Source organism: Acanthopagrus latus, chromosome 12 (assembly GCF_904848185.1).
Source record: "Acanthopagrus latus isolate v.2019 chromosome 12, fAcaLat1.1, whole genome shotgun sequence".
Lineage (NCBI taxonomy): Eukaryota > Metazoa > Chordata > Actinopteri > Spariformes > Sparidae > Acanthopagrus > Acanthopagrus latus.
In genome coordinates this window covers 10,679,600-10,801,495 of record NC_051050.1, presented here as the reverse complement: position 1 = coordinate 10,801,495, position 121,896 = coordinate 10,679,600, and the positions used below count along the sequence as shown (strand labels likewise).

General features: G+C 42.3%; 2 protein-coding genes across 3 annotated transcripts; both read right to left on the bottom strand.

The window, feature by feature from the left end:
- Positions 1 to 209: 209 nt before the first annotated feature.
- Positions 210 to 6,564, bottom strand: LOC119029647 (T-box-containing protein TBX6L-like). Of its 2 annotated transcripts, XM_037116650.1 has the most exons (10): positions 4,986 to 6,564; positions 4,332 to 4,507; positions 3,848 to 3,995; positions 3,618 to 3,720; positions 2,768 to 2,932; positions 2,529 to 2,675; positions 2,026 to 2,102; positions 1,665 to 1,738; positions 1,348 to 1,579; positions 210 to 1,112 (listed from the first exon to the last, which is right to left on the bottom strand). In XM_037116650.1, the coding sequence occupies exons 2-10, from the start codon at positions 4,345 to 4,347 to the stop codon at positions 917 to 919; spliced, it is 1,158 nt and encodes a 385-aa protein (XP_036972545.1). In that variant the 5' UTR covers positions 4,348 to 4,507; positions 4,986 to 6,564; the 3' UTR covers positions 210 to 916. The 2 variants fall into 2 exon arrangements, with proteins under 2 accessions (XP_036972545.1, XP_036972544.1); XM_037116649.1 differs by lacking the exons at positions 4,332 to 4,507; positions 4,986 to 6,564 and having other exon boundaries at positions 3,848 to 4,299.
- A 10,791-nt stretch (positions 6,565 to 17,355) lies between these two features.
- On the bottom strand, positions 17,356 to 99,923 carry LOC119030608 (matrix metalloproteinase-17-like). Its single transcript, XM_037118350.1, has 10 exons — positions 98,042 to 99,923; positions 65,170 to 65,302; positions 64,897 to 65,032; positions 47,659 to 47,945; positions 36,184 to 36,360; positions 33,405 to 33,507; positions 30,868 to 30,950; positions 29,525 to 29,677; positions 28,648 to 28,905; positions 17,356 to 19,792 (listed from the first exon to the last, which is right to left on the bottom strand). Exons 1-10 carry the CDS (start codon positions 98,201 to 98,203, stop codon positions 19,467 to 19,469), a joined length of 1,818 nt encoding a protein of 605 aa, XP_036974245.1. The 5' UTR covers positions 98,204 to 99,923; the 3' UTR covers positions 17,356 to 19,466.
- Positions 99,924 to 121,896: the final 21,973 nt, after the last annotated feature.

Here is a 121,896-nt window from a genome sequence, read left to right as displayed (position 1 = left end):
AAACTTTTGTAAACTCTTTTCAACTTGATCAAATGGTTAGATTTTCAGTACTTTGTGTTTTAATGGTAAAATGGCAAATATTTTCATGCCAACACGCCAAACTAAAATAGTGAAAAGCCATTAAAACATTCAATTCTGCTAATCCTCACCATTGTAAGCATGTTAGCAGCAGGCATTAGCATTTGTCTCAAAGCTACAAAGCTGCTCTATGTCTTTAGACTCATATTCAGTTTGTATTCATTATAAAGCAGATGAGATATATGATATTATGTTCTTAACTTTTAAATCACAAAACAGTGTCACACCGGTTTACCTGGTATTGTTCATCTCCATTTATTAAGAAACAATAAGTCACTTTTTTATGCAGATACTGATTCTGACAGTTCGACTTATCTGGTATGACTCTGAAACAATCTTTTTACAGTTTGCTGTTGAATAAAAGTATGTTTTGTTATGCATTAAAATAAGTGTTTAGCAGTAACAGCTGCAGATGAGCACAAAGTCAACACAAGAGTCCAAAGAGCCTTCGCGACCTCAATTTGGTGTACAGTCTTATTGAAGTTCTGTTTTTGTTGCAGTACACAGGAGCAACTCTTGCAGATTCAATTTCACACTTATTTCCCAGCTGAGTGGATATATCACTATATATATTGCTGCATCTCATAATACATACTGTATCCGCTTTAACCCTGACAAGCTCAGGCTGAGCACGGTACATAAGAAGTACAGCAACAGCACCTCAGATGAATACAATCGTCCAATGGAAGTGAAAAATGAAAAAAAAAAACTGATCCAACATTAAAAAAAAACAAAAAACAACCCTTTATACACATTTATACACTTTTAACACCACTCGAGCGGCCTGTTAGTCTGGTTTTATCCTCCGTCAGCGATCACCATTGCAATGGATCAGAGTTCACCAGAGGGAGTAGGAGAAGAGTGGGTATTGGCTCCAGTCTGCTGCATGGCCGTTATGGTAAGGATGGTGGTAGTATCCGTGCTGCTGTGAGTTGTGCTCGGCTGTGGTGAATGGGTGAGGCGGGGGGTGTACGGGGGTGTGCGCCGCTTCTACGTCAGTGGAGGGCAGTGGGAATCGGGCGTAGTCGACAGACCTGGAGAAAAGGAGGTGTTATAAGTAATATTCCTGCAGCATCATTCCTCCTGTCTATTTATCTTTAAACAGTGGAGGAGTCTCAGAGGTTATAAAGGTGGAATTATTCAGTCCTCCCTCTTGTTGTAACATTCAGATATCACTACATTATTGCTCACCTTCTTTTTATTTCTGTGTTATAAATGTTTTACTTTCCTCATGAGATTTGATCTCACCCTGGGTGTCTTAAATCATACCTGTAGGGCTGGTACGCCACGGATGCGGGCACCATCTGCTCTTCACAGCTGTAGTCGTACTCGTGCTGCTCCAGGGGCTCAGCGTGGAGACTCTCAGACGGGTCCTGCTCCAGAGCCCAGGCTGAGAGGTCAACCCCCTTCAAGGGTGGCTGCTGCTGCTGCTGCTGCTGCGTGGAGGGCTGATTCTTCCCTGCCTGTGACGACTGAGAGGTGGAGGGCATCCTCTGCAGGCCTGAGAGGGAAATACAGTGATTAATACGAGCCAATAAAAGTGTAAAGACAGAAGCTGTATGAGTGAAAACTTATGTGGAACTTACCTGGAGGGCTTTCACAAAGAGCATTTCTGTCCAGGGCGGCTCTTTTTGCAGGAGGGCTTCTATTTGGACGACACCTATGAAGGAATAGACCACTTTAAGCACTATTTCTCGAACTCAGATTTCATTTTTGTACCCTTATGCTTAAAACAAATAGGTAAAAAACAAAAAAAACAAAACATAAGACAGGCCTTGTTTTAGCAGCATGTGATTAAATACAGAAGAAAACAAAAAATATGTCCATAATTTGAAGATGCAGACTTTAACTAATAAATGCTCATTCAGAGTAGTTGGATAGGTAGTGTAGAACTGCTTCTGACTACCCTGCAATATATTCGGTCCAAATTAGCCATGTCAGTCCTACCTTTTGCTGTGGGAGTGGGTGCCTCCTTCCCTGAATCCCTTGGCGAAGGGGTTGTGATCGATCTTCAATTTGGTGATCTTTTTTAAAAAGGCAAGAAAGGACAGTCATCACACAGGAATAGTAACAGTTAATGTTATGTTACACTTGCAACATGTACAAACTTTAATTTACAGTGTTAAAAAATAGCTTAAATTATTGATGGAATGTGCAGAAATAACAGTTTTGTGTATTTAAGGAGCATGCTAACTCGCTAGCCCCTAGCCACTTTGTATCTTGAGAGCTGATGGTCCAACAGAAAACAATGGCAATGATCACAGAGTCAACTTATACGACCGCTATCTGCATGCTGAGCTGAGCTCACTAGCTATTGAGCGGCTAAGGTTAGCAGCAGTTAGAGGTTACTCTAGTGATGTGCCGCCCCTGTTTGTATACATTTGGCAGATGGCCAACTCTTGCGCACTGCACCTTTAAATGTTTTGTAAAACTGCTATACATTACAGTACCTTTGGGTTCTGGTAAGCGGTCACTGCGGTGAAGGACGTCTCTGGGAAGGAGAAGGTCTGAAACGGGCCCCAGCGGACCGTGTAAGGACTGTCTGCCTGGGTGACATGAAACCTTGGGTAGTAGCGATGCATGGAGTGCAGGATGATCTGATGGGTAAAGAGAAAAAGAGCAGAGTGAGCCAAAACACACGAGCAGAGAGAACAATTCTAATTGAACCGGATGCAAGATGGTGTCGTACATGGCCATGCTGGTCCAGAGTGTTGTTGGTGAGCTTCATCTTGAGGAAAGTCAGCGACTGCTTCATCCAGTGACTTCCCGGAGCTGGGGAGTCCGGGTGCATGTATGTTCGACACGGGGGCTGGGGCTCTGCCTTACCCGCAACCTCCCACTGCTCCTTTTTCCACTACAGAGAAATAAGGTAGGGAGGGACGCATGGTTACCAAGTGTGAGACCCGGGGACATGTTGGATTAATCAGAAGTCTTGGTGAAGCATGAAATTTCCTTTTTTTTTTCTTGCTGTAATGCATGAAAACGTTTGTTGGCAGGATTTATTGCAAGATAAATCATTACATTATGTTTATGTTTCAATTTTCCTGCTCACTTTTGCTAATATACGCATTTTTCCTAAAGAAAGTAGTTTAAAAAGCTATTTCTACAGCTTCCCGACCACCAAACTCCCTGCCAGTGCCCTCCTCCAGTACTTTCTCTTTATAATGTACTTCATTGTTTTCAACTGTGTGCTAAAAGCAAGATGTGTGACCAAATGGGCCACAGCAGCTGATGTAGGAGCCATTGACTGTATGGATGGCTGGCTGCTCCCCTCTTGCACCGATTGCAAATAAGGAGGGATGCTAATTGATTGGGCCTCCAGCCGAGAGTGCACAAACAGGAAGCAATGAAAGGCTTTGATATGCAGCCGCGGATGGCCCAGAGTGGGCAGGCCAGAGTCTGGCTGCAGACTGCTGCGTTTTACATACCACAATCTGTTGGTTTGTGAGTCCCCAGCAAGCAAAACAAAATGTGAAGAAGAATGGAATGGAAGAAAAAGAGCGGCTGTGTCTGAAAAAAAAAAAAAACAGTAAATTCACCTTGTATTTGAAGCTGTCTACAGGAACCATATCCACCATGACGACGTAGTTGGCATACGGTTGGAGCCCGGACAGACTGATGCTGCAGTGTGGAAACATTCTCCTGAAACAAATACACCAAAGTCAGAAAATTGATTTTAATTTTTAAAAAAAAAACAAATTATGGAATCAAAAGCGGTTCCACATAGGTGATTTCTTCCAGGTTTTGTTCACAGTGCCGGCGCGGTTACCTTCCGTGCTTTGTGATAATCATCTCCGTTCCGATGGTGTGGAAGGACTTCCAGAGATCAGAGTTTTCCAGGGTCATCTTGATGGAGCCCTGCTGGTAGGAGTCAGCTGCCGGAGGGGGTCGGGGCATGCTTAGATTTGATTTGAAGTCTGTGGAGGGAACAGACATGTAAAAGTTCAGAAAAACAAATCCGATGAAACAGGGAAAACATAGAACTTCATCCGAATCTCCGCTCTGCTGAAAAGTTCAGCTTCAAATGTTTATACTGAGATAAAAGTTTAGTTTAGTACATCCTAAATGTATTCTCAGTAGTTTTCTTCAAATTATTAAAATATAACTGACCATTTAAGTACAGTTTCTCGTGCAGTGGAGGAAATTTGTTTTTTTTCCTGATAGATAGTAAACAAAATTAATTCTCCCATGCCCCTTGTGATGATTTGTCATCATACAGCATGGTTTAGATGATCTAGTAGGATAAAACTCACCCGAGATGTGCTGCATGTTTCTGCGTCCTCCTTTCGTCACCGCCAACAAAGTCTGGAGACAAAGTGCTGCTTTCAGGTGTTCTAACACTGAGGTCAAAACACAATCAGGCCAGGGTCTCTATCCTTGATAAGTTCGAGCCTTGAACTTGATTGGTCATCTCAGAGAGGGGCGGGGTCTAAGCAGCAGAGAGGGGGTATAGTTGGAACAGAGAGTGTGTAGGTGGTGAGGGTTGGGGTGGGGGGTTCAGGTGAGAAAATTACCTGACATTAAGAAGGTCTACATGTAAAATTCATAAGCTCAGTGTGCAGATGTCAGTGTCCCTTGGTGCGATGATATGTACACCAGTCATTTCTGTTCTGGTATACTGGGCTGAAAGTCAACTTTTTATATGTGCTGAACTACAAAGCCTTTTATTCTTACTAGAGACAAAAGTGGCAACGAAAGTCATTTCATTCCAGGAGACATGAGTGAAGATCCATCATATGGGAACATGAACATATCTAAAACATCTGTGTGTACACTTCCTCTTTTATCAGGTTGTTGTAACCTTTGGAAAATATGCTTAGAATAAATCACAACAATGGCGTCTATGATTTTCCCAAAGACATGATAATCTCCCTGTGAGACTTGACCATGATGGATCTAGTGCTCACCTCTGAGAAGTCATACAGTATTGCACTGGGCTTGCGATGGAGACTCTACTTTGGAGGACAGTGAGCAGAATATCAAAGCGCCCTGGGGGGATGGAAGTACAGACACATCAGGTCCCCTTCCTGCCAGCATTTGGTTGCGTATTGAAAACAAGTCTGGAGATTACAGAGGTGATAGGAGTCGGGGAGTAGCCTTGACAATGGCGGACAATGCCGCTAATCCTACGAGGGCCATTTGGTCCTGGCCCCCACCAACCCCCCCTCCCGCCTCTCCATGCTGCCTCCAGTGCTCTGGGAGGAGAACGGGCCCTCTGATGGAGCCAGCAGTTAGCAGCCCGTTCACATGAAAGGCTGCTGGGAGGAAGGGAAGAGCGGCAGTTTGGACTGTAGAGGACAATGTTCAAAGTTTAAAGCCCCGTGAAAGTTAATCCTCAATGACTGCCATTTAACGTCATTTAAAATTCCAGCAGAGGTCTCAAAGTTTCCAAACACCCCGCCCCCCCTCAAAAAAATGGAGTGAATTTGGGAGAAAAGGGTGTAAAATGTCTTGTATGTAATGTACTTCCAATTGTTGTAATCATAGAGGTCTGAATTTTTAATCACTTTAATCATACAGCTTCAGTGGTGAGTTAGGACAGCAGGGTCTACTGTACATGATACTGTCAGGGTGGAGTTTTGCAACCTCTAAGCCACTTCTGTAAAATAGAAACCAAAACAGGATGAAACTCTCAGTCTTCGGACAAATGGAGGCGTCTGCAGAAGGGTTATGATCGTTTGGTTATAAGAAATGAAGAGTTCATCTATGACTGATCTAAATTAGTCTCCATTCTCCAAAAGATATTCAGTGGTGGGACAAAATCACTTGTGTGTGTCATGTTCATGTCTGACAGGCCCCACACCAGATGCCCCAGATCTATTTGTGTCATGTGCACAGACTCAGAAGGTCATTTTGGCCAAAGGATGAGCAGAACGCTCAAAGTATCTGTTTGGACACACAACTTTCCTCTTAATTGCGTTCATGCATCTATGGACATGTGTTTAATGAGCTTCCGACACGGACACGTGTTTGACCCTAATGATTCATCACACTTTAGGAAGTGGAGCTGGTCAGATTTGGGAAGTGATCCAGACCAGCATTTTCTCACTTTTGCCCTTTGTTTTTTCTATGAAATGCTCAACAGCAATGTGTTTGTTACAGATATAATGACCCCGTTTCTAAAGATAATCCACTGACCATGGATGACAGGTTAGCTATCTATGATAGCCATTAAGAAATGAAGCTGCTCACAACAAGGTCTGTGGATTATCTTGAGTTACTAAGGCATGATCTGCAGAAAAAGACATTGCTGTTGAGTTTTTCAAATGTATTTTCAGGGGCTTTGAGCACCACAAGTGGCGGGCCATCGAGTTCCATTATACTGGAGTGAAGTCGGGCCTCTCTACAGCTGATATCTCCAAAACTCAGCAACTCGAACGATACAATCCAGGCTGACATATAGCTCTACGTGTAGGAGACAAAATTTCGATTTTCTCCTGACTCGACAGCAGTCTCAGAGAGGGCGGCCCGCTGCCTTCATGAGGCCTTTCAGCTGCGGCTGAAGGCATGTTGAAACATTTCTCCTCTGCTTAAATCAACTTCAGGCTCGGCGATGGAATTCAGTCTGTTCCTGCCTGCGGCGTGTGTCACTTCTGCAGCTATACGCTACGAAGTCAAGTTCATGTAGAGAACAGAAGCACTGCGAACATCCACGTACGCTACCGGTGAAAACTGGCAGTGTGGTAAAAATGCCAAAGTGTTTTTCATGTGACTTTTTAAAGTCGCTTCTCGGCTTGGCGGTGAATCCAGCAGTAGAGTGAGCTGTGAACTTGTTTCTGTAATGCATCAGTTCTGCTGCAGTAAAAATATCTCATGGCACAGGAAACGCTGTGGTTTCGACAGTTTCGACGAGTGAGCCTGAGAGCTGCAGCTGGGAGATGCAGCGCGGCGACCCCGGTGGCGTTAGCACAGAGACGTGCCTCTGAGATCTCTTCACCGCATGGATGCAGTGGGTGGCACGAATAGTCCTTTGCCCGCCTTCGGTAGCCGAATGCCACAAGGTACTCCCCTAGCGAGGGATGGCACTTCCAGGGAAAGAGAGGTGTGTGTGTTTGTGTGGGGAGGGGGAATTCACAACAGTTTAAAAAAAAACAAAACACCTCCAGCATCTTACAAACCAGAACCGCAGCGCCAACCAGAGATATACAACTGATAAGAGCAGAGAGAACAGTGGAGCAGCATTGATGCATTAAAAGGTGCACTATGCAGTTTTGGCTGAAGACATTTTAATCAGAAGAGACAGATCTTCAGTGACTGATATATATTTTTTTTTAAATGATGCCTCTACAAACTAAATAAACAAAGTGACCTGAAAGGACAATGCAAGTTCACACTGTTGACCTGTGTTTATATGGAGTCCAAGTGAGAATTTTTGCAACCACATTACCCAACATGTAGTCAGTTTCTTAACATCCCTTTTGTTATTGAGCTGATGCCACAGAGCGCTTCAAAATAAAAGACAATACCCGGGTGTATATTCCACAAAATAAATGATCGAACCATTATACCAAGAGTAAGCTTATCACCTCAAGTGTAAAGGTGTGCCAGTGACATAGACAAAGAGCTGCATGGGAGAAGTTCAGGAAAGGAAAGAGAGGAGAAGATGAAGGTGGAGAAGGAACTGAACAAATGGCCCAGATATACTGTAAGTGCTCTGAAGGAGGAGCAGCAGAGGAGGCTGAGCTCTGCTGCCAGCTGAATGTGGGTGACAAAGCCAGAGGACCTCAGACCTGAAGGCCACAGAGCAGGGCGGAAAGAAAACGAATCATGAATCATTATCATTATAGTTAAAACATATTACATTTGGTTTATGAGTAAAATCAAAATAACACATGTTCAGAGCCAATTAACAAATATAGTTATTGAGCTAAAATTATCATTCTGAGCATTAGGCCTGAGAAATGCTCAGAAACCACAATAAAGTTTCACTTCAGCTCTTATTTGCCAATGCTGCCACCTACAGGACCTCTTCTTATAGGTGCAATCTGCAAGTTTTTACAGGCCTTTAAACAAACTTCAGACAAATGTTTGTGTTTCTAAGCCAGACGATCACATTTGCATATGCAAACAGGTTAGTGTTTTGAGCTATGGTGGCGTGAGAGCTTAAGCAGCACACTGCACCATCTTGATGTTTGTAGAACAGGACTCATACTGCAGCAGGATGATGAGGGGTCCAAGCGGTCCTGATTTCAACCCCACTGAACATTTATGGGATACTTTTAGACTGAGGGAGCTGAGCATTCTGTGACATCACAAGAAGCTCTGAGAAACACTGTCAAATCATGCTGGGGTAACAAGACTCATCGGGTTTTACACAAACTTGTGGGGTCCATGCCAGCCGGAGGGCACAATGTGAAGCCAAAATAGAAAGAACACAGAAATTCGTTGACATTTTTCAAACATTCAACTTTTCCCTCAAATTCTGAAGTTGATATGATCATTTGTAATGAGAAGAATAGTACATAATTCAGAACAATTGCAAAACAGAAGTATTTTAACTGCTTGGTCTCAGACTTTTGGACCCCACTGTATGAAATGACAGGATGGATTACAGCAGCACTTTCTAAGGAGTCCCGGTCTGCTGAGCACGCTGACACATGCATTCTGGAAAATGAGCTTTTCTGCCCCTAATGTAATAACACAAAGCACTCCACTGAAGGCGCTTTAAGAACACATAATGCTATTTTACTGGAGTGCAAACAACATTAGGACGAAGGTTGCGCCATGGGCAAAGAGGTACTCAATTATCACAAAAAGAAACAAAGTCATATTTACACTTATCCAATTCCTTACCTGCGCTCCTTCTAGTTTAGCACAGAGAGGTGATCTATGTAAGGGTGTGAAGAATTACATTCATTCCAGCTCTGATCATCTACAAAGCAAGGGACGTAAATACACCGTAAGGGCTGTAAAGAGGTCTGATCAAGGACATCTCCCACGTCAAAGGGGAGGGGAAAGATTTTCACGCAACGGGAATAATGACTGCTCGACTCTCGGCGTGGAAAAGCGTGACAAATTAAAGGAAATTGAAAAAGGAATTGATGGGAAGAGAGAAAATTAATGAAACGCTTAAACTGAGAAATTAGAGGGGGAAGAAAGGGAAAAAATGGGCAAGACAGAGAGAAGGACGTGCGAAAGTGAAGGCGGAAGGGGAGAGTGATGAGGCATGAGGAGGAAGAAGCCCTTGAGAAAGAGAGAGCGCACAAAAGGAGAGAGAGACAAACCACTGGAGACAGGAAGAGGAAGGAGAAGATAAAAAGGTAGGAGGAAACTGAAGGGATGTTTCTCCATCTGGGGAAGAGGCAATAATGAAGGGGGGGGGGGAGGCTTCAAAGTGAGCACACAGAGTTTAAACAAGTTTATTCCAGAAGTTTTGAAGCAGAATATATTTATCAGTGATAAAACTTTTCGACTGGTCGGAAACTCGAGCTGCTGTGGATCTAACGCTGACTGACGGAGGGTCTGAGGAGCACCCCGGAGGAGGCAGGAGTGGAAGCCTCTGAACAGGAGCCCCACATGAATATTTTAGGAGGGAGATCAGAGGTGAGACCCCTGCTGATACTTGCGCCTCACTTGGCTCAGGTGAAATCAGGAGGAATGAGTGAGGCGAAACACTGAGGGGACTCTCAACCCGCTCGAGCCCCGACGTCATTATGTCCTGACCTTCTGCTGTTCTGAGACGCCTCGGTCGGTCGCTGCAGAAGGTTGCACGGAGGCAGCTGTGACAATGTGTGTTTTCATTGAGTCTTTTCATCGTTAACTGCCTAAAAAAAAAAAAAAAAGATTTGAAATACCACAGCACACACTGGATTTCTTTCCTTTAAAAAGAATTCAATAGGTGGGATCACGCTGGGTCTGACCTCACAGGCTCTCCACATGGATCAACGTCCTGCTGCTTTGATGGCTGCTGTCAGAAATGTTTTATTTCACCTCCAGCAGAGGGCAGCACGGCACCAACAAATAGACTGCATTAAGTTCCCCTTTTAATTGTGTTAAGAACAATCACACATCTTTGTCAGTATGAGGTGTTAATTGCAGTTAAAATTGAGCCACTTTGTTTTCGGTCTCGGGATAGCGGCTTTCTATATGCAATTTAGAGTCTTTAGTTGGATTTAGTTCATGTTATATATTTGCACAGTTAAAGATTTAAAGATAGGACAGTGCACCTAAATGGTGTGAAATATCAAAGTTAAAGAGAACACAAAATTAACAGGATTGCATAAAAGCATGGATGGAAGTTACAAATTACAACTACTCTTACTGGAATTAGCTCATTTTTATATGTATTTTTTCCAGGTATGTGATTTTTCCTCATATGTGGATAAATATGCACTTATGCAAATATTAATTTAGTGCTGAGGACAATTCAAATAATCTAAACTAAACGATGATTATCATTCCAATAAGTCCATCTGATCACAAACGGGCTGATGAAAACCCTGACATGCTGACAACAACTCAAAACTGTGCAGCAGATGCAGGTTTGGAGAGGTGAGGTGACCGCTGAGAGAACAGAAGTTAGACTGGAGATCTGCAGAAACATAAACCCTCTGATTGAAAACCTGCTTGTTGATGATGCATTAAAAAAAAAAAAAAAAAAAAAAAAAGGGTTAAAAAGTTACTCCTAAATTCAGGTTTGATACTAACATCTTAAAACATGAAAAGAAAACACTGGAGTTGAGGAAGTGTGACCCTGATTTGGGTGCACTCCTGATGTTGTGGGGAATGATCCTTTAATTTAGATGAGCTCGTTATGTGCTGGGTTCCCCTAGTGTGTATGTGAACGTGGTGTTGTGTGGTGTTTGAACGCAGCCCCATTGATCAGACAGGTTATACCAGTGACCTGTTGGTCTTGATTAACTCCTGCCTCTGCTCATTGCTGTGGTGTGTTCGGTGTCCACGCAGCTTTGACCTGACCTGTGTGACACATTGTCTGACCCTTCTGTATTAAAGCCCTGTGGTTCTCCCGCCCACCTCTCTCCGAGCGACACCTTGTGATACCAGAGGTGGCTGACCTCCAGTTTAACGGCTGCTGTTTTTTGCTCTGTGTGGTTTATGGAGCTTATTAGTTTGGTTTATTTGAATTGCCATCTGGTCCACTGTGGAACCAACTGGATTTTTTTTTTTTTTTAATTTCTGTTTTTTCCATTGTTGGTTTCTTTTCCTTCAGTGAAGCTGTGTGTCATTTTACTGGGAGGTCCCACCCATAGTGAGCTCCATCCACCTTATCCATGTGAGGTCAGAGCACTGCGACCTGTGCCATTTTTGCTATGAGGCTCGCTTAAAGATGTGTTACGTTTCCCCAGTAAACAAAACCTGAAGGGCAGGGGTCACAGGTTGGGAGACTAACAAGGCCCTGCGCTAATCACACAAGGGTTAAAGCAAACTGGTCCCTAGGTGGCTAAAAGGTGAAGGTGGAAATAAAAGCCACAACCACCCACAGAATCTATCAAAATGATAGATGAACATAGGACCCAAAAACCCATTGGTGAAATGAGAGTCACTGATCGGGGGGGAGATACAAAAGGTATAATAACTGGCCAAAAGAAACTCACACACACAACCCAGTTTACCCCAAACAGAGAATGCAGTGAGCCAACTGATGGTGTCGACTCCCTGAAAAACACACAACCAACTGAACCGGGGAGCTGCAGCCCTCTTATATAAACTCCCAGCTGACTGATGCAGCCAGCTGAAGGGAGAACATCACAGGTGCACCCAATAGCCTCTGATTACCTGTGACCTGGATCCTGATCTGTCCAGAACAGACGCAACATGTGAGACTTGCCCAGGGCGGCGTATCACCACAGTAACGGCTAACTGCTGCTAACTATAGCTACCGTTGGCTTGTGGGCTCAGTTAACTTCACAGCTAGCGGTCATATTAGCTGTCTCTGCCCTAAATCCCTACAAACGGCTCCTTTAAGGGTCAGTCTAGGTTTAAGCTCGACCCCATATTTGAAAACATGCTGTGAGAGTGCCCTTGTGGTGCTTTTTTCATTATTTGCAATAAATATATTTAATTTCCAACATGAGTAATGGGTCTATTTGCCTCAGCCATTTTTCAATATACAGCAGTGTTCAGGGTTTCGGTGTACTTCTCCAGGAGCAAACCCCCAGGTGGCGTCGGCAGCGCCCTCGCCCTTGCACAGTAAACAAAATATTTCTCATGGAGCAAAACTATACGGAGCAGTAGAAAAAGTACTACCCCGAACCTTATCACAGTTTGAAAGATATGGATGGGTCGGACGATGATAAAGTCTAAGGCGGCAGTTTTTTCTGCATGCATCCGGTTGGAGGAGGAAAGTGCAGCAGCTGAAGGAAAAACCCACACAAATGATTCAAACCCAGGACCTCTCTCCGCTTGTGAGCGTCTGAAATCCCGTCTTTATCTTAAATGATCTGAATAAGCAACACAAAAGATCATAGTATAAATTTATGCTTTGATATGCATTTATCTGCTAAGCTGCTAAGCCATTTGCCACCCCGACAGATGGTGCAGTCACAGTTAACATCCCACCATGTCCGCCCGAACATCCTGCGACACGCTCGTGTGTGAGTTTCGCAGGAAATTGCTCCGGCGGCGAATATTTCAGCCTCGGTGCGGTTTGCACTTTCGGGGCTGACTGATTGGCTCTGCCCGGCCCACAGGAACCCGCCGCCACTGATAATGAGTGCAGAGGCCTTCAGGTGTCATTTCCGGTTAGAGAAGAAAGGACCAGCCATATCTCAAATTTGATACATTTACATATTTGTAGTGCACGTGCAGGTGCCGTGACTGAACGCGCTCCGATCGGCGCGAGTTTAGTCATGCTTGCAGAGGTTGCAAGCTTGTTGGAGGGATATTTCATGTGTAGCATCCATGTTAATCCCACAGAGGGTTTTTTTATACCTTCGACTTGCTGCATGTCTTCCAATTTGCCTTCTTCACGCGCTCCTTCATCCCTTCTCCCTGCGTCGAGCCTCAACACACGGTTACAAGTCAGGTGTTTCTGGACGTCCGTGTTGTGTATTCTGCACCTGTGCCTGTTTTCCGGGGTCCCGCTCTGAGCACTTTGATGTGTGCGTGAGGACAGGCGAGATGCAAAATGGACAGCACAACAACAGCTGCTGCTCTCTCCTATGACCACCACCTCCCAGCCTGTGGAGGGCTACCTTGAAAGCCTAATACACACACACACACACACACACACACACACACACAGAAATAAGCCCAAGTTACCAGTGGCACAAAGAGAGTATCTGATAGAGAGCGTGGTTAAGAAATCATACCGCTGCAGAGAATTAGCCTCCCTTGCCTGAGGTGAACTCTCTCTCTCTCTCTCTCTCTCTCTCTCTCTCTCTCTCTCTCTCTCTCTCTCTCTCTCTCTCTCTCACACACACACACACACACGCACTCAAGTCACACTGCTGTACACTGCTGATTGATTTTGCGTTGCCCTTTTCTCGTGGAAGCACCTCGTCAAAGGTCTGACCGTCTGAACAGGACTGCTCAACTGAGCAGGGTTTCGACACAGCCTTCCTGTTTAGAAAGTGCTGTTTTAAAGCATCATTATGTAATTTTTTACATCATCTCTGCCACTCCACTGCCCCCCCATTGCTTGTTTCTAACGTAAATTCAGTGGGCAGATAGCATCACAGTGTGTAACGCTTTAAGGCAGAACATCACAAACATCACACACAGCACCAACTTTTACTGATTTTGAAAATGTCCTTTGGTTTGCCCTCTGATGATGAGCCAGCCCATTTTGGAAGAAGTTTAGCTGTTAGCATGTTACAGCCAGGTGTTATTGTCTCTGGTTCGGGTTACGTTGGCTTGCTGTGCCTCATGCTGTTCTGAGTTGTGTGCAAAAAGGCGTAATATTGTCAGGATGTACTGAATTTTACATGTCATAAGCATGTTATGATGTATTAGTTCTGAAAAGTTGTGACAGATCATTTCTATTTGCAGTTGCGTTGCACCCAGAAACTGTGTGTGTGTCGCTTTAAAGCTTATCTCTTTAATGACCACCAATTGAGCCTTATTTTCATAGTTTTAAGATATAATACCATTTTTGTATGACTTTGTGGTGTTTTTTTTTGTTTAGTTGTGTACTCTCCTCCAGAGAAATCCGTAATTTTATTGAAGGTAACGGTGCATTTCATCTGGTTGTCTGTCACTATCACTTCCACGAGAGTGTCAGAGAGTGAGGAGGGGAGTCTGCGAACGTGACTAAACGCAATTTGCATAAAACTTGAATACATCACCTCGCCGGTGAACATTTTTCTGCCTGAGTCATGTAGATAGCTTTTCATCAGCAGCGGCAGTTGTTTTTAATGATGAAGACAACAACACTCCTCGCGGCAGAAATTACAAACCGTGCATTTGAAAAAAACAATTCTTGTTTATATTCCCTGAGATAGGCCAGTGTGACGGGGTTAATTAAAAGAAGTCATAAGCGTTCAGATGATTTTTGAATTTGGAGTTTGGAAGAGACAACAAATGCAAATCGTTAATTATTACCAAAAGCTTTTCTATACAGACCAACTCCCTGCCTCAACTTTGACTTTACAATTTGTCATAGTTTTTCTGTGCAATTACAGATTATTACATGAGTCAAACACAATGTTTCAGATCAGTGTGTTTTGAATCCCGGTCCTGGAGCATGTGTCAGACGTCTCTGTGCCCCAGACACACCTGAGCCAAATGAATGATTCGTTATCAGGCTCAGCGGAGCTTGATGATGAGCTGATCATTTGAATCAGACGAGGGGCGCCCCTCAGGACCAGGCTTGAAAAAAAACATTTTTTTTTTTAGATAATCAGTCGTCTGATCACCTCGTCTGACCTAAAAGTGGCGCTGTTTTCCTTTTGGATTAGCAGGAGCAGTTATTTATTCTATAATATTGTTTTTTTAATAATTGAAATAAATGATGTTCAAAAAAAAATAAAAAAATGCCCCACGTTAACGAGAACAGTCCTTTTGAACAGTGACTGTGTGGAAAGTCTCCTATCTCCTCTGTGGATTATGTACTTACTGCTAAATTGCCTCTTTATCTTTGCCACAGTCTCTCTGGAGATGGCATTTCATTTTTCCCCCCCATCTATCTCTACATCTCTTTGTCTTTTTCTGTATTTGTTGGTGGTTTTGTCTGCTGGCTGCCAGTCTTCACTTTTGGTCTGTTTCTAACCCTGTGTATCTTTTGTATTAATCTGTCACTTTTTGCCCATTTGTTTCTCCTCTCCCTGCAGAGCTCCGCCGCAAGTTCTCAACTGTGCAGGCGGCTCCGACACTCCGACACATATTTTAGTGACAGAGTGATTGATTGGTTCTGCCTGGCCCATGGCGGCTCAAGCAGCGAGAGCACCATGTGTCAGCTATAGGGGAGGCTCCGTGGATGATGACACTATTTCAGAATATGCAGTGAAGTTATATTTAAATGATACATTTCTAATTTTGTTAACATTACAGTATTACTAAATTAAAGGCTTCTAATTGGTTTGTTAATGGTATCTTTATAGAGGACATAGAGCTGTATCTCTGCTGCATTCGCCCGTGGGTGCAGGTGCTCTCCTGGTGGCACGCCAGTTAATTAATACCAGTCGAGTGTGTCAAGAGGAGGGAAGGGAAACTGCTGCTGTCGGCAGAAAATAGCGATTGAGTGACTTTTTAAACCTTTAAACTTCATTTTACCTCAAAACAGAAGGAAGTTCTGGGTCTGCGCTATTGTGGCGGGGATTCATCCGCAGCCTTTGGGCAGAATAAAAGGAACAAACATTGACACAAACACCTGAGACGCACACAGGCTGTGTTTGTTCCTGTGTGCCATTAAGTCATTACTTGAGTGAATAATGTAAATGAAAGTAAGGTGTCACGTTGTGGAGTTCATTGTGCGTTTGCAAAAAATGTGTAAAAATATTATAGACAGTTGTACAGTATTTCTTCTTTTCATTGGACTCGGAGGAAAAGTCTGGAAGCATGATTCCAGTAACTCTTTACATTAGGGAGCACATGTCAACTATTAACCAGATGCTTATTAGTGTTCATATAAGTAGCATGCTGACTCTTTACTAGTTATTATAAAACACTTATTAATGCCTGAGGAGAACCTGTGTGGGTAAATTTGTTTAATCTACCAATGAATTAGTTATGAGCAAAAAACCCCTCACTTTACCACGTGGAACATTTGAACGAGTTTAGACAAAAAATTTAGTTATGTGGATACTGATAACACACTTAGCTTTGTACTGAAGCCCATTGTGGCCACATGTGCAATACATTTTAGATGCCTTTCTGTCAAAAACACGAGTTAATTACAAACATTTTCTCAGGAACAGATTAATTTATCTCATAATCTCAAAAAAATGAGCTTTGTTGGCCAAAGATAAAGAGATGAATTACCCGTAGAGACTGAGTATGTGTGTAGTCCACTCTTGTGAATCTTGTGGTTTTCTTGTGAAAAAATATCTTGCTATCTTGTGGAAACATTTGTTATTTAGTGGTAATTACATAAAAAACTTCAGTAGAGCAGGCAGGGTAACCACTAACTGATGGTACTAGCTGGCTAGCGTGCTAACATCAGTACTACAATACTGTTGATAATTTCGATTATTCCTTGAACGATTCCTTACATATTGCAACTTTTGTTTCCTGATTAAAAAAAGTTACTCACATTTTCCTGCTGGTGAAAATGCTATTTTCTTTGGTTTATGTGAAAAAAATTCACAAACGGCATTCACAATTCACAAACTATATTTCCTTCTCTTTTTGAATAACTTCTGACTTACCGCACCGCTGAAACTAAACCCCCAGCCTTGTGCGTTAGTGCGTGTGTGTGTGTGTGTGTGTGTGTGTGTGTGTGTCTACTGAGACTTGACAGGCCTGACATCCTGTTAACTTTGATCTCTGAATTATTAGTAGCTGAGCCAGTGAACATTTTTGGGGATTAGGTGACATAACTTTTCTGATTCCTCTTTCCTAAGAAACACATGTATACTGTATAATCCTCTGCCAGCCAGTCTGCTCATAAGGCGGACTCTGAGCGAGGGTGCTTGCTGTGGTTGACGTGACGTGGTTTGTATTCCCGATGAACAGCAGTGACCATCACAAGAGGAGCCCCGCTTATAGAACATCAGTGATGGAGAGCAGCTCCCCTGTTGGTGTCTGCAAGCTGTCATGCTACCTTCATCTGTCTTCAAGCTCGGGCTTGTTTTCAATGACACTAAATAATTACACACTCGCAGCCGATCACCGTGCACACCACATACACATTCATGTGACCACAGTCAGCCCACAGAGTCATTCAGATTGTTTTTATTTTTCTACAAAAATATTTTACATTAGAAAACACGCCTCGAAATATACACAGTCCACCAGGTTGTGCAATAACTGCAGAACCGTTCAACTCAAATATATCAGTCTATAGGTAAATATATCTTTACAGCAAGAATAAATCCAGGCGCCAAGTTGTGACTCTTGTCTTGAGGAGCCGAGGCGGGTGATTAAGGAAATGTATCCAACAGTCACAAAAAGGCTCTATAAACTCTATGACCTGATCAAAACAATGTCAAATAAACAGGAATATCACTTTTCTCAGAATCGGATATAAAAAGATACAACTAAAACCAAGAGCAGGGAATGCTTCCAAACCAGAGGAGAAAGTTATGAGCCTGTGGAGGAAATGAGTACATGAGCAGCAGTTCCTCACTTCAGACTGCAGTTGGAGAGATCTAGGCAAGAAAACTGGTGCTGACAGAGTCGATCGACCTACTCATCCATCCATCTAGAACTCCCACAGCAGAAGTTTGCATTCTGCCCACGAGAGCAGGATACAAAACATTCATGCTTATCAGGGGCACTTCAGTGAGGCTAGTTCACACCCAAACTTGTGTGTGTTATATATACTGTATATCCTCAATCCCCTCTGGTGCAATCCTGCCATGCGAATAGTCTATTTATTATTTGCCCCATTTTCTGAGACATCCAATTCAATGGAGGTGAATGTAAAGTGTTAATGGTGCACACACCACTGAAAAGTTACCCTAAAACTCAACAGCTCTGTGTCTTCGCAGAAAAAGTGTGCCGTTTACTCTGGACCTTCTTGATGAACAATTTTTTCCCCTCTGGAACTATTTTTAACAGAGGAAATAAACCCCAAAATGTAACACTGCCATTGCCTTGACCCTAAGGCATGCTACTGTTGAATTTCCCAAATGTAATTTTCCGAAAAATCCTTTTGGTGAACTAGCTACAACTCAGTTTCAGCTGACTTTCTAAATAAACTTTAAAAACATCTCCAAGCACATATCCAATATTTGTACAATTCCATAGATTCAAGGGTAAATCTCTTTATGAGTGGGTGTAGCCATGAATAAAAGAACAACATTTATTGGCAAGTAGGCTGTTACCAACATAAAACTTAGAACCACAACTGTAACTTGAATTGATACGCATCAAGGAGGTAATCCAAGGAAGTACACAATTATATCTGAGTCCCAGCCTAAACTGGTTACTACAACAAGGTACTTGTTGAACTGAAGGGAAATAGCTGGAGGTTGTTCTTAGTATTTCAGCTGTGGTCTCTCTGTAATCAATGCTATTATTTACCATATATTTAGTTTACAGTTAACACTGTAAATGTAATGGTTACCTTAATTTCACCTCCATTGTGCTGGGATGGAAGCAGAAACTATGACACAACAATCGGACCATCTACGTGGCTTGATAGCACAGAAGGTAAATATAAAATTATGTTTTTTTCAGCCCCTTTGAACTACTTTTGAAAGTATGAAAGGTGATTCTGGAGAATAGAAGTAAGTCTCATTCTTAGGTTGTCAAGTCCCGACACTTTGTCATTATTTCGCCCAAAATTTTAACCCAAAATGTCTGTATTTAACGACCTGGGAATGAGACTTAAAAATCAGTTACCTATCTAAGAAATGATCTTACCTCCCTTTGACCTCATTTGTTGAACTGACCCTCTCGTAAAGCATTTATTGTTATTTATTTAAACAGGCAACATTGTGTGTGTTGGCATGCAGTCTACCGTTGCACCTGCCCACTTCCCTTCTTTGTCTATGTGTGAGGCATTGCTGCTGTAAACCTGCTGCACATGAAGTATAATAATGCTCACTGTTGATGCTTGTCTTTCTATTCAACCTTTCCTTGCAGAGATGAGGCAGTTTGACCATTGAATGAAAAACTTTGTAAAGCATTGTGAATGGGTTGATGCCTATAAGGATGAGTACTTTCGTTGGCAGTGCCCACCATGACATATGAAATAAATTACAGCAAAATTAGCGCAAAAGGTTACCAAATGATATAGTGAGAACAAAATGTTCCAGTTCCTCCGCTGAGTGTCCACTGGCCCTCCACCAGTCAGCTCAGGAACTCTGTCCCCTGCTTTGGCATCATAGCGGTTCAGAGCGGAACGCCAGCGAGAGCGTCCAGAGAGGTGGGAGCAGCCACATGGGAGATGGGGAGGGGCGGGCACCTAAAGGCGAGGCCGTGTCCGAGGTGCAGGAGCACACCTCAAAGCCGTTCTCTGCGTGGTCTGAGTGATGGTGCACGTTGCCTCCCGTCTCCGTGCTTTTGGGTTCCGTGTCCGGAGAGTCCGACTGCATCTCGGTGCACAGGAGCCAGTCTTTTGCGATGAGGCGGGGGAAACTGGCCTCCACCTCCATGTCGCTGCCAGGCACTCGCCAGTACTCCTTCCCCTTGAAGAAATAGGACGAGCCTTCAGGGGGAGAGAGAGAGAGGGCAGAGGATTTGTATTAGTGTGTGCATATACAACATAGAATGGATGACAGTACAAGATGGTGTGTTTTATTATTCAAACAAGGTACACAGTTGCCTCTGCTCCCGTCTATAATGCACAAAAAGCTCATAACATATAAACATCAGGAGCCTTAAATTCACAAATTCCTCATCCACAGTACACCTGTTTGAGACGGACTGGGAATAATTTAAAATGGGGTGGGATAATACAACATATGATTCTCCCTGGGCATGTACAAGCACCTCCACCACAAAGAATCAGATCTTTTTACTTATTATAACGTCACTGCAGTTCCACTAGTGAGTTTCCAGGTCAGATCGCAAAGCAGCATGGATTATATGCGCTGAACATTAAAACCGCTGACAAGTGAACTGAATAACACTGATCACCTCCATACAATGCAATGTTCTGCTGGGAAACATTTTGGTCCTAGCTTTCTAGGCCCACAAGTACTTCCTCTATGGCAATGGTGATCCCTGATGGCAGTGGCCCGACCAGCAGGAAAGTGCACCCTGCCACTGCCATCAGTTGGTGACTTTAGGGTGTGGTACTTGGTCAGCAGTGGTGTTTGGGTGGATGGTGCGCATCAGGTCCCAAGGTTTCTCTGAAAGAACATTTGATTGTAACGATGATCATTGATCACTAAATTTATAGAATTTGGACAATCAATGTACGTTTCCTTCCCATCTGAATAGGAATCAGACACTGCTCTCTGATGGTAACCATTAACCCGTCCCTAACCCTAAACCTACCATGTAATTGTAATGTACCTTTGGCATAAAAGACACACATAATACATTTTATTGTTTCTTGATAAAGTTTCCATCCAGTGACTCTCTCTACTATGGGAAACAATGTCCATTTCTCAGTGTCTATTGACATAAACGTACTGTAAAAGCAACAATCTGATGTGTATTTAATGTGCTCACTGTTCAGATGGTTGTAAGATGGTCTGTAAGTAAATAATAACTAAACTGGCACACATTAGCATTGCCACTCACCATATGTTGTCACAAGCTTTTATTTTTCAGTCGCCATTCCTTGGGACAGCAGTGAGTCAACATGGGACTCTGATGGATGAGCTGAACCAAATCTAAGGAGGCAGCCCATCCATACTTGGATGTTGTGCAGAATAGCTGAGTTGTGGCCAATAACTTGTGCTGGTGATAGCTGCGAGATTGAGCACCCATGCTGGAAGAGACTGGATAATTGAACACCAGTAGGCACAAACAACCCTTAAATTAGTCTTTGGAGAGAAGGTGCATTTTGTTTTTCTGCTTAGAGGAAGAACCAGGGCAGATTCTGCCTCACTGGTAATAATGGTTATCATATTTTTAACACATAAATCATATCTGAGGAATGCTCAGGTAAATCTGGCCGGGATCACACATGTAATTTTGTAAGGTCCTGCGGGAGAACACAGCAAGGCCTTTCTCAACACCAAAATTGCACCATGCCACTTAATCGTTACTGACATGACCCCTACTGCATCTGTCCTTTCACTTCAGGGTACTTAAGTTAATTAGAGTCTCCAAAATACCAACTGAGCACTGGCAGAGCAAAAGAAATACTAATCACAGTGTCCTTCTAATGAAAATACTACTTTGTAGTAGTAGTAACAAAAGTGAAAATGTCAAGTGAATGTGAAAAATGGGACAAAAAAGGGGTATTTGGGAAAGATGTAATGAATGCACTGAAATGTACTCAAACAGAATGTTGCATGTGGCACAGCTACAATACTAATGCGACTGATTCCTATTCATTTCCTTCATCAACATGTTAAAAGACAAGTGAGGGAGAGGATTAAGCATAGGATTGTGATGATGTTCTTTCATTTCATTACTAGCTACTGAAATGAATAGGGAGAGAGATATAAACCAGTAAAGAGTGTCCTCTTGTGTTCAATGGCCTTAAGGCTCGCTGTTAACTGTGGAGTAAGTATTCCTCCGGTTTAAATTCTCATCGCACAGAAATCTATAGAAAATCAGCGAAAGTCACAAAATGAGGACAAAGACTGACTCAAGTAGTCCCTTTCATTCTGAATGTACTCCAGCACTCAAGGACCTGTACTATGAGTGAATCTGTACCAAAGAATAGTTGTGAGCAATGTGTTCCAGCATCCCTTTCTAAATTTAATCAGCAAAACAACAATGAATTTGCAACAATGTACGGCCTGCACTGCTTTTTAAGCTACATAGAAAAGTGAGAGACTGCTCCTCATTTCATTACTCATCTGTTGGCCTTTACAACATATGCCAAACAACACAAATAAGGCATAAAGGTTTTTACATATACTTTAGTCATTCTGCCCTTGACGAAACAACAAATTACATTTACACCTACCTTCATTTTTTCCCCTTCCCTTCAGTCTGTTGTATAAGTTATTTTGCATGGAAGAGATGCAAAGTGCAAAGTCCACACAGACGGGAGCATACACGGCCCCGCAGTGCCTGAAACGCCAGCGTGACATCATCATGTCCCACATTTGGAGACACAGGTGGCTCAGGTGTGTGAGCTGACCAATCAGAGTGGATGCGGTATTCGGGCAGTCAGACAGTGCTGCTGTATGATAAAACTGACAACTTTGTGAGCATCCAAGCATGTAAACCCAATCTAGTAGTAACCTGAATTACAATAATGAAAAGTGTGTATGTGTGTAAACGTGTGTAAATGTGTATGTTCTTCTGGTGTTTATTATGTACACGGGAGTAGTGCTGGCCTAGGCAGTTTTCCTGTAAGTGGGTGAAGTCTCATGGCACCAAGTGGGTTCCATTTCCTGTGCATAATCACGAGAATGTATTCAAGCCAGGCTGTTGGAATAAAAATAAGGCATGCACTCCTGCTACCTCCTTCCTTCCGAGGACCCAACACAAATCGGTTTCTCTCAGTCCTTCCTCAACCTCAAAACAAGTCCCGAAATAGCCCTTTGTGGCAGCGACGACTGACCGTTACATTGCCACAGAAAAATATCCCCACAAACTTAAATTCTCTACATCTGATACTGAACTTGTTCCTCGTGAAGACATTAAGTACAAGCGTTTCACTCACTCACAAAGGCGGTCTCTGTATACATCTGTCAATATGATTGGAAATCGAAGTCCATAGGAATGAAGTTCGTCTTTATTTTTGTCTGAGACTAAAAGTCTTAAAGCTGTGAAAAGTGCTGAATTCATGTCCCCACTGGCTAATAACCCTTGAGTCATTTCGTTAGCCAGCACAATAGTCTTGACAGGGTGATTAGATTTAATTAATGGCAGTGTCTGATATTGAGAGACCTCCCTATTAAGTCATTTCAACATGAGAATTAAAGAACAAGGCTGCCGTTACTGATTCAATGAATCACACGAAAAGACAAAAAAATAATTTCTCTCTCCTCATTTTTTTCTGCGCTCAGCCTCAGGTTCAATAATTCATACTGCACTCAGTATTCAAAAACAGGTCGCAAGTGTAGCTTCATTTTTGATATAAAAAAAAGTTACTCATGTGAATAGTGTATTTACTGGGTACTGCTACCACATAGTTCATAGTAATGAAAGAACACGATTGTCATAGCCTGACTCCTTGCCGTATTGCATGGAGCAACTATTATCATTTTATTATTATTTAGTACATTTTTTTTTTTTTTTTTAGTTAAAATTGTTTAAAGGCTGAATGCCTGTGAAGCTGCGCTAACAACACTTCAGGGTAGTGCAGGCATACGTGACATATTTACTTCTGTTGTCGTTCTCCGCCGTAACTGTAGCATCTGAAATGATGTAGTTAAACATGGGGACAAACAGGACAGAGGCCCCTTAAAAAGCTCACGATTTCAAACCTTTGATTCCAATAAAGAAAACAAACAGAAGAAAAGGTCGATTCACTTCCTGGAGGCTGTCACTTCATCTCCACTGTAGTGACACTTTTGCCATCATGGTTAGTGGTTTATGTGAACTTCCTCTACAGGTTAAAGACATCATCCAAGCTTGATACATTTCTTTTCTTCTACTTTTACATTTCTCTCACCATGACTAAAAGGCTCAACTATTCCTGGGTGTCATATTGATGTCAGCAGCTCTTACCATTATCATCATTATAGCTACATTAACACCCTTTATGCCCCTTTTTTGCCTCCTCAGCAGCCATTTCTCTGTGTTTTTACTGCCTTTTCTCTGTCTCCATGTGATTTCTCTATCCGTCCTCCGAGTCAAGTCATCTATCTCCTCCCATCTCTTCTCTTTGTTCCCTTGTCTTCACTACCTTTCTTCATCCTCAGGCGTCCCCATACCTCCTCTTGTCAGAATTCCCATTCTCTTCTCCTCGTGACACATACATCCTGCCATCCCACCGCTGTATTTCTGTGTCACCGTATCGCCTCTCTTCTTCTTGCTGTCATATCACTCTTCCCCTCCACCTCCCCAACCCCCCCGTCTCCTCAATCTCCTTTCTGTCTCTATTCATCCCGGGCTGGTGAAACAAACAGAGAACAGGCTTTGATGTGGCTCTAGTTCCCGGGCCCCATGGTCGGTCTATGTGCGCTTGGGCGTGTAGTTTTCCAAGTTTACCCTGACAGGCTCTGGGGGTGATAATGGCCGAGAGGAGAGTGAAGCGAGCAAAGTCAGGTCTGTGTTATTGGCCTCTTCCCTCACAAGCACACATCACACACATCAAAGAGCTTGGAGCAGGACCGGAGACAGAACACAGACCACTAAACACCTGACGGGGAAAGAGCTTCCATGTATTCACATGCTGCAGGGGGGGAGGATTAGGGACATCCTGGCTCCCACTGAGAGTGGCCTCAAATTTCAGGACTCACTGGCTCGTTTCTGGGGGTATTTTTAAAATCCAGTCCAATACAGACATAAAGCGCTCCAAGAGAAGGAAACGGCTGCGCAAATTCTCTCAAACACAAATGCCGTCAGGCCATTTTAAAGCCTCTCATTAACACGCACATATGATCAGATGACTGCAGATATGATGCTCCGATGGGAGCAGGCGCTGTGACCTTGACATTCAGCTGCTACAGGGGAGCTGATTACACTGGGCCGGCTCCAAGTTTCGAGTGTGTTTGACTGTGCGAATGTGAAGCGTGCGAGTGTTGGCAAGAAAAAAGACCACGTGTGCTATGTCAAAATGGATAAAAGGTTAAAAAAATATTTTGACACGTGGAAAAAAAAAAAAGAAGAATGAAAGAATGAATACAAATTGGTCTCTAATCTGCATACTGCAGCTATGCCAGCTAAAAAATTGTGCACAGATACAACCAGAAGGACTGCCAAAATGAAATAAAGCCGAATAAAAATCTAAACAAAAGTTATGGACGAATGCACCGTGTGGATGATGACAAATATTTTATTGGAATCGATTTACTCAGATGAAATGTCCTGGAGAGGTAGAAGTTGATTTAAAGTAAAAGAAACATCTATACCATACTAACACATTCCTGAAAATAAACATAGGACAACTGTTCTGCTTGTGGTTGGAAATGCAAAGTATTTTCCTGCGCTAAGCTAAGACATTAAGCAAGGGTCCCTGGGTCAGTGAGCCCTCATGTCTGACCCGTGAACCATGCAAACCTTGTGCCATTGCCTCGGTGTCACACCTGACACCATGGTGCCCCCACTACAATCCTCCCTCTGCAGTTTGCTCCATCTGTCAGTCTGAGAAAAAAGCAGTCCGATACCCAAAAGTTTGAGCTCACAATCATACAGTGTTTTCCATTAACTAAACAGAAACATCAAATGCAAACAAAGACAGTAGATTAAATGTAAACTAGAAGAAGGATTCCTGCCCATTGAAGGAACTCCCATGGAACTTTGTACAAACATTCAAGTTCTCCAGTGGATGAAGCCTACTAACTCTGGTGTGGGCATGGGACAATATGACAATGTCACAATTATCCTAATAATTATCAAATAAGTAAAAATATATCATAAGGTCTTTCTGCATAAATTAAAGTGAAACTCGTGCCAAAATGCAACCTACATTTTTTTTTGTGAATGTATATGAGTCAAACCTTTGTGTATTATGTATAGCATAATTACGATGAAAGAGGCACTTTTAAGACCGTATTTTGACTCATACGTAGGTTTGACTCATATACAAAAAACGCCTAGGTTGCATTTTGATGAGACTTTCACTTTAAGGTTAAATACGTGATGGTCACCTCATCTCCCATCTGATTTAACTTTCTGTTTGGGCTACAATGTAAAAGCTCCGTCTTCAGCCATGGTGACAGGCTCAATCAGGAAACTAATAAAGGACTGTATGTTTGTGAAGTCTTTTATGTTTCCACCCCGACTCTGACCTTCTTAATTTCCCCTTTGTGTCATTTTATGGCTGGAGTTAAATGTCTTGACACTAATGAATAGATGCCAGTCAAAGTTTCCTCCTCATTAGTGAAATATCTTGGATTTGCAAAAAAATTGCTGCAGACTTTCTTCTTGTCGCAGAGTTACGTTGCTAGCCTAAAACTAGAATTAGCGCCTTGTGGTTCGTTGACCTCCACACACCAGTCAAGTTGCTCTTCCTGAGCGATGGTGCAGTGAATTTAACATCTGACCTTTTGGATACTGAATGTCATAACTTCATCATTTTTGCTTTTTGTGTTATTTCATTGTCATTATTGAATGAATTATTGCGTTATCTCCAATAATGTGTTTTTGAGGTCACAGTAGCCTGTGGCCACCACATTCTGATCAGATCATCACTGAGTCATAGTGGACATTGGTAGCACATTTGAAGAAATTCCCTCGAGGCATGCTTGAGATTTGTTCACGAGAATGGGAAGGATGGACAACCTGAAACATGACGACACATTCAAGTAATTTTCTAACCATTTCAGAGTTTTACTTCTCCTGTGAAGTTGGCTCACAATTGTAATCTGATCGTAAAACTTCCAAAACTTGTTTGCCAGCTTGCATAATTGTTCCATCATGGTCTCATAGTTCTCTTGTAATTCACTCCTCTTTGAGGATTTCCCCTGAGAAGGATATTGCACGCTCTTGCCTGAGGCAATAGCAAACACCAGAGCATCAGACCACTGGTAGCTCTGGAGTGTTGCAACTCTATTTTTCTCCGAGAAATGTAATCATTCATCGCTGGAAGGAAAAGACAGTGGTGATTCTTCATTTATAAACTGAATGTAATCAATCAGAATGTCTTTGTAATGACATTTTAATCATGACAGAAGGGGTCAAAATATGTCACGGGCTTCCTTCTGCACACCTTTTCACCTGAGGTGATGGATTAGTTTTGGGGCTATGGCTTGATCATTTTTCTAGAAATGGAGCTTTATTATCACACATTTATCATACATTTATTGGAAGTTCTTTAGAGGAGCTGCCATGTTATTGAAACACAGGAAGACAAAGAGAGGCATCTTGCTTTTAGGGTATTCTCTAATATTATGATGTAGGATTTATATATCTGTATTTTATCTCTGGCTATTGTCTTTTATTTTGAAGCATTCTGTGACACCAGCTGAAAAAAGGAAGGGAAAAAGGAAACTGACCACATGTTGGGTAACAAAAATGCTCACCTCGACTCAAGGAGGAACTGACTAGATTTTCGTGGCTGAAGGTCAAAGGTTTGACATACAAATGCCTGACAGAATAAAATGACAGTTATGAGTTTACAGGCAATGTATGTAATTCTAGTTTGTTTATATTTTTATGTGGGTTGGAACTAGTCCTCAGGCATATTTCCCACCAGCACAGCAACACTGTGACCTATTGTTCGACTATGTCTAAAGGAAAAGTGTTGAAGCCCTGCCTTCTGTCACATCTCAGTGCACCAGGCCAAACGCAGTGTGAAGTTGGCATGTTTGTCAGACTGTCTGTTTTGGAAAATTGCTAAAATTGTTGGACCCTCATTTCCTCTGTTGTACAGGGGTTTCAGACGCTGTTAGATACCTATTCCGAAGCACACTGATGCCTCAAGCCACAAAATAAAATGTGCATCACTTTTTACATTCATTCCAACCTTCACCTTTTACTCTCAGACTTTGATTAGTGACACAGAATGACATCACGACTGTCATAGACATGTGGTTAAAATTAAAGTTCTCTGCTGACTTACTGTTTTTAATCTATGTGACAGTTTGATATGCTACGACTGCCTCTCTTTGAGTCTTGTGCATGAGTCACCAGGAGAGGTCAAGACCAGGACACACTAGAGACGACATCTCACAAAATGCCTGGAAATACCTAAAGATTACCCAGGAGGAGCTAGAGGAAACTGCTGGGGAAAAAGGACTTTACCAAGGCCTCTTTGGACTATATCACATGGCAGCCATACTCCTCTTATGTCACGCTCACAGTGGGAAGCTCAAATGTTGCTATCAAAAGGAAAATGTTGAGTTCAGGAAATCTGACAAATAATTATCTTTTCACATCTCCCTGATTAATCAGCAACCAATAAGACGAATAACAATCTGAAGAGACAATGGACTGTATTCCAAGGTAAAAGATGTGTGTTGATAATTGAGTGTTACTTTATGGCTTTCCTATGGTATGACGTGACATGATCAAACAGTATCCATAGCTAGGAAGATGCTGGATGCTAATGTTAGCTGCTGTCTATCGGCAGCTAATTCTTAAGTATGTTGTTTTACCCTGCAAAACGGCCTGATGTCCCTTGGGCATTGCCATTATTCATTGTCTATTAAGCTGCAGATCAGTCAGGAAGCTGTGAAATAATAACCTTTTGTCATTTTCCCTACGTTTATGAGAATTTCAACTTCTAATAGCAGCAAGACATTTGAGCTTCCCGCCCTGAGTGTGACTATGACTGCCGTGTGAAGATGGTCTATGGCGGCCTGGACAACGGTTACTCACCATCAGACCACCTCATGGCATCATCCAGTTGTGATGGCAGCCCTTTCCAAAGCATGCTGTCTTTAGGGTAGCCCAGGTCCATACGTCTCAGGTGGTCGTCATAGCGCCAGTAGTGGTTGTCCTTGAAGAAGTAGGTTTTGTCGTTGTGTAGCCAAACGAAAGCCGCATCCACTCCCTCCGAGGGTAGACCAAAGTCAGTGATCGGACGAGGATATCCCTCCTCCACGATGTTGTCTTTAAATACCCAGTACTTTAGACCTGAAGAGGGTGGGAGGGAATCTGTTTCCAAATCTATAGTTTTATTCATCACACAGATGGTGTATGCACCTGGAGGTCTGGGAGATTTGTACCGGCTTTTTACTTATTTTTGTTACGCAGCCAAATAAGAACATTCTCCGCCAGCAAAGGTGTTGTGCATTTTATATCAAATGTGAGACGTGCCCTTGTTTCTGCACTCTGTTTTTTCTTCTTTTTCTTTTTTCTTTTTTTCTACTAAATTCACAACTAACCCTTCATTACGTCAAATAGAGAAAAACAGTCAAAATTTCCAAGTGTTCCAGCCACACTAAGATAAAGGTGTGAACTGCTTCTTTTTCATCTCGCCGCTTTATAGTGCGGATGAATCACGCTTTTTAAAAGTGAAAGAAACTGTCACTTAGAAAGCAGGATCTACTAATTTGTGTGTATTAAACAGTCTATTTGAGCTATTCAATGACTTTGGAAAATATATTTTAAGAGAAAAGAAAAAAGAAAGCAAGAAGTAAATAAAATCTAGTGACAGTGGATGCCCACTGAAACTACTGAATCAGACTAACTTTTTGTACATTTAAAAGATGTTCATAATGATATAACACTTCGGAACGTTTTGGTAGTGCACCTTTGAAAAAGACGATCTTGTGGTCCCCTGGCCTCTCGTACACAGCATCCACGCTGTCCAGGTTGGTTGGGAGGCCCCTCCAGAAGCGATGGATCTGAGCCGGGCGCAGAGACACCAGATGCTTCTCTCTCGTTAGTCGCCAGAAGTACTTTCCTAGGAAGAGCAAGACAGTTTGGCATGAGGAGGATCAGCACTATTCAGAATGCTGATTACAAATAATGATGCCACTGGTAGGAAATAATGTCTGTTATTTTTATGCATTCCCAAAGGGGAAACTTTCCACAGGGCAAATGTAAAAGTCTGTGAGGAGACTTTGGTAATACTTTATTTTGTAGGTCTGCAAATTTAATGACAAGTAAGTACCAAATAACAAATTACCACAATAAACACACCAAAATGTATTTCAATATCACACCAACATGATTGTATGATACTAATGTGCTATTTTCTAATAAAGAATTTGTAAACAGGTGTTACATTTAGTCAAATGGTTAAAAAAATCGGTTGACTGATCAGTAGAAGTTAAGCAGAAACCAAAGTTTCCTGGAAGTGTATTCATAATCACCACCTTCTTATAGACTGACTAGAGCTGCAGTTTAAATCAAGTCCCCATCTACTTCACTTGTGCAGAAGAACGCGACAATGCTGCTGCTGTTTGCTCCAGAAACGTTTTGTGGACTATCAAACTTCACACGCCTTTCAACGATAATGGCTGAATTGCCATTTTTGGGTGAACTTGTCCTTTAAGGATAGGGGAGGGATATCTAAGTCTGTTTCAAGTCCTGCTTCAAGAGGACAAACTTCTGTGGCAGGCAGACGTCCCGTCACCACACATGTTGTAGACTGACAGGAGCTGCCATCAATTCAAATGTCTGAAAAAAAAAAAAAAAAACCCTAACATTTTCAGGGCAAAGTGATAGTATCAATGATCTATAAACATTTAATTTCAGCTCTTTTAAGTTCTATAAAAGATATAAAAGGTTTAAAAACTTGCTGCTGAGCGATATGAGAGCCTGCTTCTCAATTCTGTTGTTAGTGGGGGGCTATGGGGTCAGTCCTCCAGAGGGCGAGCATGAAAGCCTGATGAAATTTCTGGGCCGCGGTCTCACAGCGGGACCCAGCGGGACCCAGCGGGACCCAGCGGGCTCAGCCAGGCGTCTACATGTTAGCTGGCTCTCTCATCCTTATCCTCTTAGCTTTTTCTCTCCTCTCCTTAATATGCTCTGCCTCCCTTGACTTCTGCTCATCTAGCTCATGTATTTCGATTCTTCCCACACGTTTCTGTAGGTTTGCGTGCGTATGTCGGTCCGCCAGTCGGCCGGTCTCTCTTTGTGACTCCATACCTTTGAAAAAGAAGGCCTCCCCTCGTATCTGGGCCACGGCATCAAAGTGGCCGCTGCATCTGTCGGGGGCATCTCGCGCCAGCCTGTGCGATGTGAGGAGAGAAAAGGGATCCTTTTGTGAAAAACTGGACATTATAACATGTTTTAATTTCTGATCATTTCTCCGTACCAATCATCTAAAATCATTTATTACATATTTGTAAAACTGAAGAAAAATGTATTTGCTGCAAAATCCAAAACGTTTTTTTTTTTTTTTGAAGATCATCTGCATTTTGCTCACGCTTTTCTTGGGCATCCAGTGCGACTGGGTGCCTGCGCATGAATCAGTGAAACTAGGCTAAACAAAAGAGGAGATGCAATCAGGCTGACACGGTCAGGTCCCTCTGTGCAACTATCTCCGGGGTTTTTAAGTGATTTAAAGCAATGACGTGGCCTGACTGCCAATGATGAAGCCATTAACACTGCGAGGCCGAGAGTGGGACCCCGCCAGGCCTTATATTACCAACAAAGGTCTCTATTCAGAGCTCTATTAACACTACACCACTGCCCAGTGGTCAGTACAGGTGCCCTTGTCAGGACTAATCCCGCTTTGCCACGCATCAGGACCTGCTGAAGTCAGAGGGAAGTGATTAAGGACGGCAGTGGAAGTTGAAAAGCGGTGAGGAAAACATGCTTAATTATCCCACGACTGCCTGTTCAGCTCGGTCATCCTTCTCAGTGCTGCCTTAGTTTGTGTGTGTGTGTGTGTGTGTGTGTGTGTGTGTGTGTGTGTGTGTGTGTGTGTGTGCGCGCGCATGTGTGTGTTTTCTGAAACGCAATTTCACAATGAAGACATTTTTTTTTTTAACTCTCTCTGGACCTCTTGGGGGCTACTTTAAGGTTAGTGCTTGGTGGTTTGGGTCTGTGTGTGCTTGCGTGCTCGTTCACTCAAAATACATAAATGGACAAAATTAAGTCTAATTATCCTTGATAATCTGAAAAACTACAGGCTGATAGCCGCCCAGTTTGCTTTGGGGAATTACTTAATTAGACGGGCGGGCTCCCAAGCTCACTCTCGGCCTCTTAGCTAATTTGCTTTGTTGGCACCTCATGACTTCCTCTCAAACTACAAAAAGACAGTTTTTTTCCTTGTTGTTCTTGTTCAACAATAAATGAGTATTCCTACATGGATTCATTGTACTATTTCTGAATGGAAGTGGGAATAAAAGTAGCAAAATTTTAAAATCACACCATAATTATGCTAATCAATAGGGAACCATTGGAAAAAAATGGGGATCTATCTATAATGGCTTCCAATACAGATACCCGACTATAAATACCACAGTTGCGAGGTCGATTAAGGATATAGTGTTCTCATGGAGAACTGAGCTTCTATAATTGAATATAGCCACATTTTCATGGCTGCGTAAACATGCCTAGTTCAGGAATTTACATCGTCTTGAAAAAGGAAAACTTGTTAAATATGTGTGTGCCAACCAATGCTGTTGTTTCTTTCCTTGTAAAAGAACTGAAGTTTGTCAAGACCTCGCTGCACCAGCTTGTCACTATTTACATTAAATTCATAGAAGACAACATCATATTGATGGTTAATATGTCAAATTTACAAATTCTGTAAGCTGTAACTCTTAAAGGCTTCTTGTTTGTTGCCTGTTGACAAAACCCCCAGACCCCTTAAAAAAACAGTTTTAATAGTTGTCCCCTTTGGAGAAACTTTATAAACGCTGTCTACAACCTATTCATAACTACTTGTGCCTTCCTATTAATCCGGCAAATGTCACACATCAATATATGTCTGTCTTTGAGGAAAAACAAGTCTCACCCTCTTTGTTTGAGTGATGTTGCATGTTGCATTTGCAGGGACAGTGGGAAAGTGAGATCCACTTGTGATCGGTTCGCTCAGGGATGATGGAAATACCAGGTCGGAATTCCTTTAAAGAGCAACACTTGTCCTGATAATATGTGTCCTGAGTGGCTGGCTTCAAGATCACCTCTTTGCTGCACTCCTCAGGTCATTACAGCCTGGGAAATGTCACGCTGAATGGTGCATCCAGAATCAAATAAGGCTAGGGAGCATCAGCTTTAACCCAACAGAAATGCAACCCTGGTCATGCCGGAAACTGCATTTGATATAGGCACAAAGGTGGAGCTTCTACATTTACATGCACCGAATATTGTAGTTCTAGCCAATTTTGCCAAATAGAAAATGAACGTGATTAAAAGAGACCTTTCTCATGTTTTTGGATTGCAACATCTGTGCAAAAGCACACTGTGCCTCCCACAAACAGGGAAGAGGCCATGTATCTAACCCAAACTGTGGTAAAAACCCCAATTGAGATGCCTATTTTAATGTGCTGTAAACATATCCAAAGAATGCTTCTAAAACCAGGACAATATCAGAAGATGCTACATTCCTATTAAGGCTTAATTTGTTGAGATGACCCCTATCAAACTCTGAATATTGTCATATTAAGAATAATAGTGAAATATAAGCATGCATGTAAACTAAATTATTTGTCACAAAGTTTTGGTCTACTTACAGGAGAGTGGATCTGTTTTCAGGCAGGTCGAGCAGGACGGGAGGTTCAGCCGTCTGGGAGGGGCTGCCTGGTCGGTTTGTGTGGGACACTGAGTCTCTGACACCTAAAAGGTCAAAGGTCAAATCAAATTAGCAGCCTTTGGCTGTTAGTTATTTGCTCTACTTTCCTTCTTACTGCATGAGATTCCCTGCTACTTTATGTCTGTTACATTCTTCTTCAAATTAGAATTCAAACAAGCTTTATTGGAAAGATACATCATTGCCAAAACTAAATGACATATTATTAAACGATCATATTTTACACAACTTTGCAGAGTTTATGACAATGGTTAACTTATTTGGCAGGCGATGCTACACACTGACTTTTCCCCCCTTTGTGAGGTTTGAGGCAGATGGATGAGTCCAGAACATATATTATTTATTTTTTCACCTCGACACCTCGTTCAGATATTTATGCCTATGTTTGGACTGCCAGCCAAAATCAGTTGTTGGCATGTGTAGACTGTACCCAGACTGGTATCAAGAAGTCTAGACTGAAAAACAACCCTAGAAAACACTTGCTTATCAGATACAAATCACATTGAGAGGGTTTGAAGTGCGACTCAAATCATATTTCTACGGATGTGTCCCAATCCGGATGCTCTAGTGGCTCATATCAAAGTGTCTCTTGTGTCTCTTGTGGGGCACCAAACAACGACGACATCAGAATCAGAGTGACAGAAGTGCATCGGAGCGGCTGAGCAGAAGCACGACAATCAACAGTCAACAGTCAACAGACAATCAAGCTGAAATGAAACTGCTCTGTGACCTGACAGCGCGATTGTTTGGAAAGTGAGATGATGCTTATGTCGTTACCACAGCAACCCATGTGGACAGGTTAGTGATTTCTGGACACAGGACGCGGTCACGTCTCTGCCGCCATGTGTAAATCTGCCCACATATTTCACGGCTCTTCGTGTTCACTCTCTCTTCTCCCTACTGCCATCTCTTCTGTCAGTTAATGGTGTGGTAAGGTCATGTGCCAGAACGAGGCCCAATTAACTCGAGCCATGTTTTCATTACATCAATAACCTAGCTCCACAGAACTCATCAATTCCTGCTTCCTGCATGAGGAGGCCTCCGTATCTTCGCTCTGCCGTGCTGTCATCAGAACGTGTTCACCAATGCACCCTCAGAACACATAATTACAGCAGAGCTCATGAGTCATGGTAAACAGTGGCATAGCGGAGGACTCCCCGACCCCCCCCCCGCCACACACACACACTCACAAGTGCCCACGCACCCATCTTAAGTGCCTTTATACCAAAACGTTGTTATTACAGTTCATTCTAGATGCAAGTGAGCTGAACAGTGTGTGGAACGATTTTGTCACGTTTTGGTCTTCTCCTACGCAGTTGTCGATCCACAGGTGTGCAGAGGTTTTAAGATGAAAATAAGAAATGCAAAGCCAAACAGCTGCTTTTGAACATCCATTGATGAGTCCCCTGCACCCGTATGAAGTAAGATAACTATAAAAAAGACGTGTGCATGATTCCAACCATTTGTATTTGTAATGTCAAACATTTGTATGTCAATAAAATTGTTGTACACACAATTCTGCTGGCATATACGTGAGTCTGAGAAATTGTTTGGGTCAGGATTGTTTTTATGTGAGTGTGAATCTAAAAGGTGTGAGTGAAAAGTCTTGTGAATGCGACTCTAATTTCTACGACTACGAACTCTTTACTGTGAACACAAAGTTTACGAGTAGTTTTTACAAGTTTTGATATGACATCACGTAGGTCATAGGCAGATCACAGGGGAAAATAATCAAACCCCGATTACTCCAAACGCGCATGCGCCAAAGCCAAAGACGGCGGACAGCAGTGGGCGGGTGGACAGGGCCGGACAATTGGACATTTAGCTCGCAAGCTAAATTGACACATAAGCAGCTCCTCCCGGTCCACTGCTGTCAGCCATCTTTGGCTTTGGTGCATGCGCGTTTGGAGGAATTGGGGTTCGATTATTTTCCCCTGTGGCCTGACTGTGGCCTGCCTGTGGCCTGACTGTGGCCTGCCTGTGACCTGACTGTGGCCTGCCTGTGACCTGACTGTGGCCTGCACGATGTCATTTCAACACTTTTTTTACTCGTACCCAAAAACTTGAATTCGTGTTCACAGTGAAGACTCCGTAGTTGTAGAAATTGGTTGTATTCACAAGACTTTGCACTCACAGCTTTTAGATTCATGCTCACAGAAAAACAATCCTAACCCAAACAATTTCTCAGACTTGCGTACATGACAGCAGAATTTTGTGTACAACAATTTTATTGACATACAAATGTTTAACATTTCGAATATGAACGGTCAGAATCATGCACACATCCTTTTGGTAGCTATCTTACTCCATACACCCGCTACCTCAAGATTTTCAGTGGCCCTGGGGGCGCCCCTGTCTATTAGCACTCTGTATGCTTTTTCTAGACGGCCCCTAGGGACCAGGACAATCCAGGTTGGTAACCGGTGCTGTACATAATGAGGGAAAAGTATGTCCAGTAGATGGTGGTGATAATCAGTTTAATAAACAAATAAACAGTGGCTCCCCATAAATGTCACACATGTTGTGACTTCCATCTGTAATGTCACTTTCATAGTTACATGACCACTTTGTTTTATTTCCCCAGTATCCTTTCCACTACCAATCAATTACTCATTTTTCATGTACACTTGAGGCACTAAATTCTCAGGGAATTGCTATTCAATTAATCCATCACATATGCTCATACAGTAGGTCTCTCGTACCGTAAAGCTGCCAGACGCGGACCTTGTCTTCGTAGGGCAGGTCGTATTTCAGCGGGTCTCCTACAGGACCCTGGTAGTACGGCCTCATGATGGACTCCATGGCTGAGGTGTGGACCAGGCCGATGGCGTGACCGAACTCATGGACTGCGACTGCAAACAGATCCATTCCGTGAGAGTCTGAGGGACGCAGAGAGACGATCGTCATGGTGGTGAAACAATGCAGAAAATACAAGAAATGGAAAGTAAAACAAACACAATTCAAAGAATATAATTTACACAGGGAAAGCGACTGTATGAAACTTTGGCAACATCCCAGTTTGTGTCAAAGTAGTTTTAACTTTATTTTTGTTTAATTCTCAATCAGATATTTCTAATAAATCTACATCAGACAGCATGCATAGATATTGATGCCCATTTTGTAATGAAGCAGTAACCGTAGAAATACCTCTAAAAAGTATACAACAATTTATATGGACACTGCTTAGCTTTGTGTGAGAGTTAGTGGCAGCTTCTCACTTCAGTGGGTGTATGGTTAAACAGATACCGTGACCAGCAGCATGGTTGACATGATCATTCAGACACGTTAAAGTTTTTTTTTTTTCAAAAAAGTTTTTGTTTGAACAGTGCATGAAAGAGTTTCATGAAATTGCTCTGTAAAGACCTGGTGGCAACAGTCACCGATGTGACCTTCTCCTCTATAAGTGCGTCCTGAACTGACCCAGTCAAATCTCTTTTCAGGTATTTTATCCTGTTTCGACTCATCTGCTTATGGTGCAAATTAAGAGGCATGACAGACAGCTCAGGAGGCTTTGAGTGCTTTTAGGTGTGTGGTGTAGGGAGATAACTATGGTAATACTGCCCGAGTCCCTGGGCTGGCAATCAAAACCTGAAAGTAGAAAGACACCTAAAGAGGCTGAAGGCTATTAAAGCACTTTTCACTTGATGTTCAACCAAAAAAAGAAAAGAAAAAGCCTCCAAAACTCTGTTGGAGTCTGTGAACCAAGACAAAACCTCAGGGCTTGGAGATTTAGATTTGCAAAAAATATGGAGAGCTACCGTGTCGGGCTAAGCTAGCTTAGAGTTCCTTGGTGGCCAGGCTCAAGTCTGCATTCAGTTAACCTAAGGTAGGCCTCGGTCTGGGACATGCACTCGTGCTTACAGTACTCGACTTGGGTATCCAGAAGGCAGATGCCAACTCTAATCTACAGGAGCACATGGTGCAGAGAGGAAACGTGGACAAAGGATGGATGGAGGGAGAGAGAACAGGGGCTCAGAACAAGTATGTACCATGTCATCATGTTTACCGTCCATGTGAGGCTCAAAGAAAAGATGTAATGCCTGAGGACTAAGCAGGCGCGGGGAGAATTGGGTGGATGAAACGGATTCATTACAGGGAAAAGATGTTTGTTTACCTCTGAAGACTACTGAAGAAAATTAAATATTGTCCTGTTGGGTTTACCAGTGAGTCATGAAGTATCTTGTTTTGAATCAACCGAAATAACCCAAATGCTTTAATTACCAGATAGAAATAAGGTATCGTATTTACTAGACAACTAAACTCTTTCTGTCTCTCCTCCCTTCAATCCTCAACAACTTGGATCCTGGGACAGAGAGGCTTAGATCCTGGAAGACTTTTACAAGATGTCTGACTACCTCAAAATAGCACTTAGCCGACGCCCCTGGAGTTTACCTATAGACAATAACCAATGGATCCTGAGATTGCTCAATACTGTGTGATCACTAAACAAAAAAAATGGTACCACACGATCTTCCCTTAGGATCCCCTTAACTCAATCACCAAGAGAGCTCATTGGGGGGATGCAACAGCTGAGCGCATACAGCTGGTGTGGCCTGCAGCCAGCATCCAGTCCACCATCACGCAAAAAATATTGCTCTCTGGTTTGGGCCACACGGGATAAGACCAGACCAAACAAACAACTGAGTAACCCGAGATCACTGCCAACATCCTCCCCGGCCTCCGAAATATCCGCTACTCCGGGCCCGAGAACATCATTACCAGCCTCTTCCACGCACGTTGTCTCTCCCTTACAGACAACATCTCTGGATAATTGAAACCAAGACTGCCAGGCAGAAGAACAGCTTATTCCCCCTGACTCATCACTCAGCGCTGCTCATCAGTTCATCTACCCCCCACCCGCAGCACCGGAATGCACCAACTTCTATCCTCCTCCACCGTGGATCAATTATGGGATTACATAAAAGAAAGTGTTCCGGTTTGGAATCCCTTTTGACCCGATCTGGTCAAGCTGTCTTTCATTTTTTAACAGATAACGATTTCATGGGAGCTTTGCTCGCAAAACAATTGAAATCTAGAGTTGGCTGTGGTGGTATTGACTTTTACAACTGATCTGTTATGTTGCACACTGTTGCATGTTCTATCAAATGATTTTGCTCTGCAGTGTAACATGTTCTAACTGCATTTCTATTTATCAATACCCATGAAAAGATCTCTCTGCACTCAGTAGGGTTAGAGAATGGTTCGGGTCATGTTAGGGTTAAGGAGGTCCTCCCTCCACTTCCCTAGTCAGATGGCAAATAACAGCTTTATTAACCTCAGTATGATGGTAAGTTGATGAAAAACTCTTAATAATGGGCCTTGAACAACGTTGTGTAAGATAAAAAAATTCATTTCCACTGTGGTTGGCTCACGCCTCATCATATCTGTGAAAATTACGTTGACGGCGATACACCGAGGTGAATATTCAACACACAGGGTCAAACATATGTTGTGTAAAGATTCTCCGAGTTGTACATATCCTACAACACTTTGGCTGAAGCGTTGAGCTTGCTGTGGGCTCGCTGCTGTGGCAGGTGTATCTATTGTGTCAGAACACATACAGCATGATGAAACCATGGTGGTTTATACAGACCCTCAGGTGCTCCAGGTAAGCACCATTTGATGTCCAATGAACGCGGTGCATTCAAGTGCAGCTTTTCTTTATGATATGATGTAACCACGCTGGCCTCCAGTGACACGCCAGTGAAGCAGCTCATTTGTTGGCTTTTACATTCAACGTCAGTTCAGTTTAACACAGCTGCTCTGCTTGTGTTGTTACTTAAATTGTCAAAATGCATATTTATTTTGCAGTGGTTATTTGTTTTCATTAGGTGTCATAGTTTGCTTTCTATTTCAGGCTCACAAATGCAAAAGGTTCTGACAGTTTATCCAGTCTTTCATCATCAGAATCAGATCATCGTGTTGGAAACAGGCAATATTTACAGCAGCTTGTCTCAATCTCCCAAGATTAACCTTGAGCTTATTCAGCTTTAGCAGTAACTGTCTGTAGCAACAGACAACAAGAGTACAATCCCTTCCTTGTACATTATATCCTGCCTGCTCTGCGGGCCCTAACAGAGCTGTGTGTTTGTATGTTTATCCACTCTCGCCTTTCTCTCTATCTCCATCGAAACTCGCTGACGGTGCAAGTTAGTCCGCTGGCACGGTTGTTTGAGTTGAACAAGAGTGACCACAAGCAAAATAATGGTTGTGTTGCCTCATCTGAATAGAGCAGACAAAAACGCAGACTCGTATTCAGTGAATATACAGTATATATCCGTCACTTGTATTCCTGCTGTATCCTGATTAAGTAAAAGTTGGCCTGTTTGATCTCAGATATGTCCTATCAGTATGATTATTGAAGTTTTCTCGATGGATAAAGCTACAAATGTTAGCAAATATTTATATATGTGTCCTTCACAGATGTTGGCAGATCCAAACTGATCAGTTCATCTACTTGACATTAGAGGAAAGGTAAACTGAAAATAGTCCGCGACACTTCAGTGGGTTTCTTGTTGCAGTACTGTTTCTGTCTGCCCTCCTCTCTTTCCTGCTCTGACTTCATGGTTTGTTTATTGTCTCTGGATTCGGATCCCATTGATATTTTCTGTGTCTGAACTGTCTTGCAGCAGTGTTTTCCATCCTGTGTTGTACTTGAATAATTTGTTGTTTTCTACTCTTTTACAGCCAGCATCGGTCTGGAAATGTACTGATGTGAAACCAGAGACAGGGGCGGTGTGACGTGGCATCAAGACAAAACTTTGAATTACACTTTCAGGAATGCCCTCGATAACTAACATCCAAAGACAAGATGCAGCCTTGAGAGTCTAAATTCTTCCATTGTTGTGTTCTTTGTTGATTTAGCGGTTGTAAGTGCATTGTCCTGCACAATTTTCAGTGTTCACCTACTAGCAAAAAGAGAGGGAGACAGAGAAAGATGAGGACAGTGAAAGAGTTTCTAACCTGTCCATCTTTCACACTGAAAACTTTGAAATGTTTACATCCCTGAAAAAAAAACAGGAATCCTGTCATTTGCACATTTTGCTGATTTATTTTGCAAAATTCAAAGTGAAAGCTGTCTAATGCACACTTTGAGAATAGTTGCATAAGAGAATGAAGTCATGCATTAGAAGTATGAAGAGAACTTTCATAGCCAAGAAGGTCTATGACCTGAGCTGACGAGATCATTCAGTTCCACCAAAGACCGCAGTTCACTGCATTTTTTCTACCCTCATTTGAATATATAAATCAAATGAAAACAATTAAAAACACAGACTAATTATCTTTGTGACAAACAGTGTCAGGATAACTGTACACAGAATACAGGAAGTTAGAAAACTGTACCAACTTGACCTGATTACCCAACGATCAGCTACAACATTAAATCCACTGACAGGTGAAATGTATAAATCCTCTCGTCATGATGCAATGTTCTGCTGGGAAACTGTTAGTCTTGGCACACCACTTGACATGCGCCAACCACCTAACCGCCGGCGCAAAAAATCCCCCGGATCCCAATCTGATCTTGCACGAACGTGCCGGAACGAGTGGGATCCATGGTGGTCCCACCCCTCAACCCACAGGACCCGAAAAATCCACTGCCAACATCCTAATCCCAGACACCACACGACAACCACAGAGGTCTTGTGTCTGTTGGGGAGCCTGCACAATACCAAGCAGGTGGTTTTATTGTTGTGGCTGATCGTTGTTTGTGCATATGTCATATTATCTGATGAGCTGTTGTCTGATTGAGAATACAGTAGCAATAAACTCGCCGAGGAGCACGTCGTCTCAGAGGTATAGACATAAACAGCACACACAACACACACAAAAAACAAAACATGAAAGTCATGAAAAATTCACTTGCTTAACGATGCTTTTGTTTTAAGTCAGAGTAATCAGTTTGCAGAGGCAGATTGCTGGCAGAGTGATAATTAATAGAAACAATCTGCCGCCTGTCAAAGCAACAATGGCACTTCCAGACCTCCACTTATTTGATCTCGTCGAGATTCTGCCTCTCCCAACTCCTAATGGGCGGCTGCGCCATCAATCACACAACGGGGGGGGGGGGGACTGGTCCACTAAATGTGGTGCTTAATATTCCGCCATTCAGCATCATCAGACACATTAGGAGCCGGCCTTAGTGGACCCAGATTTAGGGTCCCGCTGAGAACAATGCACCGGGAGAGGTGGGGGGGAGCGAATTAGCAAAGGCAATTACTCAGCTACGGATTTGTCTGATAAGGCTCATTTTTCTAAAGGCGATTACATAGCGCCGCAATCTGCTGAAGCGCCAACATTCACTTTTTACCTTCTGGGCTGACCTAACAAGTTTACAGCTTCTCAAGGGATTAGAGGCTGATTTTTGAAAAAGTTGCTAATGACAAGTATTCATCTGATAGCTCTGTGGGGGGCGTCTGTGCTAAAGGCCGAACGATATGTAGAAACGGTGATAGTGACATCAGCTAAACAATGCCTCAGAGACAAGACTGGGTGCTGTGAAACGGCGGCAAGGTGAGGCCTGGCAGAGTGTGACTTGAGTAAATGAAGATGCACTTTAATTCTCTTCTCTCCTTCCGCCTCAGCACGCCAGTCTGGCAGCCTCGGAGGAGTGCTACAGAGGAGGCAGAGTCAACGGCTAAGCAAAGCCAACCAGGTCTGTGGCTATCTTTGGGGAGCCGATTGAAGACATTTGTGGATGTTTTTGTTTTTGTCTTCAGAAGATTCAGGAGTGAAGAGGAGCGGCCTCTGCTTGCTTCGCTGAATGAAAAGTTAGATGCACTGGAGGGGGATACATTCAGAGGCGTCGATGAAAGGTTTGACGATTCGCAAAGTCGACCCATCTTTTTAATTTCTGCTGCATCGATGTCCACTTCACTGCACGGGCACAGCAGGGGGGCGGCCGTCATCAGTCTGGTCCCCCTGAATTATTTATGGATGGCAAAGTCAACACTGTTTCTTAGGCGCATTTTTAGGTTTATTCCTTAGTAGAAATGTCTCTCTGTGGCATAGTGGTTGTTAGGACATGTCAATAAATGTCTTAGAGGCGGGGTCACATCTCTGACCCCTCTCTCCATCACTGCCCTGCTGCCATTAACCAACCCCACATACATGCAGCTGTTACTTCTGCTTGTCCTGCCACTGCCGTGGCCCGGTGGGAGGTCTAATTGGAGCAGATTGAGTGGCTGTCCTGCAACATATGGCTCACAGCCCTGACAACGCAAAACAAAGGAGGGAGATCCACACAGGTCCTGGCCCCATCACAGGCTCAGCAGCTGGGACACACACACACACACGGACACACACACACACACACACACACACACACACACACACACACACACACACACACACTAAGCGCCATCGTTCAGGTTGTGGTTTGATCTAAAACACGAGTTCAAAATGCGCTGGAAGCTGAAAACCTTCCCTGTGGGCCAATTTTGGACTCGTCTGTGATATTTGTGATAAACATTAAGCTTCTAAATGACAAAATATATTTCTCTCCTGCTGGGAAGGATATCACAATCTTACTAATGAGGAAAACAAAGTTTTTCATTAACATCTCGGTTGGCTCATCCCAATGTCGCTTGTCAAATCCACGATTCCTTTCAGCTAACAGCTTACCTGAGAGGTGTCAAACAAAGGCTTTTTTTTAAAAATTCTGCTTCACCACTTCAACTTAATCAAATTCATCCTGTTATCTAGGATATCAGACAAGAGACTGAACTTTTGGTCTCGTAAAATAATAGTTTTTTCGTGCAACAGTGTTAAAATTCGGGCTCTGCCTATTGATAAATAACTCCCAGCACATGAAATGACAAGGTTAAGTAGGGAAGAAGCACCCAAGCTTGTGATACTGCGAGAGAAATCTGGGAAAAATGCTAACAGCCCCACAGCAGCCCTCTGAAACACTAACAACCAATCACACTAGACCAAAAACGGAATAACAATTTTGGTCTTCTTGGAAAGTTTTTGTTAGTTTTTTTTTAGGTTGTCCATTTTCTGTCTGATCAGTTATTCATCATAGATTAGTTTCTCTCCTGTGCTTTTGATTTACCAGGATAATCTATCAAAGCTCCTCCTTAAAAAAAAGTAAGCAAGTAAAAGTAAAAGTATTGTTGTTGTTTCATAGCAAAAAAAAAAAAAAAAGTCCATGGGTGCAGCAAAGTCAATTTATTTTTTCAGGAGGTCAAACAAAAAAAAATGTCGAAACACAAAACTCTTCTGAAATATGTATATTTTTTTTTTTACCTGTTTCTGCAGATGGAAAAAAAAGATAGGAAACCTTTTCTCCCCCACCAGGTGTCAATTCATGAACACAGGAGAGAAAATCATTTTGATCAGACTTAAAAAAAAAAAGACCACAACAACAAAAAGTCCCACTTGCCCTCAGGGCTTTTGTTTAAATGTAATAACGTAACCTAAAGTAACAAACACTCTTTTACATCCAAAAACCACAATAGCAAGATCAGAACTTCCATACATGTCCCTGTGGATACTATTTGCAAAAGAAATCAAGTTAGAACAAATATTGATATGTTCGGGTGCTCGTTACCCACAATTCACTCTGGGAAACGGCCCACGATTGAGAACTTCCTCATTGCTGCAACATTAAATAAAACACTGATGCTTGGTGTGCAATGCGCCGAAACCGAGCTCCGTTTCTCTCGGTGCATTGCACAAAATAATGCCCACATACATAAGCCTGAAAATCACACAGTGTATGGAGCCGGTGTCATTGCATCAGTGTGGAAGAATAACTCATACTGTCAGAGCCGATGATTCATAAAATGCTGCTTGCCTACAGATTTCTCTCTGGTTTGCTTCCAGCTTAAGAAGAGGTTGTTTATTTTCTTTGTCATGAATATACCTTTCATCCAGGAAGTACTCTATTTGGGATGTGTGAGGCAGAGGTGAAAAAAGAAAAAAAAATGGGTGCAGTTAGGTGAAGGTAGAAGCTGTGCAATTTTGTTTCTCCTGGAAGGGAAAAAGGGCTTCACTTGGAATCAGAGGAGGAGTAATGGCATCCGTACATATCATAAACCTTTGGCACCCCTTCATCTCTTGGCCTCGGGGACTTTCTAGCAGACGGTGGTATATACAGCTTGGCAGTTACTCTTGAGCTGCTCAGAGGCTATTTGTCATTCTATAGAAACAAAGGCAAAATACACACATCACCTACCTGCAAACTGCAGCTATAACTAGGAGCCGCGATTCTTTGATCAAACTTTAATCTTTCGGTGTTTTGGATATTGCACTTGGCCATATTGCGGTTCTAATAATGGTGAATGGACTTTCATTTCTACGACGCATTTCCAGTCTACTGGCTGCTCAAAGCGCTTTTCTGCACTCGGATTGACCCATTCACAAACACATTCATACACTGATGGCGGAGGCTGCAATGCGAGGTGTCCTCGGGATCAATTTGGGTTCAGCATCTTGCTCAAGGACACCTCGTCCTGGGACTCGAACCATCGACCTTCCGATTTCTAGGCGACCTGCTTTATCATCTATAAGTACAATTAAGACAAATAGACACAACAAATGTGTGTGTCCTTATGCTCTTAATATCAATAACTTAAGTAAGTTCTCATTAAAACTAAGTGGTTGAATTCAACCGTTGTTTTTAATTAAAAAAGGAACTTCTGTAATTAAAACATTTACACTCATCAATAGCAACTGAAATAAAGACTGATAGATCCTCCAGCGTTACCGGCCGGCTCTGTGCCACGCACATATTTCCGAGGTCAAATCCAAACTTTCATGCTTAACATCACTTGTCTCTTTGACTCAACTGCCTAAAACGTCCCTCACACGTTTCCAAACTGTTTCTCGCATCATCTCTACCTCTCCTCCTCCTCTGTCCATCCATCGTTCAAAAAGAGGGGGATGAATGGATGTGCTGAGCAGAGCAGAGGAGAGAGGAAGGTCATTTGAGTTCAGTCATCCAAATGAAAGGAAGACTAAAGAAAGCAAGTCAGAGGAAAGGCGAGTTAATGATTTATGCTGTCATTCGTGTGACCGCGCTGAGACAGCCTCTGCCTGGCGATGCATTCGGGTGCGGCTAGATCACTCCATCCGCTCATTTCATCCGGATGAGTGGACTTATAATGCTCCCCTGTCCTTTCCTGCAAGCCACTAAGTCCCCCTCCCTCTTTTTTTTTTTTTTTAGAAAAAGCAAAAAACAGCAAAGGACAGCAGGGAGAAATGAGGGTGATGCTGAGTGACTAGACCACAGACTTTCTTATCAGAACGTGAAGATCTGGTTACATTTTCAGTAACAGTCCTGTTGCACCACCGGTAATTCCATTTGCACTGCGGTGAACACACACAGCCAGGGCTTCTGGAATTCACAATTATTCACAAGATAACAAGGACACAGGCAGCTCAGCAGGAACGCAAAGAGGAGGCGCCTGATTGATGATGTCTGCACGGCGGCAGAGATATTATGAGTGAGCGAGTGAATGTATGAAAGAGTGACCGAAATAAATCAGAGATTACTTTCCAAAGCCAAAACACTGCGTTGTGTTTTTTCCAGAGCTGTCTAAACATAATGGATATTTCTAATATGAGCTTGTCTATTTTTGATTGGCAGCGCTGATTGAATTCCATTTTGTGCCGCTATCATCCTGTCCTCGTTTCACAAACTCACAGATCTCCCCCAGCGGGTAATCAAGCTCTTTGAAAACTGTTTGATGAAAGAAATTTGGCCAGATCATTCAGGATAACACTGCATAAACCAATCTATAAGCCCACACAGCTCAAAGGAAGAACGCCCTGACTGAATATGATTCACTGGAAACACAGCCTCCGTGTCGATTTCTGATAACAGACTATTTGGAGAAGGATATGACATTCCCTCAACTGAGACTCCTGCCGTCGACTCAGTACAACAGTAATTGGATTTTATTTGTAAACTTGTATTTTAAACCTCAACAGTTGGGCTGCAAACAGTGAACATTCCGTGAATCCATCAATGATTGTTTTATTATCATTCATTTTGATTGTTTAGACACTGATACCTAAAATCAATGTTAAAATGCCAGGCTTTGGGAGCCCATGATGAAGTTTTAGAAATTGTAGTATGTCAGTATGTACACAACATTGAAATGAATTCAATAACAAGAGGCGTAAAGCAATTAAAGGCTGAACTACAGTATCACCTCAGCAGTGATTCCCAACCAGGGTATTTCTGCAGCTGATAGGAGGTCAATGGAAAGCTAATTCAACTTAAAATACTTGGATAAAGGAGGAAAAGAAAACAGCAAAGTGGGGTCACAAACTGCTGATGCTGATATTTAGAAAGTGAACAACAGCTAGTAGCCTTTGCTGTTCATCACCCTGAACATTTTAACACATTAAGGTGTTATGACTTAATAAGTTTAGAAAACTATTTGTGAGCAAATGTTTGAAAATAGAGTAGTTAACTAAAAGTAATACATATTAAAACAGCTAAAATGAGTGGATACATGTTTGAAATTGTGAGCTGAAGGTGACCTAATGGATGAATGGTTGAAACAGTTAGCTAGAAGAAGGCTGATGGATTAGTGGTTAAAACAGTTAGCTGAAATTAGCCTAATAGATACATGGTTCAAACAGTCAGCTAAAAGTAGGCTAATGGATAAACAGTTAAAATAGTTAGGTGCAAGTAGGCTAATGGATAAATGGTTAAGAAAATACATGTTTTCAATGGTAAGCTAAGAGTAATAGGTGGAGAGTAGGTAGCTTAAAGTAGCCCTAACTAAAACGTATTTGAAACAGTTGGTTAAAAGTAGGCTAGCCTAATGGCTACATAGATAAAACTGCGAGCTATAAGAAAAGAGTAAATGTTTAATAAACAATAAGATAGAAATAATGCATACAAGGTTAAAATTGTTAGCTCAAAGTAAATGAGCCATGTTTGAAAATGCTAAAAGTAATGGACAAATGGTTAAAGCAGTTAGCTAACTGTAATTAAGAAATGGCTGAATAGCTGTAGCCTAATTGATAAAGTGATAAAGTGTTGTAATAATCAGCTGAAATGAATAAAATGGTTGAAGTTGTTTCTATTTTGCAGCCTGTCCTAATCATCATCTCTTACATATTAAGTACTGGCAAGCAAAATTATCTTTTAGAGAATATAATCAAAGCTGGATAGAGTCCAGTGATTTTATATAGCAGATTGCAACATTCGTCACCTGGTGATCTGAAGGTCCAGGCCTCGTCATCATCAAAGTGCGTATCCCCAGCCGTGAACCTCTCGCCGGGGAAAAACGCGTGCGCCACGGTGCCGCCCGGCCCATCAAAGGGATACCCGTCATTGTGGTCGGCCTTAGTGAAGTCGATTTGAATATCCGCATCACTTCCTGCCACCTCGTGGAAGTTAAGTGGTGCGATGTCACTCCAGACTTTCAAGGCGTAGTACATCAGGGCGCGAACAGTGTCCCTGCCCAGTAAGGCCGAATCCTTAGGGAACGTCCTCACTCTGAGAGAAGAGAGGGGGAGAGAGGGAATACATTAAATACAAGACGGAGAGAGACGATGGGGTGAGGAGGGGAACAGAAATACATGGGGGAGTTGAGAGGACAAGAAAGGAGATGAGAGAAGAGGTGGCTGATGAAGGGAGTGGATGAGAGACTCAGCAGACGAGCCGAGTAAAGGCGGCGAGAAGAGAGAATATAAAAGAGGAGGAAAATGATGATGGGCAGGAAACACGAGGGGAAGAAAGGGAAAATTAAAGGAGGAAAGGTTAAGAGAGGTAAAATCCAGGGGAGGAGAGAAGAGAAGAGAGAGGAGTGTGTCAAGTGTAAAGGTGACAGAAATGAACATGAAGACAGAGAAGAGGCAAAGAGGGTGTAAACGTGTGGAAGACAGGAAAGGGAAAGGGAGAGGTTGGATAATTGTAGATACAGGTAGAGAAAGTGGGGGATGGAGAGATACCTCTGAATTGCACGAAAGCACAAATCCATAATTGTCAGCCCCACAACGTTTGCCCCTGGGACAGACCTTTCGCAAAAACAAACACTCGCGTTTGAATGTTTGATGTGATTCCATTGGCTTTTGTATTTCATGGTTAGGCGCTCCTGCTGCTCACATACGCTGATAATAAGAGAGAATACGACGCGCATTCCAACAGATTACAGCTGCAGCTCTCAGGAACATCCCATCAGACGTTTCCCTTTTTACTTTTCAGCCCATGTTTTTACTGTCCTTCCCTCCTCTCATCACCTTAACATCTTTCGAGCCATTTTCTTTCCGTCGGCGACTAAAAAAAACCGAAAACCACTCAGACGTCACACTGAGTCTGCAGAGCCCCTCTCCCTCCATCTCTGCTCCGTCTTTGTCTCCCTCGTTCCCTTTTCTTTTCTATCCGTCCATCAGTCATTGCCTCTTCTCTACTCCTCTGCTTCGACATGATGCAATCGGCTTCTTTCTCCTCACAAAAGCACTTTGTCTAAATACATGAGGCAATTTGGCCATATCAGGCTGCGCCGAGCAATTTAATGTTCATCAGCAGGATCGGGCTCTTAGCCTACACAGAACACAGCCCTGTCATACTGCCACGACTAGTTTACAACCTAAAAATGGACAAAAAAAAAAACGAACTCCTCAAATTTGGAAATCAAAAACTATTTAAATATTTGCTTCACTCATTGATCAGACAGATAGAAAAAAAACATTCAAGGTAAATTCCCCAGTTACAAACAACTTCCTCCCACTTAAATCAATGTTTATGGAGCATTTCATGGCGTGCTGCACTTCATGTTTTGGGCGGCTGGATTTTATTGACAATTTTGACCTCTTTATCGAGTGCTGTGACTTGCATCAAATGCAAGACCACAGCTCAGTCGAAAAAAGGAGTGCAAGCATGGATTTTGATCCATGTATAGCCATTGTCACAGACCAGAGCTGCCCAAAGTGGGGCCCGCCTGCATACATATGGTGCCCTTTTTTATTTTTTTATTTGCCCCTGTCACTCAAACATCCTGTGTCCACCGCTGTGTAGGATCCCTAATCATTTAGTATTTCTCATAATCTGAGTACAGAAGCAGAGTGAATTTAAGGCAACTTGGGATGTTCGTACCAATTTGCATGTAAACAACAGGTGTTTGCTTTTGGCCCTTAGTGCACTATTAGGTTTCAGTTTTGGTCCCCCAGGGGGAAAAGGTTTGGGCACGCCTGTCATGGACTGACTGAGGCCTGGCTGAATACAGTACTACCACTGAAGTCCAAGTATGGTCCGTTTCCACCATGAGAACATTCATGAAATAGAATTTGCCATATGTCTGTGCAAAAAAACCTCTGGAGAACAGTGATTATTTCATTTACTTGTGCCAGCGTAAAGAATGACCATCTGTCAAACCGCCTACGTTTCTCATTTATGCTTCACATTCCATGGAAGAGCACACGAAAGTGAGAAAAAGAAAATGTAAATCAGAGTGAAGTGGTGAGTGGAGAGATGTTCAGTATAGCAGCAAGGACCACAAACTCTTCAGGGAAAGTTGAAGGTGGATGCACTTCAGCTGAGCTCTGACTTTTCAGAGTCAGTGGATGAACCGGCTTATGAATGACTTCTCCCTCACTCACAGGATGCCACAGTTTCTTTGTGTTTTAGTCCAATTTTCACAGAAATATTTTCCTTTTCTCCAGCACACATTTGTTGACTTGATACTGGCTGTAGAAAATGTTTTACAATAATCTGAACTAGAATCAAGTGGTTCCTACGGAGACTGAGCTCAGCACACTTCTATATCACACATGATATAATCTTTAAACTGTGAGCAGAACAGTCCAACCTGGCCTGAATATAGCGCTTCTCAAACATGGGAGCAGAGAGCCAGTGTAGAGGGCCTTAATGACCGGGACATAAAAAAAAAAAAGGAGCACAGCTGACGTTAGATGCACAGCTGACGTTAGATGAATCTGGTTCATCAAGGAACATATCACCAAAGAAGAGCTCTGATGCCATCGAGGCTATTAAGATTCAGTGAGTGCTTCTCCACAGAGGGCATGAAGACAAATGTTTGAGAATCACTGGTGTAATGAGTGTAAAGGTTTCAAGCCTACCCATTTAAATCAAAGAGTAAAGAAGAGTAGAAAGAATATGAAAAAGCAGCTAGGTGACCTCCAACACAGATGACAGGCCACTTTCACTGTGTCTTGCCGTATGGAAACCACAAGTTTGTTTTGCTGCGCTGCAAACAGATGCACTAGTTTTCTGTCAGTTTTATTGCTGTCACCCCGGCACAAGCATTTGTATGTTAATGATGAGACAATTAACTAAATGTTCTCCAAATCAGCAGGTTTAGGTAACATTCAGTGGCATGTTAGTAAAATGGTGTAAGTGAATTTAAGTTCCCCCTGTAAAGGACTCGTTTAACAAAAAGAAAAATGGATGAGATCCTTCTAATACACTGTAGTTAAAGGGATATTCCGGTGTAAGTTTTATCCATGGTCTAACACACCGAGTAAGACCCCACCCCCGAGAGATCAAGTTTGCAGACCGCTAGTTAACGTAGTTTTAGCAACCTCAGAAAAAGACCGCACGATAACAATACATTGCAGTATACGCCTCCAACAAGACACCTCTGTCAAGAAGCCACTAATAATGCTCAGAACAGCACCAAACTTCAGCAACAGTACAAATAGGGACAAAGTTCATATGTGTCTTGCCTACTAGTTTATAACAGTTATTATCGAGAGCAGACGGGGAAAAGAATGGAATTGAGCATTTCTACAGTACTCTGTAATTGACGTGTTGGGCTTCCCCACAACAGAAAGCTGCTGCAGGAGAGTGGTGAGTTGTGTTCGCTTTACAATAGTACTCCAGCAAAGCTAGCTGCTGTTTGATGCCTCGGCGTTGTGCTGGGACCCTATTTGTACTGTTGCTGAAGTTTGGTGATGTTCTGAGCATTATGTGTGGCTTTTTGACGGCAGTTTCTTGTTGGAGGCGTATACTGCAGAGTATTGTTATCGTGCTGTCTTTTCTGAGGTTTTCTGAGGCTACGTAAGCTAGCGGTCTGCACACTTAATCTCTCGAGGGGGGGGTCTTACTCTGTGTCATGGTGTGTTAGACCACGGATAAAACTTACTCCAGAATATCCCTTTAACATTTAGCCGTCCTCGGCTCTGACAACAGAGATTCCATGTTGTTATTTTGCATTCATAGGGGCTCTAATGTTCCTGTTTCCCAAAAAGAACACAGCGCAAACAGATCTATCTAACCTCGTCGTCAACTTGAGTAATGTCCCTGACTGTGCCCCGTGACCGAAATGACAGCAAAATGCAGTATAGACTTTCACTTTGAGCTGAAATGAAAGAAGCACACATAAATAAGGTAAACAACATAAAGGACTTATTTTCTCCCTTTCATTTTCTGGTGGTCTAGTTGTGGGGCCGGGCGGCATACAGTATATGTAAATGTGACCGGCACAGAATCGATCTGGGCTCCACATTTTGCCACATTTCTGATGAAATGAATCATCCTCATGATCATACATTATGTCATTCAAACTGATCATCCAGTGATCGTACGTTATACACATGCAATCATTTACCAAAACAATACCCAAATTTCTGCACATCTGGCAACACTGCTCGTTTTATGAATGGCCTGTTTATTTAAGGGTTTATGCTCTTAATTTCATGACTTCGCTAATGATGTTAGTGGCTTTTATGTCTGACACATGTGAGGATACGCTGCTGAAGAAGCTGTTTTACGCCGTCTTACCCTGCCTTGTCAAACTTTAATACACAAAACATGACAAAGTAGGTGCCCAAGGGTGTTTGCTGTCGAGTTAAACCATACTTTCTGTCAACACCAGTAATGAAGCGATCCATCAAATCAAAGGCTGAAATGTTATTATTAGAACTCTGAACTCAAAATGACAGTGTAATCGTTGTAATGCCTTCACAGTGCGTGGAGTGTACAAACCTCCCTCCGCAACAATAATACCACAAAAGCCTCATTATGTGTGATGAGTTTAGACAAGCTGCAGCAGCGATGGGACTGTCAAACTCAGAGACTGTGACTGTGCCAATCGCGGTTAACATTGAGGTCACAGAAAGGTTTTTTCGGAGACTCGCGTTCTGTCACTTCAAACAGTCTGGCTCATAAAAAGCCCCTCTGTCGTCCCATTTTCTTCCCTTTGTTGAATCTGGCATCTTGAAAGCCGAGTTACTGTCAAAGAAATCACTCGTTTTGACGGATGTTTCAATTCACACTTGAAATCTTCATGATTAAGGACGACTGCTGACTCATCCCTCCGACTGAAGCCTCTCCCTGACGGTTTTCTCTTTTGCACAGCCTGGGATCTGTGGTCATGGTGATGGGTGGCGTTGGTTCATAATGATGGTTTCAAAGGTTCATTTATGTTCGTCTGTATTTCTGTTCTGGCTTTACAACAGAAAATGTCAGAAAATGCCACAGAAGCTGCAGCCACATAATGTATAATTATTTTCCAGGGATACTTGGCTGCTAATCACATGCGACACAATCTTCCTCTGTGTTGGTTTTGCTATGTATGTTGGCCTTCTCAAGCATTTCCCATTGTGATTCGGACTTGTTTCACCTGTTAATGACCGTACCTAAAGAGTCTGAAGTGCTCTCAGCTTGGTGAAATAAGAAGACAAAAAGACTGTTTATCCAGGGCTCTGATCACAGAGACTGGCTCTGTGAACCTCTGCTCACCACAACAGCTCATCACAGCGGATCACACAAGCAACTCACCTACTTATCGAGCTATAAAGCAAGGAATCTGTCTCTCTATCTCTCTGTCTGTCTGTTATTCGTGTGTCATCCAATCTACAATTTGCAGCCCGATGCTGGGCTCACACGCAATCCCTCCATGGTGATCTCCATGGGGGAAACGGGGAAGCAGACATTAACAAAACAGAGGTCTGAATGCAGCAGTAACAAAAAGAAAAAAGAAAAAAAATATGGTTATATGCGTCTGGATAAGTGGGAAGGTGCTGTCAACAGCATTTTTCTTTTCTGTTGCCAGAGCTGGAGGTGAGATTTTTCATTTCTGTCAACAACAATATGCTAGCTAGTATTAGCCTCAAGTGGTAGAATACAAAATGGAGATTAGTTTTGTGCAATATCTCACTGTGATGTGTTGAAGTGAGAAAAAAAAAGATTAAGTGAGTCTACAACTGGGACTATTTTAAGTTTCCACAAACAGTAGTGTAGCTAACGGAACTAAGCGGAAGACTCAACATAGGCTGCGTTAATGAGATCATATCGTTAATCTTCTGTTCTTACTTTCACCATGTGAAAAACACGTTTCCTTGTGAAGAACACACTGTACATGTTCTATCTGCCGACACAAATGAGAAAAGGAAAATGATCAGGATGATGTAGGAAAGAAGAAAATAATGAGGAGGGAGAAGGAAAGAGATAAAAATAGTTAGAAGACAGACACCTACTGTAAAAGGAGGGAGAGTGAGCAAAAGACAAAGAGTAAAAAGCAGAATCACAGGCTCTCCTATCGCTGAAATATTTCTGACAACTCCCCATGGCTTCATCTTCCACAGTTCTAACTTTAGTCAGATTCACAGAGCTGGTTCTCCGCGAGGATGATGAGTCCTTCAGTTTCAGCGCCTCTTTCGGGCTACTACACTCAGAGGGATCAGTGATCACACAGACACATTTACATCTCTGACAGAGTATCTGATGTCTCCTTTTCCTTACCCACAAAAGATGTTGCTCATTACAAAACCTCTTTTTTTTTAAAAAAAAAAGGCTTGTGTGACAGACTTGTACGGTGGTACAGGGCTGAGAACGTGAGAGCTGCTGATGATACATGGACTTACGTGGGAGAGGGTGAAATTCAAGGTTAAAAAATATGAAAACCCTGCAAATGCCCATTCTTCTGCACTGAGTTATATCAACTGAGAGTAGCAAATACAACATTACGATGAATTGATAATCATGCTTTCTATGATAAATTGTGGTGTAAGAGAAGAATGAGTAGCAGTCTTTACTTTTAAATCAATCCTTGTATCAAAGGCAATGTCCTTCACTGCCCTATGCCGTATTATCAGATTTATGATGATACTCCTTTGAATGGATTGAGATGGCTGCACAGTGAGAAAATGCTGTAGAAAGATTTTAGCGTGTTTTTCAGGATGTGGAAAAGTGAAGGTCTGCAGACAAGTCCAATATTTAAAAAAAAACTAATTTTCTTCAATATTTGTGCACAGTGGCTACGGTAGCGTTGTGGTTAGGGAAGGATTGTGGTTAGTGCATTTACGATGGTTACAGGTGCCATATGTGAACGTTTCATTTGACATGCATTAAAATATTTACGGTAGCGTTGCAAACAGGAAAATATTTCCCTGAGAGAGACGCAGACTCACATTGCAAGGGGTGTAAAACATCAACACTTCTCGAGCTCCAAGTTCAGACCGATGGCTGCAAGGCTAACTAAACTAATGAGCTAACTAAGCTGCAACAGTTAGCAGCAGTTAGCGGTAACACTAGTGATATTCTGCCTACAATTTTTTTTCTTTGTTTTGGTTAATGAATCCTTACATAGTTGCACCTTTAAGGTAGGTGGATCAATCCATTGTCATACGATGACTTAATTGTGAATTTGAGTGAATCCCAAAATGACATTAATCACCTGAAACAACATGAGAGTTGCAACGTACCAGCGGCAGGCATACCGGACCTTGCAGTTTGGTTAGGTTTAGGAAAACATTTGAGTTGGCTTCCAACAGTTTTACTTATGTAAATCCAGTTACGAACATGCCTATGCTACACACATAACTTCAGTCACTTCACTACGATGGCAACCCAACCATCCATCACCTTACAACAGCCACTGGAGGTCCCATCCTCACATCGATATGTGTGGTAACAAGCTGCTTTCACAGTTGATTTGTGTGGTAATTTTTTCTAACAGAGGTGGCCTGATGGTATGATTACATGCAACTTTAATGCTCAGCTAAAGTTAAGTAAATATCTTGGTTATGGTTGATAAAACGATGAATATCAATTGCATCCCAGCCTTCAGACCCTTACTTTCCACCTCGCGACATACAGTATCGGGCACATTACCTCCCATGTTGACATTAAATTGGATGCAAACAGTAAGATGCAGAATTGCCCAATATGGATGTAATTTGTAGGAATGCTGATCCGGGGAAAACTCTGACCTCGTATTAATTTGTCCATTACCAGGGCTGGACGTGCCTTCCATACTCTACAATGTAGAAACGCTGATCAGCATGTTGTTTTTCTTTTTTTATCATGAACTAGCCGACATGGTCTCCAAGTTTTGCTGATTCACAAACAGGAGGAGTCTGCACAACCTGGCAGCACAAATCTGCCACATTCACTGAATTTCCAGTAACAGAGAAGACAAAAATGTTCATGATTTCCGCTCGAAATGCAATTTCACCTGAAGTCATATTTCAGGTTACTATTTCCCCTCGACCAATCAGAGTACAGGGTGAGGGGGGTGAGCACGAGTCAGGTCTGCCAGCTTCTTGTTCTGTCAGCCAGAGATTAGGAAAAAGGTGAATCAACAGACTCTGAAATTAGTTGAATGGACAGAAGGCTAATTAAGGTGGACTTCATTTTCCACTACCTATTTAATTCCATGGCACAATTTCCACCTTAATTTGACAAATGAGTAAGAGCAGACTGGGCTTACATGTCGGTTAATGTGTGTGTGCGTGCTGCATGAGCTTAAGCTGATATAGAAAAGCAAACCTTCCCACACATCATCTCCTCTTACATTTCACCTGCTTGACTTTTAATTTCCACGCACCATGCATCTTCCAGACGCGTCCACAGGGCGGGGGGGGGTGATTCAGAGAGGGGAGACGGAGAGATGGATGGATGGATGGAGGGAGAGACGCAGATGAGGAAAAGTCTAAGGCTCTTTCGCCGTCCCCGCCTTCAGCTTCTCAGCGGGCTCTTACCTCCTGTGGCTCTGCTGCTCCGCAGAGACATGAGCTGACATCAAAAGTGCTGCTATAAAGCACACACAAACACACACACGCACGCACAAATAATATTTACCTCCTATGCTCCGCTTCCCCTCCGTAGACGTAAGCTGATTACCCTGAAAATTGAGAGCTCGTATGCAGACAGTGAATCATGTGTTCATGTGCGTTCCGGAGACGCACACGTGTTGCGGCGAAAACACACTCGCAAACAGGAAAATATTTCCCTGAGAGAGACGCAGACTCCTGCTGCGCACGACCAAAAACTCCTAATACCCCTCACACACACACACAGACACACACACATACATATCTTTTTATTCTCAAGATGAAAGGCGCCAAATTAAAGGCTCTGCGTGAACCCACACTCTCCCCACAAATCTTTCTCTCTACACTTTTTCCATCCGAGTCCTTCTCATCCCTCATTCCCCGTCTATCACGATCACCAGCTCTGAGGTAGCGATTGTAAATCTGTAAAAAAAAAAAAAAAAAAGAAATACAATGGCTCCCTAATAAGATAAGACTTAATAACAGTTATTTTTTTATTCCTAAGGTTCCAACAAGCAATTTCACAGGGTGATGGCTTCCAATAGCAGCGGGGAGATGAAGGCTGAGGACTTCAATACCCTGGAATTACCTGGCACCCAGTTAATAAACTTTTCCGCGCGGCAAAACTGTTTTGCGATGTGCACGCAATAATAGATCTGTGACTGACCAATTATAGAGGCGCCTCTCGTAAACATGAGGGAAATTCAAGGTTCACGCTTCCCTGACTAGATAGAAATCAACAATCTGTTACTCCATACATACAATTCAAATGGAGTCCAGCGGTGACGTGATTACCCGAGTCTGTCGCAACTGCATGTGAGCAAGGATGTACGTAATAATTCCACGTACTATAACATGTGAGACAATACGTAACAGTCCTGTTGTCTGTACCATTTTAACTCCTCTGTCCTACTTTATGTAACTGTAAGGGGACTTGTTATAATTTACTTCTGCATGACAGATTGGTGCACAAATGCTTTTTCCCTGAGTGGAATCAACAACAGCAGTGATGATGTATAGAATGTGTTTCATGATTGATCCTGGTATTTCATAGTAGTAGAATAATCTGCCATGTCAGTGTGTCAGTCGGTCCACCACTTTTTTCCAGAATTAAATATATTGATCATTCCAAGGTGATGGATGACTTTGCTTGCCCGCTGACTTATCTTCTAGCACCGCAAGCAGAAGGCTGTTAGCCTGGCTGTGATTCTTTTAGCACAAATGTATTACTTTGCAATCAGCTCAGTTACTACAGCATAGACTGTTATCTTATTCCTGGCTATAGGGGGCCATTCAGTAACCTCTCCAAGTGAAAAGCTCAGCATTGCCATTTTGGATTTTCGTAAAAGTTCTCCTAATGCAGGTCAAAATGCCACATTATGCTTAACTCAATGTTTCATCATTTGCAGTGGACAACGTTTATCACAGGCTGCAATCTGCCATCCCTCCAGGACAGGTAAGTTAGCAGCCGACCCCTCCCATCCCAGACACAAACTTTCTGAGACTCTCCCCTTTGGCTGGAGACTGTGGTCCATCAGGACCGAAACCCTCTCGCCATAAGAACAGTTCTCCTCCCATCTGCAGCTTGCCTCATCAACAAGGTCCGTGACGCCCTGCTGACACTGACCCTTTTCACTTACATTACATTAATGTACATTTTAGTCACCAGGCGCTCTTATTTTGCATATTGGAATATCAGTATCTACTCCGACATTACACAATCTAGGTCAGACTTTTTCCACTACTGGGTAAATCTGGACAGCCTTCACCTACTTTAAAATCGGTCACACTCTCTTTATATTTCTCTCTCCTTCTATTCGAACCCTATTTATAATTTTATAATGTCTTTAGTATTTTTAGACCACAGCAAATTCCTCTTATGTCTAAACTTACCTGCTAATAAAAGCCATTCTATTTCTATACACGATGAATATCCATCACATATCCAAATCCCTCACAGCTGCCAAAGGAACAAGAGAATTAAAAAAGTCACGCTGTGATATGCCCGGTCATTATCGCCAGCAGCTTTATGTTATTACTTCTTATAGCTCCAGAGCTACCTCCAGGACTGTAACATGCCGGTGCTGTTGGATACAGCTGTGGCACTTCACCGCTAACGCTCACTAACCGCTGTGAGCTTCGCCTATAATTAGTGTTTTGATGGACCTGTGCGGCTGAGTTATGAGCATGGCCACACTTAACGCTCTCATTACTGACCGCCATCTACTTGGAACGTTGCTCGACTGATTTTAAATAACCCTCGCTGGGTTTCCAGAGCTTGACTACGGTGGCCCCGTGCAGATCTCACAGCTCGGAGCCTCAGGGTACATTGATGTAAACAGCGTGGTGCCGATGTGGCCTTACATTTACGGGGGTGAATCATTTCTGTTTGTTTATTTGTTCGTTTGTTCATTTGTTTGTTTATCAAGTTCCCCATTAGCTTCTGTATTAAACAGTAGCTGCTCCTCATGGGGTCTGCGTGATTTTCATTAACAATACTGCATTAATAAAATTACAGTTCTTATCTTCAGAAGTAACAAAAGAATAACACACATTACTACTTGGATTTTAGCAGAAGTATTGCATTTACTGTGTCAAGTTTCAAACCAAAACCTTTGCATACGCATTGTTTGTTTTTGTTGAAATAGATCTCCATCTGCTGTATCAATGTCATCTCCACCTACTGACATTTCCAACGCCCACTATCAATCACAACCCGCTAGTTAAGCTAGGTCTCGTGACTGAGCAAGCGGGCCTTCTAGAATACCCTGGAGCCGTTGAAAATCTTAAAGAATATGCCCACTGACTACAAATCCAAATGTGATTGGTTGATCAAATTGTCAATCCAAATGTACACTCTCATTACATTTAATGGTCAGGGCATTCTATTCAGGGCCTTCTGTGAATACCTCGAAAGCCTTGAAGATTCACCATTGATATATAGTGTATTGTGATATAGCCCAAGAATATTGTCATATTATTTCAAGGCCATATCGCCCGGCCCTAATCGTACCTATTCACACTAAAGACAAAAGCCAGATGTTAGCGGATGTTAATGTTTTTTTTTTTGTCGGTGTCGGTGTAAAAGCAGCACAACTTATTTCATTATAATTTGAAAGAAACTTGCTCAACACTGGTCAATAATTGACTGTTCATCTCCCTGCATTGCTCAGTCTTGCACCAAATTCTGGTACTTCACTGAAAGTTGACGAAAACTTCCCAGACCCAGATGAGAGTTGGCGATGTTGCAATACATTCAGTCTGTAACATCCACCTACTGAATCAGCTGCAGATAGGGAAGATGCAATCGTCCCTTTTATGTTAGCTTCTTTGTTTCTTCCCTTCTTTCCTTCCTCTTCATTATCCTCATCATCCTCCCCATCTTTTTCCTCTCCTCCGCTCACTTCGCTACACCTATCCGTTTGAGTTATCAGTCGGGCTGCTAATGACCGCCAGGCTGTCTGCCTTGATAATGGGCTAACAATGTGAGATAATGAGCTAACAGTGGGCTGTTACACAACTCGGCTACATCGCACTCGGCTGATGGCAGTGTGCTGTATGGGCGTGTGTGAGAAAGAGCGAGTGCAAGAGAGAGAGGCAGGCAGGAGTTAGATTGGGAATTAAGAGCCCAGCCCGGGCACCAAGACTCCCAGACATCATCACAAAAAATAATTTACTTATATTTCTATTGCGGGAAAACACATTACTTGAACCAGAGTCCCTAAAATGAATAGCTACTCAGCTAAGCTTGCAGTCCTTTTGTTCCCCTCCACGAAATAACTGACACTCACCACCTACTCTGCACATTTTCCAGAACATAATGATGTGATTGATGTGTGTGAACAAGCAGAGGAGGGAGTGAAGCTCCACTCAGACAGCTATTGTCAATCACGCCAAGGGCAGCTAAATCTGAATGAGTGGTTTTTGTCTCGCTTTCTTACTGTAAGTCGATATGATATTCTAATTAAACACTCTCTACGTAACTCTGCAGACCTTTGCCAGTTCGGTGACTCCTGTAACAAGTTTTAAACGCTGCAGGTACTAAATGCATCTGTTTCTTTGAACATCCAATCGAAAGTCATCATTCTGCTCATGCATTTCAATGCTTTGTAGTTACTCTGGGTGTTTTTTGACCTTGCGTTAACAGCTGGATATGTCGGATGGTAATCCAAAGTGGAAACTGAGCGAGTTTGCACTCATTGCGTCCCATGGTGATGATTCTATGGAGCAGGGAAAGACTTTGCACGCCAACAGCTGCTCATATGTCCACTTTGCTACATCGTACAGCTACTCTGCATATCCAGTTCGGCTTCCTGGTGACAAGAGCGCAATTATTTCAACGCTTCCTGTTAAGGAGCGAGAGATAGGGGAGATGACATGCAACAAAGGGCAGCAGGTTGGACTCAAACCCTGGGCTGCTGCAGCGAGGACGAGACCTCTGTATGTGGGTCACGCACTCTACCAACTGAGCTACTGGGGCACCCCACATGTCTTTCTTTAATATAAAGCAGGTACATGTGCTGTAAGTACTGTGAAAGTATTGCAACGCTCAGTCTACAGAGAATGTGCATAGCCCACATTTAGAAACTGTGCCTTTAAGAGCTGTCAGGACAACAACAGTGAAAGCAACAGCAGAACTAATAGAGATCCAAACTGTTCCTCCAGTGGTCCATCATGGGACCTTATTTCGGAAAAATGAATTGTGTGCCATGGATCACACATATGATGTTTGTCAGTTTAAAGGATAATTTTATAACTTAAGAGTGTCACAGTGTTATAAAACTAGTGAGATGTAAGACTGTAAACATACATAATTATAAAGAAACAGCCGACATTGGCGTGAGTGACATCATTGAACAATCATGTAGACACTGTAGATGCAGTCCTGTGTGAAAGCTTGCTCAGAGAACTGATGAGCTAACCAAACAGAGCAATCTGGGCTTTCAGGGAGGGGGCCTGAAAGAGAGAGGCACTGAAACAGAGCTGAAGCACTCACCGGTATTAGAAGAATCATGTTTTTTGAACATTAGAGCATTAAACATTTTTCTAGTAAGCATTCCAAACAAAAGTATGAACCAAAAATTTGCGAAATTATGCAGCCTTTAAGGGTAAGTTACAAAGTCTGCATTGACGTTAAACTGTTTTTTATAAACTCATCACATTTTGTCCACTTGGCTGTGGCATGTGTACAGACTCACCCCACAGTGCTGCGTGACAAGAGTTAAACTGACGTCTAACAGAGCTCTGTTAACAAAGTTACCCCGCCAATGACTGCAATCTTAATGTGGCTGAGATAACCTGATCAGGTCTTTAACTTGGCGGTTGCCCTATTATGACTCTAATTAATGTCAACTGTTCATACCCATCACTGATCACACTCTCACTAATGAACAAACTGTTGTGAAAATCCAATACCATAAATCCTAACAGACTAATTTAGGATGTGCTGTGAGGAAAATACTGTCAAAACCATTCATGGATAGAGAGCATGTTGTAAATCTTTAGTATACTGTGCCAGCCTCGAGTCATTGGTGTCAAAAGTTTTAGATGCACAAAGGGACATCTAAATGCCTGCCACAGGTAAACTCTCGGCCCTCAAGGAGTGCCGCAATTCTGGTTGGAACGTGATTAACATAAGGAGTTTATATTTTTCTTGTCTTTTTTGTTATCGTATCCTAACATCATGCAATCTTCCTTAGAAGCATGGTGTTTAAAATACAAGTATAAAAAAATGCATGTGTTCTTGCTTTAATGAAAAATAATCAATAAACAATTTAGTCTACATATATTGCTTCCCTGGGTGCACAATAATCAAAATTGATATATTGATGAAATATGTAGGTTGCAGCGATATAAATACTTTTCATTAATCTGACTGATGTGGTGGGTGAGAATGCTCACGTTTAATATGCCTGTCAGATTACATCTGGCTCATTAGCTGTTTTGCACATTATCTCCATTCTGTCAGCCCTGTTATTCGCCCATATAATCTAATGAAGCAGTGATACCATGAAATATTAGATGATGAAAATAATTTTCTAAACCGAGCAGCGAGGGAATCGCTACAACATAGGCTGAAGAAAAAGGGCCGAATCAGAAAGAACAACCGGAGAATCCGCCGATCTACGCCGAACATCGGCGCTTTGTTGCGGCGCTTCGGCGAAAATCTGCAACATATGGAAATCTCTTCGGATCTGAGGCCAGCACATAATCCACAACTGTTCCGCCGCATTGTTCGACAAATCTGAGTGCTGTGAATACAAAGGTGCTTCACTGGACTGGAGACAAACCCGTCTTATTCCAGAGGGGGGTTAGCTGACAGGAGCTCAGTGAATGATTGGCAGCAGAACAAAGAAGAAAGAAAGTTAAAGCCCACCAGGCGGGAGGCAATGCATACACGTCTCAGTGTAGGTGCGTATAGTGTGTGTATGTGTGGGCTTCTCCAATTTCTTAAATTATGCACATACTGTATTCATATTTTGCACTCACATACACACAGTAGCCCACACACAAGCTTATTGCAGCTCGAGCTCTGATAGCTTCCTCTGCCCCTCTCTACTGTCTAACTCTGTGCTATGGTTTCTCAGGTGGTTACCATGATCATATAATTTCAGCCATGGGAAAGCTTTAGAAACATCCCTCTCTCCAACAAAGCCTCTTTGTGAGTCATAAATATAACTTTCTGAACACCTTGAATGTATTTTTTTTTATTTTTTTATTTTTTATGAAATACCGCTTGAAAGGTGGCTCTAAAAAGTTTTCCTTTTCATGGAGCACGGCAGCTTTCATCATCTTGGATTCACAGCACTCGGAATTGATTCCAACAGCGAGCCATAGTCGCGGCCAAAAACGTTTAAAAACATCCGTAGAACCCTCTCAAGGCACTCCAGCAGCATTATCCACTTCTCTGATATTGATATTCGTGTTCAGTATATCGAAAAAACAATCCTCTTTTCCAACAGATTATTTAAAACACTGCTCCTGGCAGAGCGTCTGAGAAATGAAAGGGCGACGATGTGATAAGATACTGGTGCATTTGGCAAAGCTGAGTGGAGTTCTGAACCTTCTTGACATCAGCTGAACAACAGAGGATTAGATTACAATGTGCCGAAGGAGTGCTTTGAGACATATGTAAGGTTTTCAGCTAAGTGCTGATGTTTTGTTTTTGCAGGCCAGGTTCAATTTTTACCACTTACCCCCCTTCTTGATTGCCCCCTTGCCCCTCACAACAGAAGTAAAAGGGGTAATGGTTGAAATCTCCTCTGATGACCTGCCAGTCTGCACTGATATGCAGAGTACCAAGTGAAGCAACTTCGCTGCTGGACTTCAGTGAAATTTTAGGCATCATATGCCATCCAAAGGGGGAATTAAACATTGTAACGTACAAAATTGGGACTGTCATGCACAATACGCAGCTAGAACTAGAACTAAATGCCCCACCAAGGCCCAACAGTCCCCATTAGTACTTACTCATTGCTGTCAGCTGCCTAAGTAAGCGTGATTATCTATTTATATTTATTTATGCATTGTTCCCGGAGAAAATGTCAAAAAATGAGGTATCGTGTTTGATAATGAAAATGAGATTCCAGGATCATTTCCTTTATCTGGATCTGCACCTAAAGTCATTGGGGTCGAGGCCCATCCCCCATCCAAATTTTGTGGATGTCCATTAAGTAGTTTTGGTGTAATCCTATAAACCAACCATCCAACCAACAGACAGGCACTGTTTACTGAGGTGGTAAATCAGTTTGACGTCTGCTCTAAGAAACCTCTGTTTACAGAGCCATGTAGCCCTGACACCTCACCCCAGCATCTATCCCGACAAGAATAGGGACACCCTAACTCTATGTGCAAGGGTAGGGCTAAATGGTGTCTAGATATAATTTAATACACGTTCTGTACCTTGATGTAAAGCTGAGGACTTTTTCGCAATCAGCAATTATGAATCACTTAAAACAACATTTTCTTTAGTAAGTTTAATGAGGAACCAGCGTCTCTATACATCTTCTGAGGGGACAGACGACTTTCCACAATCAGGTTGCCATTATTACAAAATGAGCCAGAATTGATCCAAAGAGCAAAAGATGTATTGCTTGAGGGAGAGACCTATAATCTAATGTACCACAGGATGCAGAGAATAGGGGGCTGGGGAGGGCGGGGGTGACTTACTGCTGACAGCACAGCAGTGATGTGATGTACTCGGCTGAATCTGTACACAACTGCGTTAGGCTTACATAACACTGATTGCACTAAAAAAGCTCAATAAGATGATTCTCCGTTAGATAATTAATACTCATCTTACCCACTATCCCTAGAGTTTGTGAGACAGCCCCGGGCCATAAGGGTGATACGAGGACAACCACCGACTATTGGTCCTTTTCAAACAAATACATTTGAAATTCAGTCGACCTTTTTGTGACATTGTTTCCTACCTCCAGGATAGATGCCTCTTATTCCATTTGTTCTGGGGAGTCAGGCCTCGTTTCCTGCGGCCCATTGTCACCTCTCCGTCAGAAACATCTGGCAGGGAACATCTGGGTGTTTTCATTAAGCCCAACGTGGCTTGGTCTGAAGAGGAGAGGAGAGGATATTTGCGTCAGAGAGCTGCTTATGCTGTACTTGTAGCCTAACCCTTATATATTTGGGCTCTGTCCAGCTACTAACTCTCCCACATGACTCCCCCATGAATAAACAGAGCCACATACCAAACACTCCGGTCTCCTTCAGCCCTCCGAACTTCTGCATGGCTTTGATGGCCTTGGTCAGGGCCTCCTTGGTCTGAAGCTGCCCGGTCACTGGGTCAGGGGGTGGGAGGTAGCCAAACTTACTCAGCCAGTCCTGGAAGGGAAAGAGTAGACACAGAGTTCATGAGTCATCCCTGGCATTTCAAAGACTCCAAGTATCCCGGAGAGGGTCTGACACCTGTTCATGTTTACAGTCTGTGAACACTGTGTCTAGCACATTCAGGTTATGTGTGAAGCATCTGTGAGTTTGTGAGTTGAAAACTGCTCTTTTAGTCTGGTAGTTTTGCTTGAGATACACATATTTAGGAAGACTTAAGTCTTTATCTGTGAGGCTGCTGGTGGAGCTTAACAGTTTCATCTACAACACAGACAATCAGGAGCAGAACCTGATCTAGATTTAACTTAAACAAATACAAGTACTGTCAAGCTTCTCTCGGAAAGCCACAACGCTATGTTGAATAGTGAATAGGTGCACCCATCATTGTTCTGTGACAGGGGGAAAAACCCTCGGCATTGTTTGTATTTCTTGAAACCAATCACACGTCCTGGGTGGTGCCATGCCCAGCATGTAGCAACAGTTCACTGTCGACATGGTGGCAGGGGAATCCTCTTTTGCTGGAAAATCCTGGACTGTTAGGGTAACCTTGTTGCTGAGTGTTACCTGTTTGTTTTCTAGTTCATCATTCTTTTCTTTCATTCTTATTTACTCTGTTTCCAGTGTACTCTCGTCATCATTGAAAATGCATGAATGCCCTTTATGAACTCCGAATGAATGACTTTAATTGACGTTTTCAGAATTCAAAGAATATAGCCGGGTAGGTCGACAAAAGAAACCAGCTCAATCAGAATCCAATTGTGTATTATATACAAAGGTTAACACTGCAGGTCCATTTTCATTTGAGACCGACGCAGTTGCTGCCAATCAAAGCAGCCCGACTGAGCACACTGCCTGGTTCTGATATGTGTGCGAGCTGACTGATTGATGCATCTGAGCCGCAACTTGAGCGTTGCTCTGTCTGTTCTTTGTGTCTCTGTTTCTCGCTTGTTCTCCCCTGAGATCCTTCTTTGTCTTGTTTCTCCCCTTCATTTCTCTCAGCTCCACCTCCGCCTCCTCTGTCCCTCCTCAGCATCTGACAGCCAGTAAGAGAAGGCAGATATTAAATAGGTTTTTGATCAGCACTCATCAGAGGTGAGTGACATGGATCGATAGGAAGTCATTCCTTTTTGTACCGACTACACTGGGGAAATCCAATTAACTCCATGACTAACTCTGCTGGCTGATGTTTAAAAATCTCTGCCGAGGCACTGGTTAAGGTTTACAGGGAAATTGAATTGACCCTCAGCAGAATCAGGTCTGGATAAGAAACAACAATTTCCTGAATGATTTTTGCACTGTGTTGCCAGGGGTATACGGGGGAGGTCAAATAATTTGAAAGAAGTTATAATTGACTCACAAGGGTTATAAGTGACAAAGTTACTCTTATACAAAAAGTTTGCAGGCATGTCTTCCATCATTTGCTGTTTGCGGAACAGTAGTAAAACTGTCCTCAACAACATCGTGAGAAGAACTCAGATGGGACGAGGAACACGGAGGATCAGACAGTTGTCTTCAGCCGAGGTTAGCAAAATTATTTGGAAGAAAAATAAGTGATTGCTATTGGTTGATATCCAAGTAAGTTGTCTGCTGTAGACGTCTTTCACTGTTTACAGACTGTCACTGTGTCCCAAATCCATATCGATTTTGAGCAGGTTTCAGTATGTACTGTTGAAAAAAGTGATAAAATATTGTATAACCACAGCCGGTTCTGGCCGCACCCAATATCATACCGCTAGAGGGGAAAAACTCTGTGGCCTTTTTGCTCAGAATGCAGCAATGGTTCCCCTGCACAATAGTGTTGGGAGGTGAGCACTTTCATTGAAATGGCTACAATCCCTACAAAAGAAAGGTAACAAGTGGCTGTCTTGTTTAGGTACTGTTAGCGACCAAGTCAGGGTTAGGGTTGTTGTTTCCCACAGAGACTTTAAAAAAGGTAACACAGATGGTTGAAGGGAGGAGAATGCTGTCTGAAACAGTCGGCCAACAGCAGACTTACACCCAGTGCTTTCCCATTGCAAGTGGGCCACCTGCTTGAAGGTGTGTCTTATACCAGTGATGCGATTGTCCCAATTCCCGCAGTACTATCGAAGAGACAACGCTAACAAAGAGGCTCTGCTAATTCACGTACAAACACATTTCATTTACCATAACTTAAATTCACAATGAAAGCTGCCCATCCCTCCCCCATTATTTAGTAATTGACAACTTTTATTATGAAGCAGCATTACAGGAAATGTTGTGTAATAGTAATGAGCTCTGGAAAAAAAAAGTTTTTTAAATGGATTAAGTCTTCAAAAACTTTTTTTTCTAAAGTTGACTTATGATCAATAATGCACATTGTATTATTTATGGCTAGTATAAAAACATCAGAAAGTATTGTAACTTCCTGAATTAACATGTACCTATGTGACCCGCTTTAGTTGTGCCTTCACATATAACTTTTTCTGTTGGAGGCACAAAACCGAAATTTAATGGTGCTCAGATTATGAAAAATATGAACTTGGGATCCTACATAGTATTCTTACCTCACAAAGAAATGAAACAGCATAAACATTTACTTAAGTTTGGCGGACCTAATTGAACCTTATGGCAGACATTTTGTTGGCCCTCACTGTTTGGTTCACCTCAACATAAAGTTGTTTATCTAAACTGATAACAACTTGTCTTACAGCTCATGTGTCTTGCCCCGCCAGACTTTGTCGAAGCAATGCTGCCAAGTGGTTTCTGTTCGAGTGCCACGAAATAGGAACCCAGGTTAGAAACAACCAGATCTCTTTACATCAAACTGAACAAAGCGTCCGTGCATGCACATCTGTGTGAATATGTAAATGTCGACGCAGACAAGGGGAAGATTAAGTTCTTCTCCGGAAGCAAGGTGTGCAAGTGATGGATTACATCTGTGCTGTCTACAAAACTGCAACTCCCCTGTTTTCACACACGACTCATAAACTCACTACATCAAACTTTTTTTTTTTTTTTTTTTGTGGAGCCAGCATCTAATTTAAACCCCGACATCGTAGCTCAGGGGAGGGGGGGGGGAGCTGTAAAAACCTGCCAGCAAGTTCAGTAACATGCTGAACACTGCTGAATTATATACAGGGGTGTCACTGTGTTGAGGTGAGATTGGATGTACCAGGCACAAGTTCAAATAGAGGAACAAAAGAAAATCAAAGAGAAGCGGAGAAGGAAAACAACGTAATTAACCACGGTTAAAGTAAGATGGCGACATCCCTCTCACAGATGGTGACAGTGACAGTTGTAAGAACAAAGCAGGAGGAAAGAGTTTGAATAATTTACATGCATCTCACTTAAATAAACCAAGAAAATAATGGTGCTTCTCTCCCGAGATCTTCATCCTTGGGATAAAGAGACGTAAAATAAATGAGCGTAGAGTGGGAGAAACAAGTCTGGCCTGCACAACAAATAACGAGCAATGAGAGGACACAGATGACTGACTGTTCTTATAATCGCTTGTTGCTTGATGTCCCCACACATACACATCTACTTACACCGTATATACGCACAAAAACAACAAAAAAAACCACACATCCAACACCTGTGCATTACTGTGTCGAGCATCCCAAATGAGAAGCCCTCTTTAAAAGCCTTTGATGCTACAGTGGTGTAAACTGTCCGCCTCGACGATTGCAGCACTGTTTTGATCGCTGCGCTGCGTTCCGCATAAAATCAGACTGTTGACTTTCTTGTGCCAGAGTTGTGAGGCAGAACCACAGAGCATCTCGGATGGCACAGTGTAGAGTTCAAGCACTGCTTCAAGCAACAAAGCAACTAATTATTCAGTCGGGAAGCTGAGAGCTTGTGAAAGAAAGATAAAGGAGACCTGGCGAATAAACGTTTGCCGTCAAAATATTAAATCAAGACTTTGAGGTCATCTGGAGAAAACACAAACAAGAAAGAAAATAATCTTCAGTTTTTATGTCTTATTAGCCTTGACACACACAGTTTAATGAAGGCTACCTTCAGAGTCTGTTTTGTGTCTCTGGCTTTGGAACAAATGCACAGTGGACCTGAGTGTCAAGGTACAACAAGTTTGCAGAAAAAACAACATTTAGAAAACATGACATCTTCCGAAAGATACAACAACTTTTCACAAGACACATCAATATTTCAGGTGTGCTGTGCAGTGCGGTTGAGTTTTTTCTGATATTGTGCCTTCTGAAATGTCGAATGAAAAGAGTCCTGGTTGCACATGTCGTTCAGCAAATGATATAGAAGTATTTGTAGAACTAACACAATACTCTTCACTGTAATCAAAATTAGTGAGTGTTCAGCTTTAATGGGCACAACGTCTTTTTACAAGTATTTTACATCCTCTCTCTGTTGGTATTACAATATGGTCAGATATCGTGTTCATCCATCATCACATCTCCACTCATGATCGGTGCGATCTGTCCTTAAGTGTGTACAAGTGACTCAGAGAGACACTCGCCGATGAATGTAAACATTCATCAGATAACAAAGAAATGTGACCGTGGGTTTGCCCTGAAGACGATGATAGCTACAACACCCACATTAACTTTCTCCTTTTTCCTCTTTGTTTCCTCCCTGCAGTGAAGTCAGAGCTCTGGCTCAGCTGCAGACCAGCAGCCCTGAAGCTGGAATTCAATGACTTCAACAGGGCAAACGCTCGCTGACGTGTGGGCTCGACCCCATGACCCAGCTGAGGCCCGGGGGGTCCTCAACGCTTAGCCTCATTGCTGCTCGAATGACCAGTTCAGTCCTGGTGTTTTATCAGTCAGTCTGACTTGTGCGTTCAAGCCCTCCTGAATTAAATCAATGAAATATGTTAATGTAGAATTAAGTAAAACGCCTTGAGGTAGTTCTTTTTTCTGAACAGAACAATACTGCATGTGATCGAAACCAAACATATTGCTTACATGTGTCAGTTAATATGTTTCAAGACAGTTGACATAACTATCAAACGTCATAGGTTGGTTGGCCTAACTTTTTCCTTGCAATACCAACTCCTGGTAACTAAATATAACCATAAACACTTGAATTTTTTTTTATGGTTACATTGACATTTTGACATTTAGTTTCAGATTCAAGATGAAGAAAGTGTCGTGGTCTTGGTCATCAGACTCAGCCTTAATTGGTGAAAACTACCTTTCATCATTTTAACAGTAGAACCAAAAGTGTCAAAACGTTGAACAGCAAAGAAAATAACACTGGTAGAAGTTTCTTGGGCGAACGCCATGAAACATCTCTGTGTAATCAAAGTGCCTCCTACACTATTTTCCGAGTAATAAGTTTGGACATTTTAGAAAATACGGCTATTTTGTTTGCCCACCAAGCAACAGATGAAAAGGTCAATAGCGCTCTCATGTTTGTAGAGTAAGTAAGAAGCTAACTTTAGCCCAGCACAAAGACTAGAAATGGGGGGGAAGGAAGTGAAAAAAATCAGCCTTAAGCATCTGTACAAACACCCAACTCCTTCACTGATTTTGACTGATGACAGTATTTCCTCAACAGTATTGGCGACACATCAATGCACCTTCCCTTATTTGTCAATTGAATCCCCTAAAAACATTTTTTTAAATCAGCATCTTGAGTCTTGAATGCACATGACGATATGCCAATGCTGGAATGATTTTGGTTACTACACATTAAAGATTTCATGTACTTGTCAGTCAAGTCCGATCAAAAACAAACCCTGGACCGTCTTGATGGAGCCAACTGTCTGAGTTTTTGAGTGTTGAGTAATACTTTTCATAGTCATTCATATTTAATGTTATAGAGAAATACTTTAAGCTACATTTAAATTCGTGTTTTGAAAAGTCTTTAAGTCTCCTTCATAGCACCATCATTTTTTCCCCAGATGCCTCCTCCATCAACTCAACAGTCATGTTTGCGTAAAAACGTCATTAGTGGCACAGAGTCCCTCCAGTGCACTGTGGAAAAAACAAACAAAACAAAAACAAAAACAAAAAAAAACAACGACACACCCGTGTATCCCTTCCTCCTCCAGCAGCATCATTGGAATCCTGGCAGCTGTGCAGGATTTAATCAATCTGCACAATGCTTCATCTCCGTCAATGAGCTGACATTTATCATCCACTGTATACTTCGCGGGAGTCGGGGCTGCACCGATGCAACAACAGTCACATCTCACCCAGCACGTAACCCCGGCTCAAGGCGTCAACGTGCGCTCTTTTTTATTAACTTTTTTCCATCTTCCACGATACCTCAAGTCCCTTTGTTGTTGGTATCAAGATGTATGAGACATGAGACAATAGAACACTATCAGCCAGCAATTCAGTGGCAGCATATTAAACAACCCAATACCGTCTGATGTATACGGCGTCCATACGACAACCTAAATATAAATGTATATTTTGCCAGAGTTTGGTGTTGACATTGAGAGATTTGCTGAGTCTTTAGTCATGTGCAATGTTTTTGTTCTCTCTCACTCACAGTGCCGCCAACAATTTCTGCCCAAATCTTTTCTTTTTTATTTGAGCATGGACCCTAAGCACGGCGTGAAATTCAAAAGCTGCACGCTCCTGCGCCAGTTTTGTTTTAAAAAAACAAACCAAAATAGAATATTGTCAGTCTCCTGCTCCTCAAGTCATGAAGCCAAACTAAAGATGTTTCAAACCAGCAGGAGAAGTTCAAATGGGCAGCCAATAATGCGGAAACTTGTCTCTGCCAAAATTAGTGTTCTCCCGTGGTACGGCGCCCTTGGTGTGTGCTCCTCTTGTGCACTGCGCATCTGTTTTTATAGCTGTTTTTGGACACCCATAAGAAGTTAAAACTCTTCAGCACAAGTCACCGGACTGCACTGCTCAGCCACGCCACGCCACGCTTGGCCGAGGCAATTTGCACACAGCGCACACCGTCACGGCATGGAAAAACTAAATGCGCTGCTCCATCTGTGAGAGGGCAGGGAGCACAGCTGATCATACGGTTTGTCTGTTTTATCTTTTACTGCGGTTAAAATGTTGACTTTATATTGCCAAAACATCTAAAGAAAAAAATGCTTTTTTTTTTTTTTTTTTTTTTAATGTAGTAAACTCTGGTTTATAGAATGTTTGAAATCAGTGAGCAGGGATCATTTTCTCTCCTGTACAGTATCATGATATCAACCATCTCAGACTCCCAACTAGTTGGCAATGGCGAAATGAGGATGTTTGAGGGGCATGGGTGAAAAAAAAAAACATGAAAAGGGCACCAGCTGCATGCTGTGGGGTACCAGCCTGCACAAAGTCATTATACATTTAAGGCCACCTGTAGGGCACTATAAGTTTACGTTCAGTGTCTGTCAAAACACACCGTATGTATCCTTTAAGTCCAATTGATTCCTTTCCTTTGGTGAAATGTCTTCAAGAAATTGAAGTCCAGCAGCACTCAGTATTTCCCTCCTCATGTGACATTTGCAAAGCCTGCTTTGTTTACATCTGTCTTGACTTGCTAGCAGCCTCCTTTTTCACTGCCTTTGTTGGCACCTCTCAGTAGATCTGTGGATCTATATAGTGTGAAGCTATTTGCAAAAATGTGCACCAGGTAACCCCCATGTGTCTACATTTGCACCCTCATGCACATGCATGAGACAACAAAAGAAAAACACCCATTTTTAAAAACACTGCTATAGTGCTACCAGTGGTCATAAAGTCCACAGAGTGCCTTTATTTAAATGCAGTTTGAAGCCCAGCAAGGCCCTTGAGCTTGAAAGTTGAAAGAAACCTAAACCTTTTTTTTTTTTTATAACCAACTATACAAGACATGAAACAAGCAGAAAACACAGAAGACTAAATCTCTCCCTTTGCACTCCCTTGGCTGAGAAAAAAATGACTGCACCACAGCACAGTACATGCATATACATAAACCTGTTTCTACCTATTAATATGTACATATATGCAAACATTAGGGGTGTAACGGTGCACAGAAGCCGATGTTTAATATGTAACTCTGTTTTGGGGTCACGGTTCTGTACAGGTTTGGTGCACAGGGGACAAAGTAACAAAAAATCCCAAATGCACAACACTAGGGTTATTTTCAGTTCTTTTCAACAGACCAGTTCTCGAGTTATAGTTTGTTCCACCCACTGTAATGACTACCTGACATACGCTCAGCAGGAAACAGCGAATAAACACAATATTTTCACGCAGGGTTGACGCAGAACGTGACAACATCGTGTAAACGTGTTTGTCTTCGGGCCCCCCGTCTGTTTTCACATGAAAAAAACTGCTTCAGAACGGCAGAAGCAAGTCGTCGGATTTGCAACTGACACATCTGGGTGAAGCCGTCCGATATGTGATCGCATGTTTGACGCGTTTCCACCCACATACAACTGCTGAACAATGGAGACACAACCTGTCCACGTCCCATCTTCACAGCTGATTTGAAGGAAACAGGCAGTTCACTGGGGTTGTATTGTGTCTTTCTTCTTATGCTGTTGTTGTTTAATGGGGGTTGAAGGACGGCATTTTGGTGCTTTGTCCACCACCTATTGGATTGGAGACTGGACCACAAAGGTTAAACTCTTACTTGTTGATACATACTCTTGTGATGTGTACGGAACCATGACGTCCGTAGAGGGATGGTTACATGTACCTTTACCCCATCTTTCTTCAGAATTGCTTTTTTGCCTACATTAGAGTTGTTTTAATTGTCCACCTTAATGCATCCGCACAGGCTTGACACTGCTTTGTGTTCTCTCTCTCTCTCTCTCTCTCTCTCTCTCTCTCTCTCTCTCTTTCTCTCACAGCAACGTTTTGCTTTCTTCTTCAGAAATATGTTTTATGAAGTCGTTTGAGTTTTTTTCCCACCGGCTTTTCTGTTGTCATAACAGCAGGTGTGCTGCGTGGGCAGGAAGCTCGCTGTTAATAATGCGGCCGATCAAAACCAATGTGCACCGAACGACATCGCAACAACCGGGTTCACTGACAAGTTTGTACAAAACAACTACGCAAGTAGGCCTGTATTAAATAAGGGACGTCACATCACAATCAGTGCATTTCCAGGAGAGATGTGACACCAGGGAGTGTCTTTCTCTCACTCTCTCTCTCTGTAAAGCATGTGTGATTGACAGCAGGTAGGATAGGAAGACTGACGGCAGATTGCCCAATACCAAAAAGTGTCTGCAAATTATCCAGCTATTAATATACCTGGGTTTCCCACACATAGACCCAAGCCTATGTGTGGGAAACACTGCCAGACATTTCACATACTTAACATTGTTAAGTGGTGTTTCCTTGTTGCCCCTTGTCCTGAATTAATTATACATCCATGGGGGTTAGGGTTACATGCTGACACTGGTCAAATGACCTGACCTAAAACACAAAAGCATTGGTTGGGGAAAAAAAAAAAAAAAAATCAACTTTCTTAAAAAGTGGACCTTTTAAATTATCTTGAAAGAATGCATTGAGAGAGATTCTGTTCTAAATGATACCTCTAGACACAGCTCTGGAAAAGACAAGCTTGCATACACACAACAGATATCTCACAGTCTTCATCCATGAGGGAGCAGTACCTTCTACAGGCTTCGGTTTATTTATACAAGCTTGCAACGCATATTCATGTACTTAAAAGTTCATGCGCACGCATTACACAAACACACATTAAAAATCTTTTATTTATATCCTCATAGGACATAACACATGCGGCGCACACACGCTGCCTCTGACTTTCTCACACATAGACACATAATTGAGGCGTAGAGTCGGTATTATAGACTTTGACTTATGTTCGGTACGTGCTGCAGTATCCGGATGTGAAGGATAATTTATCTCCGTAATCCTGAACCCTGGTCCCCGTAATCCTTTAATACAGTAAAGTGTGGAGTACACAAGCTACGGACTCAAAAGAAATGTTCAGGCTGAAAGAAAGACAGGCAGAAAACGAGTATAGGGCCCTCATGTAGCCCTAAAGGAGGTTTTCACAGTGGGCCCACATCTTTCTCCACCTCATTAGTCTATGATATTTACAGTATATACTGGTGTGGTATATTTTTAGTACTCCTGTATAGAGCTTGTCGAGAGGCAGCACTGCCTGGCATAGGAAATTAACCCAGCTAATTAAATTATTTGCTTCTCAATAGCAACGTGTGGCTGTGGACAGAGCAAACAGACGAATGCTTAAATGACTGACTGCAACAAAGCTGATTGTCCAAGCCAAAGAAAAACATTTGAGGTAGCCTGCCAAGCGTCATGTGTGTGAGACATTGATTAATGTGGGTGCGGATTCGAAGTGTTGCCGAGTGGCCGACGCATCGGTGATGAGTGTAGCGCTTGAAACAGGAGGGTTGAGACGGAGAGGCAGTGTGTGTGGGTGAGGGAGCTTGAAGAAAAAAAAAAACTGACATGTGTTTATGTGATTTAATACATTTTCCTGCTTTGTGTTTGGTTAATGCAAATCTGTCGTATTACATCCCCCACCACAGCCGGTTGTGAGGAAAGGGGGGGGGGTTCCTACAGCATGAGACTTATCCGCATTAAGCTGGTTAAATTTTAAAGTGCATTTTCCCCCTCTGTTAAGGTCTTTCGCCCACAGTTTACTGGGAAGCTTCTCCAGGATAGATAAATCTGAAAGCGCTGGCTTGGTGTTCCGTCGTCTGACAACAGTCACAGAGCATGGCTGCATTAAAACGCAGTACAGGTGACAGCAGAGACGGAGAGGATTTAAAGGTTTAAAGCCTGAATTGAAATCAAATTCAGTCATCCCAGTCAAAAATAATGTCAGCGTGTTACTAGTTCTGTTTTTGATTGATTGACAGCAGCCAGCAGTCTTAGCTCTGGTTTATGTGATACTGCCATGTTGGTGTTGCTCCTGGCCCATCAATGCAAAGCTAGATTTGTCACCCAGGAGACTGGGTTTGTTTGGTTTCAGTTCTACTTTGGTTCATTCGTCATTGCTAACAACCAACTTTTCAGCTCAAGCCAAACACTAACCCACTTTAACATTGACCTACAACTCAGCTTAAACAAACTAGCTAAACATGAGTGCCTGCCTAATGTTATTAGCTAAATAGATTCTCTGGCGGACTTGTAGGTCAGAGTTTGCAGTGTTGTAAATGAGTCTTAATTCTAATAATGAACTGTACAATTTAACACTACAAGAGTCAAAATGCAGCATCAGTCACACTTATTTCTTTATAATTACCAATGTCAGACCTTTAACATCACATCCTGTTTTTGGCCATTGTACACACACACACACACACACACACGCACACACACACAGTTCCACCACTATGGTCTCACCACAACAACGTCACTCAAAAGCAGAATCGTTTTTGCCCTCACGTGGCCTCCTCCGTCCCACAATACCTCCCTGTTTAGCCCTGACAAGCAGCTGCTGAGTCCCATCATCTCCAGCCGCACTGACAGGAAATGAGTCACTGGTCACATTTAACCTCACGACCTCACTGACTCTCAAAAGGTCACGGAGTAGCGCAGTCCCTTATAGTGTTTGTATTGTTCGTCACTACCTCGAGGAAGAGGCCAGACCTTTGACTGACCTCCTGGACTTTTAAAAGGTTATGGCTCTGCACTGGAATGAGAAGAGAAAGTTGTTGAAGTCATCTGAAAAGTGAGTGTTGCATTGAAAGTTTTGAAAGGCCACCATGTGAGTTCACTAATTAAAGCCAATAAAGTGCGATGAAGCTTTCTCTCGTCTCTTGGGTGTTCTCCGCTGACGGCAAAGCATGGAGACAGGATTGTTCTTTTGCTTTCAGAGGAGAAAGAGGGAGCCGTTCGGAGCAGAAAATGTGACATTTCATACCCACAATGGAAGCACTTAAAGATCTGCGGCTACAGGTTGTTATCTTAATCTGCAGGGAGCATCAAAATTTTTGACTTTGACCATTATAATATAAAGACCTTTTTAAATCCATCTCACCCGAGCGCCTGAGTGTTACCTGAGTGACTTAGAGTAGCTTTCATTGCTGCCTGTAGAACACCACTCACGGCAAACTGGAGCTCGTTCAGAGATAATCAGTTGACTAAAAGCTTGATGTCCCGAATGTACCCCTCTTGGGAGATTACGTCTGAGTATTACTGTTAAAGGGAGCAAGTTGGAACGAGTTCACTTTTGAGTGACAGGGACTTGGGATCTAACAACAATAGCTGATGAATCTAGAAACCTTCAAAAATGACCGTGTGCACAGAAGCAGGACACTAAAGAAGATCCCTGAAGAAGCAAAATGGAACTCAGCCATGATAAATAATACAAGACCTATCCAAGGCTTTTTCTAAGAGTGCTGGAGGAGTCAAAATGACATCAAACTGTCTTTATAAACTTCCACATTCCACAGGGCTTTATAGCAGCCTTAGTGTTGGTATGCTTATATGTTAACTTCAATCCCTTTCTATTGTGTTTCTTTTAAAAAGTTAGTCAACAGCTCAATCCCAATTCCCCTACCCCTTATCCCATCTTCAAATGTGCACTCATCCCACAGGTCATCAGCGGTCCTTCATGGTCTCTTACATAAACAGGTGCGACCAGACATTTGCAACATGCCGTCTTTAGCTGTGGTAATTTCAATCCTGGTATTATCGCGATGCCATTTGCCATTCACCTGACGGAGAAAGAATCATGGACATTTGCAATCCGTTCCCCAATCGCAATTTCACACTATCGAGTCAAATGAAAAAGAACACCGCTTCATTACCTGGCTGCTACAGACCCTGTCAGTCTGCACTGATATTAGAGGAGTGGTACCAAGTGCAGCGACTTCGCTGCCGGACCAAAATTAAATTTCAGGCATCATATTATGAGAAATGTACCACTGAAATACGGCAGAATGCTGGACACAAATCAGCAATAGCACTGTAATGTCAGTTAGCCAGTTAGCAAATGAGACATCACAAACTTGTTTTATGCTTGTTAAAAAGAAAAGGGCCGTAATGCGTTAAAACATGAGAGAGTTCTCATAACCCTCGGTTTGCAGCGTGCCTCTGAAAAACAATAATCGGAGGGCCGTGTAGCCCCAACACTTCCCCATACGCCTCTAGCCCAACAACAACTGGGACGTGTATTGGGATCGAGCCAAAGCGTTTAAGGAGCCCAGTCCAAAAAAATATTTTGCTGCCAAGGAGGAAAATACATTTCAGAATGCAAACAAGCCAAAAGCATATCCCTATACCCTTATGGCAGGAGCAGACCGTGAACAAAAACATCAGCAAAGAACTTACTGGAGTCATGAAATACCGAGATGTGGGGCTGCAAAAATGCTAACAGCGAGGGAAAAATGAGCCAGTATGTGACTGACGGGCAGAAGGAATCTGCTGTTAAGTTGAAAACATACCTGGACAAGCTGTAACAATGTGGGACTTAAATTATGTTGCAGTGGAAGCATCTCACACTTTGTTTTACAAGGGGAAACACTTCAAGACTGAGGATTTATCCTCGGTGCTGATAGTACCTCTGGGAAGCTGCTCGGACAGATAGTGTTTCTACAAAGCACAAAATCTATTCTATTCCGACACCAAGTGATGGAAAAGCTTGTCATCTCATAATCGCGCAAATGGTGCGACAGGAAGTTTCTGCCTTTATGTGGAACTGACAGAATGATGTTAGGTCACAGTGTCACGATGTAAGTGGTAAGATATAGATAGAGATCAGATGAAAATCAAACGGAAAGGCCTCAGAATTAATTAAATCTGCCGATGTAGAAACTGCTTTGACTACACAGAGAGTCTCAGCTAAGCGACATGCGAGCCGACACACATCACACAGATGTAAACATCTCAACCAAAGCCATCTTCTGCTTCTTATGTTGCTCAACACTAAAGGATTTCTCCCAAGCAAATCTTATCAGAACACCCATGGGTGCCAGCGCACGAGATGCTATCATTATTCAAAGCAGTCGTAGCAGCCTCCCCAATTTGCACGACCGGCTCGCCCAGAGAGAGAGGCGGTTTACTTAAAAGTGTTACAGCGGGATGGCGTTGGATCCAAGGACTGAAAGCTTAAGTGTGTTTGACAGCGACGCTCCTGAAACCATTGCACTGGCGTAACCCTGAGCGTAAACACAATTCGCCGAAGAAATGAAGGATTTAGTCTCATTTGCGCAAACAGATAAGATCAAAGAGGGAGAGCATGAGGAGGAGATGGAAGGAGAGGGAAATTGGGGGTGACATGCAGCCTGAATGACGCGTTTAATCGAACAGAAAATTGAGGCTGGATTGCCAGGCGCGCAAAAAGGAGCGAGGATTAATTCATGCCGAGAAATCATTCGTCTACTCTGATCCGTTTCCCTCACCTTTCATCTCGCTTCCTTAAACTGAACATGACCTCTCTCTCCATCGCTCTCCTTCTTTGACAAGCACGTGTGTGTTCAAGGTATACAGCTCGCACTTAGTTTTCTAATTGTGTGAAATCCTCCGAGTGGAGCTAATTTTTTTTTTAAATGAAGCCATCCAAACAGCTTTTGCAATCTATAAAAAAAAAAAAAAAAAAAAGTCCCATGTTTTCATTAACTGTCATATCTGGTGAATTAGCATAAAAACATAATTTAATACTGGCCTGGAATTGCTTCATTAGACAAAAATGTTTAAGGGACACTGTTTGAATTAAGATAGGCATGTAATCATTTGGATTAGTCATTTGTTTTAATGAGTACACAGAGTTGAATGTGGTCAGAGTAAGAAAGTGAATGCCAAATTTAGGGATTGTTTAATTGAGAGAGATAATATAACTAGAGAGCCGAAGCTACAAAAAGATCATTGCCCAGTTTGCTGCAGCGATTTGAACTCAAGCCGGCCGGTCACCGGTTTCAACAGCCAATCAGCTGCTCAAACTTAAGTCAGTTGTTTGAAATAGTTTTTCAAAGGTTTCCAATTTTTAAAAAAAAATTACAACTTCACTGCTTTCCCTTTGCTTCGCTCATTCACCTTGACTCTCTGCCCCTCACACTTATATTTTGATCTATGGTGTCACAGTGCATCATTTGAGACACTTGAACATCTAATGATCAAACACTGAAAACAAATCTAAGCAAAGATTTGGAATAGAAGTACATAGAATCATTTGTATGGATGAGATCTACCATCTCATCTCATCGTATTGCAGTGAACTGGCAGGTTTTCAAAAGTAGCTGTAAATTTCATCTAATCTCTCTGCAGGCCTTGAGAGAGAAAAGTCTGAACTTTCAGAAGTTGAAACTGAAGTTTCAGGCCTTGAGCCTCATCACTGCACCACAGCTGCAGTACTGACCTATTATCAGGTATCTAACGTGCATAGCTCAGAGGAAACATTCAAATGTCTAATCACAGAAAAACACTTTTAACATTAAAAATGTTGTCCCTGCTACTTCTCTGCATCGTCCAACACCACTTTTTGCAAATTAAAAGAGGTTTAACTGCACAACTAACCAATATCCATAAACAGCACGTACAGTACATCTCTGAGACAACATCCAAGAAGGGTTAGTGTTATACAGCTGTGAAGTTAACGCATTATATCAGCCAACAGAAGTTCAAAATCATATCTGGAAGGAAGAAATGGTATCGTATTTCTACTGGTAAACCAGTCTGATATTGATGTGATTCCTGGGGCAATGCCGATCTATAAGTATCTGAACTTGTGTAGAGTCTATGGAGTTCATTGTGCATACACTGTCTTTTGTTCTCTCCACATTGTTCTCCTTCTCCTTTGCATCATTGGAAGCACATTTTGAGTCGGAGCAGTAGAAAGTTGATCCTCAGTGATCAATTTCTTACTGCAGGAAACGCAACTTTCAGAGACGTGGGAGCATAAAAATCTGGCTGAGTCCGGTTTACATCACTCTCTTTGTTCAAGAAATGAATATTGTTCTGTGAAAATCAGGTAAAAAAAAAACAGAACAATGAGCCTCATGTTACTGAGGGGGACCCAAATCCGTGCCGTCACTTTGTTTTTTGTACCACAAATAATCTGGCCCGCTTGATTTAATTAGCTCTATTTGTATATATATTAATATTTCCAGTAAATCCACAATAGGTTTAGCACGTAGCACTGCCTCTGCACAACATAACTGTGACAAAGCCCCTGAAACAAGAAGGCGTTGGAAGGAAAACACTATAAGCTCTTATATCCTTTTATGAGTCGACCCAAAACACATGATCAGTGGAATGTAACTAAGGACATTAACTTAAGAGTCGATTTAGCACAACATCCAGGTACTCTGCAACCTACATTTTAGGGCATTTAGCAGTTGCCTTTATCCAAAGTGACTTACAGTAACTCATACATACATTCAGACACTGATGGTTGTGGCTGCCATGCAAGGTGCCAACCAGCACATCAGGAGCAGTTTGGGGTTCAGAATCTTGAAATTTTGACATGCAGACCAGGGGAATCAAACCAGCGACGTTCAGATGACAAGATGCTGGCAACTTTTTACTTCTTCTCAACTACATCTCAGGGGCAAATATTGTACTTTTTTACTCCACTACATTTGCCTGACTGCTTCTCTACGCACTTCCTGTCAGGTGAACACCACGAATCTCCAAATTTGGTGCTTCTGAATTGTTCCGATAATGAGGAAGGCTAAATGTTCGCCCTTGGGTAGATAAAGTTCTCCTCCTTCTTCACTAAATGAACTGTTTAAGAACCTTGGATTACTAATCTCAGATTCAGCTATGCCCCAACACAAACGTAAGTACAGCTGTTTGTCGGAGTTCATGAAAAGATGAAAGATAGAGGGCAGCGTCACCAGAGTAACTGCTCACTGCTGAGAACTCAACTCAGCTCAACCGCAATCTTCTTCTTCCACAAACATATCAATGCAGCAGCAATATAGTATTCCAAAAACATCAGATATGATAGTAGATCAATGACAGGAGACATTTACCTGCAGAATGAGCAATGAGTGTGATGCTCAATAATGCTGCTGATGTATAATCGTATAATAATAAAAAATAATTTCATGCTTTTACTGTCAATAGATAAGTTTAAGTAAGTGTTAAGTGCACAGTGTAAGGGATATACAATAATGAAACCACATGCTGCTGATCCATGTATATTATAGACTAAATGATTGAATAAACCAAAGGTATCTGCGACTCTGAGGAAGACAGAAATGAACCAATTGTCCTTGGCGTTTTTGCCACCAGCAATAATACTACTTGGAAACACTAACAGGGGGAACGCTGTCTGTAGCTACTGTAAGTGAGGGATCTGGCTACTTCTTCCACCACTGCAAATACCCGTGACAGGAATGAACACTCAGACTTACAGTCCTTCTCTTAGCAGGGGCTCTGCTGCAAAATAGGTCAGGACGAAGTCTCAACTTTGTGCCTGTCCATCTTTGGCTTCTAATGCTAAACATCTTGTCAACTCAACAACACAAGTTAGCTTCTGTTATGGCCAGAAGGGATACACAAAGACACGGACATGTATCTAGTTTGGCTTTGTTCCACTCGTGTATGTTGATGAGGGTTCGATACAGCACCTAGATCCACTCATTTAATTTAATTGGGAGACGATACTTTCCATTGGAATGTGTTATAATTTAACTACAATATATTATAGATTGTGTGCAGTGAACAGGAAACGAGAAAACAGACAGAAGGGAAGGGAAAGTCATCCGTTAGCTTACAGCCCACTATGTTGAAGCAGATGGAACATGTGCCACCCTGCTGAAACACTCAATCACTTCTCCTCAGGAACTGTTTTGCTCTTCTGCACATAATGGGACACAAGTCTGACTTGTTGAAAATGATTCTGTACATTCTGGCGGATGCGCTTATTCAGACACCCGGTTTCCATTCAGTTTGAGGTGTGAATGTCATTTCCTTGACACCTGGAGGGGGGGAATCTGTCCTAATTTACATGTTTGTGTGTGTGTGAGAGCGTGACAACGGGGATTAAGATGTGACTGTAAGTGAATCATCTAATCCCTGGTTTAGGAACAGCTGGTTTTCCAGAAAAGCTGCGGCTCAACTCCTGTCTGTTCCTGGAGGCAGCAAGGAGGAAGGTGTAGAGGCAGAGAGAATACAAAGAGGAAATGACACCGAGACAAGAGGGCTGTATGAGAAAGGAATGGAGAGAAGGAGGGAGAAAGACGACGCAGATAATGCTCAGAGGGAAAAAGTGAAGACCAAAGTGAAGTGAGGACAGAGTGGAGACAGCGGAGAAAAGACGGGTTGGATCGAGAATGTGAACAACAGGAGTTAAAGGGAAAAAGAAAAGGGTAGAAAAAAGCATTGTGATTTTTTGAAGAAATAAGAAAAGGGGGCACATTTGCACACCAAACCTCATGGTTTCTTCTTGTGTGTGATATAGTTTGGAATGATGCAAACAATGAATGACCTTTCACTGGCTTGATGATTTGAAAATTTTTTCCTTTGTTGAGACTGTCAGTCCCTGGCTATAGTCAGAAGATTTTGGTTTGCCCTGGGCAAAATTTGCTTCATCTGTTCCAGCAGCAACTCAGCTCCATTTCCGAAGCCAACACGCTGCATCAGCGGCATTCCTGTGTATGTTCAAGTCTTATCAGCTCTGCTGTTGCAGGCCTGTCAAGCCCATCCAATCGTCTCATCACACTCATATGAAAAGATTGGACAGGCAACCTGTGCGTCTATCTATGTACCTGCCTGCCAGTCTGCACCTGCTCTGCCTCTGTACACACTGAGGATGACTGAGGTCTCCCACACTGCCAGGCAGATATATTTCTAAAGTTTACGAGCTAGCGGCACATGAAGAAAGCGCAGCCAAAATTGTACAGCTTGTTTGACAGCGGTGAGTACTAACACCAGCAATGTTCATTATTTACACAAATGATGATAATGTTAGGTGTTCTCTTACATGTGAGTGTGGTAGTTGGATACAGTTAGCGATAACAACAGCACGCTGCACTCACAGTGCACAGCCTCTTGGCGTGTTTTCAATAGCTAGCTAACTCAGCAGCACAAAGCACACAGGCCCCGAACCAGAGAGCGTGTGAGCAGCAGAAGCAATGCCAGACTGTTGTTCTGCCGCTAATACAGTAGCACAAAGCAGCGCTTGAACCAAATGAACACACCTGATGCAGCAGCGACAGACTTGTTCAGCAGCTTACCCAGTTAGCACAAAGCACACACACCTACAGCTGAAGGAACAAGTGTTGCACTGGTTAGCCTTTTCAGGCTGCGGTAGATTAGAATTATACATTCATTCCCTGCTGGTTTTCTACAGTCTTTAATACCCCCTGCTTTTAAGAGTATGCAAAAGAGAGACACACATATTTCACAAATAAATAATTCATAATTCATAGAAAAGATTCATAACAAACAAAGTCCTTGTTGGTTATCCAACCGTTTACACAGTATGATGGGTCAAGTTTTTGTGACTGAATGACAGAGTAAGTGCGGGGCGGAAAAGGATGGAGAAGGAGAAACAGGACTTAAAGACAGATTAAATAGATTAAGGTAAACAAACTGACGAAGCCAATTAGAACATCCCCCCTGTAACTGGAGCTTAATTTAACAGGCATACGTTTCAGTGGCTCCACTGAGGGAACAAGCCCCCAAACCTTCTTTGAAGTTCCTCGCTCCATGGCGGTAATGTGGCATGGCACCCAGCCAAAGCCCACAAACACAAGGATTTAATAAAGCTCGCCCCAGCATCCCCTTGATAGAGAGGATAAGGGACAGCGATGTAAAGCTGCACACAGATACACAAGCACACAAGCACATGCGCACGTGACAGATTCGAACCGTCACAGAGTCAGATCTTCAATTTATTCGTTTACTGTGTCTGTGTGTTTAACTAACTGCGCCTCTGGGTATTTCAAGCTACCCATGTGAGCACATTTAAGACTGTAAAATTCAATATTTGCATGTAGTTTCAGAATCAAGAAGGAAGTTTTACAACTTTGAGAACAAAAAAAAAAAGGATTATATTCGGTCCAGCCCAGAGCTGAAACAATTGGTCGATTATTAATTAATGTCGATCATCAGTGGTGGACTAGTGGTCTAGGGGGCACCACGATGGCTGATTGACCTGTTGGCTGGAAAGAGGAAGCCATCTGAAGATGTGCCTTTGGGGTCTGGGAAATTGCAATGAGCATTTTTCACAATTTATTATTTTTTGACATTTAATAAACTATAAAATGAATCAATCAATCAAGAAAATAATTGATGGCTGCAACACTACTCCAGTCGCAGTTCAGACAGGGTTTGAGGGTTGTTCTTTAGCTGTATTTCACTGCATTATCTGACAGGAATCTAAAAACTACATGAGAACAAAAGGTCATTTTTCTGTCAAAGCCTCAATCGATCAGCCTCAGCTAATCAAAATCACATGCAGATTGTTTTCCATCTCTGTGACCCTCAAGGATATGGAAAACGTCAATCAAATCCCTTTCACAGAAACAAGGGACAATGCATATTATTAAATACCATTATATTACCCTGCTCGTGTATGTATATACTGAACAGCTCTATAGGCATGTATTTATGCACTGTCCTTGTACGTGGTAAAATAGCAGCCATGTGTTGCTGAAGTGATCCTCACAAAGACGACAATAGTCTCTCCAGTGTTGGCTGAGCAATGCTGGCAACTGGCATGTTCACATGCAGAAATTCCCACACATACAGGCTCTATATGTGTTTGACTCTATTTTTAGCGGGGCCCGGTTCTTTACACTAACCCGACCGCAAGATTAAGCCTGTAGTCGTCCAGACTGTAGTTCACACAATCACGAGCACCACTTGAAATCCAGCAGACTGTTAGTGGCTCATTACTTTCAGTTGATAGGAACTTGAGTATCAACACTGGGCTAAAAGAAAGTGGGCCTAATTGCCAGTGATAGTTGGATGAAGACATAGCTTATCTCTGCCACCCACTCAACCCCCCACTCAACCCCCCCCTCTCCTTCCCCACTCTTGTCTAATTCTCTTCATTTCACTTGGACCGTGAGAGAAATGAGATCAGGAGCACATAACGGTCTTGAAGTTGACTCCATGGATGATAAGCGATCGTCCTCATCCATTCCCTTTCCCTTTCTTTGGTTTTTTTCATCATCCACTCCGCTGTGACTTGGTATGAAATGACAAATGCTAATGAGAGACAAGCTATGAGATCACCACTGAGGCAATGATGGGCGCACACGCGCACGCACACACACACACTCACACACACACAACCATGCACACACGCATTTCATGGAGACACAAGAGAAGGCGCTGACATGCACACAGACACACGGAACCGCATTTATGATAATTCTGCCAGTTTCTGCAAGCAATTTCAGAGTGTCTTTGTTGCCGCTCTCTGGTTTTCTTGATCGTGCCATTAAAGCCGTCTACTGAACATTCGGCTGGCAGCGCTATAGATTATTTTTGGTCCGAGCATGCGAGCCAGCGCAACACCAGAAACCACTGTAATTACAAGATCTGGTCGGTCCTTTGAATAGCAATGGAAACCAAATCCTTGATCTGGTCGAAGACAAGGGGGAGAGGCGGGGCTCCCGGGGTTAAAATAGAACTGTCCACATGGAGTTGATTTGAGGTTTTCTATATGGGGAGCCCTGGAGTGGGCCTGCTCAAGTAATGAAGTCAGTTGGAGCCAATGGAAAAAAGACTGTATCGCGTGCAGCTCCGTTGTGGCAAACAGCACTCACTTGACCACAGTATTAAACCCACCACTACTGTAAAACCAAGCAGAAATAGCTGGGGAACAACTCTGCTGTGTTGTGACTACAGACTGATGTTTTAGATCCACACTTTTGTTTGGAAATGAAAAGCAAGTAAGCTGATAGGATGCAGCGTAGGTAACACAGGAGAGACTTTAAGTGCTATATCTGGACCTCTCATCCAATATAGCACCTCTCATGCGAGAGGTGAAACATCTTCAAGAAACTGCAACAAGTACAGTTGCCTACGACACAGCACTATGATCTACCATGACCTTGGTGACTGAGAGCCTTCGTCATTTACATGGGAGACAGTGAATATAAGCGTCTTTGCACATTGATCTGAAATGCACATGTGATACATGAACAAATGTCCCCTACAGCAACAATGTCGTACCCTGTCATTCACAGAGCCCTCCTCACTGTTTGAGTGATACTTGCACATGAGCCCACTGGTCGACTCAGCCCAGGTCCCTCTGAGCAAAATGAACCACCGTGCTCGTTTGTAACGTTCTATCAATCCACATGGTGCACCAAAGTTAGGCTGAGTAATATTCTACTTAATGGCAGAAGGGGTTATAAAGACATCACTTAAATAGATCCCTCTCTTATTTGCTGTCCGGTCAAAACCACATATCTCCGCAGCAAAGTTTTGTAAATGATTCACATTCTAGCAGTGTGGCCCCTGTGAAGTCAGAAAGGTTAGTGTTGAATGAGTAAAAGTGTCTTTCATAAAATCTGTGTTGTTTTACTAAAGTTGGGTCTATTTTAATTTGTGAGTAATGAAGCTTACAGTTTTCACTGATTATTTGGAGTACTGTTCTGTAATGAACTATCATATTAATGCAACTATTCTAATTAGATTTTTATCTTCTTAAAATAGTCCTGGTGGACACACACTACAGTATGGTGCACTTGTGAGTAATGTGAGTATTTACTAAGGAACAAGTGAGGAATTATTATTAATGAATTGTTAATGAGTAATCACTGAATAACTACGACATGAGGACTACATAGTAGATAGTAATGAGTTACTGGAGAACAGACTAGAAGTGATGACAGTAATGAATCAGTAGCTAATGACTAGTTCAGTAATATCTGTGAATCGAAATAGTGAGGAACTCTGAAGCAGCCGCTGAGTGGCACAAACCAGTGACAACTCATTAATTACTTGTCACTTAATCAATATTATAATACATGATACTTAGTAGCAGGGGTGGGTTGAAAAAAATTGATTCACATAAGTATCCAGATTCATATCTAGAGTTATCCTTAAGTTCATCATCAGGAAAGGCAGTGGTTGCAAGCACTTTTTTTTATTTAATGACAGAATAATTACTTTTCCAAGACAAATGTGAAGTAGGCCACATGTTTGTTAATACTTTTCACAATGTCACAGAGACGGAGTGGAGCAGGCTCCAATACTGAGCAGTCACCAAGTATTCCCTCATATCTTTAGTCACTCAGTAGCTCCTTATCGTAAATTAATAATGAGGGTATTGTAAAGTTTTGGTCCCCGTTATTCTGAGGACATGAGAAATTTTTAAGTACATAGACATTTGAAGCTTATGTATGACTTGAGATGCTGCCATGTGGTAGTAGTACACAAACCCATATTTTCTTAATGAGACTCAAAGGAAAAACTGAGTTGTTTTAAGGTTGAAAAGTTATCCAGAGCCCAGGCAAACTTAGAATAAAGAACCGTGTTTCATTGGCCCAGTAAGCCCGACTGATGGGACAGTTGAAGCACTGAGCCCCGCCACATTAAAAGCCTCAGCATCTCAGTCCTACCACATGTATGCACTTTGTTGAGCTCTTTAGTTGAACTGAGTTTTCCCCAAGTAAAAATGTCCTGTAATTTTTGAATTCTCCCAGAATCAAACATTTTCTGCTGGAATGAACACAGCTGAGCAGCATGATGTGGTTATACTGCAAGCCATGTTTTTCAATTTTGAAAAAAAAAAAAAAAAAAAAGGCTTAATTTGCCAAGAGTATGCAATGGATGATTTAGATGTCCTTATGAAGTCTGACTATTAGTACATCCAAGCCAAAGCCAGAGTTTATCTTTGTGAAACTGGCCCAAGATCAGCCACGTCCAGCATCCGATCGCAGACAGGGATCTGAAGACACGCAGTGTCTATAAATCTATGTCTTCCAACCAGAATGTTCCATTTAACCAGCAGGCTTCCTTCGCCGCATTATCAACTCTCAGTAATGAATTCACCCAATCTATCCGGTGTTGTTATTGACTGGTACATCAAGCAGAAATGTTGCAGCTGCCACACATCAGTCCCACACTGTCATGCTGCAGTGGGAGCCAACAAAGTGTCAGCCCTCAAGATCCTCGTTGAATTGGCCTCTAAGGATATTACAAACTCTGAAAATCTCCTCAGAAACCTACAACTCCCTGGAGAACTTTCACACTTGGCAAAGCCGCGATGACAGATCGGATGGGAGCGGATTTTAGGACCCGCTGGTTTCCGCAGCATCTTCCTCTCTCTCCCTGACAAGCAGAGAATGTGCTACCGAACTGTCTCTTGTGATCACTGTCAATCATAACACAATGATATACTCTGCCCCACTGTGTAGTCATCTCCCACTTGACCCCGCGATACGGCGCTACAGACAGAAAAGGTCACGCGGTTTGATGGAAGTGGGACAGCGGCGCTAAAAGTATCCTTAGAGTCCAGTGTGATACTGCAACGAGGAGAAATACGGGATAGCTGGCATTTCGTGAATTTGTATCCATCTCCAGACAGGCCACAGGTGTTGAGGATGATTACGTAAACGGGACACCTCACCCTAGGATCAAAAATACTTCATCTGTGTGAGCTGCTGAGTCTTGGAGCTCTCAGCCACAGGGAGGTCTGCGTTCTCTGGAATATAAAAGGAACTAGGTGACGCTCGGCTTGCGGTGCTCAATGCGAGGTGATCCCCGGACTTTGTTGTGAGCAGTTTCTCGCGGAAAAAATGTTCTGTCTGCCAGAGATGGGGACTTTTGGACTTGAGCCGCACTTAACGTTGCCACACACAGAGACTTGAGACTCGACTTGGACTCTGGCTGGACTTCGAAGTCTGGTGAGCTGGACGTCATTCCCTCTCTCCCTCCTGCCTGTTTCACAAGCACCAACCACAGATGCTGATGTATGCTGACGATGCTGATGTCTTCAACTGTGGCTTTAAAGACTTCTTACAAGGCCCTAACAAAAGAGTCACAAAAAAAACCCAAACCTCGACAGGTTCGGTTGTTAAGGTTAACATTAGCAAGTATGGACCGATAGCATAATGAGCTATCTAAAATTAGTGCTGACTGAATATTTTGAAAAGATGAGTGTTTGTTTGCCATGAATTAATAGTCCACGTTATGCTGCCACCATCTGCTGTCTAAGTAGGGCCTCAGTACTTGCTCTGTATTGCAGTTGTGTGTTCATGTTACAAAGCAAAATATAGTAATTAGCTATAAAAGAGAGCTTTGATTGTGTGTGTTTTCATGTTGAGATGCAATACGCCTGTTTAAAGTAATCATATACCAAACAAATGATCAATGCTGATACTGTATGCTAACAGATAACAGAGTGATAATGACACAGCGCATTCCTTAGATGTAGTTATGTGGTGTTCTAAGCAGATCGGATGGCATACAGCAAATGACAGAACACTCATTAGAGCAGGGGTCTCAAACTCAATTTACCTGGGGGCCACTGGAGGCAGAGTCTGGGTGAGGCTGGGCCGCATCAGGTTTTCCACAAGAAAAGCTCTGATAAAAACATTCCAATGTTCTCAAATGTCTTTATTTTTATTTTTAACACAAAATAAGATGAAAAAAATAAACAAATGAAGAATTAATAAGAAAATAAATAAATAAATCAGTAATAAATAAATAAAATGTCGTATTCGTAAAATGTCATGTCTTATGACATGAAGAAAATGTTTTATGTCATATTAAAATTTTGATATATGGTGTCATATTTAATATATAATAATAATAATAATAATAATAATAATAATAATAATAATAATAATAATAATAATGGGGCGGCTGTAGTTCAGTGGGTAGAGCAGGTCGACTAGAGATCGAAAGGTTGCTAGTTCAAATCCCAGCTCCGGGCAAGGCTGAGCTGCATGTCAAAGTGTCCTTGAGCAAGATACTGAACCCCACATTGCTCATCAGTGAGGGCCCTGCGATGAGCTGGCGACTTATCCAGTGAGTGCCCTGCCCTCGCCCTGAGACAAAAGCTGGGATTGGCTCCAGCAGCAACACCCAGTGACCCCTTGGAAAGGGATAAGCGTTTACGGACAATGACATGACATGACATAATAATAATAATATGTATAAAATAATAATAATAATAATAATAATAATAATAATAATAATACAGCAGATATAGAAGACTTAAGAAACATATAGTTGCTGACTAGAGAAATCTAATTATTATTATTCAGATTCAAATGTCTGTATTAACAGTTCTTTAACCTTTAACTTTCTGAACAACAATGGAACATATAATTCCACTTGGTGTCACTGTCGCGTTGACGTTTCAGTTTCAGTGTTTAGCCGACACACGGAGAACGTCATTTCTGCAATGTGTGTTATTTCCGCCGGCGCCAGATCGGCTTGGGGTCCTGCGCTTGCATATGACGTCAAGCACGGCACAGTTCGTGATTGGTTGAAGGTCAGAAACCATGGAAACACGAAGTGTTTGTGGTGCCCAACAATGTTGAATATAGTTTAACATTAAATTAAATAAATTAAAAGTTATTAATAAAGTTCGGCTCGTGGCTAGCATGGAGCTAGCGCTAACAATAGAGGGCGATACGTTTCTTTCCGTTAGGATTATCAACTAGTTTATTTACGGCCCGGCCTCGTTCCTCTACCAACAACGAACAATGGAGACACAGAGAAGACATTTGTTGGAACTGGAACTGATCGACATTTTTATTGTAAATATTGAGACGAGAACTAAAGAGGAGACGAGTGGCGACGTTATTGTTGTGGAAGGAATACGGCCGGCAAATCGGGATTCCGGAAATGAGGTAACTCTAGCGGACCAATCAGAGCGATGCGGTCTCCGTGAGCTCTCTGTTGTTTGGGGAGGTGCTCGTAAGCTGACGGAGAGGGGGTCGGAGAGGGTACGCTATGACGCAGAGGGCTCTGCGTCGTTGCATACCGACGGATACAGAGAAGCATAAATCAGGACAGCATTCATATCAAATCCGCGGGCCGCACTAACATTAAACTTTCATATGAAGGCGGGGGCCACAAACTATCGTCCTGCGGGCCGCAGTTGGCCCGCGGGCCGCGAGCTTGAGACCCCTGCATTAGAGCCATAGAAAGACTTGAATTGGACTTGCGCTTGCGATCATCTCTGCACTCAACAGAATCACAACTTCTAACCGTGTTGAAGAACAGAAGAAAATGGCGTTGAATTTGCGCACATGACGCTGCAGCTTAGTTAGCGAGCCTCTCGTCCATAAATAGATGCATGCTTCCTTCTGCGCATTGACTATAGTTCCCACATGAGAACCACAAGTCATCAAGCCATCTAGCTCCATTATGTTGGAGAGAAGGGCCATATCTCCAAAACTTGGCCACTCACACCAGAACAATTTAGATGGATGAATAGCACTGTAAGTAAGAGGAAGTGGCTCAAACCATACATTTTAAAAAATATCTTGCAGGTATAACATTTTAAAGGTGAGATGTACCGAAACCTTGTTATTACAATTCATTGCAAGTGAAGTGAACAGTGTGCAGGAGTTTTTTTGTTCCACGTCTGCCACTCCTTCAATTATGTATTCCATCTCATTTCATTTCATACGCCTTTTCCTTTCTTGACCCTTTGCCGATTACTTTTTTCAGCGCAGCAAGTTCTCCATCATACTTTCACCGCGACTGTCACTGCATACAGCGTTCTCTTTGAGCCCCCTCTACTCCTGCGCCTCTGGGCGTAATCAGAAGAGCCACGATGTGCTGGTAGAAGAAAGCCCCCTACGGAGTGGAAGAGGGAAACTGAAAGAGGGAGACCGAGAAAGTGTGGGAACATAATATAAGACTGGTGAAATGCTCACTCATGAGAGGCAAAGAGAGAGCTAATGAGGGGTGGTCATGGTGGTGCCGGGGAGGCTCAGTAATACGAAGCCTAGCAGGAAGCCAGAGTGGTAGGAGAAGGTGGAGGAGGGTGGTGTCCACCTTTTCTTTTTTTTTTCTTTTCAATTCAGCAGACGCGAGGCCATATGGTACTCTCATTGAAGAAATTATAAAAACAAAATGAGAATAAGAAGCAGACTGGCGGGGTGTGGTTATCCCATCAGACAAGCGCTGCACACTCGTCAGAAAATTACATTTTTGCTCAATGAAAACAGACTCAAAAGGTCAGTTTCTGTTAGATTAAATATTAATTAAAGTGCTCTTATCAGCAGCTGATCTAGTCACCTCAATCTTACTACAGCTGCTAAAGCAAGCTCAGTGCTGCTTCCGAGGGCGAATAGTCCCTCAAGGAGCTCCGTTGTTCTGTAGCGCAGGAAACAGCCATCAGGAGTAAAATGATATGATGAGCGGAAAACATACTGCAGATTACATTACAGCTGTTATGTAGCACTTCCCTCAAATGCTGAAACTGCAAATTGGACCTCTGCACCGATATACTGGGCTAGATAACAGCAAAAAGTAGAAATTGGATGCCTCAGATCTGTGCTGAAGTTTGTGGCTGAGCTAATTACGGCGTACAGCGGCTACAAAGAGAGACGGGTACATTCAGCCATCCAGCTCGACTGAAGGCCAAGTGAAGCAGCTCGCTGCCTCTGAGGTGAAATGGGACAGGGGAGCGGCAGAGTCGGAGATCAGGACACAGTTCTGTGGGTACATGGTTGTTTATGTGGAAGAGGTTCCAAATGCATCACCATTATGAACACAACTGGGCACACAAGATGGGAAAAATCCTCTCAAACCCCCGAAACACACCAATTATCCACCTGCTATGAACAGCTGAGAGCAATTTCAATCATTGCAGGGGAAGTCATATTTAAAAGTCAATCAAACGGTCACAGGGGAAGAGAGTCCCTGTGGACGGGTGTCCATCTGTCCGTCTGTCTGTCAGTTCTCGCACTCATGTGCACCATCCAGTTCACTCACCGCACCAGAGCTGCAACGATCACGTCTATTGAAGGCACCACATGGAGTTTTTGACCACTGGATGTACTACAGAGCAATGCTTTTACTAGTGGGTCTGCATTTTGTTTGTTCGAGGACGCACAGGCACCCGTGGGACAACACGGGTGACACAATGCACAATCCTGCTGCCGGTTTCATGCTGTGCTGCTTTGAGTGACATTTGGCAGCGGTAGAAACAAAGCAATTCTCTATCTACAGAATTAGAAAATTCATCTTTGCAAATCTTTAATGAGGATATAAAATGCATTCCATGTGTTTTCTAGACCAAAATGAAATGCACCATATGTCTTGGTGGTCAACTTGGTCTTACTGGTCAACCCATAGTATACTGTATAAACATATATGCAATTATTAATATTTACTTTTAATACTTTGGTAAATTTCATATCTGAGAATTTTACTGTGACGTTCACTTGGGTGAAACCAGAGTGACAATTTCAACAGAATACCTTTACTTTTACTCAAGCATGACCTTAAGGTACTTTTGACAGCTCTCATTGTGAGTTTTTGTTTGCAAGTAAACTCCACAGGGTACCTTTACACGACCAGTCAATCAACAGGAAATTAAATGTCAACTACTTTGATAAAAGATGAATCATTTCAGTCATTTTTGAAGCAAAAATGTCAAACATTTGCTGAGTTAAGCATCTTAAATGTAAGGATCTGCTACTGTTCTTTTGTCAGTGATGATCAGGAATAAAGAGTCTTTGTGTTTTGGATTGTTGGTCGGACAAAACGAGCAGTTTAAAGACATCACTTTGGGCTGAATTTCTTAACATTTTCTAGATTCAGCGGTGAATCAATTCATCATGAAAATAATTGGCAGAGTGATCAATAATTAAAGCAGTCATTAGTGGGAGCCCTGGACAGTTAAAGATCTTTGATCCAAACACACTCACGCTACACATTTCAGCCAAACCCAAAGATTGGTGATCGACAGAAAAGTAATCACTCCTTGGATCTGTTAATCATCTTGAATCAGTCTTTATGCAAATATGCCAAACATCTGAAATGGAACATTATGGTGTTTCAGACTGTTATTTTTCTTTTTATTTGAAATTTTATTAACCAAATGACTAATCAGTGAGAAAATCAATCAACGAAATACGCGTCGGTGGCAGCCCTGCTTCCATAACCTTCCAACCGGCTTTGAGCCAGTTCTTCAGCTCAATTTTTTAGTTTGCAGGCTGTTAAAATACGGTGGGCAGCTGCTCCCCGGCACAGGAGCTCATATAACCCAGCAGTGTGGCATGAAATGACAGGGAGCTGCAGTAAACACACGGCTGATGAGCAGAGTTGAATACCTCACGAGCAATAAACACAGACAGTTTTCTCGATAGACTGTGAACCAAACCAGGAACAAAACAGCAGGGATTACTGCTCTAACACTGATTATGTGCTGAGAAAAAGAATTCCAGAGATGCCCACGTTTCTCAGTCTCTGCTTGCATGTGATCGAAGCCAAGTGTTTGCTCACACACTCAAACGAAGCTTAATAGGGGGATAATATAGTATCAAGGCAGCTTTAAGGCTCGGCTGACTAAACATCAAATCATTTGCATCCAACCGCCCAATGCTGTGTGGAGAAAAGATATTAAAGGACAAGTTCACACTCAAATTATCAGCCATTATCTACTCCAGTCAGGTGACGTTTCACGGCCAGCGAAACATTTGTGGAGCGTCGCGGCAAAACGGCGCTGCAGCTTTCTCCTTCGCCTCTGAAGTAGATGGGGACTTGATTTTAAACTGAGAAAAAACACCAAAAAAAAGACAGCATAGCACATCTGGTGTAATCAAAGTCTCCAGAAGCCCCAAGATTCAAAACAGATTTGAAAAAAAGTTATTTACATCTATTTTTAAACTCAAGTCCTCACTAGCTGCTGAGCTAAAAGCATCAGCGTGCACTCCATCTGAAGCGGGTGACCAGGCTCAACCACACGTCCAGGTTGTAAATAACGTCTTTTTTGAATCAGTCCGGGATCTCGGAGCTACCGCGGTCTTGGATCACACCAGATGAGCTGTACGGAGCCACTTCATGTCGTTTTCTGGGTGTTTTTCTTAATTTCAAAACAAGTCCCCATCTACTTCAGTGGTGGAGGAGAAAGCTGTGATGCTCCAGAAATGTTTTGCGGAAGTTCGCGTGAACTTCCATCCGCACAGGGGCAAGTGGATGATGAGTATTCAATTTTTGGGTGAACTTGTCCTTTAAATCAACTATTTTTAACAAAAAAAAATGTAACAACTACATTAAGCAGTGACAGACATATACCAACCAACCTTGTACTTTTCAAGAATGGCAGTCAGCCACATACACGTAAAACTAACACTAACCCCAAGTCCAACCATTTGCCTGTCCTCACCAAACTCGGCGGTACAATTCATGTCTGCAGCCGAGAGTATCTAAGACTAAGAAGATGAATGGCTGTTGCCTGGTGGCACACATCCACAGGGACGTGGTCCAGCAACAGAAAGGCCTCAGCAATAAGTCTTTGACAATGGAGTTCCTCCTCAACAAAAACAAAACCAAACAGAGAAACAGTGCAGCTGAAAAGCAGCGGTACAAGACCAATCCATCAATCCATCGCTGAGACGTGAAGTTGTTCGGGGAAGATTGATGCTCAGCAGAGCAGAGAAAGATGAGAAAAGTACGTGACAATAGAGCTATTAAAGCAAACGATTAATTAGGATGTTGTCCCGAGAGTTGCTAATTAGCAGATAACTTGTTTAATCCACAGCTGCTCCGCTCATCAAATTCCAAAGAAGAAGCGGAAGTATTCTCTTCGAAACTATTGATGAATGATCAAATAACAGCCTTCAATCTGCTCGGATACAGCTCATCGAAAGGTTCGGCTCATTCGAATAACAGAGCGTCTGCTCAGAAAACAAATTCGGTGCACGTAGGAGACATTTATATTGCCACAATTATCACGCACTAATAAATCAAGCTACTTAACTCACAGCTCACACTCTTTATAAACTAGCCGATGTTCCCAGAGCACTGTCTGAAACTAAAAAAAAGGTGGCAGGGTCCGCCAAGGGATGAAACTGTAATCAGAGGAGAAAGTTCTTCATTGATTTTTATGTCTAAACAAACTGCAGAAACAAACTCCTTCTTTATCATGACTGAATAAACTGAATTAATGAACTGACCTTAAAGGACAACCCTATTTCATACTGTTTCACTTTCGTTTATATTTGGCGGACCCTGCCACCTGTCTAGCTTCAGACAGTGTCTACTTGGTTGCAGAAGAGATACACATTCCCGAATTTGCATTATGTACGAATTAATACGGCAAACATTTCAATTCTGACTTCTCAGAAAAATTACATAGTGCCCCTTTAAGGTGATACGAAAACAATACATCCATTCACAAATCGTGAGAGACGATGATTTGCTCCATATCCTCTCAGTCATCAAGCGCTACTAAGTTAAAACTACCAAATCCACAGCTCACGTTAACATCTTCTTATTAAAACATATTTCACTGGTCACTTCTCCATCTAAACGACCTCATTCTAAACCTGGTGAGTGTTTCGGCTCGGCTTCAGCTGACATACTGGAGCAGTCTCTCAAAGCCAGTGGTCTCACGTCTTGGTTCGTCAGAGCGCTGGAGGCACAGACGGTGGCTTGAAGTGAGCCTCGTGTGCCATTTATCAGTGGATGGTAGGCACTATACTCTATGTCAGCGCGCTGTGGAGCAGGTCGATATGCCACCATGGCAAATACACTTACAGGTATTTATTGCCACACGTTACAGGGACCTGTATTCCTGCATTGTGAAACAGGCTCTTACATTGTTTTCCCCCATCGGCATCACATGCAGCCTGAGATGCCAGGCTGCAGCCGCGCACTGCTGCTGCTGCTGCTGCTGCTGCTGCGAGGTGTTAACATTCAGATCAAGTATGGAGAGGATCTGCGTCCAAAAGTAGAGGCAGACCAGGCGGGAGGCTTGTACTCAAAAGTGGTGTTAAGTGGCAAAAAACTTGACAAGGTAGGAAAAACTTACCACCCCGGTGTCCAGCTGCTCGGTGGTCGAAGAAGGAGCCGCTCCGGTCAGAGGTAAAAACCACAGAATGGGCACCAGCAGCGGCAGCAGCAGCAGCGGCGGCGGCGGCGGCAGCATCTCCGGAGAAATATTCCTCATGCACTTGAGAACAGCCAGAGACATCGTGATGCCCTATGACAGGCTGCTCCTGCAGGGCTCAGACACCGACCCCGACAGCCGCATCCACGGGATCAACCGCGCGCCGACCCTCGCGTAAAATCCGCCCGCATAAGTCTACCTCACTGTTGAGCGCAAACACATAAAACACATGAAACCTAGCGGCCAGTGAGGACGTTTCGGAAGTTTGTTCCTCCGGAAAAAAAAAAAAAAGAACAAACAAAAAAAATGGCACTTCAGTCAGCTGCGCGGTCACAATGAGAAGGGAAAACGTGTGATTTCTTGTCCTATGTCAGAAACATCAGAGGTGCCATCCCTGCCGCGAAGAAGAAAAAGAAGAAGAGGACGAAGAAGAGAGCTCCCCTCCTGATCGTGCCGCGGCGAGCACTGGAGAATGAAAGCAGCTGCGTGTGGTTTTTGTCGAGCAGCGGCGGAGGAGACCGCTCGCTGACGCACACGCCGCGAGAGTGAGCAGAGTATTTGGCCCGAAGGATTCATGGAGGGGGAGAAGGAGAGAGAGAAGAGAAGGAGGGGGAGAGGAGAGGAGCGATGAGGAGGGGTGATGAGCGGCTTTTTAGCCCACTTGGACACTGCTGAATTCATGACGCGCGTCGTGCGTAATTTGAGAGTCTCCAGGGTTGAGACCAAAGTCACAAAACGCAATTTGTCAGTGTTTTATGAGGAACGTGTCACTGTTAAGTGGCTTTGACGTGTCCTGGAGGGAATCCAGTTTTGAGCCAGTAGCCTGAGTTTTATTTTGACTTTATTCCAACATTTAGCCTCACACAAAACCGGAGTTATAGGAACGTATAGCACAGCACATATGTCTTTAAACAAGAGGGACGTTTTTATGACTCCTGTTTGGGCTCTTGGTCCTAATGACTGATGTCGCTCAGCTGTGCTTATTGTTTTTTTCTCAATAGGGAGCCAAAGCCACGCCCCTTCCGATGGACCCCATGGGACCCCATTTATTGAAAAACTTATGGCAGTGAATGGAGAGAGACATGTCGTTTTTCTTCATCAGGCTTGAGCTGCGCATGAACTACATAGAATATGTTTGTCACTTTTAAACATCATTTTTCAAGTCAAGAAGGTCACAGTTCGTCGTAGTTTATGTAAAATATCATCTAGTTTTGTGAACTACACGGTCTCGCTCAACACGCGTCACCAACGCCAACATGGCCGCCGCCACAGAAAAGGTACTAAAAACACCCTGGCCATATTGACAACCTTGTGAAAGGGTAGTTCAATAGTTCTACGAGCAAGCTGATATGAAGGACCAGCTCTCCATCCTCCATAAAGTGGGCAGCGATAATAGAACATTTCTTTTTCCTTTTACTGTGGTTGCAGATAGAGGAGAGACGTGAGCTATTGGCCAAGTAGTAAAACACGGAGTTATAGACTGTAGAGTAGGTAATAAGATAGGATACATGATTTGCTTACATTTTTACCCAAAACATTTGATTCGCATTTTGTTGATGCTAAATATGCGCAAATAAGACAAAAAGAAGCTTTGTAATTCTCAAATCTGAATCTTAAACTGCACTGACAAGTTCCTACTGTGTCATGTGGGTATTTAAATTATAGTAATGTAATGGAAAGTGCACTACTTCTGGGGGCAAAAGGGCTCAGATGAAAAAAACATCTGTTTAAATGGTCTTCAGAATATGCAATTTTAGCTATGGTAATGGGGGGATTGTATGAGGTCAGAGTAGATAATGACGGTGGGAGAAGGAAATGTATAATGGTGCATCAATATTCAGTTTGTTGACATTTGACAAAGTCGTGTTCCCCAGTGTGTAAATCACACCTGTGGGTAACGGGCCTGTTTCTGGAGCAAACTTGTTCCCTTTTTCATGCATTCACAAACACTGTTGCAAAAAGCCACAAGCAGTTAAAGTAAAAGCTATTACTTCAGAGAGTTTTTGGCACTTATAAGTATGTCATGATTGTCAATAAATGAATTGTTCACTCTCTCTGAAGTCTTGTTTTCCTTCTTTCTTCCAGCCCACTTGCCAGGATAAAATGTTGGCAGTTAATGTCTGCAAACCACTGATATGCGTACCTGTCATAGGCTAAATACCTATTTGTACAAATGTGTATGTGTATATGCACATTTGTCCTATCACGTGTCATACCTGGAGGTGGAGGTGCTGGTGGTGGAGTTACAAGTGTTTTAACACAGGATGTTTTTAAGGAGACCTCAAGACATTTTCCAGCCGTTGTATGTGGAGACCAAAACAAGCATTTTAAGTGAAACTGGGATCTTTTCCAAACTGTGACCAATTGATATTTGACCCCAAGCACAGCGTTTTTTCATGACATAAAACAGACAATTTAAACTAAGGAAACATAAAGTTCCAACATATCGGTGGTTTGCAGAAACGTACATTTCCAACATTCATTCTGGCGACTGGGTTGCTTTACCTGATTCCATGTTTTACTGTAATCTCTATGAGGCAGTGTTTATCATTCTCCTCTCTGTCAGTTGTCATTTCAGTCAATCACATGGCAAATTGCACTCAGTTGCAAAACTATATAAGCCTGTTTGTGCTGTAATATTAATAGTGCAATATCTCTCATGAATCAGACCTGAGATGGGGCCGATAGCGGCTGCAAGTGATGCACAGTAACTGGTATTATAAGTTTTCATTCGTATTTTTATCATTAATTGTAAATTGCCTGCACAGATGCAAAATGAAGAGTTGATGCACGTACAATATTAAAGGGGACAATTTCAAACCGCAATTATGTTAAATGATTGATGAATGAAATTAATTTTAACGAATCAACCTTGAGCTACGACTAGCCACCAGTGAGAGACATATTAAAGAGTCCGTTTTTTTTCAACACATGACTTTGAAAAACTTTCTTGCGTGAGGAAGCTTGTTTTCAGTGAGGTTTACATCTGCCCTGGTCCGAGCTGAGAAAGGATTTTGAGGGGGAAGGCCTCGGATGGCTTGAGAAAAGGCGATAGATGAAGAAAGAGGGAGTGAGAAATATTTTATGCTCTTTCACGGCATCACCAGAGAGAAATCTCAAAGCAGATAGCTATGAAAGGTCATTCGATTATTTTTCAACCAGACTTCATTGAGTCAGTATCATATACATAGCCTCTTTCATCTGCGTGCCCTTTAAGGACATGTGAGGACGGCAATCAAATCCACTGCTCAGAAAGCAAAGAACAAATCCCCTTCACTATCACTGCTGATACTGTAATAATGAGATTTTCAATTAAAATGTGGGCAGTGAGCATTCAAAGAGTTAAATTACACCCAATTAAATATACATATCAGCACAAGTTAGATCACAGGCGTAGAGGAAGCTGCGTATGTCTCTGAAATGCAAAGGAGTTTTATTTTGTACCCCTCATTACGCTTCTATTTTCACCACATTTGAGAAAACATCAGTGCAAAGCACAAAACAATTTGCTGAGCTACGGAGATAATTACGACATGAAACAGTTGTACCGTCCCGCTGCTTTCTTCTTTGGAGAATAGATTAATATACTTATTTATTTCCTTTTGTGTTGCATAATGTTACAAATCCACCAGGTAATAAAGTAACACACTGTAATGACTTTAACAGTCATTAAGAGCTACACGCCCCTGTGGCATATTAAACAGTTAATACGGCGACTGATCGGTTGATGTTCCAGCACGTGGACGAAGCAGAATAAAAAAATGGAAACTTATTGTTTTTCTTGTTTTTGAAATTCATCCTGCGCTCATCCTTGGTAAGAATGGACACACATGCACGAATACACACGCTTCCATTTTTTTTTTTTTTTTATTCAGATCCATTGCAGCCGGTCATCACTGGTCCACAGGAGAAAGGCATGTAAAATATGTTTCAAGCTCCGCTGTGTCATTGCTGAAGGCTTCAAAATTCTCAATTTTACTGCTTCCACTCCCAGTCAGGCTCGTCCCAGAGCCCCAACATTATGATAATTGTAGCATCTGCATGTCTGCTGGACAGAATAAGCCCTAAGTCATTCTGTTTTTTTTTTGTTTTTTTTATTAACTGAAGGTTAAAACATCAATTTACTCGTGTCAGTGTGCTCTGTATTTTTTACCTGAAGAGTTTCACCATCTTCACACTATTTCCCAGAGAAATTCTGTTCATTTGCTTCGGTGTGATTGGATAATTATAGAGAAATCCATTGCCCAGTGTGGACGTGGACTGAATTGAGTTTGTTGTCTGCTATATTTTAACACGTGCATTTTAATATTTGAGGAAGCATTTTGAGCCAAATTGGCTGAAGACCTCCTACACTGCTGAGAACAATTAACTTAAAAGGTAGATGAAAACTGTCGAATGTCTGGTTTAAGCATTTCATAATGTCATGTACAGTAGTATCAGTGAGGAGAGATAAAACTGTTTTTGTGTGATTTGAACGGGCGGTTTGAACATGAAGAACTGCCTATGAAAAATATCGACGAATACTGACGGGAGGAGAGCTCAGGAATCTGTCTTCACTCCTGTTTATCAACCTGACTGTAGCAGCGATCATGACCACTGTTGTTGGTTGCTGTTGACTGCAGCTAAAATGAGCTTCAATACCTTCCATTGGCCTCTAGCTTACAGCTCCTGTGTTCTGGTTCTGAAAAAACACTTGGGTGACTCTGGGTGCAAATTTAAACAAATGCATCTGCGATCTAACGCGTGTGAGTTAACTCAAAACTTTGCTTCACGTTTGGTCTGAACGTACCATAATAAGTTTGTAGTCTCAGTCGCTAGTTTCAAGTCTTCTTCGATACAGCTCGGTGTGCATTTTGTGAATAAACTGGCATTTTCTTAGGTTCTCAGTCAGATCCAATATCCTCTCCAGCTCCGCCCCCTCATCCAAATATGGCCACCTCTGCCTCCAAAAACCCAAGATGGCAATAAAACCAAACTTGAGACTTCAAAACAATACTCCACAAACCAATGACATAATGGTAGTTTACACATGAGATGGAGTCAGTGTTAATTATTGATATTATATTAAATGTCTTATTCATTGCTATATCAGAACTGCATTAATTCGGTCTCTTTGCTCTTCATTCCTTGCCTTTTATGTTATTCTCTGTGTTTGACAAAGAAACTTAAACACCTGTGGAATATGAATGCAGCCTCTGAACAGATACAAAGGCCCACAGATGAAGCTCTGTATTGTTTGTGTTCTGTTCTTTGATGATGGGCTGATATGGAAAGTTACGACGATCAAAAGAAATGCCGTCATCTTCATTAATACAGAAAAGGCCCTTTCTGGGCTCTCACAGCTTTTGTACAACCATCGCCGGCTACAGCTTATTACTACAAGCAAGAATCAACATGGCAAGCATCTCTCCATATAACCATAATCCTCCTAATTATGTTGGAAACCATGTCTGACCAATCAGATCATTTGGCAGAGAGTCTTCAAGGCTGGCATCCATCTGCATTCCCTCCCTCCATATGCTCTCCATTTTGTGAAAATGCAAAAAAAATCCACAGTGTTTAGTACCATTCCTAAACTACTTAGAGTCTCAGGGCAAAACCCATCAATCTTATTCACTGAAATCTTGAATTGATGTCCCTTTTATCACAGTTCTTTCTCTATATGAGCAGGTTCAGCTTCTCCATTCATGTCCAGCCTTGAGCAGCAGTGATAATTGAAAGATATTGTCCTTTATCTGACTCTATAAAAAAAAGTATTTAAAGTTTGTTGGTTTTTAAGCATAGAGCTTTACTTCTCTCTACCACACCATGCAGAAATAGTATGCAAACTTAAATTGGTTTAATGCAAATATTCACCCCTGGGAAGTTTTAATGCAGTAAACCCTATTTAGCCTGCCAATGTGCATGAGCCATACTGTAAATAACATTTCCAGTAACATTTATTTAGTTTGGAGGGCTTGTCAAAGTCACTCTGGACAGTTCAATCAATGATGGTAAAGGACGAGCTGTGATTAATCAATCTCTCGCGGTGCATGTGCATGTGTCACTTCCACCAGTGCATCCTTCTTCCTCTCAAACTCTCTCCCATCCAATCTTTCTGTCACAGACTCTGCAGACTTTGATGTACAGTTCTAGTAAATCCACGACAGCTCGGGGCTGCCTCACCATAAAATCTACAGTGGATGCATATGAGTGCTCTCCCGCTGACTTTTTCCAACCTTTCTGCTCACTTTCACTGAGTGAACTTTACTCGGGGATGCAATCCATAATTCAGATGATTGTGTCATTTAAAATGGGGATGGCAGAAGATGCCCGATAGTGTCCAAAAACAAATAAACAGAAAGAAAACATGAAGCCAGCCCAGCGAGGTGATGGGGTCTGAGTGTGAATATACTTAAGATGCGAGCGGCATGTCTTTAGTGAAGGCAGTGTTGGCTGGTCAGTTGATAGCTGCTGAGATCTGAAAATCTCAACACCTACTGGTTGGATTGGCATTACAGCCATTTATGGTCCCCAGAGGAGGAAGCCACCTGAGTTTAGTGATCCCATGATTTATGTATTTGCACCAACATGTATCAGACATTTGTGATTGTAAGTAAAATGTCTGTCAATTATAGAAGTCATTTTTCACTAAATATCCGCAAAACAAGATTTTGATTTGTCCAATACTTTCACTAAATATCTGCAAAAAATGTAACTTCCTTCAACCTCAGCTGTGCTTTGTGTTTAGTGCAAATTTAGCATGCTACAACACATCCTCATACTAAAATGACTAAATAGATCGATTGCCACCATCTCCCAAAGCGACATAAATGTGCAGTGTACCACTGACTGGCACCTTTGCTGTATGCTTGCAGTATTGTTAGATATAGGCAAGAAAACTACTTGGTTAGGTTTAGGGAAAGATCATACTTTGGGTTCAGATAACTACATTCAGTCAAATGTTACATAAGTGACTTAACTCATGTTGTTACATCTACTTACTTACATAACATAGATTATGAACAAATTACTTGAAACCAAGTCTCAATTGGACACACGGTAGGGTTTTTTTTTTGCAGTACTGAGATACAGACATTCAGATCCAACCTCCACAATTTATCCCCCCCTTCATGTGTGTTATGCCAAACAACCAACATGCAGCAGCTGGTTAGTGAACACAGAAAATACAAAGAAAAACTTTCCGTAGGTGTGGATGCATTTGCATTTATTAAATTTGTTCTAGGGTTCCACCTACTCCCTCCATTAAGCCTAGTCCCTCCTGATGTCTTGCTGAACATTTCGCCCTCGGATACAGATACTCATATGAAAAAGCCTCATGGGCCTCGTGGAACCTGTAGAGTGTGAAAGTAAACTATAAAACCCTTAGACATTGAGCGTCTACTTGTCTTGACTTACGACCCAAATTAAAGGAAACATAAAGGAGAAAGGAAATATCCGATGAATAAATAAATACATAACAGTTAACACATTTTAAGCTCTTTTGTGCTCTTACACATGGGCTCAGCATGCATGTTGTCACGCTGGCAGCAAAGTTCCAACTACAAGTATTGCATTTAAAACTAAATTTACCAGGCTTGATTGCGTGAATTGACTTGACGACACATCATAAGACACAACAGCTGTGAGAGCAGGATGCCTAACAGCACGCGAGATTAATGCTTCTTGCTTATGGTGGAGAGCAGCAAGAATGTACCACAGGTTGCCTATTTATACCCACCCCCTTAAAAAGGACAGCCTTTCACAGCTGTGGGTGTAACTGTAAGTGAAGTGCTCTGAAGAAGGGTTCACTTCAGAGGGTATACACGTGATGTCACTGTTAGTGCAATCGCCGCAATCAGCCCCAGCTTAGTGGCGAGTAAGTGTTCTATCAGAGTGGATTCAGAGAGAATTCAAGCAGAGGTTTTTACACACTGCTGAAGACTACCCAGAAAAAAAAGGAGCGATATCACTCTTTCCAAGGTGCTCTAAGGTTAATTAGCTGAGGCACTGTCTTCTGGATGAAAAGTAATGGAATTTCACAAAATTGTCCAAGGCAATAACTAGATTATAACAACATCAAGATTTGATGTTACATGTTCAGCGTGTGAGCTCTGCCAGAGGAAAAGGTCATCTCTGAGCTAAATGCTAACAAGTTCTCAATAACAATGCTAATAGGATGATCTTTAGAAGGTGTATATATATATATATATATATATATATATATATATATATATATATATATATATATATATATATATATATATATATATACCATGTTTACCATGTTCACCATCTTAGTTTACCACATCAGCATGCAGGCAGTCCTCATCAGAAAAACAAACCATATAAGTCGACGGCGATGGCAGCTTATTATGCATTTCTTGTCAGGCAGTGACCTCTTGTGGCTGCAGATATTATTAGGGTTGCAAAGGAGGAAGTCGATTGTAATATTAAGAGCCACCAGTCTGTGTGAGGAGGAGATCAGGGATGGATGATCAGGTTAAACAAACAAAGGACTTTCTGGCAGGAGACCACTGTTTGTCCAGCATGAAACTAGAAGTCAACAGTGTGTTATTTCATCTTACTTAATGTTGTTATGTACATAAAATGAAGTTAGTAACATAACACAGGTACATTTGTGATTGAACTTACATAAGTAACCCAAACTACTGTCTTCGTAAACCTAACCAAGTAGTTTTTGTGCCTAAATCTAACCACAGTGCGACCATTTAGGGTCGCAACGGTAATAACAGTCCAAAAGGCTTAATGTGTCAGCAGACTTTATCTTCAAAGTATAGCCAGTCTTTGCCTATTACGTTTTATTGCTAACTTGACATCAGAGCACTTCACGTACAAAAGCGATGCTAGGGGGTTAGTAGAGTGTCAAAATGTGATGCTTAAGGCCGCTGAGCAAGCTGCGGCATTGGACACGTTAGGAGCTAGAACATGTTGCCTTTGATATGAGATAGAGTCAGTGCATCCAAAGAAGTTTATGGTACTGAACACAAGAAAACTCAGACACATATGATAATATCTTAGAAATATTATTCATGGTTACACTATGCTTAATGATTTTAGTAAATAAATACAAACTTTTTAAAATTATTTTACAAATGATTGTTATTTTTTATTTTACACAATTTGTTCACATGGACATTCATTACATAATTACAATTTATTGATTTAATATTGGACACTTCAGAGTTCTGTACATCTCTGCACTCATCCTGTTTTCTACTCAGCAGGATACAGATCACGTTATTCTTTCTGATTTCTATAAGGACTAAGGACAGTTGTCAGTAGAGTAAGATTAGGAGTTGACTGGACTGTAATCAAAAGCTAAAGGCAGAGTCACACTTTAACAGTCATAATGTTGACTTGATTGCTGAAAAAATACAATTTGACAACATCTTCAGAAGCCACAAATCACTGTTGGGATTAAAGGTATGGATAAGTGGTGATTTTGTAGCTTGCTAGAGGATTCTGTTCAGCTCAGGGATTTGATAAATGCTTAATGAGGCGTGGCAGAGTACAGACAAAGCTAAGGCTGTTTCAATCACTTGACCTCACTCTGATTGTGCTGGGTGGAAACATTCATTGAACAAAACCCAGAAAACCACCTCAGTTTGACTAAGATAAAGCTAAAAGCTGCGATATAACTCGATTCACATGTTGAAAGAAAAAAAATAAGAGACAAAAGCTGAGGGCATACACATGTCACAAGTGCAACTAGAGCGAGAAGGCAGAGCTGGAGAAGTGACTTCCCAGTGTGTGAAGTACTGTACTTCTATTACCATAAAAGCCTCCATTATAAAACGTTTTAGAAATGCTGTTTTCCATTTGACAATCCGTCAGTTTTACATCCGGATCCTACGAGGAGACATCCATAACCATCGACACTGTTACAAACTGCTCCCCCAGCCCCTCCACTTCTCCACACTTTCATTTAAAGCTAAACTCATCAATCATACTTCAGCCAGATACCGCTGCGTGTTGATCCGTGCGCAACCTCGTGAGTTCTCTGCTTCGTATCCAAATGTAACGTGATAGATTTATGAGTGACCTAAAATCTTGTGGTGGCTCAGCAGAACAGAAGCAGGGTGTTCCTTCAATCATCCTCCCTTTTAATTAATGATCAAATTAATCCAATTAGGGCTCCAAAGTGGATTTATGGTTTAAAAATAAATTATGCATCACAGGTTACATTTGATGTAAAAGAACAGAGAAGGTTGCACTTGTACCACTATGATAGTCATGTTTAATTCATGGATCCCTTGCTGCTAGATTTTATACAAGATGCACCAGACTGTGTTCAGTGTTTACTGATGAGAGGCTGTGCATGTGTGAAATGCATATTGATCTCAAGATGTATTCGTGATTAGTGGCAATAGTAAGATTAGACCCTTGATTAAATCTGTAACAGCCTCGCTGCAGCGCAGCATAATGAAATCTGATATCAGGGCTGAAACAGGGCTGCATGCAGACGAGCAACATTACTGCTGTAAAAAAGATGAATGTCCGGAGGTTCACCGTCAACCATCTCATTCTCCATTGTTCCCTTAGGTGAGAGAAAAAAAAAAACAAAACAAAACAAAAAAAACAACAGCAACAGATATTGGATGGGGAAATGAGAGAGGCCAAAAGGTTGCTCATGAAATAGATACGCAACTTTCTCCATCCATGTTAATCAGACCAGAGAGGAATAACAATGTCTCCTCGTGCCCTGAGCTTCTGTGAGAGTTGTGTCCTAGATTGGAAGTGCTTCTCTGAAACTCTGCCTGGGGCTCGTCTACACATGCCCAGCGGTGATCTTTTTTCTTCTCGGCTCCAATGTCCTCACAGCTGCGTTCAGTGGCAGCACACGCAGCATGAAAAAACAAATTGGTGATATCTTCTCCACAAGTGAATATTTGTGTTTGTCTCAGGGCTGTAGCATGGTTCTCATCTGTATGTTTTCACTGTAAAAGCAGGGCGAGTCGGTGCTGATTTGTATGACGCCTGTGTATAAGTTGAGCACTGTTCGCCTCTGTGCCCATACAGTACGCGTGGGCCGAGGGTGGGACTCATTTCTCCAATGTTAATACGTGTCAGCACAGGAAGGGCCAGTTAGTATTGCCTGCTCTCCTGCAGTTCAACGGTGCTGTGACCCTGACAGATAATAAAGAGCTGCACCATAGGGGACGCAGCCAAGTAATGCATCACAGGAGCAATGTTCCAGTCATTCCACAGTCCTCTTTTTTTTTTCCCCCCCGATTAACTCTGCTTTTCATCTCATCCTCACACATGCTGCTGGAACATCACCTGTCAGGCTGTGAGCCTGCATTTGTTATCATACTAAGTAGCCTCTGAATCAGGACACACACCTCACTCAAACTAAATAAACGTGAAGATTGCAACACAAAAGAAAGCAAAAAAACTGAGTAGGAAGATTGCTGGTGACTCCCAAAACAAATTACAGCATATTACCGCTCCCAAAACTGGTATTCCTCGAGGTAATCCCCAGACTCCTCTCTCCAACTCTTTCAACAGCTGTCCTTTTGCAACAACTCACCTCTCATGAAATTTCATGAGCAAGACTGTACTGTAACTTTGTGCTCGACATTGCCCAGAAGGGATACAGTGCAGCCACCAGTTGAGGCAATCTACCAGAGCAATTCCAAAACATCCTTAAAGCATATGAATACATATACAATATACAGCTCAGGTTTAAAATATTTAAATAGTGTCAATCCCCTTTAAAGGTTTTACAAATGCATCATTGTTACATTGAACTAATGCACAAACTCTTCTTTCAGAGGCTTTTTTTTAGTACAATTTGAATAAGCAAAAAGCATCTTTGTCATGAAAAACTCAAAAGCACTCAAAAACAATTGTCACAAAGTGCCGGATTTTAATAGCCATCCTTTAAAACACTCACTAATTGTTCACTTTGATAACTGGCTATCTACAGCACAGTGCTGCTTATCACACAGACAAAATTAGGCCATTGAGGCATGCAAAGGAACACAATTAGTAGGATTGATAGAAACGAGAAAAAGACAATAAAGCTTTGCAGTCATCCAACTATCAGACCAACGCTTCCTGTGAGCCCTTTGAAACACTCAGAGCCAGGCTGTGTATCGAAGGACCAGCGATTCTGCCAAGTAATGACATAATCTCTCACAAAACTCTGCTTCCTTCCTGGACAATTTTCACCAGTCCCTTGACAGAGCGAGAGTGGCTGTAAAGTAATATTCAGCAACTAAGGAAACACATCAACAATATTCTCAAACTCTCAGCTGTGCACAAGCTTTCCCTTTAAAAGTGTTCAGTGCTCTGTGGCTTTGCTTTTAACAGTATCAGCAGCTTATTTTGTCAAACACAGTCCAAAAGTACCTTACAGGTCAAAGATCTGTTAAACAAAAGGCTTATCACAAAGATGTTTACAGTCCCCTCCATTGTTGATATTGTTGATATTCACCAGATTACCACAGGTTGTGTTAATATCAGTTGCTACTGGAAGGCATTTTAAAAATTGAAAGTTTGCCAAGTTTAACAACTAATCTCCCTCTCTCTCTCTCCGCCTCTCTTTGTCTTTCTCTGTGGATGGTTATTGTTTTCAACGCGGGGCTGCAAATTATTGTGGGTGTTATTTGTCTTTTTCTCCTGGTAAAATACATACTCATAAAAAGCAAACCCGTCACGTCGCTCTGCTCCAAGAAACACGCGGCATTTTCAGCGCGCGAAGACCGTCCTTCGAATCGGCGAGAACTGACATCGCGGCGGAAGAAAGAAAAACATGCTAGTAATCTACCCAGGACCATCCGTATTCAGAAGAATTAAGTCTTTGTGGCTCTGGATTTCTTATTTTCGCATTAATCTCTCTTGAGTAATTACAGGGAGACTTGGATGAAAAGGCCTCGGCTCTCAAAACAACTCTCAGCTATTTTTACTGTGCAACAAGAAAAGGCAGCGTGTTCCCAAAGTCTGCTGCCGCTGAGCCCCTCTGTGGTGATGCAGAGCTCACTGTCAACAGACATTTTGGGTCCCCTCGCACAACAGTAACGGCTGAATAAGCGTAAAAAAACCAAACAAACAAAAAAAACAGCTTATGTCGACAATTAGTGATAAAAAGCTAAATGATGCCTCATCATGAGGTGGCCCAGAAACTAATAGGTCAAAGATAAGCATTAATCTTCAGTCCTTGATCTGACAAAACATTACAAGGGCCCATTAAGTGACATTAAAATCATTCATGAGTCATTCTCAAAAGCATGAACAACAATAATGGTTATAATAATATGTCTATAGCTCCGTGAACATACCTGGACCCTGATAATTGTGTTCCTTAGGCCAGTTGACCCAGGTTTATTGTTGGTGTTGTTACTGTCTGGATCTCCAGTCTGTGTTATGCTCAGAAAGAATGTGCTCAGGAAAGATGAATATCCGTATTTATAATTAGGGCCTGAGCAGGTCTCGACCTGCGAGGTCCTTATTGTTTTTCGAATGATGACTTTTTTTGTTCCAAATGATCGCATTTATCACTGCCTGAACATGCCCCAAAACTCTTCACACCTGGAATATATGTCACACCTGCCAAAAAATGTCATAATCTATTATCCTCAATTTCCACCACTAGGTTGCGCTATAATCAAGGAAAGTGTGTTTTGGCTTATAACTCACATATACTTTGTCGCACATTCAAAAACCTTGTGTCCACGCGTTCACTGAATTGTGCTGAATGTCTTGATATAGGCCACACCCATTTCCACCCACCATTTTTTTTCTGCAAATTCGCAAAATTTCGCAAACCTACTTTTTCATACAGCATCTGTGGACTCTCCCGACAAAAATTTGTTAAAAGAATTTTGATGTTCCAAAAAATACTCAAGTTATTAAATAACAACTTCCTGTACGTTTTGCTCAAAACACAAAGTGTTGCATATCTCAACATTGGTCTGTCTGAGTGACATGAAACCCAGGTGACTACTTCCCCATGAGCCACAAGGCTCTGTGAAAAAATTATAAACTCACTCTTTTCAAACTCCTCCAAGGCCATTTCACTGATTTGCAACAAACTTTGCAAGTAGCATCTGTGGACAAAACTTATCAAAAGCTTTCACCTATGTCACATCTGGTGGTGCGGTCCACTTTGATGCTTCACCATAAAACCATCAACTCAGTATAACTTCCACATACAATTTTCCATCTACTCCAGATTGCTCTAACATGTAGAGGGTCTTGCCCTGAATACATCTACGTGGCACACCCCGACGGCAGCATGCCCCAACACGCGTGGACTGCGAGGGCCCGTTCATCACTACTTGCAGCTTTAATTCAGTTTGTGATCCACTTATTTCTGTTTTCAAAGAGAACTTTCAAATACATGTTATTATTCATTAATGATTTTAATAAGGTACTGTCAATTGATGTACTTACTGACTGTTTTATGTTGTCTTTGGAAATCTCTTTTTAATTGGAACTATTTGTTGATGCATACATATTTCATGTGCTTTTTCTATTCATTCAATTTTTTCTCTATTAAAATATCCAAAAAATACTTTGCAAGTTAGCTTATTTAGCTACAGACTGATGCATTCATTTGTGAACAAATGTACTGATGTCTATTGAACAATTAGTTATGAATTAATAAAACGCTTTATTTCAGTTTCTGTGACACGTGATCCTCTGTAGATTTCATGGGCTCTGAGGAAAGGTGATGTTCAGTTAATGTTTCTATATCCATCTTTAATGTCTGTGTAATGTCTCCTGGTTGGACCTGTGCCTGTCGATTGTCCAACTGTCTACAAGTTCCTCCTCCTCCGTTCAGCCAACAGCTCAGGGTTCACAGGGAGGACAGAGACACAGCTGTACTTTCGGCCATGAAACTTTCACAAACAATAAGGGCCAGACTGTGGAGTGTTCTGAAGTAGTGGAGGATACTGCATCTGATGTCCATAACCAGTGGGTTTCCTTTTTCTTTCAACTTAAGCAGTGCAGGCGGCTCACAGAACAATCGTCCAACGTCTGCATCCTTGCTGCCGTCACTTCCATTAGGTCCTGGTTCTCCTATTCAATCCGCTTCCCAGGGCATCTGTGAACACTGATAAGTCCCCAGAGAGTGAAGTAGCCTCTCTGGGGTCCTTGGGGAATGGTGTATTGGGACCAGCATCACAATGACTTTTTGTGCCTAGGAGCAGCAGAATCTTTGATTTTGAAGTATATAACTGAGTAACCATCATCTACCTGGACCAGGTCTCACAGGCTATTCCAAATATATAAGTAGAATGGGCAGCAAACACAATTTTCTCCTGTGACAAGTAATACCCTGATCAGCAACCTAATCCCATGTTACAGAAGCTACAGAAATAGCATCTTTGTGTAATGGTTCCTAAATCTCAAGGGAGAGGACAGGTGACACTTGGCTCGACGGTGGCTGAAGAGAAAAGGTTGAGGTGCTGGAACAGTAATTAGGGTTCAGTGAGGGCTAACCTGGAGAGTGTCGGAAGGACTGACAGGCAAATCAATTATCATGGCCATCATTAGGGACCGTATCAGCTAGCGGAAGCGAAACTTCCATTGACCCTCAAAACTCAACCCGGGAAAAAAAAAAAAACCTTATTATGTCCATCTAGAAGGTTTTCACCTGTGTCCATTCGGTTGCTCTGGAGGCAGGATTACACATAAACTACTGAATGGTTATCCACAAAACTTTGATGGAGGATGGGTCTCAGCCCAGAATATACTCCATTAAGTCTGGGGCAGATCTGGATAAAGGGACAGATCCAGGAACTTTTTCTCACTTTCTTAAACATAGCTGGATCTTTTGAAATGTGCATTAATTTCTCAGGGAAAAATCCATGCGTCTTGATGAAAAAGATCAGGCATTTTTAAATTTGTTGTGGTGTTGTTCTTATTTCTCTGTGTGACTGTTCACAAAGTAGAGTCTTCCAATAGCTTGGAACAGTTGCCAGCTCAAGTTTGTTTACTTTGTTTGTCATTCCCCTGCTGGCGCTGAGCCTGTCAAATCTGCTGTTGGTCAAACATGGACAGTGACGCACCATTTCCGACATTAATGCATGGAAATACACAATCGGGGGTATCTAGATGGCTGGTATCTATCTATCTATGAATGTGAACTATCTGATGTGGACCCTAATAAAAATCCAAATCTTGCAACTTTTTTTTATTTTTTCTTACCACTTTATGGTAATGAATAGGGATAAAGACCTGCTACTATGTCTAGCTGAGATAATGGGGATCCAAAAATATACCAATGGTGATTACACTCAATTGAAAGACTTAGTAGCATTCTAGAAAAACAATAGAATCCTTAATGAAGTAGGTAACCCAGATAATAGCAATGCGCAGTTGGCTGTTGTTGTAAGCCAGCTGCAGGTCATCACACACTTACGGCTCTACAGTAATTCATAGTATCCTGCGTCATATATGTGGAAACCGCGCGTCGCCATTATCTGGCTGCTGGTGACTCACCCTATGGTAATTATATGAAGAGAGTTTCAGCCGGCTCTCGGCTTACTGCAGATAACAAGGTATTAGAGGCGATGAAAAGCCCAAGAGATTGTAAGAACTCATGCCTACACATCGAGCATCCACATCCAACCGCCTGAGTTGAGTTCTAATTGGGCGTAAACGGCAGGAAAATGGAGTAGACATGACATTACTGACTGCCGCAGGTGTAGCTTCTCCAAAACTAGTTTAATTAAGGGATCTAATTGTTTTTTTTCCCCCCCAACATTAAAGCATATAATGCTCTGGGTGAAAAAGTAGAACAAGATTTTTATCCTGTGGCTTTTTTAATAACTGGTCTTAACCTTTTTTCCTGATTACTTATTCATAGAAAGAAAGTTCAGATGAATGTACTCAGCTTCGAGCTTTCAAAATATTCCATTTCCCCCTTTGATTCCTCTGTTAAATTAACATTAATGAAATCATCAGAGTGCAAGTAAACAAACATCACAGTGCTGCTGCTCTGGAGGACTTGATGCAGTGCTGTTTTTTTTTTCTCGTGTTTATATTTCAGTCCAGATTATTGCTGAGCGACATTAATAGGAAGATAATTGATTGTGTTTTTGAGGCGGTGAGCACCGACCAGCTATCAACTTTGCGCCTCATGTTGCCCATCACTATTCTGTTTAAAAAGAAAAAGAAAATACACTCTATACTCCAGTCGCCATCTTGAACACTGTGTGTGTAGATGGATGTCTGTGAGCGGAAACAAATCCAAATGAAAAGTCAGTCAATCATAACAACAGATTTTTTTTTTTTTCGCATGGAGCAAAGAATTCTGCTCCAAAACCACTTGGAAGTCGATACAATTGACACAGAAATGATTACAGAATTGGTCTCGTTATCTCTAACATATAAACAACATCTTCCCCTTGTTTTTCTCAACCAGAATAACAATTTTGCTTGAGATGAGCATTTTTCCATTGGTAAAACGCAAACATTTTGAATAAATAACCAGATCCTTTATGTGATGTTCATTTCAGATTTACATGCATATTACATATCAAGTGGCTGTTTTAATCCCAGCTCTCAAACCACACACTGTTGAGCACATTTAACAGCTCCAAGAGTCTCTTGGCAGCTTGTTCACACTCTCAACACATTAAACACAGCAGCCTGGTGGCTTTGCTAGGCTGTACTTACCCATCTAGAGTCATTTCTTGGAGGGATGGTCAGGTTGGTTGGTTGATTCGTACATAGGATTCTCCCCTGGGAGAGTGGTGTTGAATTTCAATAGGTGGCCAGTTAGTAACATAAATAATATAACATAAGTGACTTGATGTTACACAAGTGATGTGAGTTAGTTGTTTTTTTTTAACCCAAAGCATGATCTTTTCTAAAAAGTAAACAAGTAGATTTGGTGCCTAAGCCAGAAAAAGTAGTTTAACTGGACGTTGCATATGTATTATTCTTTACTTGACCTGCATGTTGAGTTGGGAGTAAGAACGTGTCGCTCGTATTTTTCAGTCTTAACATGTGAATATATGTAATTTAGCTGCAATCTCTAAATGGACAATGACATCTATATTGGATCTATCATTTCCAAATCCAAAACTACAATGTAACATATGTAACCTGGAAGAATACGTGTTGGCACATACTCGAAATGTCAGAACTAAATGTCTTTGTACGATGTTTGAACTCTGCAAAGTTTGCTGTCGCGGACGACTTAATCTCTCTCTCCCTAAGTGACTGTGTGAGCTGAACTCCAAACATTACTGAACTCAGGGTTCGGATTTCAACAATATGACAAATGAAAGGGGATTATTTATTTTGCCCTAAAGGCAGGCCCAGCAAGCACTTCTCAAAATACAGTGGTTTTTGGTTCTTGAGGCTACCGTCCCTCTGACTGATCCCACAGCCAAGAGGGGAAAGTATCGCCCTGATTTCTGTGGTGCTAGCAAATCTACCATCGATCATGATCGCGGTGAGACCTCGTCCATGTAAAACATCATTGGCTGCCTATCTCCGCCTCCTTCTTTGATATCTGACTGGAAAATCAGATCCTGTATTCCTCTCCTCAGTCTTTTCTGTCTCCACTAACTAATGTTTGAAGTCCGATGGTTTTATGTGAAACCACAGGTTTTCTTCAGGCTCTCATGGCAGCAGAGACGTTGTGGAAACAGAACTCCTCAGATTTCCCCTCCGACCGAATTGTGTTTTTCCATGTCATATAGTTTGTTATACGGTTTAAGTGAAAAATTGCACTTAAACCATAATAACAAACTATGTGACAATAATGATAATAATTCAGTCTTGGATTCCTCTAGAACTCTGCATTATGTTTTTTTATCCATGCACATTGGGTCTATGAAATTTAGTCATGTTTGTGTGTGTTTACCTGACAGAAATTAAACCAGCACCCAATGTTCAGCTATTGCTGTTTATAGCTATATAGAGGCACATAGATTTGGAGTTTTTCAGCTTTTCAGTTTTGCACAATAAGCCCAGTGCTATCTAGATCCATTCCATGGCGGCAGACATTTCTACAGCTGATATCTCCCAAACTCAGCAGCGTCATGGTCCTGTCCTTTCAGTGATGTGTATTCTGTGAGGTTTTTTTTAGGTGTTTGTGGTGTCTGTTGTCTCCAGTGCTCTGTTTTCCCTCCTGTTTTCTTGTGCTCCTCGCAACTCAGGTTTTCCCTCCACACCTGTCTTGTATCTGTCTAATTATCCCGTCCCTGTTCCCAGTGTTCCTAAAACTGTCATTTCACTTCCTGCCTGCTTCATTGTGACAAACGGCAGAAGTATAAATCAAAAAATTATAGGTCAAAAGAAAAAAAAAAAAATCTGCTTTTTTTTTTTTTAAATTTGTCCCTTTAAACTCACCACCTGTGTCCGAATTCCAGTAAAATTAATGAGCTGGAGTGGGCAGCAGGCACACGGGCCAGAGGAAGAAGGAGAAGGTGAAGGAGGAGAAGATGGAGAGATGACGGGCCAAGTTGGAGCAGGAGGATGACTCAGGGGTAGAAACCAAGCCTTAACTGGTGAAAGTCTCCCAGAAACTGTTTCAGGGTAGCAGAGGTGTCACAGTGACGCTCCTCATCTTTCCTACCATTTCCCACTATCCTATCAGTTCATGTGTCTGTTTAATTTGTCCATCTCTAAAACAACGGGAAAATGTTTGGTCCAGTCCGGTTTCACATGTTTTATACGTCCCAGGGCAGGAAAAGCTTGTGCTGCTGACTGTCCCTGGATGACTCAGAGTGCATCCTGCAGTGAGTCGCACTCGCTTCATTGATTGTTACTAATCATTTGGGACGAAAGCCTGATGTGAACAGGGAAGAAACCAAACCTTGCGCTTCAGAAGGTTGAACTGCCGATGCTTGGTGGGCAAGAAAATACAAACAGAATTTTTTTCAATTGAAGAAAGTTTACCCTTTCCTTAAGTACATGAACCCCTCTGCTGCCTCTCCCAGGCCTGGCTGACAGGTCTGGTCAGAGCTGTTAGTGCACCTTGGGGTCCTGCACCAGCTGAAAGTGAAGACAGACTAAATGTCCCTTGTGGTGTCTGTAGAAACTCTGCAGGTGTGCATAGAGTTCTGGAGGACCTGTGTGTGTGTGTGTGTGTGTGTGTGTGTGTGTGTGTGTGTGTGTGTGTGTGTGTGTGTGTGTGTGTGTGTGTGTGTGTGTGTATCCCACACAGAGACAGAAATCATTCTGTCCACTAAGTAGCAACTGTCCTCTTTGAATTAACACTTACGGGTTAGTCAGTCTTCCCAGGGGGAGCTTTTTGTTCATTAAAGACATAACAGACAGGGAGTTCCACAAAAAGATACATGTCCTCAAGGGAAGCCTGTCTTCCTCCAAACAAAGTGAATCCTAAGCCAGTGTGTGCGTGTGTGTGTATGTGTGCGCGCGTGTGACTCTCTCCCCAAGGTATTGAAACAGTTTTTGTGGTCACATTTTGTCCTTCCCTTCAGAGAAAATGAAGGCTGGCCAGACACCCTCGAAAGACTTCAAGGTGGCAAAGACTGGATGTGGAGGCAGAGACATAGCTGAGTATACAGGAGCAGTGTGATCCTTCCAGCAACCTGGTCTTCATCACCTCCAGAAAAAGGCCCTCTGTCTGAACGTGAGCTCTTTTCAGTCACTCAACCTTTAGCTTGTATTCCATGAAACGTACGCTTTATGCTCTATCATAACGGATGGCAATGAAAAGGAGGACGTGTTAATAGGAGTACAAATGTTCCTTCTTTCTTTCGTCTTCTACTGTCAGCAAAAAGAGCGTCCTCATTTGCTGGCCTTGACACGTCCGTGGCAGATCAATCCCACGCACTCAGCCTGGATGTGCTCCAATCCGAGAAGATGAGCTGTCGTTTGCCCCACCTCTGCTGCTTCCTCCACATCTGCCCCTGCCAGTGCCTCCAGGAAGCGCGCCAGGAGCCCTTTTCACACTTCCGCATTATCGCTCCCCTTCACGCCACCTTTGTCTGCTCACACTCAACCAAGCAGCAGAGAGTTAAAGCCATTCCAGTGTGTCATTTATACAGCGTGCTGTTGTTGTGGAACCAAAAGAGGCATTGACATCCGTTTGTTTCCCCCGGATTCCACCTTTTTAATCTAACCATGGATCAGCCGGCTGTTTAAAATCATCTGGATGCTGGTGTAAACTGTTGTGATTCAGATCCTGACCATGCATCGTAGAAAGTGACAAAGTTAAGTTTTTTGCTTAACCTGGCTCTCAGGGATGCCGGAGGGATGCTGTTTCCTGGTGGAAAGTTCACTGCAGTCTAAGTCGGGGGGGCTGACAGTCGCAGTCAATTCTTTCTTTACAAGTTGCCAGAGACAGCAAATACAACAAAACAATAGTGGAAGGAGACAGAGACATAGTGAGTTAAAGTTTTCCGACATAATCACCACCATTCAGACAGGATGACAGACGTATGGAAGCCGTACTTTTTATTCCTCACAGAAGATGCCGAAGACACAACCTGCTCCCACATTACTGCTGTTTGATCCTGTAACATTGCTTTGTGGGTTGAAGCGTGGGACATTTCTCTTTCATTCGATGAGTGAAGGATCCGTTTAATTGTCAGACCGTGAACACCATCAGACCGACACACCCCTGTCCCACACTTTTCCATTCACACTGACATCATCTCGCCTCTGCTGCAGCTCTGATACTTCCTCCGGAGGCGGAATGAAACTGTCCCACCTGTCCACATCTGTAACTTTAACACAGATGGCGAGGCGGAGTATCAGCGGATGATTCCTGCCTTGAAAGGGCAGTGTGAATGGGATTAAGGATGCCCAAACTGACTCCGGCCATTAGACTCTGGTGACCCCTGCCTGGATAAGGAGCTCTAGGAGGTAGAGGTGGAAAGGCCTGAGGTGAGGGCCTCCTGCTCATTTCTGGTAGAAGATGAGTAAATCCCAGGTAATCCCAGGTGCTTCCATAAAAATGTATTTGACTTAGGAAATGATCAGGATATAAACTATTCACACCAACCCAGTAGAATTTCTTTAGGTTGAACTGAATCTGGTCACAAACATGTATTGTTAACATGTATGCAAATTCCAATGCAGATATAATACGCTGGCCAAACGGGAACGGCTTGGCGACTGTGCTGTTCCAACAGTTGTGTTGCACTCATTTACAGTGACATTTCGCCGGGTACCATCGACTGCTGAACATACTTAGGATCCGGGTAGGTAGGTATTAAGGATCGGAACTTCCCGAGAGAGCGGTGAATCATCATGGTTGACTAGCTGAAGGTATTGGAACAATGTGCAGGGACCTCTCTCTCTGAAGATTGATTCACAGAGGTCAGGTGTTTGGGTCATTACCCGCAGTCGTCTCAGGTCTGGACAGAACTCTGCATTAATGGCCGGCCAACCTTTCCAACCTTTAGCAATCAGACTCCGCGCTTCAGGCTGCGTGAGAAATATTTCAAATCCAGCCGGGAGGTCTGTCTCTGTGGGTTCGACCCATCAATCAGTTCCGTGCAGCGCCCTCATCTTGTCATCGATAGCACTCAGAGCTCCACACCCTCAGACCCAAATCAGTGTGTTATTTTTCCAAGAGCTGTTTTTCTTGTCTACTGTTAAAATCATAATTTCAACAGGGTTTGCTTCAATACTTTATGTTCAATATTTGCTGTATGCAACTGCAGCTAAAGCCACCTTTCCCTTTCATGCCCAAACAACACTTTTTAAATTCCATCATACTCATGTTTCAGCCAAATATATTTACCCGCAGCTCCCAGAAATGCATCAAAATAATGTAATAACCAACTGAATTTACTGTTAAACTTTCCTGGTATAATAGAAAAGGTCACAAATGAAATTAAAAAAAGGCTTTATTGAAAGGGATGTTATGGTATTCAAGAGAATCTTCAAACGAGAGAGAAACTCTAACACAATATTGCAAGTGAACACAAATAATTTCAGAATGTGATCTCTCACTGGCCTTTCAGAGGCTCCATAATTTGTCCTCACAGTGACGTGCATTTAAAACATTTTCCTCTCCATTACTTCCTTTAGAGCATGGCTGAAGCATACAAATGAGCCTCTGTTGGCTTCCTTTTGATTGACATTACTGTGTTCCAGTATACATTTATAAATCCACTTTAAGTTGGAAAGATGGCTGATAGTTTGTGTTTGATAGATAGAATTAAATAGAAAAAAAACCCTTTGTTTTAATGGGAATAACATGCTTTCAGGCTTTGTGCGTGTGATGTTGTATGAATGTCAGTGTACGTGCTTGTGACATTAGTATGTGAGCTGTCACAAAATAAATAAATTATTAATTTCAGCAGGTATATGTCATTCTTCAAAGGATCAGCCCTTCGTTCATTTGCAGGCTTGTTTGGTTTTTACATTCAAATCTGAAATCTTTAACGATTTCTTCAGTTCTTTGTATTATATTACTGTGTAGGTGTGAGCTAGTGCTCAGCTGAAAGTTTTTATTCAAACCATTTTTGAAGCAGGAATGTCACTGGAGCTGCTAAGCTGAAAGCGTATTCAGTGGGCGCACAAGCCAGACCACGCGTCTGGGGTGTAAATAACGTCTTTTCAAATAAATTAGGGTTCTCAAGGCTTCCAGGGAGTGCCGGTTGAGCTGTATGGAGCAATTTCATGTTTTCTTTTCAGTTTAATGTCAACTACTCCATAGAAAGCTGCAACACTGTTGCTGTGAAGCTCCAGAAATATTTTGTGGACAAAAAAATCTTCCCAATTTCCATTGTCTTTGGGTATGAATAAATAATACATACAATACAATAAACTTTTAAATTGATTAGGCTGCACCCCTCACACACTTTCTGTCCAAGCTCCGCCCAGTC

Bases quoted from the DNA above. Each gene is read 5' to 3' on its own strand.
- LOC119029647 (XM_037116649.1), bottom strand. From the start codon at position 4,014: ATGTCTGTTCCCTCCACAGACTTCAAATCAAATCTAAGCATGCCCCGA. The intron at 2,676-2,767 runs GTACGACACCAT...TTTACCCATCAG, and splicing joins CTCTGGACCAGCATGGCCAT to ATCATCCTGCACTCCATGCA. The intron at 1,580-1,664 runs GTAAGTTCCACA...TTTCCCTCTCAG, and splicing joins TCTTTGTGAAAGCCCTCCAG to GCCTGCAGAGGATGCCCTCC.
- LOC119030608 (XM_037118350.1), bottom strand. From the start codon at position 98,203: ATGTCTCTGGCTGTTCTCAAGTGCATGAGGAATATTTCTCCGGAGATG. The intron at 65,033-65,169 runs GTATGTGGCTCT...TCTCCTCTTCAG, and splicing joins GAAGGAGACCGGAGTGTTTG to ACCAAGCCACGTTGGGCTTA. The intron at 33,508-36,183 runs GTACGAGAGACC...TTGACCTTTTAG, and splicing joins CCGCGTCTGGCAGCTTTACG to GTGTCAGAGACTCAGTGTCC.